The sequence below is a fragment of the Ischnura elegans genome, chromosome X, assembly GCF_921293095.1.
Source record: "Ischnura elegans chromosome X, ioIscEleg1.1, whole genome shotgun sequence".
NCBI classification, from domain to species: domain Eukaryota; kingdom Metazoa; phylum Arthropoda; class Insecta; order Odonata; family Coenagrionidae; genus Ischnura; species Ischnura elegans.
In genome coordinates this window covers 28,722,669-28,852,175 of record NC_060259.1, presented here as the reverse complement: position 1 = coordinate 28,852,175, position 129,507 = coordinate 28,722,669, and the positions used below count along the sequence as shown (strand labels likewise).

The following is a 129,507-nucleotide window of genomic DNA, read 5'->3' as shown; positions in this document are numbered from 1 at the left end:
ACGTCTGAATGAAATGGAAATAAAAGGATAAGAAGGTTAATTGGTACTAACGAGAAATCCATTCATGGAAACACGCAGCAATGACTGTATCACCAATGAACATGGGTTAAATGGATAAAGGTGAAGAGACTGCTGGCATGAGGCTAAACCTGTGAAGCTTTTTAAACACAAAATCAATTGATCGCAGGCCAAAACATCAGGAAAATCAGGATAATGCCATCCACGCATAAATAACTAAGAAGCTAAACGAAAAAAGTTGATTTCGACAAATAGCGGAAGCTGGCGGACACCGAAGCTAGCACTTTCAGCAAGACAAGCGCGGTCTTAAGAAGCCGATGATGCAGTTTCTATTTGCCGATGGTTTCAAAAAGCAATTGTCCACTGAATACGTCTTAGTCGTCGAGACCTTATTCCTCATGAAGAAAAAAAAAATTGGAACTGACGAGGAATTTTCGCTGCACTAACATCCTTTTTGCCTTTCATGAGTAAGCTCTCGAGTTTCCGCTGGCGCAGAGGTGTAACAAAGGAACTCAACAAGCGTGAGAAGAGGGGTTGTTAGGGGTGGCGGACGGTTAGGAAACTAGAGCGAAAATGCAGGGCGGAATTTCTGTTAAGAGATATTATCTTGATAAGCATAACATGGGTAACTTCCAACGACATTAAACATGTGTCGCTGATTTCTGGTCAATAAATCGCCTTAAAAGGGGGAGGGTGTGGCCGGGGACCCAATCACCCGAAATGAGAGCATTTTTAGCACTCAATCTGTACGCCGACTGCCGCTCAGAGCTATTGTACAGCTTCTAACCTATCTACTAGCAGGGCTGGGCAAAATGCAGGCCGAGAAGTATTTGAAATACAAAATACCGCTCCAAATTCATTTGAAATTCAAAATACAATATAGCTATGACTTGGGCATTTGAAAAAAGCTACAAATAGTATTTTAAATACCCTTTAAAATACAAAATACATTCGTACGGAAACTATGACATCTTTAAAAAATATAACCTGCATTGATACGTTATGCATAGTTGCAAACACGAAGAAAATGATTCTAACGAAAAATAAGTAATCTCTGAAGCATAATGTGACTGAAGTGTTATCAGAGCTACATCAAAAGTGTTTTGAAAATGTGCTTTTTGTTTTAGAATTAGAAAATTTAAATAATGTGTGTTTGGCGTAAAAAATACAAGATACGTTCAGGTCGTGTATTTGAAATACCAAATACAAATTACAAATGTATTTCAAATTCCTATTTTAAAATGTATGTCTTTGAAATACTGCCCAGCCCTGTCTACAAGTACTATCGGTCTACATTTTATTTAATTTCACATTTATTTTATTCATGAATTACTTTCGGATATCTTTATTTAAAATTACTTAACCCTACCTAGCCATTTCCATCGGAATTGCCAACCTAATTTCGGCCTACCATCTAAGACTCCCAAGTTTTAGCAATTTTTAAGACTTAGGGTATCGTTGGTCATCTAGATAGGGCACCTAGGCCATGAAAAATTCTGTTTTCTGCATTAATTTATATCCGCTGATTACAAAAAAGTCGTATTTTCAATTATTTAAGAATGTATTGGTTACTCTGACCTGAACAGCAATGTAATCAATAAATTCGGCAAATAAATGAGAAGATTCCAACTACAATCATGTCCTATACTCAGCCACTCACTCGCAAATTAAAAATAAGAAATTGAGCATTATTATTAATACCCATAATCAGAGCCGAACATTAACAATTTTAAGGTAATAAAAACTCATTTTTATGAAGAACATCTCAGCGGCAATATCCTGAAAATATTACCTCTAACGAGAAAGTTATGGTAGAAAAAAGAACCGATGAACAGATTTTTAATGAGTTGCAGAGTAAAAGGTAAACAAATTGCTATAACTCCATTAATTTTCCGTAAAAATTATGAAATTTTACAATAGTATGCGACATATCTTTCCAGTGAAAAAATATGTTAACCAAAATTTTAATGCTATCATAAAAAAGCTTTAAATTGTTATTTCATCAGACGTTTCAGAAAGTTCGTGCTCAGGGCGAAATTTTTGTTAGATAATTAGAAAATGGTTAGTTTCCAACGGCATTACATTCCTGCCGCTAAATCTGGTCAATCAATCGCCTTATAAGAGGGAAGGGAGGACAGGGGTCCCGGCCACCTGAAATGAGAATTTTTTTGCATTCAATATGCTCTTCAGAGCTATTGTAGAACTTTTTACTTACTTCATATCTTCCAGTGGTGCCATGAAAAGATTAGCAGTGTTGGAACGCACTTTTCTTAAATTTTTTACATGTGAAATATTATTCTGTGTTTTTTTATTACAAGTTACTTACGCTTGCGTATTTTTAAATGTGAATGCCTTTGTTTAATATCAATATTAAAAATATTTGTTTTGGTTAAGAATGCACATATGTAAATTTATCTTAACTTATCTTAATCAATGTCGGGACGGCGTGCCAGGGCGTTCCAGCACCATGACACCACTACTATCTTCCTACCAGAGTGCTTAGAAGTCACGACCTAATATGGGTATTAACGCACGCATTATTATACGCACAATGACTGAGAGAAATTCGTTGATAAATAATTGAAATGGCATTTATTTATGGAAAATGTAGTGAGCGTATGGCTAGTAGTCTCAGTGAGTATAACCTCAAAGGGTCTCCTTACTACTGCCCTCTCATCCGGCCGGTAGAGACCATTTGTATCTACGGAAAAACACGTATATTCACGCGTTTCCAAATGTTATTCAGTAATTATTATTATTAAAGTGTTCTACCGATTATGGTAGGTTTCCATGGACTACTTAAGAAGCATTCTGGGACAGTGGCGCAGCGAGGGGGGTTTTGGGGGATAAACCCCCCACAGAGCTCAGAGAAATTTTTATGTTTAATCCATTTCATTTAATGGATTAGTTTAACTTATAGAATAGTATTAGGATTAATTAAATGTCTCTAAAAAAACCGGTAAATCTAGTCATTTTGAACTATTAATCTTAAAATTTTCTGGAGGAAGGCCCCCGCAACTCCAACTTACCCTGGCGGGTATACAATTCCCCCCACCCCCAAAGTATTAGTTGCGCCTAAAACCCCCCTAGCCTTAATTCTTAGCTGCGACCCTGTTCTGGGAGCCTCCCCTTCCATCAAGCACGTCCCTCTTAAATTCACAATAAGGCCTACTCCCTTTGGTTCTATCTATAAACCCTACTCTTTTCCTTCCTCTCCCTCGTTTACCTAACATTCTACCCTTTGACACTATTTTCAATATCCCCTCCCCGCTAAGTACTCGCTCCATCCATACCTTCTGTCTCCTCCGTATCTCATCTAAAAGCTGCCTCTCCTCACCCACCATGTCCAGCACTTCGTCGCTCCTCTTCCTCTCCGTCCACTTCACCTTATCCATTCTTCGCTACACCCACATCTCGAATGCCTCCAGTCTCTTATCTTCCTCCTTCCCAAGTGTTCACGTTTCTGCACCGTAAAGCGCTACACTTCAGATCAGACTCTTCAATAACCTTTTCTTTAAATACTTACATGGTGAGCCTCTCAGAAGCTCCTTCCTGTCCATGATCGCCTCCTTTGCTAATGAAATTCTTTTCCTGATGTCCTTACTACTGTATCCGTTTTCCTCTAACGTACTGCCTAAATAGTTGAACTGCTCAACCTGCTCAAGCTTTTCACCACCTAACTTTATCTTAAGGCTCACATTCCTCGCTAGTGATGCTTTACAAAAGCGCAAAACCATGGTCTTCTGGTGATTAATCCGCATCCTATACTCCTCGCAACGCTCGTATAACGCATCCACTATAGGCTGTAGCCCCCTCGCTGACTGGCTAATCAACGCCTGATCATCCGCGAATCTCACTGATTTGAACATCATTATAACCACTTTTACTCCTGCTTCTAACTCATCCCACGCTTCCCTTACCATCTCCTCAGCGTACACGTTAAAGTGCAGCGGCGATAGAGGAGAGACTTGCCTCACACCTCGGCCAATGCTTGCCAAACCCAGATTCTCCGTTCGCTACCCTCACTTGCACACTTTGGGCCATATATAGATTACGAATCAGTCGTCTATCCCTCCAATCTTCACCTATTCTCTTGATGATATCAATTAACTTTTACCCAGTTCACTCGATCAAATGCTTTTTCAAAATCCACGAAGCAGGCATACACGTCCTGGTCGTATTCTAGGTTCTTCTCCACCAGGGACCTCATCATCGCTATTGTGTCACGAGTTGACTTCCCTTTTCTAAAACCAAACTGATCATCGCCCAAATACTCGTTTGCCCTCACCTCCATTCGTCTGTTCAATATCCTCAGTACCACTTTCGCCGCGTGCGATGTTAGGCTAATAGTCTTATAATCTCTACATTCAAGAGCTTTCTTCTTTTTCGGTAGCAATTACAACCGTCTTCACGAAATCCTGCGGACAACACCCCTCATAGATCCAGCGCACCAGCTCGAAAAACATTTTCTCACTAGCCCTACCTAGATTATTCAGGAGCTCACATGGGATATTGTCCACGCCCACTGCTTTCCTAGGCTTCATATCACGAAGGGATTTTTCAATTTCCGCAAGTAAGATCCCCGGCCCAAGATTATCCTCCTCCACTTCACTTTCCTCCTCTATATTCAATCTCTCTGGCCTGTTACTTCCGTCATTGCAAAAGTGTTTTTTACGTGACACCATTACGCGGACTACCTTTCGTCTGGCTCCTACCCTTCGACCCTATCTGGCATGGGTGCCCCTACCGGGAATAATTCCCGCAAGTGCAGTTGTAGGGGTCATAGGAACGCGAAAGCCTTTCACCGCGACAAAGCTGTAGCCCAAGGGAAAGGTATTAAGTAATGACCGAATAAAATAAATAAAAATAAGTAGCATCTATTATTCACTTCTTTTTATTTGAGCTTTGAGTAGCTAGTCGGCCCCCAAACTGATGTTTCATAGTTCATTCGGCCCTCGGATTGTAAGGTTTGGAGACCCTAGGTATAGCCGACCAGCCGGTGTAGAGTGGATATCTTTGAGAGTACTTAGAACTTTTGAAGACATATGTACTTAAATCCTCTTTGAATGAGTAAATTTGATGGAAATGAAAATGAAAAATATTAAATTACATGTTTCCTTTATATTACTAAAAAAAAAAACAAAAAATATTGGCAAGATACCATGATCAATGGTCACCTCACTTACTTAAGAAAGATTTCGAACTCCTCCCTCTTGAAACACTCTACTGATCTTAGAGAAATGATCTCATTGATAAATCTTTACGTTCGACAGGAATATCTGTTAGATATTTGAATAATTAATACAATAACGTTGTCGCCCCTGAGGTTCCCTCTGCAGGTCAATGAAATTTAAATGGTGTGAAATTTATTGCTGTAACGGTATGACGATTAACTGAAGGTATTATTCAACCCCTCAATAACGGTTATCTCACCAATGGTATCTAAATGGTCAATTGTTTGACCGACTACATGCATGGCGAATTTAAGGTCGCTGCCGTTGCGAATGCAAGCGCAGTAATAGCTCACATACGGGTTAGCTGTGAGGAGAGGAGTTGCTGAGACTCGGTGACATAGGCGGATTTAGGGAAGGGGGCACGTGCCCCCCCCCCCCTGACGTTAAAAAAATAGACAAAACTTTTCCCATGATCCCGTGTTCATTAAGTTCGTTTTGTTTTGTGTGATCATAAATAGAATTAAATACAGAGGGTACTAGAAAAGATTTTCTTTCGCACGTAAATTCAGGTATCAAAAATTATCCCCCATAAAATAAAAGAGAAGGTAGCGAACCGACATATTATGACGCGAAAGTCGGAAAATCATAAAGGCGACAGATAGCATGCCATGCAAAGATCAAAACAATCCACTCTGATTTATCCACTATTTATCGCGAGTTAATAATAAAATAATATCAGCTGTTCAAAGCAAACATAAAGGAAAATTTTCGTTATTATGTATTAAAATTATTAATATTTTCATATTATTAACTTTTATAATAAAATAAACAGTAGATATCGTACAGGACTTGTTGTGTGTTGTTTTTAATTCCAAATATGAGTAGATCATTTGCCTGTCAGGCCCTTGTGCCCCCTCAGAAAAAATCCTGGATTCACCCTTGTTCGGTGACCCGCTCAGCAATAGCACACGACGTTGTTGACTTATCTACAAAAGAGTGGTCAGGTCTTTCGAGCGATAGCTCCAGTGATCACTCCAATGATGGCTTCACGCGAACGTTTTCTTCGATGACTCCAGGTATGGAAATCCCAACTCTTTTCTCATCTCTCGGCGTGGCTCTTTTTCCTTCGCTGAAACCATCGCTAGCGCCGTCTTTCAGCCAACCAGAATGAACGGTCATTAACGGCGTCTGTGACGCCATGACTTTTAATGGAATTATCGTTGTAAATTCGGTATTATGCTGAAATCGAAAGAAGACTCGATGGAAATGGGATGGCGGAATGACCGTGTGATTCAGAATATGATAGGTTGAGCGATCACTATTTTGGTCCTTGATAAGCTATAGCTGGAGCTGTCACTCTGAGGGACGAAAAAAAATCGTGTGATTAAAGCTTTGAGGCCGTCGATATTTTGGTGCGGATAGATGGAGAAGTCTAAAAAATAGTCTCTATCTTTTTTCATTGATATCAAAAACGATAACAGAATAAAAATTATGGAAGACCTCATCACCGTTTGGACCTCTTCCTTGGTCATGGGTTCGTCGTTATAGACCAACTGCTGATACCCTTATGGTATCCGTCGGTCCATTAATTAACATTTATTGTGCAATAAGCACACTAAATTGAGGCATGTGAGAAAGAGAGGTGGAGAAGCGTGCGCTGTTGCCTATGTTCAATACAATGGTCTGCCCTCCACATAGCGCGGAAGGTATTGCGTGGGTCATTCTCCCGTAATCGTACAAAACTATGTCCATGGGCTGCCATAAAAAATAATATTAAAAGAAAACTAAACAGGCTTATTATTTTATGTTCCCTTTTATTACTTTTAGTGACAAATTAGTGAAGAAAAAAAATATTTCCCAAATTCAATGCTCACAGACTATGATTCGTCATGTCCGTGGACAGTGCCACATTGATTTCCAAAGGGGTGTTTATTGTATTAAAAACCTTTACTAAATAATTTGTTATAAATTCTATCATTAAACAAGAAACAACAATTTAAAAATCCAAATAGCATTTTTGGGTTGCTTTTATTTCATAATATTTTTTATAAAATAAAAAAAATAGATTTCTCCTACCCAAAAAAGCTATGTCCATGGAGACTCAGGAAAAAGGGAGAATTATTCATTGGAGATGGTGGCGGCCCTGAACAACCAGTGTGTAGAGAAGGAGATTGCTAGCTATATTGGGTTGCTTGAGTTTATACTTGGTTTAGTGAATACTATAATACTGGAAGGAAAAGTTTATTTCAGTTTGTCGAAAGAGACACTTCATCAATCATGTCCGTGGACAAGTGAAAAGTGGTAACTCTGCACCTTTTAATAATTACAATTGAGATGTCTTTCATGGCTATAAAATCCAAGTTCAATGTAGTGAGGACAGTGTCCTTACTACATTGAACCTATTGTCAGTCCGAACTACAACTTAATTTAGAGGAACTCTTCATGTCCGTGGACAACATGTCCGTGACCTCTGCAGTCCACGGACATGACAGATGGTATCGGAAATGATGATACACTATGACTAGTTACAGAATGTCAAATGGCAAATAAAATAAACTTTTTCTAGTGAGCAAGCACTTCCTCTTCTGCCAAAACCGTAAATATTACTAAAGATCTCTGCCACTTACGCCATTATCTTGTATGATTGATAAACTATAATTACACAGTTTTTGTTCTTATATGAACAAAATTTATTTTTTTATTTTTCCTGTAGAAAATGTACGTTTTTGGGAGAATGACCCGTGTGCTGGAAACAGTTCTCCACCAGCATAGGAAACCACTTCCTTTGTAGCAAAATTCTATTGTAAAATATAAATTAATAGCTCATGTATTAAAAAAAAGATTCATCAACCTCAATTTTTTGTGGTACCTAGCGAGAAACATTCGCCTCTTCAGTGTCGGTAGGCCTCATTTATTTATTATTAGTGATTCATTAACAGCAAAATTCTGTTGTAAAAGATATATAAATATCTGATGCAGTGGAAAACATTAATCAACCTCAATTTTTTCTGGTACCCAGAGAGAAATTTCCGCCTCTTCAGTGACGGTCGGCTTCATTTATTCATTCACTGATTCAACCCGGAGGTTGATATGGTTAGGCATGGTAGAGTTAAAACCCAGGCTAAACCACAAGTGAGCGAATATTACACATTCAGGGCAGAAGTGACAGTTCCATTCTCTGGGAAACTCGCACTTCGAAATTTTTTTCGGGATGACGGAGGGCTTCACACGGGATTTGATTACGATCAAGAGCCCAACACTATGCCTACTGGACTACCACGATCCCGGCGTTACGGTATTTATCTATCTATATCTATATTTTAAAAAGAGGATGTCTGTTTTTCTGTCCACTATGCATGTATACACGGCAGTATGGATTAAAACCTAAGGCGCTACCTAGGTAAGTTAATGTCTGTTAAGTGTCGTCATACAATTTCTGTGGTTGGACATCCTGCAGGGTAGGCACACCCCTTGACGAAATCAAATGGAAAACTTAGCTCAAAGGATTCTACACTTAACTTTTAATCCTCTTGGTGCAAATCCTTTGCTGGGGTATGCTTTCAGTCGACGTTCATGGACTACGCACGTACGGACATAAATAATGATCAATGTTGAGGAGCGTGGTATAAGCTGATCCCCAGCGCGGCATACGGGAATTGTATTTTCTATTGTTTGCTGATACATATGTATGCTATCATTATATCTGCTTTTATCCTTTACCTTAAAATCCTGCATTGTGACCATGCATTCCAAGTTTCCCTCTTCTCTGGGTACCTAGTATCCTTCCCGAGCAACACCGGGTGACTTGCGAGGAGGATGTCGGTTTGTCTGTCCGCTTTGCGTTTCCATATAGTTGCACGGATTGAGACCAAAGATTGTACATAGAAGCACCTCATACTCCCAAACCCTGTATTGTTACCTTACCTTGCATCCAACGCGTCTTTCGCGTCGTTATCTCATTACCGTTTGTTACGTCACGTCATACAGCTACAGCGATTTGGCATGTTTCAGGAAAGGCCAACATCTTTTCATGGTTAAAGAGTAAGCCTTTAGATTCTATACGATCATGAAATCCAAATTCCAATTTTCTCACTTCTCTAGGTAATATCCTTCCAAGCAACGCCGTGTGGCCTGCTTGTACCCGAATAAAATCTCTCGTGGAAATATAACTATATCCACGTAGTTCTTTATTTTACACGATTAAAAATTGGCAATAAAAAAGTGACATCAGATAGAAATGGCCTTGCTAATAGCCAAACAAAACCAGGCAATGGCAGCACCACTAATTCTTAATCATTGTTTTGATAAAAAAGATATTACCCAATATCACATTTATTATCTACACCAAATGCTAATTTGTTCAAACGAAGCTTTCTTTCCTTGAGACCTAAAATATACTACCGTTTGACAAAAAAATCAAAGAGAGCAACAACGTACATACTTTCCTGAGACATGTGAAAATCTGGCAAATTTGCTACAAAATATTACAGGGGATATTACATAAAAGTATTTTCAAGCTATATTAATTTTCTAATTTTGCTAATTTGTTTTCAACTCCATCGTTTTTCTGTTTATTGTATCAAAAGTTCATCCGGAAGACAGTTTTTGGTATGTAACAATATGCGCAGTATTACGACAGTATTTTTGAAGGTTTTAAGGCAATAGCATCTGGGGACACATAAAGCCCCAACATTGGTTTTTGTATAAAAAATAACAACCAAAGAGAGTAAAAACATTGACATCTTCCCGATGCATGTGAAAATCTGGCTTTTGGGCAGCAAAGTATTATAGGTGATATCTCATAGAATTATTTTCAAGCTATATTCATTTTTTAATTTTGTTGATTTGATTTCCATTCCATTGTTTTTTCTTAAGTGTGTATTTATTTCATCAAAATTTTATCCGGAAGACAGTTTTTGTGATGTAAAAATATGTGTAGTATTACCATTGTATTTATAAAGGTTATCCCTCTAACAGGCAGTAGCTTCTGGTCACCTTAAACTTAAAAATTGGATTTATATGTATGATATTTAAATACTTAAATTCTTTAGGGAGTATTGAATATATTATTCTATTTTGCAGTTATAAATACCCTCTTCATCATTTAATTCACAATTACCTATCATCAGTTGCGTGAGGTAAGTGAGAGTACTCGAGTATTGGGTCTCCCAATTTAAAGGACTAGAATTCCGTTTTCTCCGGAGTGATTTCGTCTTGAGCCTAAATGAAATGCAACTCGGTAAACTTAGTAATTCCATGTGGTATTTAGAAACAACACCTAGGTTTCTATGCTGTATGCCAACTTTATACCACAGCCATTTTCAAGGTACTACTAGGTTTCAGTTCATGTTATGCTGCATGAAAAAGTGATATATGATCTAAAACAGCATATGAGCAGTAAGTATTTCAATGGAAATTGAGTACAGAGTAAGCAAATGTTGATGTGAAAATTTCATTAGAATTTTTGAGCCCAAAAAAGCTTAGAGCAATATGGAATAAAAGGAGCAGAATAATAAAAAAAGTATTTATCCTCAGGAAAAGTGAGCGAGTGCAGTAAAAGTTGCAATCGCCATTTGAAAGCCAACAGCCATAAAAATAAGCAAAGCAGCAAATTTCATAGGAATCGGTCCAGCCGTTCCGGAGGAGTTTGGAAACAAAAAACTGTGGCACGAGAATTTTATACATTAGATTTATTTTATTTCTATGACCCCACCAAAATATGATTTTACAAATTTCCCACAAAATTACTACGAACGCCTAGCGCTACCAAAGAGCCCTTGCCTCGACCTTAAGCTCTCCTCTCCTCATTATCTCCATTTTGATAAAGAATTTGCATTCGTGGGTAGTACAAGAACCAATTGATTTCTCATACGTTCATTGATAGCGATTAATTTTCTTCACGAATCTTTACAAAGGAGCACGAGCTACTTTACCCAGTTTACTCTATCAAATTCTTTTTCAAAATCCACGAAGCAGGCAAGCAGGCAGAAACACATCGTGGTCATATTCCAGGTTCATCTGCACCAGGGACCTCATTATCGCTATTGCATCACAAGTTGACTTCCCTTTTCTGAAACCAAACTGATCTTCGCCCAAATACTCGCTTGATCTCGCATAAATTCGCCTGTTCAATATCCTCAGTTACACTTTCGCCGCGTGCAATATTAGGCTAATAGTCTCATAATCTCCTCAAAATTTCTTCTTTTCCGGTAGCGGTATTAGAATGTGTCTTCATAAAATCCTCCGGCCAACATTCCTCCTCATAGATCCTGTGTACTAGTTCGAGAAACTTTCTCTTACCATTCCTCCCTAGATTTTTTGGAAGCTCACGTGGGATATTACCCACGCCTACTGCTTTCCTATCCTTTATATTCCTGAGGGCTCTCTCAATTTCCGCGTCTATTTCTGTGTCCACGTTTTCCCACTTCTTCCTCTCTTCCATTTCTTTCATCATTTCCTCCGTTATCCACCGCTTCTTTATCTTTTCATTTTCAGCGTAGCCAATTGATTTCTCAGATTTAATATTATTCCACCCCTCCTCTACAGTCTGTGTATAGTCAATCTCCCGGATATTATTTTCCACCAGTTCCTGATATTCTATCCTAATTGTCCTTTTAGAGCTTCTACATTCCATTTATTCGCCTTTCTAACTTTCCTAAGTCTTTTGAACCTAACGTTGCATTTTATAAGTACTAGTTTTTGGTCTGAACTCGCATCCGCTGCAGGGAATCGGCGCGACTTATTTCTGTCTTACCATTATGTGGTCTATCTGATATCTCCCCTCTGAATCCCCTGGACTTTTCCATATGTACCTTCGCTATTTATGATGATTAAACCACGTGTTGTGATGAATAACTCTTTTCTCCTACAACATTCTGCCTCTTTCTCACCCCTTTTGTTCCGCATTCGTGATCCGAATTCATCTCTTTCGTTTCCATCCCTCCCTTCCCCGATTGAAGCGCTCCAGTCCCTCATCACTACTAGATTTTTCTTACCTGGGGTTTCTCTAATTATTTCCTGGAGCTGTTCATACACCTCATCTACTTCTTCTTCCCTATTATTACTGGTGGGCAGTGGCGGATCTAAGAGAGCCCCCCCCTTGGGTATCAAATTTACACTGGATAGAATCGTAATTTTTTCCGACCCCACAACTGCCGGAATTTTAATCCACTTAGCCCCCCCCTTGTGCCTATTCTGGATCCGCCACTGCTAGTGGGCATATAAACTTGCACCACCACAAAGTTGGTGGGTCGTGCCTCAATTTCTACCACCAGAATCCTATCGCTTACCTTGTCTACACCTACCACACACTTACCCAACTTCCTGTTTAATACTAAAGCAATTCCTCGCTGACTTTCCTCCCCACCACTATAAATGACCCTATAACCATCACTCCAGTAGTTCCCACCATACTTCCACTTCACTTCGCAAAATCCTAAGATATTAATAATTCCTTTCTTCATTTCCCTTTTGATATTTTCTAGTTTCCCCGCCCTCATCATTGTCCTCACATCGCTGCATTCTTCTTCACCATCGTCTTGGTCTTATTTTCTTTTTTTTATTGCTGCTGCTGGTGGTGATGATGATAAGAGTCTGCAAGGATTTCGCATGTTGACGACCCCGAGGACCTTGCTGACCTCGGTGCCGTGAACGACACCCGCCCTCTGCGGACAGGTCCCGTTCGATGAGTTTCCGAGGCTGATTTGGTTGTACTCCATGTTTTCAGGGAAGAGATAGTTGGTAGGGCTTGCCACTTCCATTCCAACAGTGTTTTTCACGTGACAACTTCACGTGGACTGCAAGTCGTCTGGCTCCTACCCTTTCACCTATCTGGCATGGGTGGATCCAACGCGAGGATTTTAGATGAAATCCCGCCAGTGCAGATCTAGCCTTTCCACGGCGAAAAAGTTGCAGCTCAAAGGGGAAGGCACAAACGAGTGAACATGAAAATTGTTCCTTCGATTTCTTACGAAAAACCAAAGCTCCTATTACACTTAGTAATTTTTATTAAGTGAAATATTGAACATAAATAGACTTTTTACAGAAATAAAGGGCAATTGAATTTAATAAAAATATTTTTTGCTACAGGAAAAGCCGTTTTGATAATATTTGCTTAAAATACCCATTTCAGAAGAACAGGATCTTAGGAAATAATTATCACATAGATCTCATTTTTCCCTCTAACTGTGGTGAATGTGATTATTTTTTATTATTGCTTTGGAAACAGATTCCATATAGCGGAAAGGTCATTGGCACAAAACCAAAGAAGGTGAAAAACTTTCCCAGTTTTTGGTTCTACTCGCAGGTTCGTAGGTTTTTTTAGAGCACATAACATGGATTTCTTCCCGGACTCATACATCCTAAAAACATATCAAAATCACAGCAAAAGGTATTAATGCATTACGTACCCACGTTCCATGTAAATGCGCTTCAACTGGCCTATACGAGCCTTAACAACAAAAAACCACTCGCACCTCTTATAAAAGGCCAAAGAGTAGTGAAGAAGCGGCTACCCGCTCGGTATGAGTTCGTGGCGTCATCAACTTATCTACGGAAGTATTATGGTCTTTGAATTTCTGTCGTGAGCAGCTCGATAAGTAGGCGTTAGACAGAAAAATGAAAAATACGGGTCTCTTTATTTAAAAACTCTATCGCAATGGATAATAGAATCAAATTGGCGAACTAGTATATTGTCAAAAAGCCCCCACTTATAGGTTTACTTTGTCCGGGAAGGCGATTCAAAGAATAAATAGTCTTATGATGACTTTAATTCGTTAAGGGAATGTATGATAATTATGATATATAAGGGGAATAATGATAAGTAAGGGAATATAGGCCTCGGAAGATTCCGAGAACACAACACCAAAAAAAGTTTCCAATAATGCCACAAAGAAAAATTATAAAGAAGATCACTTCTTACTTTAAATCCCATGCCCTACACAATTTCAATAGTTCAAAAAATAAAACTGGTTTGAATATCGTTTGAAGTAAGAAGTCTTCTTAAATTGGAGGAATCGAGGGAGTAGAATGATAATTACATTTAACTGATGAGAAATTATCCGATGATGGCACCTAGTGTATTTGATATTTAGCATACTTTCTTGATAATGACTGTTAAAGATACCATGATTAGTCAATTTATTGCTTTGATTGTTTAATTGCCCTTCTATATCATGTATATCATTATAATTTTCGCAACAAATAATGCGTTCGGAGATAATTTTATCATTGAAGAAGTTTAAAAGGCGAATAAAATTTACTTCGTACGTTTCATAGAGATTCCTCATCACTGCCAATGCCTTCGACACTTATTTTACTCTCTAGATGTCATGAAATACTCGTTGTAAACATGGTCGGTCATTAAGTATCAGATTGAAATTACTTATCATTCATCTATAAACAATTACTACATTGATGCAATATTAATTGTGGATATATGAAACTAACTTCTAAATTAGATTTAGGTATCACGTCTAATTAAAAATATGCGAAAGCAGAAAAATTTCCCTTTATTCATTAATCATTAAATTTTCAAAAATTGTTCAAAGTTAAATAAAAGTAATTATAAAAAAATGCTCTATAATTCAGATTTTTGATTCATATTACTCGTCTTATTCTTATTTTTATTTTAAATTAAAATTTGTATATGTTATTGTAGGCAGAAAACTTAAATTGCATTTGTAATGGGATTGTTTATTAAATACCGATATGAAAATAAAATTACTGTAAATCAATAAAAAGAACATTAAATGCCAAAGACGCGGACCAAAGACTTCAGCGATAAAAATGTATATCAAATATGAAATATGCATGCATTAATAACAGCAGTTTTAATTTTGGTCAAATTAATTCGATTTGGTACCACTACGCACCGTCTCTAGAAACAATTCCGCCGGTTAAGTAGTGTTTTAATCATTTTTGAACGAGTTTCTTCCACACATGTCTGACTATTGCCTTCTTAATATCTTCCATTTTACCAACCAGAATAAAAAAAAATAGTGGAAGAAATGTCACTTTGTACATTCCGCACTTTAGTAGCATTTTTAAACAAGACAGCCTATATAATTATCAAGGTTACTGCAGATATTTCAAACGAGGCAATATTCAGCCCACTCAACTTCTTACCGTGCGTTTCGAATCATGGAAGAACTCTCCCATCTACCAAGCAAGCCTGAATGTGCATATGCAGCATTGTCAAAGAAGGCTGGTATCAGATAAAACAGCGCATGTCTAGGTAACGGATATAGAAGAGTGCTGTGTTAGATAATAAGAACACAGAGGACTGTGCAGCCAACAGGAAGAGAGGATAGGGTTGCTCAAGGGTTGAGAAGAGGTGCAATTGTGCCAGGACAGCAAGTTAAGAAGGCAAGTGCGTTTCGGAAATTTCCAGCCGCTTCGAGTTTAGTTGCCGCCAGGACTTGGACGAACAAGGCTGCTTGCTGTCCCAGGTAGGTTTCATCACCTTCCTCTATATTCCCGTTTTTCACGCATTTAACCCATGACTACAAAGGCAGTAAAAATTCATTTCTCCGAAAAGCGTTTTAGATTTATAACAATCATGGATCATTTTTATTTTCTCTTTGACTTGAACAACGTAACCGATGCTCGACTTCCGAGAGGGCTCTTTGGATGAATAAATCAAAACTTTGGTTTCCCACAGCATTTTTATTCAAACACGACCACCATGGTTTCCACTGTTAACGTGGAATTAACTTCTGGTGGAATTAACCGTCAAAACCATGGTTGTGTTTTTATTAAAATTCTGTGGAAAAAATAAATTTTAAATTTGCTCGTTGCTAACGGCTTTCGGGAGCAGCTGCGTGTTGCGCTTTGTCATGCGAGCTTTCGCATCCATTACAAGGCGCATCATCAGGCCATTCAAATTTATTCATCCAAAATGTATCCTATCCTATCCATTCCATGATGTATCGCCGGGAACCACCAACTTCCTAGACTTCAACCAACTTTTCATTCTCATATTCATCTAATGGTTAAAGCTGTGGAGTTCAAATCTAGTATTAATGTAAAAATCATATCTCTCTTTTCTACTTTACCATGAGGAAGAAAGCATATGGAGAAAATAGTACGCTTAAAAAAACAACCGAACCACTTGCTGCCGAACGAACTGAACGTGTGCGGCCCGCAGGCAGCTGAAGTAAGGTAGGAGGCGGTGGCTTGCAGTGTGACTTGGTGCGGCCCGCCAGCGCTACTGAGGAAGGCGATCTGCTGCGGTGAGTTAGTCTTTTAAGTGTCATTTTTGAACCCGACTGGAGCGAAAGGTGTGAATTCCTGCATTCCATTGCGAAATATAGACTGAATATCTGTGAACGGGATAGCCTTTCTGGCATTGAAACCGGTTTGTGCGTAGAAAATTATTAATTATCGTTGATAATAACCGCTTATTGTCGTTGCTTCGAAGACAGTTCTAGCTTTTTCAAACTTCGTTCACGCGAAACAAAGGGGTCGACCTTTGCCCTCCTAACAATAGGCCAAAAACAACGAAAAAATAAATAAAGAATGTCTATATATACTTCATCGGAGATAATTGTGTGCCTAAACAATTTACAAAATATTCTATGTACCTAGAGAGATATTTAAAAGAACAAAAATTTAATAGTTATTAAGATGTGGAAGTGATATTAGTCAGGGCCCTTCAAGTTTTGAGTTCAAGCTCTTGGGAAGGGATTCAAGCGCTTAAAAATTGCCAGTTTACTTTTTATCGATATATTTTATTCCCAATATTGAAGGCGAAAATTTAATCCTAATATCATTTCTTTACTGAAATACGTGCCATCAGTGAGTACCATTTTCATTTAAATACCGCCCCTATGTGTCCAATATTTGTGATCGTCGCGCTTTCATTAGCAGATAAGCTTAGGAGCAAGTAGTATATAATAAATGTAGTATTTGTTCCCAGAAGTGTACCTTATGATCCCTAATAATTTAAATACGACAGCGTGAGTTTAAATCAATGAACAGTAAGTCAGGACGATCGATCGTAAGTGATCCATCCTATCAATTAAAATTTACTACAATTAACGCGGTAGGTACGATTTCTGTCCATGTATCAGTGAGCTGAAACTGTAGAAAGCGGGCCAAAACATCAATATTATATTTTGCGATTTTTTTATATTCTGAGAGTTAAAACGTGTTTACGCGAAAAAATGGCGGACCTTGCTTAGACCTCCCTCCGCATCCCAGCATTTCACAATTCAGGAGATCTAGCCTCATGACCGAAACCACTCGATAAACAATGTTTTTCCGCGTAATTCAAGTATTGCAGGGTCCATATAAACTTTTACCACAACCTTAAAGGAAATAACAAACAAAAAAGCGTCGAGTCCGCCATTTTGCTGCGAATCCACGAGAAATACAAATTATGATGTTGCCACAGAATTAGATAATATTCTTCCATACCAACAGCGGAGGTTAAACTAAACTTTAGTATTGGCGTTTTCCAACACACCCCTTGACGAAAAATCGATTTTAATATCGGCGTCGCACCAGAGTGCCTCAGAGCGTACCAGACGCTCTCGAGCATTGGTCCACTACAACGAGAGCTTCGCTTGCAGAGGGGGTTTGCAGCATTGCGGTTCGGTCACCCATTATAATTACTTCCAATTACCGAGGATAAGTTCCAAATTGCATCAAATCTGCAATTGCAAAATCGCAATATTTTCCGATCGTTATGACTATAACTTTAATGCGCCACTGCGGAAGTGTCATGGCGGTTTGTTTAAGGACGTGCATGCGGATAGTACATGACGCATACAAATATTAACCTTGGTAATGATTTAGCGTCAAGAATATAAGTTAAGATTAATAATCAATTAATTGATCGATTTTCATGGAAATTTATTTTTAATTAATTTGTTGTTAACGATTTTTGGCGACCCATAAAGCAATCATTAATTTATTATTTTTGCTCTCAACAGGACCGCAATTTTGCGGTCGTTGAAAAGTGTCAACTTGAAACAAACTTTTCCTAGATTATAAAAGTTTAGATTAATAGTAAAATAATTTATCGAGTATTATAAAATTATACGTCTTTTCTTACGCACGGCAATAAATCGATTATTTTTGTTTTTAACTGGACAGCAGTATTGCCGCGTACCGGCAGCGAAAGCGTATAGTATTGCATGCTTTCATGATAGGATGTGATATAAAACTATGACAATTGTAGTAAATGATGCGGAACTGCCACAGGTGAATTAATGATCAATGCATTTTTACTCCGCATTACAACCCTAGCATTTGCTTGAATTCGATTATTTTCGGAGAAATTTAATTTATAATGTTTCTTAAATTTGAGCCCTTCTAAACTCTCGTGAATTATGAAAAAACTTTCATTATTTCATGAATCCATTTATCGAAAACAATCGCAATATTTCTATATCTGTAATTAAACAACTACTTATTGGGTTTTGGTTAGCTTTGTCTCCATTTAAGTTCACAGTGCAACTCTGTATGTCTCCAATCTCGAATTTTCAAATATAATAATGCACCAGTAATTGATTCTCCGTCATCTATAGACACAAATAAAAACGGAATGAAAACATCAAGCCATATATAAGCAAATAATAATAGCAACAAAGCATGCAATTTTTTGTCGAGATGGTAAGGTAAAGAAAATGGCAAGACTATTGACGTGAATTTTATACGAATTTGTAGTCAATGCATCGTCATAGTATATTTGCTCCTCTTGAGCTCATGCACTTGTGTGATTGATAATTAAAGCGTTACCTAAGTTTTATTTATATGTGGGAATGATATGTTCAAATGATTGAGGAATTATCCAAAGTGTTTCATAAACGAGGGTATTGCAGAAGAAGTAAAAAATGTAGCAAAGGGAGTTGGAAGAGGAAGTTGAAGCACTGCATTGCAGCATCATCGGGGATTGCAAGGGGTACTTTTTTAATAACGGAATCAGTTGAATTTCACAAGTTAGGATTCAAGTCATAGCACACATACAGCGGCGTGAACAAAATCCCCAAAAAATGTTTTTCCCGAGGTACAGTTCGTCAAAATTGGAACTTCCGGCACCATTTTTCACGTGCTAATTTTGACAAATCATTGATTGATACGCAGTTCAACATTTTAAAAATATATTTGTCATTCGAGGATATTATGGGATTTTAAAAATATGCTCAATTTGAAAATTTACACCAAAGTATTTCCGCATCTGCCCCTTCAGATTTTCTTAGAAAAGTGAATCAAAACATACTTACCCAATGATGGGTTCCTCAGGATACTCGTACCACTTTTCCCACTTGTAAGTGGTGAGATGTAGTAAATATTTTAAAATTTTTGTGTTTTATGGCTGATTCCTGTAGTGCGATTTAATTAATCTCCCATTTATTATTTGGAAAATTCCCCATTCAAATAACTCGGAAAATTTTGCTGGAATTGAACTGACCAGAGTGCGTGGTAATAGGCTGGGATATCCCGGGAAAGATAATTTCCATTTCTAATATTAACACGTTTTATAACCAATGATAATGTTTCGGTTGCCACGGCTATTTATTTTTTCATTTTGTTTAATATATAAAAATGAAAATCACAAGTTTACGAAGAACCTACAGGATGCGCGTATTGCTTTATTGAATATAATTATTTTAATAATTTATTTTAAATTATTTCAATCAAAATAAATTTTTAAAGTAAAATAAATGGAGATATTCAATAGTTTTCATTATTTATGAAATAGCTACATGATAAAAATCTGATATACCAGTAAGATATGCAGCTATTTTTTATACCCATATTTATATCTAACTATGGATAGTACATATTTGTATTACCATTGATTTTCAGCTCGAATTGAAGGAGAGAAGTTTCTGTGCGTTAAGAGCATGAGCATAATTTATCACGTCTTAATAGTGTTCATCATGAGCGGACTCCTATAATTTGGCTGCTAACTGCCGGTTGGTCTCACGCAAGCTGATGAAACGTAAATAAATAAATATGTAGACTTCGGTAAGATTTCTGTGATGAGTTTGAGAGTAAAATTTTGCAATTTAACTCTTCTAGAGCAAATGTAATACTTCTCCTCGCCTTAATAGACGTCTCCAGAGAGACGTGATGGAAACGATTCCTCTTCTGGATGTTGTGATGTGCATGTGGGCTTTCTGTAATGTATGACTGGTGGCCCACACTCACATTACTAGCAGCCAGAGTATAAAAAATCATCAGAGATCTCTTCAAGAATGGACTCCGAGAAAACAAAAAACCTCAGCTGAGGAGTACTTTGATGGGCAGTTTCAACTACATTCTGATCATCCAGCTGGAGACGGAGGTACTCTCAAAATAACAGGTAATTTAAATCTTTATTAATGAGTCAACTCAAGGAGTCTTATGTAAGCACATATAGGTATTTCATAGTGATGAAAATATTTGTGACGGAATTCCCTTGTTAAAATTCACGGAAAAAGACGGAATTCCCTTGTGTAACAAGTTGGAAATAAGTGGGCTGCACTTCATATGATGTAAATACGTATGTATCGTAGTGCTACAATAAATGCTAGGAAGTAACAATTACATGCTATTCTTAAGCTTTTCGTAGCAGAAACATAATTATTTCCTGTCACGAGGCAAATTCATTCAGCTATTACTACATAAAATCAAATAATTAATCCTCAGTCAATTAATAACCACAGGCATTTTCAATCAAGGGATGACATAATTTTCCCGGTTAACTGACGATTTGAAAAAAAGTCGTTGTTGTAACTGAAGTTTCGCATACGAGCTGCTCCCATTCATGGTTTATTGAGGAAATGAATGAATGTGCGATGATGGACCATACTCCGAGCTGATTGTATAAATCTGTCTGCATCAGGTATTCTAAATAATAGATTTACCGCAAGTCAGCTAATATTCAGCAAGAGTTCAAAATCATGACAGTAACTTTTAATCTTACGGATGGCAGTAATAAATCAGAGCTTCTGCCATGAGGAAATTGTATGCATTGATTTTTTTCATAATATTTTCATCACATGAAGAAAAAAGGTCAATAATATAATGGACATAAATTGAAATCATTACCAAGTATGGGAGGTAATATTTTTAAATTTTCCATAATATTAACATGAACAAACCAGGGCGTTACTTAAGCTTATTCAGATTGAATGAAATATATGGAACGAGTGGTCTTATATTTTAAGAAATAAAATTATAATATGACTTTGAAACAGGTTTCTGAAGTGAGAAAGCGAATAAAATGAATATTAATTGGCTGAAGACTTGCATTTAAAATAGTTCCCGATTGCATCATGGGACTTAAAAATGACGCCAATTCAGAGTATTAAAACTTCCATGGGTGGTCATCATATGCAAAAGAGTTTCATATTTGGTTTCCTTGCGTCAGTTAAAATACTGGCAATTGTTTCTTATCCTTTATTGGATACCTCGGCAACACGAATAGTCTCGTCTATTTTTCACGTTAAAATACATCCGATTATGGTAAGGGGGACAGGAGTGGATTTGGAACAATGGCTCAGCCAGAGGGGTCCTGGGGGTCCGGACCTCCCCCGAAATATAAAAACAATTATTTTCATTCATAAAAGAACGAAAACTATTGAAAAATTATGAATTTACCAAATATTTATTCAATAAATGAAGCTTTTTCGATTATAAAAAGTGTTAAAATGAATTTTAAACCTTCTACTTAGTACATTAATGTTTTAAAAATTTCCCTCCTGATTTTGGACCCACAACGAACGAAATTCCTGGCTACGCCACTGATATGTAGCGTTACGAATAGTGGCATTTATAACAGTTTACAATCGTACCATAATAAAAATATAACGCTCATTCAGAGCATTAAAAATTTCGCTAGTGGTGTAAATAAGTATCTCTTTTTAATTTTAACTTTTAAATTAATTTTAATAAAAATATCGTGAGAATTTTTCATATATTAAATCGTACTGGCATAGTTAATATTCATTAGTAGTCAATAAAAATTGATACCCTCTGAAATATTTCATCACCAGTGGTCAACAATAATAGGATTGGTTTGACGCAGCTCTCCACTCAGTTCTCCTATCAGGTAATCTTTTCACATCTACGTATTTCTTCTCTTTCACATCCTTCTTCACTTGTTCCATGTATTTTGTTCGAGGTCTTCCTTTTCCATTCTTGCCTTCCACTTGTCCTTCGACGATTGTCTTCATCAGGCCATCATGTCTCAAGATGTGGCCTATAAGGTTGTTCCGTCTTCTTATTAAGGGTTTCATGAGGCTTCTCTTCTCTCCTACCCTTCTTAGGACTTCCTCGTTACTAACTCGGTCGATACATTTGATTTTCATCATTCTTCTGTAGCACCACATTTCAAAGGCCTCTCGTTTGACCGATGTACCCTCTCGAGTAGTCCCCGCCCGGAGATCCGAATGGGGGACTAGTTTACCTCCGGAATATTTTACCCGAGAGAATTCCATCATGTCATTATATAAATTGAGTGGAGTAGCTGTGACTCCTCGGGATGATAATGTGGTGGTTTCCCCTTGCCTTCCACATCGCAGTACTACAGCCGTTAAAGTAAATGTTATCACGCCCGTAGTGGAATGTGTGTCGCTGTACCGACCAGTATGGTCTCCACCTTCGCACATGTGAAGAAGAGCTGCTGCCCTCTCCCCCGGGTGATGAGAGGCATACTTGTTGGCGGCCCCCAGTCGCCAAGTCACGGTATCTTCACAGGTTTTGGTATCTTTTAAATGGTCTACCTTACCCAAGGGTAGCCCAATACCCCCTCAGAATACCGCCGCTTTTTGTCCACGACTGCTTATTCGACGAGAGAACTCGCTTATCTCGCAGCTAACCTCTATATCTAAAGGTCGACCCACCATCCGCAACCCGGTGGACGCACTCGGAGGATTTAAGCTCAGCCGCGAGCTGAAATATTTACTGATCATTCATTGTTTTGAACAACTCGAAAGCCACATCCTACGTAACATGAAAGAAAAATTATTAATTAAACTAGGTCTTCCAGAGGCTGCCTCTGAATGAAACGAGAAAGGTGACTAGCAGGCTTATTGCCTGCTTTGCAGGGAGACTCTCCTTACTTTGCTAATTGTGTGTCCCACTCTCATATCCTATATGGTTGCAATTTTTTCTTCATCATTTTTTCATTAATATGTTGCCTCTCCCGCCGTAAAAATCCACGTTGTTTGCCTTATTATCTGCCCCATCAATTGATATAATTACAAAAAAACGCCCATAACAAGTAGACGAAGAATCCATATTCTATCCACCATGCTTCACTTCACTCTTTACAGTTAACATTCTTAGTGTTTCTGCACCGAATCAACCATACTCATCATATATCCGAATTGTATCTTACAATTAGCGTGTGTTGACTACAATGTCCATCCTAACATGCAGGCTGTAAATATGCTGATAGGGTATAGGATCGGTATAAATTACAGGATAAACAACAAATGCTCTAATAAATAGCAATAAACCATACATTTTGCAACCTTTCCTGCTCCATCAACTACTAAACTTCCATACGTACGACGTAAATATGAAGGCAAAGCCTCCGGATCAAAGCTCATTTCTATGGCTCAAGACTTGAGAGAGGAAAGAATAAAATAAAAACAGAACGATTGGTTGACTGATAAAAATCGGCAACTCCATGATTGGGGAAACAAATTTTTACCAAATCCTGAAAATTGAGTGGCTGTGAGTAAAAAAATCTCATAAACTTTTTCTAATAAAAGCTACGTTCAATGATGAAGTGAAATCTGATAATATAATCATAATGTTGCGTTTGAATTTGACAGAATGATGCGAGAAATATATACGAGAGCTCAAGGTATGGTAATGGCTAATTTAAAACGGAAATAATTAAATGATGGCCTGTAATAGGAAATTGAAAGTTTAATGAATATCATAACTATTTAAATTTTAAATGGATTTTTTTGATAAAACAAGCCCAATCCAATTATCTTTATCTTTATATGCTGTAGATACAAAACTATGAGTTGAAACACATTCGTTGGCATGAATCCGCTGAAACCTTTCCTCGGCATTCAGCTGGTGCATCGCAATTCCAACTACAGTCATACAACTCCAGCACTTCCCTTGTGCTCTTCCATCCCCTTTATTCTAATGGTAGCCCTTTAATTTCCGTGGGAGACAGTTTAAGGTTAATACAATGATTAATTTCCATAGAATTTAATTATGGCAGAGAATAAGAGGTCCTGGGAACCTGGCCCCCAAAATGAGAATTTTTTTAGCGATTACAGATAACTAAGCTGTCGTCACACTTGATATTCTACTACTTCTGCTATCGTACTTACAGTGTTAGTTATGTTAGTTAATGTTTGCCAACTATACAGAATTTACAGTCGATTCTTCCAATATATATCCTATTTTTCCTGGTTCTTCATTTGGTAGACCTAAAAATATATAGCAATGTAGGTAATACTATGGTAATAAAATGCAAAATATTTTTTACATTGATTGTACAACACAATGTTTTTCGTATCTTCTTTGAAAGATTTTAACATCAGGGGTGTGGATTGGAGAGGGAGGGGAGGCTGTTGCCAAGCAGTTTACGCAAATATGCTCCCGCTGGGTTGTTGAGTGATGGGGAAGTATACTCACGTTTGTCAAATGCTTGATCATTTGCCAATTTTTTGCTAAAATAATCCAACTTCTTATATTCATCAATACAGGTGATCTACCGGTAAAGGCAGATGTGTATGAAAGACAACACACAATGTTTTACAGTAATCTAATTTTCCAAATTCATGGTGGCCGAACACAACTTCCTCTACAGATTCCTTTTGTACCTGCACATTTTATTCTGTTTGAACTAGTCGTAAATTTATCCATACTTATCGTCCATAAATTCTTCATCCTGCAGCAGTTATTGGGATCACAGATTTTTTCATTGGGATTTGGCTACTATCGTAGTGACGCTCAGCCGCCACGAGTCGGTAATCATCTTATTTTGTTTCTATCCTCACATCATATATTCAAAACACGGAGTTTCGTTGGGGGCGGGGGATAGGAAATGGGACCATTCCAGTCTCACCCACCCTTCGGAGAATCTGAGGAGTGCGCACACCTCAAGAGGAATGCCTCCCCCGGAATTAGATTCAAAATTTAAATCTCCCAGAACTTAGATCAAGTCTTATTTCCGAAAAAATGTTTGTATAATACTGAAATTTTTGATTTTTTGATTAGTCAGATTTATAGGGGGCCAGGAGCCTTTTGGGGAGGGAGTGCGACGACCGCCGTATCCAGTGGTGGCTCGTGACTCAAATGCTCGGGGGGGCACACTTCACCGGGGGGTAAAATGAAAAAAAATATTTTTTTTATTTTAGTGAGTTTTTAAGGCTATTTAACTATTAAATTTGTTTGATTTAAAGTAATATAATTTAAATATTTATAATAATAAAATTGAAACCAAAACAACTGCAACACTAAGTAGATGGTAACTGCAGCACCAAGTAGATGCCAGATTATCATGCCGCCAGCCGTAGCGGCGATGTCAACTCACTAGATACCTACGTCGCTCCTCGCATGCTCGGGCGGCGTCCCAAGACTTCCATAAGGCACAAGCTTAGACGCGTCATAGCACCAGCAGCCCCCACCACTACCACTCTTCATATAACTGCATGGTGATGGATTGGGACGTTCTAGCCCGTGCCCCGCGGCTACAAATGCGAACTTCTCGCGCTATCTTTGCGTGTTTTTCCTACATTATCGATGTATGCGATTGTGAAAACTCTTTCGCCAATTAGATGTATAATTATAATTGAATGGGTATTTAATTTTGTTTTTCCTTTTTCAAATCTTGGGAGGGGCGGCGTCCGCGAGTCCTTATGGGCAAGCCGCCTTTGCCCGTATCCCATGCCCCTTCCTTGCTAACCGAACATTCTTCATTGTTTTAATCCACTCCATCATTGTTTCCAACACCCCCTTCCTCCTTATGCACGCTCCATCCACACTCTTGCCTCTGTTCACGATCAATGACAGCGCCGAAGACGCGATTAAAATTACTGTACCGGTGCACAGTGGGCTGAAATCGAAAAAAAGCTGGCCAAAAATCGCTGTAGTCTTAAGTATTACTAAATTAATGAATACTTCTGTAAATTGTGTACTGCAAGTATGCAATGAAACTTATTTAGAATACTGTAGTCCAAAATATTGTTTATGAGGAAAAAAAAAAAGAAAATGGGAATACGTACTGCGGGAAGCATAGTTGCCAGGAGCATGTCGAACCTATGATACGGGAATATCAAGAGAAAGATAGAGTTCCTTATATTGTTAACGACGTTTGATATATCTAATAGCGTTCTCTAAGGTGCTAGTTGAAAATTACTAATGAGTCTATTAAACTTGAAATTATGGTCATTGAATAGTAATGATACACAATAACACCATTAACAATTATTTTTATTGCTAATAGCTCAAAAACAAAGGTGTGCCACTTTAAATCCTACTCTGAGTCAGAGAATAAAGACTTCTCATGTCTAAAATATTTCCGCTATTCACCAGAATTTTTTTTCACCTTATCTGGTAATTTTTTAACTTTACGGGGAACCCCCGCAGAACAAGAAATGAAGGATCTGATGTAAGTAGAAGCGTATAGGAAAGGTCATTCCTTGTGGCAATCCTAAAACAAATGTGGTATAATTTGCACGACATATTCTTATCAAATTTTGTTTGGCTTCCAACGCCTCTTTGGAAAACTTTCCAATAGGAAGAATAGCATGTTTCACATTTCCCGTTCCATGCCTTAAAAGTTTGTGAATAGTTGGTGGTATATAATACCATGGATGTAGTTTTACGTAAAGGTTAACTGTTTTTAGGCTGCACGCTGAGAAAACCGTATCATTTACTCGAATTCCAGTCGATACAGATCTCAAAATTACTGAGAAGCGAGTAATTAGGTCCTGGAAGAGGATTGCACATGGCGATCTGTTAGGATTGTCAATTACTAACAGTTTACCAACTCACGCATTAACATAACATCCAAACTGATGAATAAGAAAACCAAATCAGTTGACAAAGTTATTTCCCTGGAGTAAAAATACTATTAACTCTTTCTTTATATTTTGAGGACATTCACAATTAAAAACAACATTAGACCATTTTCAATTTCAACTTCCAATTGCCGACATTGGAATATTTTTGGGAATAAAATGCTTTATATATCTCTTATTATACTACTGAAGGAACTGTTAGATACCTGTAATTTCAGCTGATAGCAAGTCACTTCCGTTGTATCCATCAAGGGCGTACCCAGGATCACAACTAGGGGGTCAAGCCATGGTTGTTCAAGTTTAGGTTTTTTGCCTTCCACACGAAGACACTAGGGTAAACCCGTAAAAAGAGGGTAAATACCTACCATAAATGTGTCGCAAATAATAAGTAATTCAGTTCAATTCACTCGAGATTTAGGTAAAATCCAGTCTCTCAAACGGACTGCTACACATGTCACGCTAATTTCCCGAGTGCGGGTTACGGGGCGCGACAACCAACCGACATCATTTTGCTTGGCCACGAAAAAATCCGATGGTTGCAAGTTGGAGCCAGATTTTTCTTTTCTATCTAACAATAATGACTTCAGTCTAACTCCTAGTGAAAATATCTCAGGAGCGGCTAGCGGCGGTAACTACTTTCATCCTTATATTAAGTAAACAGTTAACGAAAAACGGTGATATTTTAAACAAATCATTAAGTTAGTTAAAAAAATTGACTATAACAATAGTTCGCTTTCAATTAATTAAAGGAGTAGTCCTTTCTATAAATATCCTTCAAAATTCCGAATTATTAATAGTACCTATTCCATCGCTTGGGGAACAACATTGAACATTTTCGTAAAAAAAGATCATCAACTGGCACCATCTACCCGGGATTAAAATTTCGTGACATAATTTATCTCTTCCTTGTCAAGATTTCATGGATTTTTACTGATTTTTGAGGAGCTATAAAACTGAATTTGATTGGCGCATTTGTTCGCCATTGAACGGAGTAAAGTTTTGTCGTTTGTGTGAAGAGGAAAGTCAGAACTAATTATTTAATATAATACAGGAAAATATCGAACGGAATATAAACATTGTAGTTTAATTCAATGATTTGATTTGATATATTTTTATAATACCAATCTGATATTTTCTTTTGATAATTTTCTCTCTTTTCCATTTTATTTTAAATATTTGCTGCGAATTTCATATATATATATATATATATACTATATATATATATATATTGATGTTTTGTTATTTTTTATATAATTTTGCTTCAATGTTTAAAAATTGAAAACAATAAAATTATTAATTGATAACCTATGATTGGAAGAAGGTATAGACATACGAAAGACTCTCAGAAGAGTAACTTTTGAGGTAGTGTACATGTTTTTGGGATACTTGGGTCGTAATCCCAAATGTCTGCAAGCAGTGCGTTGTTAGTGCCCTTCAGCCTGGACTTAAAATTATGAACCAGATGGGCATGGGCAGTTTGAGGTGATTGGGGGCCCTCGGCTGGGAATCATGATTCGGCCCTCCTTATTTTATAACAGCAAAATAATTAGGGTCAAGTAATCTTGAGTTTTTTATTACACCTTTCATGTACACTTCACCATAGACGTAAGCGTTCCACATTTTCACCCTGTACAGAACTTGCCTTTGTAACAGACAATGGCGTAGCGAGGGGAGGCGGTCCGGACCCTCCCACGTAATAAAAAACAATTACTTTGCTTCACCATAAAAGAAAATAAAATACTGAAAAATCATGATATTGACGAAATATTTTTTTGAGAAATGAGGTATTGTCGATTATGAAGAGTGTTAAAATTAGTTTAAAATCCTCTATTTTAGAACCCTGTTCCTAAAAAAAATTTCTCCGGACCTGCCTGAACGAAATTCCTGCCTACGCCACTGGTAATTTACTTTGAGAACCGTTTACTTACACTCCTTCACTCATTGCATCCTTTAAAATCATTGACATGAATGATGATTTATAATTACGACCATTTAAATTTCGCATCGAAAATACATTTTTCTTATATTCAATATGAAAATTATTATTTTTATTTTATTTGATTTTAGTTTTAAATAGGCCTCTTAAATTCGGTTTCAGAAGTATCATAAATTCAGATTTTTTGGGATTCGCTGCGTATATAGCTTTAAATGACGCGCGAGTGTTATTAACAAGTCGCAAAATTAATCCAATTGCACGGCAATGGACATCGCTCCCAGTAGAGCAACCATCACGGCAACTACACCGATGCTCGAAGCACGATTTTTCCTTAATATCAAGGGTACAAGCATCAAATCACGTATACAGGGTGGAGAAAAATTATCTCAAGAAATTTTAATCCTAGATAGATGATGACAGTAGGAACCAAAATTAGCAAAGATGTTTAGGTCGAAAACGCACCATTTCTAAAGTAAATTTTTTTAGCAAAGCGATTCTATTGGCCGCAAGTTTGACCTGTGGCTGGGTGCCCTGGACAAATGCAGGCAAAGCGTTCAAAGGTTCAAAGTAATGAGCTATCCAGAGTCTCCGGTAACAGGGAAAACTCGCGGCCGATCGGAGCGATTGGCTCAAAGTTTCTGTATTAAAATATGGTTAAAAATGTTTTCGATCTAAATATTTTTAGTAATTTTGGCTCCAACTGGCACCATCTACCCGGGATTAAAATTTCGTGACATAATTTATCTCTACCTTGTACATAGGGGGCTAATCCATTCCATCGGGATCCCCCTGCTGAGGCCCACACTGCAGTTCCAGCGTGGCCTTCCAAATCCTAAATGTGACCTTGCCTCACCATGGGTGACGGACACAAGAATTTTCTAATCCTCCAACAAGTTTTAATGTTTACGGGAAAGGGAGAGGGGGTCCGAAGGTTGGTCCTTGGTGCATCACGGCCTTTGGAGTGTTCACACCTCCCCATGTATCGTGTGGTAGTAGACGGTTGGATGACCACGTGGCACGGAGGGATAGGCTCTATCTGCTTAGGAAACCTACTAGGCGGAGAGAATGGCATTTGAATGCGTGCTCTGTGAAGAGAGAGAACGCATCATTCCGTATCGACGGGTGGTATTTTGTCATATTTTGCGGTCAATCACTCGTTTGAAACTCATGTTATCATCTTGAAATATTCAGAGTACATATCAGGCATAGAAAAGGTGTAGGTACGTTTCATTCGCCTATGCCTCAAATATGAAAATTGGAAATACGAGAAAACTGGAGCAAAAAAATTTTACATTCCTTTCCGGAAAATGTGAACAAGGGCCCTTTAGACCTAAATATTACGTCGGATGTGGCTATAAACTTACCGCATCACCGTACTTTCCGTCGCAAGCGGGCGGAGTAGAACTCGGCCGGACGGTCGAAAAATAGATAGGTATTCGGAGTCGCAAATACGCCCAAGATTTTCCTTCGAATTCAAAATCTATAAGCTTTATAGAGCGACGTGATATAAGCTCCGCACTGTAACCAGGCGGCACCAACTACTTATTTTCGACAAATATGTTGAGGCCTGTTTATACGGCACGTTAACCCGTACAAGTTAATCTCTAAACGTATACACGCGAGAATGAACGCAAAAATACACTGTGTAACCACCCAACTTGCGCGAATGCATGAGCATAAAATACAACCTGTTATAGTTCATGCATCCGTGCATGTTCCGTTCCGGCCTTCCAAAATCGTTCATGCAATTAGGCTGAAACTCGTATCTGTTGGTTGATGTACCGTGTAACCAGACCTTTAAAAGCTGACTAACTTCGCCTCACAGTTTTTAATGGTTAATAATGCATATAACTCTATGAAAAACCATCATTTTAAAGGGAAAGAACTATGAAATAAAATGGCATGTTATTGCTTCGATATAATTATTAATTTAAGTACAGCGAGAGCTTAATATTGCAATGTACTCAGAAACTCGAAAGTTAGCGTTTAAAGCGAAATTTATTCAAAGTTGACCCAAATGCATTGGTAATGTGTAAGCAAAGGAAAATAATTACACGGAATATCATGCAAAAATTACCTGGGAAATTTAGGCGATATTTCAACTTCTTAGCTCAAAATAATTATTTTGAGATTTTTTGCCAGCTATTTTCGATTTCAGTCCGCTACTTTCTGAATATCCCAGCCCTCTCGGTCAGCTGATAGACCTTGGGTGAGAGAAAATTAATGGAGCAAAAATCGGTTACGGTTGAAGCACTTCGGGAAAGAACTGGAGGGAAAGAAGTTATAAATGGATCCCGGGTATTACTCGATGATCTGTTCTCCAGTTAGAGCTCAAGGATTTTGTCATGAAACAATGCAAGAATTATCTCGCCATAACCGAAGTTTCAGCGAGGTTTACAGGCAGAGAGGCTCGAAGCTGTGACGGTTTGATAAGGATTTCCTAGAAGGACTTTGTGTTGTAAAACAGTTAAAAAGTGTTATTGAAACAGCAGCAATAGGTATATAATTTGAAAAAAATTCTCAAGGCCATTAATTTTGCCATAGTGATGAAGAGCAATGTCAACCGTCACAGGTTTAGATCTAGTCCTACGATACCCATATATAGGTTGATCAACTAATATCAAACTACACCAACTAGTATCTGGTGACTGTTCTATTCCTTATCGATCCTCGCATGAATAAAAAATATTAGCAAGAAGTTCTCAATAAATATTATTTCAATATCGCAAGGAACGGTCCACGATCACCACACATCTGGGTGGAAAATTTCAGTATGTAACATGCTAACCGTAGGCTATGTCATGCAGCATCGCGAAGATTGAGAGGGAATACATAGCGATGGGGAGGGATCGGCTTGGGTGTATTTAGCGTAACAGATGATGTGTATTTGGGCAAGCATTTCTCTGAATCAAGACAAATGCAAATTGGAGTCTGAGGTGAAAGTTATCGACTCACGCGATGACCCACTTATCTGTAGAGGAAAGGCCAGAAGAAATAAAGGGGGAACTTAAGAGAAGAACATTTCGGAGTAGGACTAGCTAATGCCGTGTAATTTAAATATATTGCATGGGCGTACCCAGCGGGGGGGGGGGGGGGGGGGGGGGGAGAAGGGGGCAGCTGCCCCCTCCTAGAAGTAAAATCGCAAAATTCTTGTGTTTTTCTTCTCTCTGTCTGTCTCTGTCTCTAGGCTAGGCTAAGGCTACTTTACTATAAGTTGGCTCATGCACCTGACCTGGACATCATATGCGTCCACATCATTAACCAAAGCGTCATGCAGTATATCGGGGCTTAATTTCAACAATCTCACTCTGTCAGAAGAACAACGCAAAATCAGGACCGGATTGAAACGAAAGTTTTGAATCAAATTTTTTAAACCATGAAAAATAATACTAGCATAAGACATGTAACTATAATATATTTTTAAAGCTAATAATTTTAAAAGCAGATAATAAAATGCTGTTAAAATTTTCGTAAAATCTTGGTTTCATTTACCCTTTCCTTGCTAAAATGTTACAACTTAAACGATCATGGCTTCCCCCCATTTTTGATCCTGGGTACACCCTTGATATATTATCCTAAGTTACTGAAGTTAAAAGTCCTGATTGGATTTGTTTCCCATAATCTTTAAGAGTGAGGCTACGTTACTATAAGTTGGCTCATGCACCTGACCTGGACATCATTTGCGTCCACATCATTAACCAAAGCGTCATGCAGTATATCGCGGCTTAATTTCAACAAATAAATTTGGAAAAAAGAAAATCAATGTCAAAAACTTGGAAACTTTTCTGTCTACTGGTATAAATGTGCTTCCCACTATTAGAAAAAATTGTTGGATTTAGATGTGCCATGGAAAATTATGACGATAAAGATAGGCCAAAAACTAAATTCAGAGTAATACAAGGTAATTTTCACTGCCGGACAAGTAATTACGTTTAAAACAATGGACAATGGAAAATTTCATTAGTTTCCAAAAGTGCATAAAGTTATTATATTGCGTATTGCATTATATTATATTATACTTTATTATGAACGTAAAATTACAAAACTTAGGCATAAGAGTCTTAATAAGAGCTGCGGTAATTTTTCGTGTACGAAAACTTGAATGCACAATTCTTTCGTAAACTAAAATATATTTCAGCTGAAAATCTGATATCCAAGTTTACACATGGGCCATTTCTCCGAGAATTTTCAGGATCAATATTTTGTATTGTACGTAAACTAATTTATAATTTGTTTTTAAATCGCAGATTTTGCACCAAACGTGTTAACTAAGTCGATATTCAGTGGAAACGGAAAACAATATTTTGCTTATAGTTTCTCACAATAGGCGCTTTGATTTTCTTGGAGCTTTCCGTAAGATCTAGGGAAAAATGAATGAGGATTTTAAACTGCTGGAAGACACAATTGTTGTAATTAGAATGGCGGAGGAGCTCCTGTGGGACGTAAAAAATACATGCGATATGTGAGTAAGATAAGATGAGCAAAGACTGTTGCTACGTTGGATAAAAAATGAGATGTGGCTTTCTTTTGTCATCTAAGGCCGGATGGACGCTGCAAGTTCGTTCTCTTCAGCGGAGGTCACTTCACCGAAAAACAAACGGCTGATGGTACGAGCTTCTATGACTTCAATAATTGGTGCAATCATTCGTGCAATCTGTGAGAAGATAAAATGGGACTGTCAATTTAAGATGTAGTGGTCCCTAGTACTACTCGGTCGGTGCGCGATGCATATGCCGCTGTGTTCGGGCATTGTCTCTCGCCGTCGCTGAAAATTTATTTTCTCATCAATTAAGGAAACATCGTCCATTAATTTTTTCAACATGTATACCATGTGAAAAATTATCAAAAATGAGCCCTTACCAACGATGTTCAAAAATCGTCGTCGTTAAAATCGTTTTGAATTGACCTTATTTCATTTAGCCACCATCTCCGTGAACTTCTTTAAATGTGACACCCACTTCCAAAACCTTTGTACTTGCACCCTTAAGTATGAAAAATGTAGTGTTGAAACCTATTTAGTTGAATAAGTGTTGTGTGGAAAATTACTTAGCTGTTATTATTTTTAATATCACGACAAAATTCCGCAAAGTTGAGCCAGCAATGTTGAATCATTATACGATCTTGAAAACTGTGGTTTATATCACAAACCAGCTTTTGAGTTTAAATTCTTCAATGAAGTAAAAGCGATTCGCTAAATTTGGTCAAAATCAGGTATCATAAGGGTCATTTTTGCCGATTTTCTTGACGAATTGGCGTGGATGACCCATTTGGATGAGATAATTCTGATGGAGAAATCGATGTTGTTCTTCTGACATAGTGAGTCACAGATGACACATAGTGAATCATGGCGATGAATCACAATATGCAAGTGCTACCTAAATTAAAGTGCAACCTCGACACTAGCTATAGAGGGGTAATGAGGCAGGCAGGACCTATCAGCTGACCGCGACTGCGACCCACAATCATCCAGCTCACAGAGGTCCAAGAGAACTGACAGGTAGACATGGAAACCGGTATAAACAACTTTATATTAAATTTATTTTTCCGAGGTTGCCGATTGCGAATTTGAAATCGAAACATTAAAAAAATGATATTAAAACTGAATGCCATATGGTCCGTAGGCTCAAATCCTCCGAAATGCTAGGAAGATACGGTCTTCAAATGAAACACCTACAACATTCCCCCAATTCAAAAGACCCCCTTTTGATGACGTCGTTTACACTGCAGACAGTTTACACTGACGACGTTTACACTGACTTTACGTTTATGGTGCATTAAGTACATTGGCACTCCCTCCGGATGCGCTTGGAATGTTCACTTAAATCATTAAGTGCATTTTGTGGGGGTTTAGCTAGCGCTCCAAGCCGGCCTACTCCGTCGTACGACGCCCAAAAGCATAAAATCTCGTTATTCTTAAAAAACTCTCATCCTTTTCCAATACACATTGTTCTGGTGGGATTTCAAAGCAGTGTACGTATTCGTGACTCGCCAATGTAGAAAAAGGTCTATATCGGAATCGCACATTATTATGTTAAAGATGCACTGCTCGACGATGAGGTGGTAATCTGAATGAGGATATGACAGCTGTATCCACAAAACCTAGATAATCTCAGTACGGCTTATGCCTGCACAATCAGCAGACACTTACGCTGTTAGCAATATTATTACAATATTGTAATTAAAATATTTTGACAATTTTTCATCGTAAGTTTGAGAAAAATAACTACAAAAAAATGTCCTTAAAGGAGGCCCTCAAACCTTGACCCTACTGCATGCACTACTTCTTATGATTTTGTACTAGTTTTAGCACGTAATTCATAAATTGTACTTCAGCGTCTTATATATACGCAAATATTATCGTAATATATGCATATTCAGTGACATTAAATATTTTAGTCGGAAACTAGCACTAAAAATTAAATTTGCATTTGAATATTCACTATGGAAGTTGCCAAGTTTGCAAGATTTGGCCAATGAATGTCTATTGTGCGGGCAAATTAAGCTTAATGAATGTCAAGCATCTTATCAATAATTTCATGAAATAGAAATATCAATCATGTAAGGTGATAGACTTTGCAGCAAATACTTGATGTAATTATGTGCATGGTTAAGGTCTAAGGTGTAGAGTCCGGCTGTATTTTTCTAGCATTACCTCCGCAATGGTAGACTTTGGCATGTAATGTCACATGCATTTTAAATTCTAAACCTTTGATAATATTCTTGATTAGTCATTTTTGTGAATCAAGATTCATTTAATACCGTACGGCACATTTTCCTGTTTTTTACACTTAAATTTCGTTCTTAAACGGTCTCAATTTATCATGAATAAGATATTAGCATGGGAAAAATACACGCTAACTAAAATAAAAATTTGAAAAAATGTTACTTCCTCCTGTTTCCAATTTACAAAAATAAAGTTGATAAATAGGACCGATTACGAACCTTTCTGGAGTGGAGGTTGTTATCGCTACACTATCACTGTGCACCTCATACCACGCTCTCAAACTGAACTAGTGTGGTCACTGATGTACTCACAGACACTTACTATCATCACTATCAGCCGCAGTATAGGTTTTTCTAACACCTCCTCCTTTAAACTGCTTGGAAAGGAAGATCAATTTAGGGCCTATGAATCATCCGGGGAGTGTGGTAGCCTATTTGGTCCATCCCGAAAAATTTTTCGAAGTGAGAGGTGGCCCAGGGAAAGGAACTGGCCCCCCTACCCTAACTGTGTGAAGTTCACACGCCTATGGTCTAGTCCAAGGTGAGCTCGACCCTCGCCTAACAAAACAAACCTTCGGGTTGAATCACTGAGTGAGTGAGTGAGCATCAGTATCGAAGCCCCTCGTCCACCGTGCAGCGCGGCTCACTGAGCGAAGTTCGCGGCTGCACTCTATTTATCCCCAAAAAATGGTTTTCTGACTGCAAACACCAAGGTGACTAGTGAAATATGATTTTATGCTTCCCCAGCGAATAATGTGGATAAACTTTTCTCGGGATTCCCACCGGGTAAATGTTTTTATAACGGCCAACGTTTTAAATAAATCAATATTCAGCCCTGATGATGAGTGCCGAGACGTTGGCCGTTATAAAAACATTAACCCGGTGGGAATCCCGAGAAAAGTTTACCCACCAAGTTGACTAAATAAACAGACCGTTCCGTTGAAGCTAGATTTTTATTGCCACTTTGGGTGCATTTTTATTGGTTAATCAAAAATGATAGCAACGCTACGCTAAGGGCTGGATGATCCAATAACACCATAATATTTATTTGGAGGAATAATATCGAAGCAGGAGCGCAGCTAGGAATTAAGGGTAGGAGGGGTTAAAGGCGCGCAACACTGGGGTGTCTGAGGGTGTGGAATACCCTCCAGGGTAAGCAGGAGGTGCGGGGGCCCTCCTCTCGAAAAATTTTCAGATAAATGGTTGAAAATGGTGAGTTTTACGGCCTTCTGAGGGATATTTTATTAATATTTACACTTTTATATAAGTAATATTAATCCAGTTAAATGAAATGAATTAAACATAAAAAATTTCTTAGTTCTGGGGATGGTTTTATCCCCCAAAACCCCCCCTCGCTCCGCCACTATATGGAAGAGTTTTGCATTTGATGGATCATATCATCGCGAACTTGACTTTCGGTTTAAAGTCACATTTAGAGCATATTTATCCGTGAAATTCGGATCGATATCCCCATCAACAACGAAAATGATAACTTCTGTACTCCCATTCAACTGCGCGGTGGGTGAAAACATCTATAGAGGCCGACTAGAAAATCCTGCATGGTAATATTTCTGCCAAAATCGAAGAAAAATTTCCCCCCGTGAATGTGAATGTATACGTAACGCCCCTGAAATAATATTTTTTTTATTAAGAAAATTTATTGTTATTGTACTTGGACCTATTCAGCGACCCCTAGACGTTGAATCGAAATGCTTTTTTCGGAAATCAATTCTTATCCTCAGAGAATATTATAAACTAATGAATGCGACAATCAGAGACAAAATATAAGAAATAAGCAAAACATAGGCCCACATGCAGAGTACATCCTCCTGCAATGACCCCCCTCCCCCGCAGATTGTTTTGCTAGCCTTGGTGTAGAGACGATTCGGAAGAGTGAAATGTTATGGACAAGCTTTAACAGATTATTCACTTCTTTAAAGTTTTATGAATACCTTCTTATTTCCAGCACGGAACGCTTCATCGGAGGCTGATTTGCGGTGGGGTGGGCATGGAAATCCGCTGTTCTGACCGTCCGGCTCACACCTCGTCCGTTTCCACGAAAAAGATAACATCCGCTCTGGAACATTCTCGCTCTACAGCCCTCCATGAATTCTACCGTAATTCTTTCGCACAGTGGGACATCACTAGTTACTTGAGCCCCGGCTCAATCGCTCACCCTATCAAGGGCGTATTATTGTCGTTTTTTGGGGGTACCTTCCTTCACTTACGGTAGAGCCTTGGTGGTGTGCAACAGTGGCGAAGCGAGGGGGGGGTTTTGGGGATAAAACCTCCCCAGAGCACAGAGAAATTTTAAAGTTAAATCTATTTTACTTAATTGGATTAATATTGCTTAAGGAATAGTGAGAGGATGAATAAAATATCCCTCAGAAGGCCGTAAAACTCACCATTTTGAACCATTCATCTGAAACTTTTTCTGGGGAGGGCCCCGCACCTCCCGCTTACCCTAGCGGGTATACCACACCCTCAGAGCCCCAAGTATTAGTTGTGCCTGAAACCCCCCTAGCCTTAATTCCTAGCTGCGCCCCTGGTGTGCAATATCTCTCACAATCAGCGATAGTAAATCTGAGCTTTCATTTGCATAAACGAGTGCTCTTAGATTTTCATCAACTATTTTTAAACATTGTTTGTTAAGTTGGCGAAACAAAAACTAAAATTGGAGAGCCACCTTAAAAATGACCATCATTTATTTTTTTCCATAAATAACGGAAGACTAACCACTCCATCCCTTAATTCGCCAGTGCACCCCACTAACCCGACGATTAATCCAACCCCAAAAACTAATGTCTCACCCTTCCCTTTCTAAATCCTGTCATAAAGTAATTCACAATCGATCGAAAATTATGTACAATGATGTTATTTTTGCAACTCCCAAAATATTGTTTCATTAGCGCACCCTTTTCTCCAAATTTCGATGACACGCAATTGGCGCCATTAACTATCCCGCCCAGGGCGCACCGATATTTTGAATTACAGCCATCTTCAACGAGAAATGTTTTAGCGATGAGAATTATAAGGAGAATGCGACGGAGATTGAACTTGGTGATCTAATTTACCGTCTTAAGAAAATTGCATTGAGTTCACAGAGGCAAAATATAATTCCAGTAAGAAAGAAAGAAAAGTTTCAGCATTGAGCGATTTGGAGCATACAGCGGCGATAGGGCTTGGTAATCCCATTTAGCTTCTTAATACAATTGTGTCGGATTTAAAGTGGCAACAAATCACTTCCAGTTATTCTGAGATAGTGCGCGTCAGTCAGACGCATTGGTGGAAGACGTCTTGGGCAAGACTTTCCTCTCTCTACTTGATTCTCTCCCGGAAATCCTTGGATGCTACAGAAGCCAATCACGGGAATTCCAGCTATCTGACGTCACACGATTCCATGAAGAGTTCAAACGGCCAAGCAACTTGCGTTCAAGGCCATCACAATCATGACAACGATGCTATTCAAGCTATAATCTGAGAGTGATAATTCTGAAAATACGTACTCCTTAGATGTTTGTTTTGGTCCAAGTATTTGTCATTTGTGGAACCATACTGACTTCAAAATTATTATTTGCAGAAGGACAACCAAACATTTACTTACTGACTTTAATTTGATCCAGAATTCATGAGGACCGACCTAATCACTCCTCTCGTAATTAACCATTAAATGGTCGTAAACGCATAAATCTATAACAATGACCTTCAGTGACCTACTCGGCTATTATCCAGTGAACAAGAACCACTACGGTCGCGGAGGAGGAGGTCGAGGAAATGAGTCATTTTCCGCTCAGCGCGGTAGACGGAGGCCGTGACGCAGCAAGCGGCTGTGGATTCGGTTGGTGAGTCGACCTGCCCACCCCAAGGATTTAGACCATTTAAACAGAGCCAGAGTCAAACTCTCAGGCAGTGGGACTGTGCGAGCTGACAGAGATTCACGAAGGCGTCAGAGCGTCTAATCAACGGTAAGTGTTCTTCCCGTTATGTTCGCCGGATCCTCTACTTGCTTCGAATTGTAACACGTCGACTAAAAGCTACAGAAATTAGCTTACATAATTGATCTTTTTGCCGTCTAAGATATTTTACATGTTTTGTAAGTAAAATAACAGCGAATAGTGTTTCGTGTTACATTCTTTTTAGCGGGTGTTTTGAATGTATGTTTAGGCTGATACGTGGTAAGAGTAATGAGTTAGCATTTAAAATGTTGGGTCCTAATATCATTTTCGACAGAATTTTCATTTAAAATTGTAGGCGAGAGACGCGAACCTTTTAATGATGTATCATTTTGCATCTACCGAATATCCATGATGATATACACGGGGTTATTTTACAGCTTTCTCAATCTTCGCAGATACGGTTATGGTTATGAAATGCCATTAGCGCGGAAGGATTCCACCCTAATTTACAAAAAAAAAATGTGAAAGTTAAGACTAATAACACAAAAATTAAATTTAATGGAAAAACACTTAATCTTGGCTTTAAAATCTAAATCTTTGAAATATGAATTTATTGCAGACCTCGTAGACCTGTGAATTGTGATCAGTAACAGTCCACTCAATAAATAAGGTCAATTTTTAAAAATTATTTATAAGAGAGGTTGGAAACACCACAGGCCTACCCCCTCATGTGGTTAAATGCTTTTGAGCAGCCCGCATATCTATTAGCAGTCTATTTTAATACTTCGGGAGGGAATGATTGTATAGATATTGAATCGCTTAAATTCACTTATTGTAATTTTGGTAAAAATTCCATCATATTTTCTTGTAAAAATTCAGTTATTAGTGTTTCACGTAGCCATACCATGACCAATTCCAATTCGAATGAAAGGGGTGATCTACCCTTGCTTTAGTCATTTTAATGACTCAGTATTTTTTAAGTTCAAAATTGAAATCATTTGATCTTTCATCATTTGATACATCTATGCCTCATCAGCTTTTAGTTTCATTTGCATAGAGTGGTTTAAAAACTATGGTAAATGTCTTATTTTACTTCTCACGATGTATATTAAATGATAAAGGCTCTTCTTGAAAAACAGTAATTTTGACTGTAAAGGTTCCTTCTCCAATAATTAAAATAAGTTGTTAATCACGTTTGATTTCAAATAAGTGGTAAGTAAGGTTGTTTTTATCTTCTGCAGATCGCAATGATAGTGAAGATGATTTCAGTCGTGGTACTGTTTGCTGTGCTCCACACAGCATGGAGCCATACGTATCACCTTGGATCATGTCCACAGATAGAGGCAATGCCAAACTTTCAAATGAACAAGGTAAATATTAGATTGTAGATAATTACTCAGAAATGTATTTATTTTAGGGCCAGATGTGTTTGTAAAAGTTGTGCAGCAACTATTATTAGGTTTACCAATGAAATCTGCTTTGCTTGGCTTGGTGAGATAAACACAACCAATATAAACTGTTTCACAGCACTGTTATGAAACAGTTAGGGCTTTAGTGCAGATCAAGCCTTTTTGCAATTGTTCACAGTTTTTAGTTAGTGTTCATTTTCTGCCATTTCACATAGCCATGTTTCAGTTCTGCTGGTGCCATGCTAAACTCGATGCAGCATGATGTGGTAATACATTAGAGCTGTCTCCATGGTCTTATACTGCTGCATCATAGTTTACTGAAGTAAATTCTTATGTGACAGTGCTTAATGCTCACTTTAATACACCTTTAGGGCATTTTAAGTCCCTCCATGGTACATATATTTTTCTCTGGGTTTGCATGCCAGCTGATTTTTTACTTTCTCAATGATTTTCTCTAATGATTGGAATGGTGGTAGAATTTTGTAAAATTCATCACAGTTTGATGCAATTTATTGTTTACAATATTTTTAAAACTTATTTCATTAATCATTGTGTTGTACATATTATTCCTGTAACCAACCAACCCTTAATTTAGTTTCTAGGCAAATGGTATGTAATCCAGAAGACATCAACAGCCAGTAAGTGTATATATTATAACTTCACCACTGGAGAAGAACCTGGAGAATATCGCGTAATTCAAGCAAGTGAACACTTTTTATTGGGATTGACTAATGTTGATCATGCATATGTTTATACTGGTGCACTTCGTATGAAGAATCATACCAATCCAGCTGATATGACCGTGAGGTTCCCCTTAAGTAAGTTTCTGATAACAGTACATGGTGTGATTTTTAATTTTTTTAGCTTATTAACGTCACATATATTAATAATGTTGTTGTTTGAAAACCAGGTGTTGCTGGATCTGCATCATATAAGATTATTGCAACAGATTATGACAATTTTGCAACAGTGTTTACTTGCCAGAGACTGGCTTTTGCTCATCGACAGTCTACATCTATTTTGTCACGAACTCCTGTGCTGGACAGAATGTATATTGACAAGGTGAGTTGAATGCAAATTTTAATTAGCTAATGACTCCTTGTGAAGAGAAATTTGAGCTAGTAGTAGCACCTCAACATTACTGATAGAGACAACCCTGTCCTTGATGGGCATTTAAAAGAGGGACCTTAGAGAAATTAAGGAAATTTTTTCATGGAAATTTCACAACATATATTGCAATATGGTAATCCTCTTTTTTGTCAACTGACAATGAAAGAAATTGGGCGTTAAATACTTAAACTTAAAAATCAGAAAATTTACAGAGACTCTAATGATGAAATGTATTGGCTTACTCATAGGAAAAATATTGATCACCTCTGCAAAATTAAACTACATACTTGTAATATTTGTAGACTAGTTTCTTCATCCACTGGGGAAAATATTGCCTTTTAGTGGATTCAACTCATGCTTGGCATTATAAAGGTGACTCATGAACTTAGCATTCAAGTAGTGTTACTTAGCCACCCTGTGGTGATTTTTAAGTTAGACTATGCGAACAATAGTGTACATGGGATAACTATTGATTTTTGCTCCTGATCTATAACCGTCTCCATACCCCATCCTTTCAAGATGCAGACTATACAAGGATTGCAAATAACAGAAATAGTCAAGCCCAGGATACCAGATCATTACATAGTTTAAGTGGTCATAATATTGTACATAAAGGTTATTTAGATGATGTTAAGGTACCGGCAGATGCTAAAGGTTCTAGCAAATAGTAACTACCAATTTTAAGATTTTTAGTGAGCGTTTACTGTAAAATGATGTAGTTTATATGAAACTTGAAATTACGAAAAGGCACAGTGAAGCAAGTTATTTCTGATTAATGGGTGTTTTAATTTTATACCTTCATTATATGTACTTCACACAATTTTTACTAGACCTAATAAAACTGGGCTGTGTTAGAGGATGTGTAGAAAACACTTAAGGTCATTAAAATTTATTACCTGATTCAGTATAAATAGCAAATGAAATTTTCTCTTTAGGCACGCACCCGCCTTAACACTCTGGGAATTGATCCTCATGATCTGAGTATCATTGAGCAGAGTAACTGCAGAGTCAATGCCTCAGGGGATGGAGTAAAAATCAATATAGATGAGGACACTTTAACACCAGGAAGTGTAGCAGGAGTTGTAAGAAGAGCTGGTGATGTACTTGGTGATGGAATTGAAGCCGCAGCAATGGGAGCAAAGAAGGTTTACCACACGCTCGCAAGTTCTACTGCTGAAAATGAACGAATATCTTCACCAGATTCAGATGCGGAATGGTTGCCATAAACTCCACATGGATAAAAATGTACTACTGTTACCTCTATTTTTTGCTGGGTAAACCAAAGGGATAGAAATAGGCACTTGATCTTTTGCTGTGCCTTCATGCATTATTAAATTATGTTGGAGTTGACAAGAGAGAATTGTGCTTTTATGCTCTCAAATGGAAAATTTAACAAGTGAAATTTTGCCACCATCGAAAAGCATTGAAGGGTACTTGAGCTTGTAATTTTTTGAGGGTAGTGAATTGCATATCAGTAATTTTTCAATTATCAACTATATTTTGTTCTTCCAGCTTGATTCACCAGAAATGTCATTACTAGTCATTAGTAACTAAGTATATGTTCACTCCTCATATCTCCGATACATGTCTACTTCAGTCTTCCAGATTTGTGGGAGGGATATAACTGCTGTTGATTTTATAACTACAATAAACCTATGTTTGTGACAATAATGTTAATATCATTATTTGACTTGATGTATACTTCTACCTGCATTCTTACAATTTTAGGAGACTAAACTTTTAGGTATAAACCAAAAACCATTGTATACGAAAGAATTTGCTGATGCATTTTAATCCATGCACTTATTTGCTTAACAGCAAAAAGAAAATGCTCCATAATGACGCAAGATGAAATGCAAATGAAAAATTATGATGCTTGCACAATAATTATAAAAATACAAACATTCATTTATTCGTAAGGAATATTTATCAACTATCTTCTTCTCATTAGTTATTCAACTGACAGAAAAGTATTGTATTGGATAAGAAGTCTGTCCATGGGCGTACCCAGCGAGGGACAGGAGGAGGAGGAGCGGTCTTTTAGATATTGGTCTTCTAATTTGGGTGACAGAATTTTATAGCATATAGTACTGTTAGAATCTGTGAAGTTCGTGGGATACCTAGCATTCAAACCGGTCGGTACCAAATAGGTATGCAGGTTTAAGTGTAAAGGCTGCATAAAATTTTCAAGACAAATGGCATAAAGATTTATCATAAAAAGATTAAAGATGGAAAATTTTTAAGTTGAAGGGGGAAATCCAGTACAAAAAGGGAAAAAGTTGTAAGATTCATTCCCTACAAACCTACCTTAACAGAAAGAATAGTTATAACAGTAATTAACAAATAAAAATTTCATTTGGGATTAAAAAAGTTACATCATCCTTATCTTTTTGAAGTCATATCAAAGCAATATCATGTCAGGTGACCTTCATTGAAATTAATTATATTTGTAATGAAATTGGTTTAAAATATGCAAGTTTTGACTACATGGTAGTCCAAAGGTTAAGAAAAGACTTAGCTGTTTTCTTAACCTTTGTGCATCATGAAGGAGTTTCACCATGTTACGCCAACCACCATCGCATTTACTTGGTAGTCATTTTCAATTCACCACATCTGCTGCATCATAAACCAAGAGGGTAGGGGGAGGGGATGTAGATGATGGCTATGTGGCAGAATAAAAAGCTGATCATTTGTGTACACAATAGTGGCTAGAATCAAAGAGAATAATAACATTGTAATGAGTTGATTACGTGCAAACAGAGAACAAATGAATTGAGAAGTGAAAGCTATCAAGGGGACCATGCCTAAATGTACCATCTAACACAGTCTGTATAGCAACTATAGCACTGACAACTCTGTTCCAATAAGCAATTAAATTTCAAACAAAATTTCAGCAATTACTAGGATATAAATTCAGATTCAGACGTGGTCTTATCTACAGAATTCCTTTCATCATGCTGGGTCTGAAAATTCTTCCATTTCATCATAATTTATGCCCAAAGGAATTAAAGGCTTTTGCAACACTTTCAAAATGAAGCTAGTACATTTTATGAGAACAGTGAGGAGATACTTTTCACAAATTTGTTATCTATTCCATCTTTCTACATCTTATGCTACCATTTACATATCATCCTGTCAGCTGGCTCTATGTAGGATTAGTTCTTCATCAGTTTAAAAGAACACATTTAGCTTTAAATCACAATGCCAGAAACTACTTTAAGAAAAACTATAAAGACTTGAAAACAATATCTTTATTCATTTGGCAATTCATGACACAAATGATAACTTCCATTCAATAAAACTCATTTTTTTACACCATAAAATTCATTGAATTAATAGTTTCCTAATTATAACTTTGCTTTGAAAATATAACATCGATTGCATGATAAACATCTTTGGCAATGAAATTTGGTTTAATTAACCCCTCATCAACGGGGAGAAAGTCCCTTGGTGAGTGGCTCATGAAGGAAGCTTGGTGATCTGGTGAAAACAATCCTGTCTGGGGAAGCCAAAAGATCACACATAAGGATACGGCATACAATTCTATACAATACAGTTGTATTTTATACCCCAAAAATATTGATTCTATACCCAGTATTAGTGGAACTACCATAGACATAGATAAAAAGTTTCATTTTTAATGAGATAGCATCCCTCACATGACAGGGATGCCCAGACGGCAGGCACATAGCCAGGTCTACAAGAACAGTCTATCTATGGCATCAAACTTGAGCTTAAATCCGCAGCCAAAATAATTACTTCCTTCCCACCCAGGCTCAAGGTTTCCAGACCAGTGAGAAAGATAAGCTCTTCCAGTTAGATGCAAAAGCTACTTAATAGCAGCACCAGTAGGAGCTGCATTTTTTTGTTGCCAGAACTGACCCTTTAAAAGTAGTTCCTCCGGCTAAAAAATGTATACTAATGCTAATATAAATCAACCTATGAAATACTAAATATAATAAAAGTATAATGCATGCACTGAACTTGTTAGTTAAAATAATTGCTCTCAAGGGAAAGGCCAAAGTAAAGGTCTAAAAGAAATGCTGAAAGAGTGCCAACTAGGACAATCTCTCAGCCTACTCACAAAGTATAAGAAGTATTTTTTTCTTCGTTAAACTTTCGCGGGTGCTCGTCATTATGATTAAAAACTTTTGGGCTATGTCGCCGCGTCAATTCTTGGGTGGCCCCAACGTTTCCCGACCGATGCTGGTCGCTTCTTCAAGGGATTGTGAAGAGATGGGAATTAATGATCTTTTATATAGGTATCTGCGTCAGGTGGTGGGGGGAGGGGAGCCGGAGGTTGGGGGAGTGGGTTGCTGCTTGTTTTTTCTTATTACCGGTGGAATCAGTGGAAATTATATTAATACCAATATGCTAATTCAAGCAGCTTCTTCCTCCCTTTATGGCTAAGAGACAAAGAAGGCTCGTGACCTGTCTCCTGCGAGGAAATGAAAATAGTAATGAACCTCATAGGACATCAAGACGGGCAAACAAGAATTATGTTGCAGTAGTGAAAACTTCTCATTGCTTTTTGGATGTCATCTAAGATAGGAACTCGTGATTTCTTGAAGAATTGATAAATAAAAGAAACTGAATTCTTTTTTACATTTGGTGTGCATTCCTAATCTTGAAATGATATGCAGGTAAAACACTAATTGCGGAAAGTTATTGGTTGTCACCGAAGAATACTGTATGTCACTCATGCTATCATGATCACTGCAGTGTGTTTAAAAAATTGGGGACCAGGAAGGCAGGTCGCCTTAAAGAGTGGAGCTGGCAAGAAGGAGAGGGGGGAGAGGCTCTTCGAAAGAAACCACTTCCTATTGTTCTCATGTAACTTGAATTTTTTACTCAATGCCAGTGAAATTTTCTCCTGCTATGCAACTCCTGGCTTTATCCATTCCTGCTCCCTGTTCCACTTCCGTTTTTTAATTTTTCATGGGGAAACTACTTCCTTGCTTAACATGCTAAAGAAATGTCAAAAATATAGTGTTTGGTGTAATTTTCTTTTGCATTTTGCGCATAATACGAATATTTGAATCCAATGAAGATACCTCCTCATTTGCTGAAAGTCATTGTTTGACACTTTTAGACCCAATAGTGACTCATGTTGCAGTTGGCCTCTAGAAGCTGGGAGCTTTAAAGAAGGTAGGCTGAAAAAGGTCAGTTGGCAAGAAAAGGAGAGGGGTGAAACACAGGAAATGTGGGACAAAGTTACTATTCCACAGTACTGAGCTTCTGCTGATGGTAGTTCCATCTCTTGGCAAATATTCACACTATGTGCCCATCGTGTTTAGCCTTAAACTCTGAGACCCTAAGTGACCAGTAACTCTTGAACTGAGGCAGAATGACTCATACATGTCTGCACTAATTTCCCTGAGTACCATGAACACCATTTTCCCTTATATCAGCATGAAAAAAATGTACGAGTTTAGGAATTACCCAGTGGCTGCAGGGTCAACACAAATATTTTTGTAAATTGTTCTCTAATGAGGAGCAAGATAAATTGTTTTCATTTCAAGGTACTGGTCACTTAGGGTCCTCACTCTTCCGCCCTGTTAAGTGCACATCTACCCCAGGAATTCATGGTACACAAAGAGTATATTTTTAGTTCTAAAATTTACATCATCAACTATACTGACCTCAACAAGGACACTCAAACAGGTATGTGATCCTAGCTCAGGATCTTTAATACGATCTCCTTGCATTGTTTCTATGGGACAGCTTACTCTTGGGAAGGATTTCGAACCATTTGATGGATTCTTTATTAAATACTGATTATATAAATTAGCACCATAGATGTCAGTATTAATATTATCCCTATAAAAAGATAAGGAATTTTTAGTCAGAAAAATACAAATAAGTATGAATTACATATTGCAAAATACTGGTTTGAGACTAAAAGGACAAAAAGATATTAATAGTATTAAGATTGTACTAACATTCTAAGATTCTTACATACATTTTTAAATGATTTATCATTATAGCAGATTTCCAAAAGTTGAAGTTTTCTAGAGAAAAAATTTAAAATTATGTTTGATAGTAGTAAAATATTTATCACATCTCCACATTTTGAATATTAGTGGGATATCAAGCTCAATAAAACTAACATATGTACTTAGAAAAAGGCATTGCCTTGAATAGCTAAAATAATTATGACAACACATTTACAGGTTAATAAATACGAGGGTTGTACCAAAAGTAAGGTTCCCAATTAGTTACAATGTAGAGGGAAGGTCCTAGGCTAAATCCAATTACAGTGCCATGTGCTGTGGTTCCCCTATTCTCAAGCCCGCCTGTCCATGATTCACTACTTCGCTTGGTGTTGGCTAAGCAACCATCAACAATGGAAGTGTTGATCCCCGTTCCCGCTAAATGTGAGGTTCAAGCAGTAATCAGATTTCTTCATGCAAGGAAGTTACCGCCCGTGGAGATTCATCAGCAACTGACTGAGGTTTATGGTGAAGAGTGCATGTCCGTTCAGCACGTCCGCAAATGGTGCAGAGCTTTTGCTGAGGGTCGCACTGAAGTTTGTGATGAAGAACGGAGTGGAAGACCGCCGGTTTCGGATGCGATTGTCCAGAAGATCAACAATGAGCTGCTCAAAGATCGGAGGGTCACTGTCCGTGAACTTGTTGAACGGATTCCTGAAGCTTCCCACGGCACAATTGAAAGAACTTTAACAGAAACGTTGGGTTATCGAAAGGTGTGTGCTCGCTGGGTCCCCCGGATACTGACTTACGGACACAAAGAGCAACGCCTTGACTGTGCTCGCAAATTTCTTCAGCAGTGTGAGGGGGGAGGCAACAAGGAGAAGTTGTTGGACTCGATCGTCACGGGAGATGAAACATGGGTGTTTCATTACACCCCTGAAACAAAACAGCAATCTCGTCAGTGTCATCACTCCGAAGAAATTCAAACAAACGTAGTCGGCAGGAAAGGTTAAGGTGACTGTGTTTTGGGATCGAAGGGGGTACTCCTCATTGATTTCATGCAACCAGGGACGACAATAAACTCCAAAAGATATTGTGAATCATTGACTAAACTATGGCGAGCTATCCAGCATCACCGAAGAGGACGATTGATAGAGGGAGTAGTGGTTCTTCATGACAACGCTCGACCACACGCCGCTCGTCAAACTCAGGAGCTTTTGGAGAAATTCGGGTGGACTGTTATGCCCCATCCCCCGTACAGCCCGGACTTAGCCCCTAGCAATTATCGCCTCTTTCCCAAGCTAAAGGAACACTTTGGCGGCAAACGCTTCAAGAGCGATGATGAAGTCCAGACAGAGGTCACACACTTCCTCAACGGGTTGGCGGGAGACTACTTTAACTTAGGGATACAAAAGCTGGAGCACTGTCTTCAAAAGTGTCTCGGAAAAAATGGAGACTACATTGAAAAATAGGCAAAAGTGTAAGCTTTTCAACGATATAAAAATTTATAACAATTAAAAAATTTTTCTATAAGTAAAAAAATATGGGAACCTTACTTTTGGTACAACCCTCGTTATAGTGCATTAAATTCCACATTCAATAATCATACACTCACACATACTTTATTCCTCATTCAGGCAAAAAAATGGACCTCAAGAGAAACTCACCCAATTGCATAAAGAGTTTTCACTTGATTAACAATACCAATCTCTTCAGCTTGTCTCATAATAAGCCTATGAGCATGATGATATGTGATTTCACTAGGTTTGCCAACAAGAGCGGTATAAATTAAATCTCTGTTTGTTATTTTTTTGTACAAATTTTCAAGGCATAAAAGGAATGCTCCATGTCCAAACCTGGAAAGATAGTTTATGCACATATATAATGCTATCATATCAGCATCATCATTACCCTCCATTAAAAATTATGTACAATACCATCTATTCAGGCTCTCTCCCAAACAAAAATGAATTTCGATTCAAAATTGAACACTAGCTCAGACAGCACAATCACTTGCATACAAATTGCAAATCTGTTGTGCAGTTACAAATTGCATTAATGTTAGTAATACCATTGTATTAATGCTGTATTCCAAAAACTCCAAAAAAATCAATTGTAATACATACAGAACAAAAATATGAGCTAAATAAAATAAAAAAAACCATTGTATTTCCTTTGCAAAACAAGAGAATACGATCGTACATATGTTTTTAACTAAGCACTGCACCACATTTGCCGTGAGTTAGACCAGCAAGTTCTTGTGCCTTCGCGTGTAAGCAGAAGTTAGAGCTTACTTCAGTTCATAGACTTTTAGTTCTTCTGAGATGACTCGAGACAAACAAGAAGTGCGATTGGCAGCTCTCCAGTCTCCCTATACCGAAAGGAAATCGAGAAGTAACCTCATGAAAGTTGAAATGATATCAATAAGTGCATTGTTTTATACCAGGTCAAGATATGAATCGAGAGGCAATTACCCTGTGATTTAATTCCCGGCACTGAATGGAAAAATTAATAGCTTAACGATATTAATTTCAGGTCCATAGTTGACAATTGCCCATTAATGCATTACTGTTAACTATGGCACTGGAGGTAACACCTGATGAGTCTTGTATTTGCAACTGTAATACAGTTATATAACAAAAGGAATAGAATTTGTAATATATTTGTATTTCAGCTCTGCATTGCAATTGTAATACAACTGTTTTTGAGGACAATCGACACTGTATTAAAATGTAATAAAATTGTAATGCAATATACTCCGTTTCGAAAAACTTTTGTAATACGATTGTATTACAAATGTATTGCCACAATTGTGCTGACTGAGAGGAAACTCATAAAAAAGATGAAGATGGCAGGGGACCAAGAGCTGGGATAAAAACAACAATGTTCAAAATTATTGTATAAGTAATTTTAAACTAATAAAAACAGAGAAAATAGTAACTATAGCCCATGGACACCAACATAGGCGGATCCAGGGGGGGGGGGGCACGGGGGCACGTGCCCCCCCCAGACCCTCAAAAATACGCAAGATTTTTAATACGGTACCATTATCATTGCGTTCGTTTTGTATTACGAGGTATCCTTGTGCCCCACCCAGAACAAAATCCTGGATACGGCCTTGCTTGTGCCCCTCCCAGAAAAAAATCCTGGATCCGCCCCTGGACACCAACAAAATTCATAGATGATAATTATTACTTCATCTACTGTGATTTCTTAGCCAGTCCAAAATTCTAGAGGGATTTCCTCTTGTATTGCAGCAAATGGGCAGCAATATCTGATGAATGTTGCAGTCACCATTGCTTCAGCACAGAAGTTTTTGGGTGCTGCTGATTCCATCATCATTCACCTCACCAATTCAGTCAAGGTTCAATTTCGCCTCCCAGTGACTCTGTTTCGTTGAGGGCACCCTGGAACAGTCTTCCAATGAAATATGTATGCCTTGTTGCTCCAAATAGTTCTCAAACTCTTTGCTGATGTGTTCCAAATTGTCAGATTGGAATTTGAGCATCTTCCTTCAATGCTGCTTTTCCACCAATGCTTGAAATGTAAGGAATTCCTCATATGCATCACTTTTATTTTTCAAACTCTTAATTGTCATATATCCTGAAAAATCATCAATAAACATCATCACATATTGAGACCCTCCAATAGAAACTGGTGTCAGTGTGGCCATTAAGTCACTGTGAATTAACTCTAGCACACACTCAGATTTCTCTGCACGGCTTCTGGGAAAACTGAATTTACATAACTTGCCTTTTCTACAAACTGAAGTCATCTAATTCCTTTATTCCCTTTAAGTCTTTCAAGAATGATACCTTCACCAAAGCTTCACGATGCAAATGTCCAAACCACCGCTGCCATATGTGTTGACATCACCAACCACTCTTCTTGCTACTCCTAACACCGCTTTATTCTCGCCAATCATTATCTTATCGGCATTGCTACAGTTCTCCCTTGATCGTTCACTCCCCAAAATGTTGACAACGAATACCCTCTCTCTTTTCCTGGAGTTAAAAATCAATTCACCATTGGAGGAAGAGTTCTCGGGTTTCCAGCTGGGTCCAAGGGTTTTTCTGCACCGACCTTTCGAAGGCTAAGTCTGCCATCGTCTTCAGGCTGAATGGATTAGCCACGATGTGTCTGTCTTATATACCCTCGCATTGGGTTCAGGTGGGCTCTGATTGGTCGACCGATCGGGCCAATGCATTTTCTCTCCCCCTTCAGTTTTTTCAGGGCTGGTACCTCAATAAGTCTGCGGTGGCCGAGCATAGTTTAGAAAATGGACACCAGATAAAATTTCAAGACACAGAAATAATATGCCATGCCAACAATTACTGGGACCGTGTCGTGAAGGAAGCATTGGAAATCAGACTTGAGAAAAGAAAAATGAACAGAGACGCTGGCTTCCATCTGAGCAATGCATGGAAACCACCAAACTTTCCACATGTATAACACTTTTAATTTCTTTGAATGTGACTGTTGAGTACCTTCCAGTGATGATCCTGGCTTCTTATGAAATACATCACTCTTGCTGTCATCTCTCCTTCCTTCTGTTTGCCCTTTCCTTTTAGCACCTCCTACATTCTGGTTTCTCATAACTGCCACTGACATCACTACATCATCTGCCAACGTCAATTCATTGTCCCTTCTGTCTTTTTTCCAATGAGAAAGAGCTTCTTCACTTGTCTAGTTGTTAGGTTTTGATTTTTCACCAACCTAACTAGCCCCTCATATCTGTTGAGAGGAAGTTCCGCCAAAATGAGTATTGTGCTGTCAATAACATCAAAATGTATTCTTCATTTAGGTAGTTCTCTGCTGGCACTCTGAACTTTGCAAAATATTGAGTTATCATCATGCCATCAATTTATATGACACTAACAATTTCTTTCAGAATGATGACACTGTGTAGTGTTGTAAATGAAGCATATATGTCTTCCAAAGATCCCATACCTCCTTTGGATTATCAATACTTCCTATATACTCCAAAATATCACCATTAACTACTCAAAATATGTGGGAACTAGTATTTTTACTGATTGGGTCATTCCAAGTCAAATCAATCAATCTCTGACTACCAATGACTCGGATTTTCATGAAACTTGCAATGGGCATTTATTTTGGCATTATGTGAAATTTTAGCATCCAAGTGTCAACAGGTTATAAAATATGGGCAATTGAAATTTCATAATGACCACTACCATACTACAACACACTAACCATAGTGATTTATATTTTCATCCATAACTCCATTCCTGCGATTACTTATTTTGGTAATGGTCTGAGCACCAGCCTCGAAAGCAGATGGTCTGCGGTTGGATTCCTGGTCAAGGTGAAATTTTTTCAATGCAATTTCAGCCATCATTTCATCTCCACCCCACCACCATGCCAAAGTCATAAGTTTGTGTTCCTATTTTTGTTTCACCTTCTATTTGTATTTATGAAAACTGGTGAACAAGCCCAATTAGGATAGTATGATAAAAAAATTCTTCAGAAAACTGAAATATAAAGGTGCTTCGAAATGATGACCACTAAAATACCTGGGCATGTTAGCTTCGGCCATCCACTGGAGATCCATGTTACAAGCAATGATGGGAATATGAGGATATATAAGCTCACTGGGGAGTCCCGTGGGCATACCATTGGTCAGCAGCAAATCGACAAGTAACTGGAGAGATGTTTCCCACCTAACTGGCTCCCCAAAAAGGATGATAACTTCAATGGGCTTGAAGTGATGCCTTGATTCAGAAAGCTGTTGACAAAAGAAATCCAATATCTTTACTTATTGCTTACACTACGCTTTTGAATAATAATCACCATTCTATATGCAAAACCTGACACTATTCATATTTATGAAACTGCCAAAATGTTAAAATTGATGAATTTTGGTATGCTTAAATGTATTGATATGCTTAAATATGATACAGTGGAGCCCCAATCTATCATTCCCACATCGATCGTTTTCCTGCATTCATCATTCGCCATTCCAGGTCTCAAATAAAGTTCCATACAGGCAATGCAATATTTTCCCGCATCTATCATTCCCCAAAGTATTGTTTTCCAGGATTGATCGTTTGAAGATCACGGTCCTGACGTATAATTTTCCTGCATTCATCGTTTGATGAAAATGAAACGAAATATATACAATGTGTCATTTATGGCTATAATGACGACAGATGGAACTACCATTGGGAGAAGCTCAGTGCCGTAGGATTGCAACACACAAATATTTGTGCCTCTTCCAAATTCCGCTATCCCCCTCCATTCAGCAATTGGCCCTGCTGACACTTTCCTTTTCTCTGAAATCAAACTAAAGGTCCCAGCTTGCACAGGGATCGTATTACAAATACCATAAATCATTAACTTCAAAAGAAAATATCAAGTTACACGAGAACAATGGAAACATACATACAATTGGTGTTATACTTTTATTAGATTAAAATATTAGTAACATGCACATAGTTAAAAAAAGAATGAGACCAAACGTGACACATATCTGACATCATTTAAGAATTTTAAGCTAAGGAAATGTTTGAAAAAGTATGATTTGACTTTCTGGCAGAACTTGATATCCTCGCAGCTGAGCTTCTTGGCAGTTGATGCTGCATATTTTCCGTAAACAGGATATTAGGTTACAATTTACGAGTTATACTATAAGTCTCACTTGAGAGATTTACTGATGAAGGCATATCTTATCAGGATACTTTGTTTTTCGCTACTAGCAATTCGAATTCATATGCTTATCTGGTGCTACACTCCTTAGAAATGAGTGGGTAAGTTGCCTTCTCTTTAAGACAACAAAATTCATGGCGGAGCCATATGGCCATGCCTCACCCTCTGCAGTTAGCTCTGGGTATCCCACATGCAATAGCATCAGTTCCGAACGTCACCTCGTACAAGTGGTTCCTTACTTTCCGGGGTGGGCTGACTTCAAACCAGCAAGTATTTCCCGTGATGGTTTAATAAAGTCAGGTTTCATTTTTACTCATCTTTGGATTATGGCCCTTCTGAAGAGATAAGTGAGAACTTTAAAAGACGGACTAGAAGTAACTGAAGAAGAAGAAAAGAATCCACTCTAAAAGCACATTAATATTGCAAAATGCCATCGGTTTGTCTGCGAGCACATGACATAAGGGGTGAGATTAGAGCGAGCTACCTGGTGAAAACAAGAAGAGGGATGAAGTCGAGGATCAGATGGGCGTGCCGCTGTCAATTAACACAATGTTGTTCACGCTTTGCATGATTGCCTCAATTATATTAAAAACATACTTATGTACTAGAAAGGAACATTTCACATAATAGACTATTTTTGGCCTTTGTGATCCATCTAGCAACCAATCACTGCACCGGCAAAAGCAGTTGTTTGAGGCATAACATGCACATTGCTCTCGTAAATACATGCACTTGAAATGGCATTTAATGGGCAAGAAGGTGTACATCAGACAGAGATCCATAATGGCAGTGCAAATGCCGAGACGGAGTGCAAACATTTGTTAGCGAGGTGGCATGTTTCTTTAGGATATTTAAAAGAGATATTAGTCGAATGAACAACATGTCCTAAGTGCTTCCATAAAGAACAAATATTCCTGTAAACAGCTAAAAATCATGCGTTTCCTGGGACACAGACAACCTGGTCAAACATTCCTGCATTCATGGTTTTCTTTGTCCACCCCTTTGAAAAATGATAGATCAAGGTTCCACTGTAGTTGATTTTAAGTGAAGCATCCATTCTCACCCAAAGACACATCTGAGATATATTCTTCACAACCAAAACTGTCAAAAAATATAGAGGTTTCAATGTTCACCAATTGAAGCATAAATCCACTAAATATTAGATGCCTAATAGCACACTCCATCATGTTGCTTGCTCATATACTATCCCTATAACTCTCCCCATGAAAGAATCCCCTTAATAGACTACAAGCAGTCTTAGGACCTGAAAATAACTTATCCGCATGGGCTCCAGTATCTACCGGAGTTCCTCAAGGATCTGTCCTGGGCCCTCTGCTATTTTCTATATTTGTCAATGACATTTCAATTGCGATTAAAAATTGTAAATATATGATATATGCAGATGACCTTCAAATATACATCCACACTTCTATTGAAAACATAGCTGATAGTATTAATCTAGTGAATCATGACGTGAGAGAAATCACAAAATGGGTGGGTAAAAACCACCTCATACTGAACTGTTTGAAGACGAAAGCAATAATCATTGGTAGCTCAAGGATCCTAAACAAAATAGATTATAATCACCTTCCTCCAGTTGTAGTTGGTGACCATCAAATACCGTTCAGCGACTCTGTTCGCACTCTTGGACTAACCCTCACAAAAAATTTGTCTTGGAACCAACATGTGAACGAAATCTGTAATAAAGTCAATATCACTCTGTATCAACTAAAACTGCACAAGCACTTACTTCCTATATCCACCCGAAAAATGTTAATTTCTACCCTGGTTTTCCCTTCCTTTGACTATTGTAGTCTTGTTTATAATGACATGCCTAAAGAGCTTGATAAAAAGTTACAAAGGCTACTTAATTCATGTGTAAGATATGTATTCAATTTAAGAAAGGATGTTCATGTATCACAGTACAGAATCAGCCTTGGTTGGCTAAATCTTTGTAATCGAAGGAAATATCTACTCGGTGCTCTTCTTTTTAAGATTTTCAGAGAGAGAATCCCCAATTATCTCCGGGAAATCTTTATGAACAGATCAGTTACCACCCATATGTCTTCCCGCAAAAAGGACTATTTATGTTATCCTACTCCACGTACTAATATCTACCAGAAATCATTTCTGATAACGGGATCAAAATTCTGGAATTCTCTCCCTGAGGATCTTAGACAGAGGGGCTCCATCCATGCTTTTAAAATTAAATTGTACATGGATTTACTCAGTGGAGAGCTAAAATAAACTCCCACGAAAATACAGCCTATTATGTATCATTATTATGTATTATGTACTATTGCCCAATATTCCGTCTGCCTATGATGTCAAATTTCAATCCTTGTTACGTGTTATTTCTTTTTTTTATAGATGCGTATCAAACAACTTTACTTGACATTTTTCATGAACTTTTGCTTTGATGAGCCATTTTTTGTAAATTGTGTTTTTTGCTCCAAGGGTTTTTTCCCAGAGCATAATAAATATCTATTCTATTCTATTCTACTACCAGTAGTCCTCAGTCCAAACTCCCTTCTTCATGTACAGAAGACATGTATGTACTACTTTCTAGAATGCCAATAGGCCACATTTTATACATTCATTACCCATTATTCATAGCCTTACATGGAAATCTGTTCTCCAAGAAAAAAAAAACTTTCCATCCCTCCATCACAACCCCTCACATTTATGGATGGCACTGACTTTCAACTAGAACAGTCACACATCATCATCATCCATAATGCATTCTCATTCAATGACCTCCTTCTTTCTACACATGTTGTGCTATGTGTACACAATAGGATTCATCTCTCTTGTGCTAATCTTATCTTGGTCTTCTTGAAGAAAAATTCCTCTCCAAATGCCCTTTAACACTAGAAGAATGGCAGTGGTCATTTGACCTATTTTGAAAATTCAAATTTATTTTTCTCATATTATTAATTTTTTTTTAATTTTGAAACTTTTCACTCTCTTCATTTTGGTCTAAATTTTGATTATGTAGCATAAATTTAACTACATTGCTTTGTTTTTAATTTTTATAACAAGATATACCTGGAAGGATGGCTGGGGGTTATTTGACCCACAACTTGTTTTAGTGCTAGTTTCAACTTTTTTCCTTGTCTGAGGGATCTTTTATGCAATGTATACCATATACTTAGCAAGAGGCTAGTGTAGTATATGATGTGCTTGATTTTGACCCACCAAGTATTGGGTTCAATGGCGGTTTCGTCCCATGAGTTCCCCCCTGTATTTCAAAACGTAGGCATACTGACTTTTTGTACTCTATTTTTGATATTTTACAGAAAGCAAATGGAAATAAAAAGGTCCCAACAGTGGCCTTGTGTGAAGTTCATGCAATTATAACATCTTTTTTTTTGTATTTTTCAATGATAGCTGTACTAACCATGCCGGAAAATCACACATATCCCATGAGTGTTGTCTATCAGCCACTATTCAAGCTCTTAGAGATATTATTTTTCATCTATGCCACATCCTCTTTTTCAAATAACTACCTATTTCATTTTTCTGGCTTGATGGCATTGTCACTTGGCCTTATGCCTCTGCCGGGTGTCCCCCCGTAGTGCTGCCTGACCACATTGTGTCGGGGTGTGGAGCAGGCGGACTGCATGCTGTGCCCCGGGGCAAAATCTTGTCTCCTTTTGAGAGAGTGGAGGAATGGGGTGGGTTGTAAAATTCTAATGTATATCCTATCCTTGGAATCTGCACCTAGGACGGAGAAGGAGCATTACTGCAAGTTCTTGGAAGATACGAATAAGCACCCAGTTGGCGGTTGACTCCCTGCCTTTCATGCATCAATTAGCCGCACTAATGAAATTTTCATCCTTTAGCACGCATTTGAAATGCTCTTTGGCTCTCTATCGCCCAAATGCAGCTGAAGAAGAGCTTATCATATTTTGCTTTCATTTGCAGATTTTTTTCTCATGCATGTCAGCAAATTGTGAAAGAAAGCGAAAAGTCAAGAAAGATATCAAGAGAAGACAGAGAAGCGACACCATTCAATTGGCTGCTATAGGGAATATCGTACACCAGTGTGTGTTCTTGCTTTTTTATGGGCTGTTCCTAATTGGAGTGTGTGAAGAGAAGAACTTCTAAAATTTATCGCACTGATACATGCAAGATTCATCTTGGGACAGAGGCATTTGTCAGTAAAAATCTGCTGGGACAAAATGTGGGGTTTAAAAATATTCTCTAGTGGAATGCCTAGGGATATATTTTTGAATATTATGTACCATTTACGGTTCAATTTGAAAGTGACTTGTAGTCAAGCACTGAGGATAAATTTTTATTTTTAAATTTTATTTTACTTTAAAAATTTAAAAAGATAAATTTTGTTTGGTTTCTGAAGACACCCATTCCGTCAATAATTCTTGAGCCTCAATCCAGGAGAAAGTGCAACAGCTGATGAACAGCTCAGTCCAATGAAATGCTGGTGCCAATTTATACAGTTTATGCCTTATAAACCGAACAAATTTGGAATCCAGTACTGGATTTTGACAAATGTGATATAAAAATACTGCCTAAATACATTTATATATTATGACAAAGATGAAGATAGGCCATCATATCAAGTGCTGGGGAATTAAATCTACTAGATTGACCAAAACATACAAAAATTCAGGAATAAATCTAACTAGTAACAATTATTTCCCATCGTTACTGATACCAGAAAATTTTGGACGATCAGAAAAAAACAGGTGTGACTTACATCCTACGGTCCAAACGAAAATTGTAATCCATTCCATGCAAGTGTTATAAGATACCTGAGGCCATATCTTTATGCAGAATTAGGTAAAAAAGAACAAGAATATACTTTTATTCAGCAACACTCACTCAGACATCACTATTTTTCAAACAAATAAAAGATAACCAGAGCCCATACTATTTCATCATAAAAACAAAGAAGAAGTAGACATAATGAATAGCACGTATCAATTTATTTGGCAAAAAAGAGCCAAATATCATTGAATTGCACCAATTAATTGTCCAATGTATGCCTTCAATGCAAAAAAATATTTTGTACAAAGTGTGCTGAAAAAATTACTGTCTGTCACAGCCATACAACAAAGTAATAATTTTTAAGAATGTTTATGAAAATTTTGTAAACCCACTGTGCCTATTGTTAAAATATTAAACACAACTTTTGTATTGAGTGCATGTATTGTCATGATTAAATCAGAAATTGACTGCTCAATATGGTTTCATGATTTAAAAAATATTGTTATTAATTTTTGACAACAGAAATAATATTGGATAATGTTAAAAGTGTTTTTAATGAACTGAGTTCACAATTCATACAAAAAACTGAAAATTGGATGAAAATGTGGCGTTTTATTCCAAAAACATTTAAGGGGTCAAATGACCTCTAGCTGTCCTAGGTAGTACGAAACTCCTGCTCTCCTATTGTTAAAGCCTCTTCCATGGTTAATCCTTTTATCTCCTCTTTGAATGAAACCTCTTTACCTCATCTGCCCCCTAGGGTATCAGGTAGATGTGGTGACTAGTGTGTTAGCTTTCCACCCAGAGGACTCAAGCTCAAATCTCTTTGTTTTTTGAGGATTTTCAGAGAATGCCTGATCTCAGTTTTAGTAATGAGCAAAGGGCATGATAACCACAAATCCCTTAGATGTGATGCTAAGCTGTAGTCCCATTGAAACCTTTTGTAAAAGGCAGGCAAATTCTGATACAGGGTTTAATCCCACCCATACTACCTCATGGCATAAATGACCTTAACTGTTGATCACATCCTCCAAATACCTCACCACCATACATCTCATCCTCCAGATACCTACCAACCACGGGTGAGGCCAGGAAATATGGCTGGGGGGCATGGGACTGGCTGCCCTGCAGGGATTAATCTCATTTGAATAGGGAATAGTTCCTCACCGGAAAATTTTGTAATCTAACCTCCTCAGATTTAATGTCCAATTTCTGAGGACTTTTTCGCTAGATGGTAAAAGGAGTTACCAGGACTATATGAAGACTGGCCACCACAATTTCAGCTTGTCAAATATTTCTGGGGGCCAAGACCATGGGCAGAGTTTTGGGGGGTCACGGGAAGCCTGGCCCCCAAATTTAAATGGCAATTTGTTTGAAAAAAGTATGAAACTTGTACATTCAAGTACAACAGAAACAAAAATATCATAAGTTTTTAAAAAAAGTTTAGCTTTACATAGTCATTAAAATGCTGTTTTCAGAGGCTAATCTAAACAAATATGTATTCCAGAGGAGGACCCCGCAGACCCCCGTTTCACCAAGAGTTTTCCATAATCCCTAAATCCCAGACAGGACTGCTGGTTCCCCCAGCATTCAAACCCCTCCCATGGCCTGGACCCCCTAATTACAACCAAGTTCAGTTTTCTATTTGATGTTGTTGTTCTTTACACCGATTGCTGCAAGCCACCTCCTGTTCTTCATTAACCTCTTCCCTACGCAGGGCGTGATTTCACAGCCTGAATTTTTGGATGCTAAAGAAGGAAGGCCGGCTTTTCACGGCTTGAATTTTTCGAAGCAAAAGGCCAAAGGCCGTGTTTTCACGGTTTTGTGGTCAAGCATGCCAAGTGGGTCCCAACCGCCATTAGGGTCCCTCGGCACGAGAGGTCCGACCCTTTCCTATTGTCCGTGTGGGGATTACCTCGGCCCATTCCGGCTCTCAGTGTCCCACTCAAGGAAGGTGCTCATGGTCACTTATTTATTTATAAGGTGGAATAACTAAAAACGTAAATGTTGCATTTTTTGAAAATCAATGCGAGTAATTACATTCTGTATGTTCTGCTGATTGGTTCCAAATTTTAAACGGAATTCTAGCGTTCATATTAACGGAGTTGATCATCACCTAGAACAATTTTTGGAGACGCTAAGGTTAGATGTTTAATTGTTATTTTTACAACTTACTAGCAAGTTTATAGGAGTGATATTGTAATGATTTACATCTAAAATATACGCTACTCTGTTAGCTACATTCTAAGTGTACATTTGCGGTGAAATTCGATAGAATATCCGATTTAACTTCTATGAAAAAAAGCCCTCGTAATGTACTTAATAAAATTTGATTCTCTCAGTTCTCTGTCGAGAGCCAAAATTACAGCGGCTATTTTTAATAACCTCTTACCAACCTTTGAATACAAAGGTATTATAAACGAATTTCGCTATAAATACTGATTAATGCATATCCTAAAAATTCATAAATTTAATGTACCAATAGGGAATGTTTTACGTAGACACATGTTGTGAGAAGCATTCCATACCATTGCAGGAATAAGAACTGCTCTACCCAGGTAATTACTCTCATATTGTAAGTACTCTCATTGGTGTAAGTATTCTCTTACTGAAATATGTACGTGGAAGATGATAACCTCACTCTTCTCGGAAAAGCTCATTTGGCTATGATATAGTGCCGTTTTGCTGAAAACCCTAAAAATAACCGTAGAACTTTGTTTAAAAGTTCTACAGGCATTGCAAAATGAAAGGAATACATTGATGAACTGACATTTAATGCAACAGTAACAATTTAAAAAATTAAAATTGCACTGGCAGCAATAAACTGACCGCAAAAGTACGCCGGGATGGGCTGCCTTCGGGGAAAAGGGTCGAGGATTATATTTGCTGAGTTGTCGAGGAAAGGGTCCGGGACCCCACTAGGAAAGGAAATTAAGGGGAGGAAGCGACTACCTGGTCAGTCCCAAGCCGAAAAAAAACTCCGTACGGGGCGAAAAAGAAAATCTCAAACCCTTCGTAGAGCCAAAAGCAACTTCCCACGAAGGAGCTCGGCGCGAAAAGGTTAAATTGAAGATAGGCCTCCAGGTAGCACTCAAGGCAAAATGATGTTGCGGTTGACATTGCTGCTCTCCAATATAATCTCCATGGCCTCTTTGGAGAGCTCATCTTAGTATCTCGATGTCTTGTGAAGCAATTGGGTCTATTCAAAGTGGGAAAGATAGCCTTACATCAGGTAATATTCCACCACCTCAAATATTTCTGGACAGAAAAGCCTTGTGCTGCTTCAATGTTCTTTCCCTCTTCTGTACAGTATCAATATTTTCCCCAAATATACTTTACCAAACTCCCACATACGGTAAACTCGTGACATTTTTAATCCAAGAAGAACTTTAACCCTAACAAGCTGGCTTACAGTCCGGCTGGCGAGTTGTCTGATGACAATGCAAAAGGAAGGGAGGAGAACCCAACACCACCATGGTTTGCAGTCAATCGCTGTCCTGAAAATGCACCTCACACCCTCGCCTAGTCATACGACATTGTCACATGCATATGAAGCACTAAAACAAGCCTGAACCACCAAAACAAGTCCTTTCTTTGAATCACCAAAACAAGGATTGTCCTTCACGCTCGTCGTCCCTTCCAGCTCCTTTCTTCACTGAAGCCTTGTGTTTACAGGTGATGTGGGTGCTTCCCTTTCTTACCTGACAACCTTGCTCCCTACCCCGAACCAAACTATTCTGCCTGTCATCAGACAAATCTCGGCAGTCGGACTGTAGTATTTTCTTATGTGGTACATAGATCATGCAAATGCTGTACCTATTTAGTATGTACCCGAGATATTTTACCCAACACAGAGGATTCACACACTAGAAAAATGCATTTTTTTACAATCACCACCAGCCTTTTCAGGATTCAGAAAAAATATTCGAGCAAGTCTTAATGTAAACACCCCTTGGTCAGCAACAGTGGCGCAGCAAGTGGGGTTTTGGGGGATGAAACACCCCCCAGATATATGTATATGATAATGCTCTCTATTCAAACAGTTTTCTAGGGTAAAATAAGCTATTGAACGTGAGGGCAGGGATTTCCATTCCATCTCCATCAGCTTGTTCATAAATTTACCATTGTATTACAATACATAGCAGTGAATGTGTGCTTAAACAGACTGTCTGCCTGCCGAAAATATCTGCTACTAGCTCTATTATTTCCTTCAGCAGAACATGGGCAAATATTGAGATGACATCAAGGCTTATCATATTGTCTCCTGGGCTAACATAGATGTTTTTCAGGATTTTGATAAATTCTTACCTGTTCTTTAGGGTAAGAGGACACTGTTGAGGTATTTAGATAGCCCGTAAATAGGAAAATCATCAAACAACAGGCTGTAGTGGTACTGCACCCTCATGGATTTTCAGAAATCAATATTGTCTAGGAGTCACTGTCACCTGTGGCATTTGGCCTCATCCAACACACAGACGGGAAAGACAGCTGCTTTAATAAAATAACCAGGTAATCCTACTGTCTGTGGAATCTCAAGGAAGCGTAAAGTTGGCTATGTCATGCAGAATGTCTCTAACAAGCACCAAGAAATTACCTTCCCAGCAGATGTTGGACATTGGTAAAGAAGCTTTTTTATGAGTCATTGCATCTTCATTCCTGATCTCTTCTGCTGCATCCCTAGTGAGCTTTTGAATGTTACGCTCAATTCCTCCAATGTAGTCAGAAATGGTATTATCCGTGGGGTAAAGAGAAAAATTATGGCCTTCCAATAGGACAAAAGTTGACAGTCAGCAGAAACAGAATCAGAGGGGCTGACTGTATAGTTACAAGATGAGCGATTCCCATTCATCAAACCTGAACATCATTGGCAGAGGAGAACTTAATCGGTATTTTGAGCTGTGAAGGAGAAACATGCCATAAATAAGAGAGAAGAGAGGAGTTTGTTGGATAGAGAATAAGTCATTAATATTGGACATGTTCTACATTTTGCCGTCTAGCAGACTGCAACTTGTGGCACTTTTGTCTTGGGTATTTGTACAGAGGGTTTGTAGTTTTGAGGGCTATGAACTAGCTTAGTAGAATTTATAACACAAGCGAGAGATATTACAGTAAGATTTAATGGTTCAACTCATATTTTCACCACTCCGTTTTGACACAATAAGCCAGCCAATCATATTTACTGAGATGACTTTAATGTTCAGTATTGAAGTGACTAAGGCCGCTTTCAGGTGATACCACTTTTCGCCGGTCGCCATTTCAGGCACAGCGCCGTGAAATGCAGAGTCGTCTCGTCTGAAAGTGGTCTCAATTTCAAGGCTCTTGCTGTGAACGGCGGCCGGTGAAAAGTCATATTGCCTGAAAGCAGTGGCGGCGCGTGCGTATACGCATGTTAGCAAGTGCACACCCAAAGATGAATGAATTATAAAAGAAAACTATTCCTTTGCAACGAGAAGGATAAAAATCCTGTCTGCATATGCTAGAAACATGAACGCTACATCTATCTCCTTTTCGAATTCACCGCTCTACAAGTGTACGATCCAGTGGCATCGCGCCGGGCTGAAGGCATTGGCCGGGCGCATTTTCGGCCTATGCGATCGCTTGAGGGTGCTCTGGCGGGACGAAGTATGCGGGGGGGTGTATACAGTTCAAATGGGTAATGGGAGCAGACTCAAAACGATGCGAGTGCGCATGTGCATATTTTTGGTGAGTGACTCGCAGGTAGTGTAGTGGTGTAGCCGCCACGTACACTACCTGCGCCCAGGATCCTAGTCCGTCTATAGAGTCATCTGTATGGCTGTTTTCTACACTACTTCCTCATAGGGTGTAAGGAAAGGAGAATGAATTTCGCCTACCGTCATTTGTATAGGCGTGTTTAGAATAATTATCTTCATGCATGCTAATATTATTTCTGTTCATGCAATTTTAAGGGTAGAATATGCCAGTGATATGTTTTGCTTGCTATGTATTCTATTACGATGAAATATGATGCTCATGGATTAGTATAAACATAATATAATTAAATCATCCTATATCTGCTCTAATGCACACCCTAGATAAATAACCACCAGCCGCCACTGCCTGAAAGTGGTCTCAAGGTATCATTGAGTGTATTCCACGCCGTAGACGGCGCAGCGCTATGCTGGATTGATATGGGTGCCATGGAAACATCATATTAGTTAATTTAAGTTACAAGAAGAAAGCAAAGAATTAGGAAGATATGTAGTACTGTTGCCAGGGATTATCTGAATTCCTGTGAGGTGAGGACGACTCCTCATTCAAAGCCACTCGATATGACCTAGAGCATTTTCCAAGGTGATGAGTATATTTTGTATAAGGTATGTAAAAGGAAATTTACTTCAAAGAGAGTCCAGTGCAAGTTGATAAAAATAGCTTCCCCATACAGGAAAAAGATACCTAGAAAAACTACAGGCAGATAGGCCATTCAACCATTGGAATTTTCATAATGTAACCATGTAACTTACTTCTCTTAAAAATTCATTTGAGTGAAAAACTATGTACAAAGGCATTAAGTTTAGCCAGGCTTGGTTAACACAGGCATGTTGGAAAAATTGAAGAGACTTCCAGGGGAACTTGAAGCCATACTGGGTTACCTGCCCTATATGGTCTCTAAATGTACTAGAAATTTCATTGTTAATAGGGTGGTTTCCTATTATTTTTTATTGCCTAAATCGCAAGATTATTACCCCTGGAGTACGTATTTCAAGCTTTTAGATTTTTAAATGACGATATCTATTTTTCGCAATTAAATGAAAAGGGAAAATTTTCAAGCGCGCGAAAACGCGACGCGTAAGTATGAATGCCGGGAAACCTTTCCGTGCAGCGTATTTCTGGTTCCCGCTGCCGCCCTGTAAGGTGACCTTGAGGCGAGTTGAGCGCTGATACGACGCAGGCTACTAGCGGGTAGCTGAGTACCCTGCTGGCTGGTAGCGCTTGGCTTAAATAAGGATTATTAATACCTTATCAAATGAAGAAAACTTTCCGACCTTAGCCAGTTTTAATAAGTGATTATTAAGACATGTTTCCCTGAGCTCTGCGCCTCATGCATGCATTGGTAACCTCAGACGATGTATAACTCCTATCCTCTCGTATAGAAACTAGGTGCCTGTGACATCACGTGGAGTGGCATCGCATGGGTGCCAATCTGGCCCTTTTCAAATGAGGATAAAAATGGACCATAACCATTCGTCTAAACCGGTATTTCTAAAACGAAATAATTTGTATATGATGAATACAGTAATGGTGGGTAACGAATCGCAATCCATGCCTTTCGTTTTCTTTGATGAAGGAAACTACCCTATTAAAAAAAGCAACAATTCATTTTCAACAAAAAAGAGAATAAGCAGTTCAAACGAAAAAAAGATTTAATACTTTCCTGGTGAATAATGTGGGTAAACTTCTCCAAGGATTCCAATGTTACCCATTGGGAATCCTGAGAAGTTGACCCAAAGGGTTCAAATATTAAAAAGATAATTAGTTCATTTCAGGTTATTTAAAGGCCATTTCTGTTTCTATATATTTCTTTCTATTTGAGCAAACAACTGCTGAAAAGTGGTGCTGGAAAGAGTAAAAGGTTTAATTTCTAATTACGTGCCAGAAATTGCACAATCACTCTTTTAATATGACATGCTGATTGGGGTATTCTAATGCAAGATGAGTCTGTGGGTACATTCAGACATAATAGGCGATCACCTATGCTTCCTGAGCAAAGAAGTGGTGTGACATCATGGAACTGAGAGACATGATGTCATGGTACTGATTTCTGACTCATTTAGTGACCAGGGAACTCTGCACTCACTTCTTTCCACAATGGAGCAGAAGGGAGGATAACAAGTAAAAGCTTCTATGCATAGAATTGGATTTGGTGTGGTCCCACCAAGTTATTTTGACGTCAAGATTGAATAATCACTCAGCAGTGTGGCTCTCAGTAAATGAGTAGAGGTCCATCAGAGAGCAAGTAACTAAGAGTAAGAATGACCTTATTTTGATGTATAGATTCATAAAATTCGGGAGAACCATGAAATAGGAAGCTACAGAACAGCATGAACAACAACCCATATCACTTCCTATGACTAACATGAAATATATATCCTTAGGGCAGACTGGAAAATACATTCTAAAGACTTAGGCATCATGTAGAATGAATTAATTTCAACCCATGGCAATTGATATACTGGTTTTGAAATCATACATTTTCTTTACTTATGACAGTTTAAAAAATTGTTAAATACAACTAAGGGAAAAATGTCCCCATTTTCATATTTTTCTGCTAACTGATCTGATTTTGAAGACATTTTACCTACCACATGAGTGACGGCATAGCTATAAATTCACAATCAACATAAATGAAAGGTTTCACTCCAATGATCTTCAATTACAGCCCATTGCTCATGACTAGGGCAGGTGGTTCAAGGGATGTCACTCAGGTGACAGAAATTTGGTTGATTAGCTCTTCATGAAATAACTACATTAATAAATAGAATAGAATGTATTCCTTCGCATTTAAATTTAAGGAAAAAATTCTCTCTAATTCAAGGTATTGTCCCAGGAAAATGTGTTTGCTATTGGCACCCCAATGAAAACTTTCTAATATGCTTAAAATTGAATACTGCCAGACATAGACACCCGAACAATGACATTTCAATGGATTTCTTTATGCTTGACGCTCGAATTAAAACTTCAGGTGATCGATTATGACTGAAATAACATTATCAAACAGGGCAAGCTTAAAGGGGAGGCTCTTTGAAGGAAATAATACCTCTTAACCTGAAATCCTGATCTCTTTTAATAAAAATAAAATTCAGACTTACTACTGGCCTGTAATGCTCATGATCAACGGCATCCAATGACGGGAAAGTATCTCGCACCTGTTCCATTGTGATCACGCTCGAGAATCCCAAACTCTTTGCGATATCCTCTACGGGCCCCTGACCTGATATAAGCGCATGCTTCTGATGATAGGTAGTTAACATTGACAAAGGCGAATGAGCCATCACAACTTGATCCTCATTTACCTGAAAAACGAAAGTCCAACTGGAAAACTTTGCAAAATAAAACCGATTCATCCACTATTTAGTAAACAATTCTCATAATAGCAACGATTGGTTTTTTTATCTACCTCAACATCTAACCAATTAGTCAGCTGAGCGGCCTTCTGATGACGAAGTTTATTTCCAGCATTAGTAACAAACAAAGTGGGGACACGAAATTTGCCCTTAGAATCCACTAGTCTGGAAAATGTTTCTTTGACGGATGGCAAAACCCTGTTGGACCTCACAAGCACACCGTCAATGTCGAACAACAATCCGAAAGTGGCCCCTTTCTTCTGAAATAACATTTAAAAGAATACTTCCATAATGACGTAATCGTATAAAAAACCACAGTTAACAATCCATTGCAGGTAGGTTAATACATTGACTTGAATCATGCATCACATACAACGGTAGATATATATCTAAATAGCTTCGGGGGGCCGACTCTCTTCAAAAGAAACGCGCGCATACTGATTAATATCATTACTATCACAGACAAAAATGGTATTACACTAAAATAATAATACTATATAAACCCCATAAATTGCTAGCATTTAAAAACTCAACATTGCCCCAAATAAGTTCATTAACAGCGCAACGCGCTGCTACTTTCACTTGAAGCGCTTGCGACGTAATTTTTTCATACACAAGGTAAATTTATATGAATTTTTTATTTGTTTATATCAATGATCATGTAATATCACCAATCAGGAAAATACTTAAAATTATTTCGAAGTTAACAGCCAAAACTTTAAGATCTCTGAGTTTTGTAGATAGCAATAGAATTACGCTTGAAAGAACGCAGATTGAAGACAAAAGGCGGCAAGAGGCGCTGCTATCACCATGCCCTCGAAATTTAAAATTGCCTAATTTCGTGTAACTATTTACTCATTAATACACGGCAAAATTACATGGCACAAGAGTTTTCGTCGGCCGAAGATATTACCTTCTCCAAATATTAATATTTTCAGTCATTAATAATTACTTAAGCTGCATGAATTATAGCAAATGAAACGTTAAAAGGAACAGGTCATCTTTTAATATACGTCAAGATAAAAATTGAAAATGGCGAAGGTCGACTCAACAAAAGATGAATATTTCCGTTTTGTCTTTTGATAAACAGGCCAACAAGTCTTGCATTTTATATTTTGATTCTTAAAAATTTTAATCTGCACTAAACGGTCTAACCACTCGCTTATCGCACTGTTAATTGAGAGATAATACTTTTTTCCAGGATTGCGAGGTAATTTCTATCAATTTTGTAACGCCAATGGGATATCTCGTTGTTTAATGAATACTCATTTTCGAGGGAAATTAAAGACACTAACAAATAAATGAAGGGTTAAATCATTTACTGATCCAAGAATATACTAAAATTACAATGGTGCAAAATTATTAATTATAAACCATCACATCCACACTAAGTTGAGAATGCCATACGAAGAAATGAACATGATATCTATAGCAACAACAGAGAACAAATTATCATCCATCAATAAATTCCTTGATACCACAGGAATTCCTTAAATCAAAATATCCCCAAACACACAACCCCCGATTCCATGATATGCAGCATTATTTAGCAAAGGCAGCTTAAGGAGGTAGTTTACACTCAGTAACTATCGAGTATCAATGGTACATTTTATTTTCAGTGCAACCATATATGCTAATGGGAAAATTTGGCTTCAAAACAGTAATGACGTTTTCATGGAAGGAGGAGGAAGATGCTTTACAGGGGGAATTTATTTTTGCTACATAAACAAAAAATGACACAATTTCATCGAAAGATTTCATTGCATTTAGCATTTCAATGCAAACTGGATACATGGAAGGAGGTGGAGAAAGTGATAACATCCTCGCAAACTACAGTGCTGCCATATTTATGCTATGGGATAGCTTCCTCACACAGCAAAATCCTAAGTAGTTCAGTGAATGTTGGTTTGGTTAGTGAGAGAGTTTCATCCTCTTTTAAATCCTTAATATGAAACATGTTTACAAAATCAGTGCGCAGAAAAGAAATGAGCAGATGAAAAAAACTCTTTTATGTTAATATCATCTCATAAAACTTGAGTGCCTGACTAAAAAAAGAATGGTGGCTCCTGTACCGATTCGCTACACACTGAGAGTTTAGATACAGATTCAGAAAGGTTGAAATATTCTTATTTTCATTTAAATAGTTAAAAAAAATACCGCACTGTGATGTGCTCTTAGCCAACTTGCTGTGTGGTTCTTTCTTCTTTCTACAATAATGTTTTTTTCTGTTTATATATATTTTGATTGAGTTTCTATTTTCAATATATTGTGCAAAATGCAAACACAGATAAGAAATGATCTACTATTGCAAAACCGGGAGTGTTACGCCTGATACCAGAGGCAGATCTAGGTATAGACCAAAGGGGGGGCAAGCCAAATTCCCCCTGCCGAAGGGGGGGGATGGGATATTGGAAATTTGGGATTTTCAAGACTCAAAAAGTGGTTTTTGGCAAATTATTTGATTAAGAAAGACTCTGCTGTGCACATATAGTAGGTCATTTTGTAAGTAAAATGTTTATGGTGGTCATCTACTTCAACATATTATCCTACCCCCTGTGGTACAAGCCTAGATCCAACTCTGGGATCAGGGGTACAAACGAATTCAGTAAATAGATAATATAACCATGACACATAATTAAATATTATGTATAAGCTTTGAAGTTCTCAGTTTTCACAGTACTTATTCTTATGAAATTTTATTTTAAAAATTTTATCCAGTTTATAATAGCCAGATTAGCGTCAAAATTCATTTCTGGGCTTACAATTTCCTAAAATTTTCTGAGGGGATGGGAAACCAAATCCTCCAGTGAGGGGGGGCCTCCATCACGAGTCCCCATTGACCCCAGACTGCAACCGGAATATACTGGAAAATCCGATTTATAGGTTATTAATACATCCTTAACTTCACTACAAGCATACAATCAATCATATCTGATGTCAAAAGTATTTGAGGATCTCTACCCTTAAATGCATCAAACACAAAGTGGAAAGTGTTGTTTAACCTCAGCAGAACAGGTCCATACCTAGGCAGTGTGACAGATGGCAAGTTATCCACCAGATTGGTGACATTGTGTCAAATTTGCAGCTTCTCTACCTTCCAAATTTATTTCTCCCTATGGGGTGGCGTTGACCCAGTCCGTTTCCACTATTCATTATTGACTTGCACGAATCTCTTTCAGATGATTACCTTTTGTATGCTAATGATGTTAAGTTGTTTATAAATATCTCATATGAGGAGGACTGTTTAGGGCTTTGATAAGTCTGGATATGTTGGACCACTACTGCTAAGCTAATGGGATGAAACTGAACACTAAATAGTGCCAAGTCACAATTTTCATCAATGTCTCTCTACCATGATCTATAATTATAAATTTGGAGATGGTAATCTATAGTGTGTTCAGATCATAAGGGTTCTGGTAATTAGCTTCACCCCCACACTGAATCCTGTCACTCATATGATTGCCATATGCAGAAAGGTAAATAAATTCTAGGTTTCATTTTCCGTTTCTCGAGGTAACTCAGTAATATGGAAGCATTGAAGACCTTATATTGTACATTGATGGAGTAGGTGGTAGAATATTCTTCTATTAACTTTGTGGAGTTGCATCAGAAGTTCCTTTTTGATGACCTACAGACCCGGCCGGTGAGAGTTGTCCCACGACAGCGCAAAAGGAGGGGCAGAGAACCCTGCACCAGCATCGTTCAATTGCTGGTCTATGCCGGTTATTGTTAAAAAATAATATAGGTCTGGACTATATGTTTCTCATTATCAGTCTATATGGTTCTATATTCTTTCAGTGACGTTGTTCTGTACATTGACAACCAGGTGGTGCTTCACGCCGTCTGGAAAGGTTCTGGCTTGCTCTTTGAAAATGACTTGTACTGTAAGCGCCCAGTCTCTCGCGCTCGTTCCTCTCGAAACCATCTGCAAGTCTCGACTGTCAGTAACAGTTATCCCCAGCCTTATACCCAAGTAACATTTTTGGTTGGCCCTCTGTTGGCAGATGGTGGGACACAGCGGTTGGCCCATGGTATGATTTGGCCACCTCGCCAACCGTATCCCAACCAACGATGGGCCAACAGAGCATTACAGTCGGGCCTTCGTATTCCCAACCAGAGGCCAACCCCTCTCCAACGATACACCGTTGGCCCTTTTAAATTCTGCCATCCGTTTCCCAACAAAAGCTATATTTTACTGGCATTTCTCATTTTTATAGAATGAAAGTTAAATTAATTTACCTTCTCACTTGATATGATACCGGTAGATAGAATCTTTACCTTTAACTCCCTATAAATCAAAATGAAATTAAATACATTAACAATCAATGCTATAGGACAAAGTAAGGTTACAGTGGTTATAAGTGGAAAACAAAAAATCAATATCAGTTCAGAAGGTCCCCAACTTTTATTTTCACAAATTAGGACAATTTTTATTGGGACAAAATTAGGAAAATTTCAACAGCACCTTTCCATATTACAATATGGCACGCACAAAAACTGTCCATCTTCTTTGTAGGGCAACAAAACACACTTAGATAAAATCTGGGTGGACTGCAATTTGCATCCAGGTACTAATTTTTTACTACAAATATACCAATGGTACCACTTCTAAGAGGCGATTCAAAGAAATCCTCCTTAATTTCAAACATGTCACACTGCAAGATGTACACCCCTGAGTTATTTGATTCAATTGCCTTCACAATTCCTATTCTCTGGTCTTCGGTAACGAAATTGTTAAGTTTAGTCCATTTTACTTAATTGGATTAATAAGTGCAAGATTTAGGGATATTAATAGGAATCACAGAAACACTGATTGAGTATAATAGTTGATGTATTTTCCATAAAATAATAATTGTGCAGTTGTTATTTAGGTTTACTCATACAAATTCAATCTCATTCTCTTCAGAGAGGACTAAATCACTCACTTTGTCCATTGAAACACTGTTTTCATTAAAAATTCCACTTATACTAGATATGCCACAATCTGAAAAAAATATACATATCAATCTATCTAAATTAATGATGAAAAGTTTAAAATTCCACGAAACTATCTGTTTAAGGTAACATGATTTTAGGAATGCCAGTTTTGTAAGACTTACCAAATGAGGTCAATGCCTTATTTTTGTTAGAAGCACTCGACTTGTTTTATTAAACTGCTATCACAAAGACAAAGCCCTTACAACCAAACAAGTCTTGGTTGTTAGGTTGCTAGGGAAACATGTGAACCGTATCCTGCAACGTATGCAATCGAGGTATACATCGTGCTTATTCACGGCCCATATCGAACTTCCATCGGTTAAGTTAGACTCGAAACAGACAGATCTTATAAGTCTACAATTTTTCATGTGCCCTCCGGGACATATATACTAACAAGTCGCATTAAAGAAGCCTCCGCTTCTTGGAACCATTTATGTCAAATACCATGCTGAAAACACCAGAAAATTAGCAGAACATTACCTACTTAAAAAAGAGTTATACATAATTTCCAAAAATTAACTTATAATATATTCTTAAAAAATTAACTTAAAATAATTCTTCTGCCTGCACATAGTCGGTAGCACTGACTGTCAAAGCAAGCGATTATGCCATCCCTATTTTTTAATGAATAGATGCTACCGATCCGATAACCATTTGATACGATGAATCGATTACAATGGAATTTTGCCCATCTCTACGTTGAAGATCTTGTCGGAATTTTGTTTGCAGCTCTCATGGCGGAAATTGAGAAAATGGTATGACGTCCCAACGGTGGCCCAATGATAATCTATTTCGTAGGGCCATCGTTGGGGATTTCCGTTGGGCCAACAGCATAAACCGTTTCGTTGGCCCAACGAACAATATCTGCGTTGGGCCAACAGCGGAATTTGGTAGGCATATCCACCCACAATGAGCCAACCGTAACTACGGTTCCCCAACCGAGGCCCAACGGTCAATGTTACTTGGGTATAGTCCAGACCGACCAAAATGGCCGGCCTAGGCTAGATTGTCAGCAGGGAGAACTGTCCGTTAAGGACGGTCGGCCATATTGGCTTCAGTAGGAACGAACCTCCAGGATGCATTCAGTGTTGCATTCTATATTATTTCCAATAGATATGTACAGTACAAGTCATTTTCAAAGTGCAAGCCGGAACCTTTCCCGACGGACCTAGGCCTAGGTTATCAGCCAATCAGTGTCCCCCACACGCAGTTCATATCATTGCCTAGTCGTACAACGCTATCACATGCATATAAAGCACCAAAACAAGCCCTTTCTTTACATCAACAAAACAACGGGTTCTTCTGTTGGCCCTTCACAGTCATTGTCTCTTTAGGCTCCTTTCTTTACGGAAGCCTTTTGTTTACAAGTGATGTGGGTGTTTCTCTTTCTGACCTGGCAATCTCACCTCCTACCCCTAGCTAGATCCTTCTGCCTGCCATCAGACTACTTTTAGTTGCCGGACTGCAGAGAGGATTCAACGAAGGTTCAATAGAATGGTTGGAGTAAAAATAAAAATTGTTCGAGTAAAAACAAAAATGGTTGGAGTTAGATTCTGGTATCTCCTGGTGCCAGTCGATTACTTATACCTTGAACTTGGTTGACAGACTCTGTAAGACAGCAGAAACATCGCTCATCTTGTTGTGCTTCATAAGCTGCTAAATGGACTGTCCAGATATACTTCATCAGATTCAGTTCCAGGCCCCTTCATGCATTCGATCAAAAGATCTCGTTGAGAAACAACATCATGGAACCAACTAAAAAGCAAACAACACTCTGGTCTGAATGCAAAGAGAGTGCAACAATGTACCCGGAACAGTGAATTTCTTTTTAGACAGAGTGGCCTCCCTTTAGGATAAACTTAGAAGAAAAGTTGTTCAGCTTCAGTTAATAGCCCCAAATTTGTGTTGTTCAGTAATGTATGGTTTAGTTTACAACTTATTAATCGTATTATCGTTGTAACTTGCTTATTTATTCATTGTTATTATTTATTAACTGAGGATAGGTTTGACTATTGTAACCATTATTTATGTAATATTCTGCATACTGTCACTACATTATTTCATTGAATTTTTGCATTGATCTCACAATTTTAGTTAATATTTCAGTTTATTTTATTTCATGTTACCTTGTTATTGCACAATCATCATTGTTATCTAATTAAATATTTTTTATTATGTCTATTTATACATTATTTGCTGTAAGTAGGGATTTACATTGACTGTTTGACTTAAGTTTCGGTTGTCAACAGTAACAGCCCGGAATATATTTTTGTACCTAAAAAAATAACAGAGTTTACCGTTGGAATGCAAGATAAAAATAATACCCAAAACAAAATTCACCACAATATTCATGTAAAAATTCATAATATCAACCTTTACAGGAAAGATCTGACGACATAAATTGGTTTTCGTGAAAAACTTGCCGCGTGCATGATCATTTTTCCCAAAAACCCTATCCAATAAATAACATTTAAAGGGATTTAATGAAATGAAATTGCCCTCTTGAAGCAAGCAAGCAATTGAACAGCTGAGAAATGATTTATCTAAGTTTTCAAAAAACATTCTTCCATATGCTCCAAGGATATCCTCCAAGTACATACGAGAAATCTACAAACAAATGGAGCTTTAACATGGGAAACATGTATTCAATGACCCTGAATACAGCTTTATCGGTAGTCATATCGAATACAGAAGTAAGGAGCATCTCAAATGGTAAGACACAGGGCTAATTTCGCCAATTCCGCGCGAGAAAAAACGCATGCGCCTTAAACTTGATTATCTAGCTTAATCTTGACCTTGATGGAAGCTATTTATAGCAAACTGAAAGGGGTGCATCAAAGCACTAGTTCACTCGGATAAGATCTTTACAAGTAGACTCATCAAACTGATAGGATGGTAAAATCTTGGGTAACAACATGATACGAGAAGTAGAGTAAATCCGACACTAAATTCTAGTACTTTATACGTTCAAGGTATTCCATTCATGTTTTAACATCGAATCAATTTTTACTCTAAAATAGAACATGTCACTTCACAATCACCAACAATAATTAATTCATCCACAACGCTAACAATCAATTACATTCTAATAGTAGATTTTCAACTAATTTATTATCACAAAAGTAGGTCACTTCATTGGTACGATACACTGCAGGAAAAATTTTTCGATAAGGGTTTCGCGAGCATCGTTGCGGGGGAGACGGATAAAACGCACACTGGAAAAAAATGCCATTCCAAACAAAAGCTTGAAGTCCTGCATCTAAATAATAATATTTGCCACACAAAAACCTTGTCAGGTACTCCTTTCTCAGCGTAGTCCAGCACCAACGAATCCATTATTTAGATGATTTAGTCATAACGAAGAGATTTGGCGTGGGAGTATCATTACTGTCTCCCTAACCAGACCAGCCCAAACCGTAAGAACCCCTACTCCCCTATCTTTCCATTATCGGGAAACGCGATTCAGTTGTTCCGGCCGTTGTTTAAATATTAAAAATAAAATTTCCTTATTATCATGTCGAATAAGAGTAAACAAAATCATAGAGTTAAAGGCGGAATGCAAATAAAAGCCGTATCAATGAGAAAACTATTAAATTTTGTATGAATCTTGCTAATACATTTTTGAACGTTTGGTAACAATGAGCCGGTGCCATTTCCGCAGAGAACGTTCTGTGAGCGTAATCTTTGCTCACTTAGGGAGGTACGACTCTCAGTTTTCGTAAAAAATGAGGCTAAAATTTGGGTGTAAAGTTTGATAATGGACTTAGGTATGACCAGTGAAATGATGATGTGGCGGGACTGCGGATTATGCCCTGATAATGATGATGTGAGACTGCTCCACGAGTGAAGAGGGAAAGAGCGGTATTATTCCAACATGGCTTCTTCGAACAGGGGAATACAGATGGGGTCTGCATGGTTTCAGCGGAAAATGAACTTAAGGCCACAGCATAGAGGAGTTCATCTAGTAACTGAGGAAATTCTTAAACAAATGCCTGAAATCTGCCAGTTCTCAGTCGGTTTTTTTCACGTACAAAGTAAGTCGAATAGACCTGCACCTAGCATTACTTATGGTTTTCTTCTGTATTTCTTGTAATGTAAGAGTTATTATAAGTGCTTTCGACTTAAGGCTGTCATTTTTTATTTGAATAGATCATTTAATAGTGGGTAGAACGTATTTTCACGATTTACAATAATGATTAACCTATGTTGGCATAACATAACCGATATTTATTGTTACATCACATTCGCAAATGTTAATGCTTTGGTGGAAATCATAATACTAATTGGTTCTTTTGGTAGCTTTAGGTATGTGTCAATATTTGTATTCTAAAATATTAATACTATCTGTCTGTGTAATATCTACAATTGACAGCTAAGTTGGAAGAGCATTCAAGCATTCTAAGGGTATGTGATGGCATCATCTTTATATTGCTGTGTAGTTACCCTTCAAGTTTATTTGATTGTAAATAGAAATAGTGCTTACTGTGAACATGTGGTCAGTTCGACGTACCCTCATCACGTATTAGAGCCCACCTTACCCAGAGCTTGGACTTATTGTATTTAGTATGTATGTCACATAGGACTAAGAATAGTTTATTCGTGACTTGCATAACTGACTCACAAACGCTCGAACACTATTAATGTTGTTCTGCATTAATACTGATGCACTCTTGCCGTTATCATGAAGGCATATCGTTAGTCAATATCATTACTAGCTTGATTAAACTTCCTATAATGACTGAGGAAAGGGTTATTGTATTTGTATGCAATTAGTGTGGTAAGGGTAAGTAAGCATGTTGAAATGAGGGTACACCTATTTTTCATAAGCTCATTGTGGGTAGACCTTATTTCTCCCGAAGCATCAGATTTTCATACAGCATTAATGTGTGCTGTGTTAAACCAATTCATGTCTCTTTTGGAACCTTACATTAGGTTGGTCAAGTAAATGTCAATGTAAACTAGTGCTATGCGACATACCAACATATCCTGGAGAGGCTTTCTGTTTGTGATGCATCAAAATAGTTTTTCTCTCTCAGGTTTATGACGATGCATGTTTTGATTTTCTTACCAAGAATGGGAGGTTGGAATTCAAGGGTTCTCCCAATGTTTATTTAGCTCTTGTGGGTGGTTGACGCTCATAGCGATACAATTTAGCGTTTTGATGTCTTTGTTATGAATTCTATTTACATTCATGTCATCGTTAGCATATTGGTTACAAGATATAGGACCGTATGTTCTTTTTTTAGGTAGTTTTAGGAATTATGAGGTAATAAGTTGCTGTGACAGTGTTTTATGTGATTGGTTTGCGTTGCCTTAGTCGGCGCTGACATTCTTTGTGTTGTTATGTTAAGAAAAGCGTGAATCATAGCATGACCAAGTCATTTAATCATCAATCCGTCCTCTAGAGCCAATTTCCTTTCCTACGACATGCGGGTAGAGGGCTACTGCTAGGCAATCGAGAAGTGTAGATTTAAATGTTATGATATACACGATACTGCCGCATTCAGTGTACAATATTGCAATGGAGCGCATATTAAACTAATTATCCATTTTTTGGGTTTTATAATCACAAAAGTGACAGTGGACGTTTTGATTATACTTTCCCATGTCGTTTCCTGTTCATGAAAACATTAAAGGCCTTGCCAATTGGAGTCCGTGGACTTTTAAACGTGAATCATTCTATTGATGTGGAATTACTTGAGTAAAAATGTTTCTAAATAATCTACCCTTCCTCTGAGTGACTTTCCATAGTTTGATTTTTCGCCTCTTATTTGCTTTTTAAGAACAGGAATAATTCACACTGACTTTTATGCATAATAAATTGACATGAGTATGATAATATTTTGTACTTGAAACGATTTGCTTAGAAAATCATCCGAATTGATACATTTTGTTCATGGTATTCAAAGTAAAATTGGGGCTTAACAAGAGAGATGCTGGACAAATGATTTCAGTACTTGTGTAGCTTTCCATTAAAATAATGTTTAATTTTATTAGTTTTGAGAATGATGCAAAATTTATATTTTTGTGTTGTCTTGATACTGAGGCAATGCAAAACTAAGGACAAGAACTGGTTGAGTCAAAAGTATACTTGGTCTAAGATGATGAAAATTACTGAAGATTCTCCTTGAGGGTAAATTAATCTGGAACTCAACATTCTTTGTGTGTTCAATTCTTGCATAAGCTTTGACTAGAATTTTTTCTACTTTTTTGAGCCTATTTTACTGAGTGTACTGCAATCATTCTTGAGCCTTGATTAAACTACTATAGTTCAATTTGTAGTGTAAGTAAAATTTTATGACTTTAATTTCGTATTTTCTGGGGAAAAGCTGAGTATGTGTATGCATATCATTTGTTGAGTGATGTGCTAAAATAGTCTTTATTGAATTCGAGCAGGTTGGAATGTATGCAATCTTTTCTAATATAAGTAGCTCTTTTAGTTCCATGCTATTAAGCTTTTTTATCAGAAGGGTTTGTGCATCTGTACTTAAGATGGAGTTTTTATCCTTGAGGTAATCCAGTCATTAATAATTTTAGTAAATTTAATTTAATTCATTGTGCCAGTGCATGTGCATATGAAGTGGCAATCATTTGTTTATTTTCCACTCCCTTTCCTTACCCTAATATGTATTCCTTAATTATGCAGGGGGCATACTTAGTGGAGGTAGAAAAATGTGATAGTATCTTCTAATTGAATGTCAAGCTAGTATTGAATACATATGCTTCAATAATTTGGGAGTGTCCTCATATTAGATGGATTGATGCAGCTTTGTTAATAACAAGTAATCTTCAATAAGAAAAGCTGCAATGATCATATTGTTGATAGTAGTATACCATAGTGGAATGCATAATGTAATAGTGTATGTAATGGTCCTTTTTGACATGGTTTGTGGAAGTTGCTGTAGGTAATAGTACACCATAAATGCAAAGGCACTGTTAGGGGTTTAATATAACAGTTTTCCCTGTAATTTGATTGTTAATTTGGTGAGTGTAGAAGATGGAGTAATGTGTACCATGCTTAATATTTAATTATTAGGAATATTGTTGCCCTCACTGATTATTATGTCATTCATATTAAGTGGCATATGTTCTTCATAGAATATCTGTTTAGCTACTCACCACTCCAAATTATTTCTTGAACTTTTCTGGAGATAAGTCACTTTTTATACATTAACTAGTTATCATCGGCCTACATTTTGCCTTGGTTTAATTGAAATTGGGGCTAACAATGTTTAAGGAGCCGCGGTATACTAATGAATTCATTACAATTGGTAATGGCAGCAAAACAACAATGGTAGATGGAAAACACAGGGAAAAATTCCTTTGCCTATTAAATGGGTGATATTACAATGATAGTAACAAAAATGCACAAAACATGTCTTTCATGCCTTCACCCCTTTTAATGTTGAGTAAAATTTGCTAATTTCATTTGTGCCAAGTAACCTATCTTCAGACAAGTCCAACTAGTACTATTTTTGTCAGGTTGTGATTCTTAAATTCAATTACCTAGATTTTCAAGTTAATATGTTTTAAGAATTCATACCTTCTAAACAAAAATGGAAGTAGTAAATTGTCTTTAATCCCATTAATAGGTATGAATGTATACACTCGGTATTTTGATCAAGTTGAGTTACAGATGGGCTCTTACGTTGTTGCATAAAGCTTTCAGGTGTCACTGAAGATTAAACAGATTATTTTGATGTAGGTATCCGTAAGAATGAACATGAGAGACACTGATTTCCATGAGCAACCAAATTTTTGGGGTTGTGAGTTTTGCGTGTTGGTATTTGCAGAATATAGATTATCACTTTGTGGCCATGAGATATTAAATTGAAGAAAATTTTACGTAAGTAGTTGCTCTAGCTTTTGAATTGTGAAATTATGCTGCTATGGGCTTACCACTTTCAGTATAGGTTGTGAGAAGTGTTTTCCCTTATAACCCCCTTTTATTTCATACCATGCCTTTATTATGTCACTTTGCTAATCATTTTATTTTGTGTTGCATTTTTTTGGCTGAATTTGAATGAATTGTTAATTGTCACTGAACATTTTTTACAGCCTTTGCAATAAGTACTATTGATCAATACTAACATTTAGGTATTATCATACCAGTACTTTAGGTTTTTAGGTAGATACTCTTGTCTTTTGTACTTATGATATTGATGGCACATTTGAAGTTCTCATGGTTTGTGGACTGCTCTTATGTTAGTAGTTGGAATAGAACAAGGTTGATATCATTCATTTGACATTCATATTTATGACTTAATATGTATTTTTCCATGGCAGCATACCATGCCTGAAAATGTGCAGAAGTTTTAATAATAGTAATGAATTTGTGTGTTAGCCTGAGTTCCAATAATTAAGTATTTATAATAATGGCAGTCTTTCACAATGTAATAGTCATTTTAAACTGAAAAAATCTTGGTATTAATTTCATAAATTATTAATTTCTTTGTAATTCCCCGCTGTCTCTCCTATAGATTGCCCTCACAATCCTTGGGAATTCGATATTATTGGGAGAAAAGTGATATGTAATTGAGCTTAGAATTGCAGCTATGATAATTTAATGAGAGGCATGGACTTTCAGTTATAGTCTTTGTCTCAATGAAATTATTTAAAGGTGTATGATCTCAATTTTGTGAAGTATTGTTAAACTAGTCACTTAGTAACTTAAAAAAAATTTCTACCACACAGATGTGATGTATATTGGGTGTCCAGTTTTTATTCTATGCATGCTACCTGTTGGACTTTTGAATTGTTAGATTTTGATTTAATTAGAATTTTCTAAATTGTTGATGTTTTAGATAAATTTGGCAAAACTATATTCTCTAACTCGCCAAAACAAAATTATGCCTTCGATACCTATGTGTTTAACTGATGAATGTTTATTTTTTTATAGTTCTTCACACCTCGGCAAGCTTAGCCCTGAATGAATGTTGGGATCCTGATGTGAGGTAGGCTTACAGTTAATATATATTGCATGCATTTCTGAGTGTTAGACTCTTAAGCCATTTGGTATTATGTTATAATTGTCGGCCATTTAGTTAATTAAGTGGAAAGACTTAAACACTATGTGATTGGTGAGTATGGTTTCATCCTATATGTTTGTTATATATGGGAAATTAGTGATAATGATCACTAAGTACCTTGTTTTTAAGAAATGGAAGTTATATTGAAACTGGAGGAAGTAAGTGATGTGCGAAGCACATCCTGTGGATGGTTATGGAGTGTTTTCTAACTGTGATTTAATATTAACCTATCATAGAAATGGTGGTATTTCAAGATCTATAGTTTTATTGGTCTTACCAAGCAAGCAAGATAGGTTTAAATTTTTAGAAATCTTTTCTTGTTCGTTTTTGGAGTGACTTTCATATTGCTCAAATATGACCTTTTGCTGGACTTCTGCTCTACTGCCTTCTTTAGGAAGGTGCAATTTTTGTCATCGCTTATGTATCCTTCCTTTGATCCACCCCAGGTGGAGCATCAAGCAGGGAGATTATATTCTGTCATGGCTCCTTATTTTCTCAGGTTTTTAACTAACCTCTGGGATCAATGGAGGGTGCAGTAAGTGTGTCAATGTTTGGTAGGATTGGGGTGGATTTTTGGGTGGTGGGTTGGTTTATTTTGGAATGGGTTGGATAATGTTGCCATGCTCTGGTTTCTGACACAGTTTGTTGATAATTTTGTTGTGAGCTGGTTAAGGTTGGAGTGCATTGGTTAATGTTGCAGGGGGTTTAATAATGTCAGTGTGTTCTGGGTAATGTAGGAGTGGACTTGATAAAAGTGGTTTGGCAATTTTTATTGTGGAATGGGTTATGTTTAAAGGGGCTATATAATAATGGAGTGGGCAGGATAATTTTGAAATGGGTTTGTTAATGTTGGAATGGTGTATGGGTTAAGTTGGTTGGGGTTATTTCTACCATCTTGCTCAACACCTCAATGCAAAATAATGCATATTAAAGATGCCACTAACTTAGTTAATATCCAGTGTTATGGACAACTCCAAAACAATGTGTCAGCTCATAAATATTCCCTGTAATTTGTAAATACAATGAACTAGTGGCTCCTTCACATATTTTTGCCTCCAGCCGCCTTCACCATGGAGAAAAGTTCCAGTGGCCACTCTGGTTTCAGACAAGGGAAGGCATTTGATAGACTTAAAATCTGTCAAAATCCCTCTACCATAATTTTGGAAATGTAACAAAAGACAGTTTTGAATTTTCTTTATTTTTAATTGCTTATTTCTCCATATTTCCTGTTCCCTCTTCCTGTTTCTCGTAGTTATAACAAATTTGCCAGAATACACTATTTTTAGAGCATAACATTAACCCGTGGTACATATCTCTACAAAATTACCTTTTTTTATTGGAATAATTGGTATGGTTTGAAGCATGCTGAGCTTAGCTTTAGATCTGTTAGTTGGTTAAAGAAATTCTCATGTTAAGAACTCGGCTATTGTTGTGATTAATTTTTCAGAAAACTTAATAAACTTTTAATCTCAAAGTGAAGGGTTTTTGCAGGAGATGATTGAAAATGTGATTTACCAGTAGTTATGGCTTCAAACCTCATTGTTTGTCCTAATAATGAGTTTATTTTAAAATTGTTGTGCAACTGACTTCAGTCCCACTTCAAGAAACAAGGCTGAAGAATTTATGATGGAAATTTTATCGCAATCCGTGGGCATGTGCCCAAGGCCCTGGCTATGGCTAGACAGCTAATGCGTCGTATCAATATTTTCATATTTGCATGATTAGTAGATCTTGGTATCTTGTTTCTAGGAAGTGTAATATTTGATTTTTTTGAATTTGAATATTTTTGAATTTAATTGAGTTAGAATATTGTGTTTGCCGAATAGTAGAGAAATCTGCAGTATTTTTGTCTTATCACAATGCCAACAAATTGCTGTGGCTCTAAGTCACATGGTGGCCACAGTACAGATTTAAGCTCTACATATTGGATTAGGGATGGTTACATGCTTAATGTATTTTGTTTTCAGATAACATTGTTTGCTCATTTTGAAAAAATATATTCTCTGAGTTATGTTGTTTGCTTAAATATTTTCGGCTTAGGTAGGGCTTGGTAGATGACAGAAAATTCCAATTCCTTCACAAAAGGTTATAAATTAATACATAAAAATTACAATGCGATGTGTGAAGTGCGATGCGACTTTTTATTCTAATTCATCTCCTTGTAAGGTTCTGTTCAGACTTCATTTTGAATATTTCATTGGAAAATTGAAGTTGAATAATTTGTTTTTGTTAAGTCATGTAACTTTTTTTTACAGAACTGGTGTTTTGTACAGAAATCGTTGATTTACTGAAAACTTTTGTTAGCTTTTTTTTGATAGTTTTTTTCTTTCAGAACCTCGGTCATAGCTCTTGACTAGTATTTAATCAATTTGCTTGAAGTTTTTTTCCTCGATGAAGTTTTTTCTTAGTAAAATGAGTATGCGTAAGAAACTGAACATCATATTTGCAGGAGTAAAAGTTTTAATATGAGGACTGATCAGTAGATAAGTTATGATGAATTAATAATCTTGCCTATTCAGTCATTGTCTCGTAAGTTTATAAATAAGAAGACACAAAATTTGCCACCTAGTATCAGTAGTTAGAGTCTTTATAGAGTTTTGCTTCATCAACTTGTTCAGAGGGAACCTTTCATTGAGAAGGAATTGTTAACAAGAATGTAAACGACTACAAATCACATGAGGCCCATATAAAAGGCCAAGGAGGAGTATCATAGCATAGCTGAGGTTATGTTATGAAATGAGACATTGTGGGGAGGGGTGTTGGTAATTTGCAGACAAAACAGTCAGAAAATCAAAAGTAGACTATTAAAATGCATAAAAAACAAACATTTTGAAGAAAAAACATCTATTCAAGCATTGTTTCAATTGTCCTTACTGTCTGTAAAAAAAGCAAGACACTTTAGTTTGAGGAGCTCTATCGTCTAAATGAAGCAATTAATTTCAATGCAACAAAATACAATCAGTAGAGAATTTATTTCTACCTTGGATCATTTACTTAAAAAAAATTTCTGCCTCAAAGTATTTCCTGTACTTAATTTTTTCTAAGGAAAGTACCCATTTTTTGCATGTAAAATCAAGTTGTCCAACTTTGAGCACTTGGTATTCCCATAGTTTTAGTTTTAATAACTTGGAATTTTGATGTAAGAAAGTCAGATCTAATTATAATAGTTTGTAGAAAACAAATTGTTTATACTACTGAAATTGATGGATTTGTTGTAGTGGTAATTGATACGGCAGTAGTATTTTTCCACACTTTTTTTTTCTTCCTCGACTGGTTTCAATGCTTACGCATCATTATCAAGAGCTATCTAACCCAAGGAGCAGCAAGCCTGGTATTTAGGTATATTGAGGGTATGTGTAGGTGTGGTAAAATATAGAAGCAGGAATGGGGGAGGGGTTGAGGTCAGGTACTCATTTGCAGGATGTCTATTCAGGGTCATCGGAAAAGGTTATAAAGGGAGGAGGAAGGACTCACATTAACACGTTGCGTACGGATGGTGAGAATTCTCGTCATTTTTTCCCGAACGTTCCGGACGGATGACGAAGATTCTCGTCATTTACGCGCGTCTACCTAAACAATTTTAAAGCGTATAATATGTATTCATTAGTACGTTTTCAGTTGTTGCTCGTTATTCATAATGAATTGATGCATCATAACATTTGATTGGGTAAAGTTATATTCTAAACATTAGCTTACCCCAGTACGCAATGTGTTAAGGAAAGGTGAGGTCATTGTTGGTACCACCTCATTGACAAGACATTCACCAAACAACTTCGAATATACACCTATTTCGAAATTTTCCACAAAATCCAGTTTTTTACCTTTGTCAAATACATGTAAAAATTGTAAGTTAAAATCGGATGAATGGTCACAGGCATACAAATGTTTTGCAAACATAGATTTGTCATCACAATTTAAAAAAGACTATTTATGTTCATCAATTCTTATGTAAAATTTTTTTTCCCAGTCTGGCCAACATAACAACAATTACAATCATATGTTTTACATTTCAGAAAGTACACACCACTCTTTTCTTTATCATTAATAGGGTCTTTCGAATTAAAAAACAGTTTACTGGAGGTGATAGGGTTAAAAAAACATAGCTTAAAATTATCCTTAGGAAACAATGTTACAATTTTATGTGAAAGATGACCTAAAAATGGTAATTTTGTCCATTGTTCCTTTGACTGCAGTATAGGGGAGAGGTTTGTCAGTGACAACAGCGTCCTCTTCTTTCGTTTACGCTCCTACAGTGAGTCTACCATACTTCCGTCATAACCATTCCAGGACGCTATGAGTTTAATTGTGTTCATCTCCATTTTGAAATCTATTTAATAAACTAAAATAGTGTGGAAAAAGACTACTGCTGTTTCAATTATCACTATCCATGAACTTCCACAAAGTCAACTCATCAGCAATCAGTTTGATTTGTTGTAAACAATGCAAATCTTTGCCAACTTCGAAACTAATGGGTCAGTTGAAAATTGATTGGTACAGTTGTGTGCCATAGAATGTAAGCAATGCAAGTACGTAGATCATGTACATTAAATGTTAGTAGTAAATTCAATATCCTTTGGTGCTTATTCATGTTTTGAGCTCTGGTTGTTGCTTATGCTCCGCAGGCAGGCCAAAACAAAGCAACAGAAAAGAGAAAGTCTCTCAAAGCCGTGCACAGTTGCCATGCTGTGCATTGTGACGCACAGTATGCTGGCAGTTTATGAATGTACTAAAGGTTGTTTCTGCTGAGTTGGGAAACCACATGCCCCTTTTTCTCCTTCCTCTCCCACGACTGAGCTGCTGGTACACTTTTGGAAACATCTCCATAAATATTAAGCGATATTGACATTATTAGCAATATTTAATGTAAATGTTATTAGTACCAGTCTTTAATTCATCGTACAGCATACACCAGTACCATTTAATTTTCAGTTGATATACTGGTTTTGAAGTTGGCAGAGATTTGTGTTGTTTACAACAAATCCATCAATTTTAGTGGTATAAACTATTTGTTTTCTGCAAACTTTTAATAATCGCTCTGTCTTTCTTACATCAAAATTCCATGTTATTGAAACAAAAACTACGGGAATACCGAGCGCCCAAAGTTGGGCAACTTGATTTTACATGCATAAAACAGGTACTTTCCTAAAAAATTTAATTACAGGAAATACTAAGGGGTGGGAAATTTTTAAAAGTAATCCAACTTAGAAATTAATACCCTATGGTTTACTTTTTGTTGCATTAAAATTGATGTCTTTAGACAGTAGAGCTCTCAAACTCAGGCGTCTTGATTTTTTTTACAGACAATAGGTGAGGGACCATCTGTAACTACCTTTCTTAACTAATTAGCAATAGATTCAATGAATTTGTAAAGTCTTCTCAGCTCTCCCCTGTTCTTAGGCATGAGGGGTACCTAAGGGGTACATACAACAAAAGTCATTTTAATGAAAATACCGGATAAACTCATCCTTGGTGAGCTAATTTTTAAGTGACTACTGCAAGTAGCTATGTTTCTAGTTTGGACGGATACCCTAAATGGTTGTAATATCTTCAAATATTCCTATGTATAAATTTTATGAGAGATTGAATGGAAACAATTTTATGACGATAGTTTTTTCAACACTGTGTGGAACCATTCAGTGATTATTTGGGATTCTTCTGTAAAATACGCAATTGTTCATTTCATTGAACCTTTTATTTCAGAACTCGCTCATTCCCAAAATTAATAATAGCAATAAGGTAATAGTGGAACACCTTAAAATCAAACACTGTGGTTTTAAACAAGTTTTACTAACTGTTAGAGGTTTATGTATTGGTGCCAGATTTTCTTATCATGATTATCCCTTCATATTCAGTTGTTATAACAATATGGATTATGTGAATAGTCCACTGTGTGTGCTGTGATACCATCTCTGTTAATTTGATTTAATTCAATGATTAACAAAATTTTTTGTAAAGGCAGTGTTTGAACATGCTAGATCTATGTTTTGGACCTCATTTTTTGTAAAATACTCTCTCTTCCATTACTTCCATTGATGTTGAAGGTATTCGACTCCTTATAATTACCATTGTAAAGGTTTTAGTAAAAAATGATTTTTATGATAAATTAATTTTTCTTAGCTATAAAATTCTTTGCATTTTTTATGGGACAGCTATTTGATTGAGCATGTGTATTAGCCCAATTTACTTTCTGTATATGAAACAGATTACAGGCATCGTGACTCTTTTTGCTTAAAAATGCATTAGCAGGAAGAAGACCATTGCATGGAAACTTAATTACTCTTTTTTTGCTGAGGTCTCCCAAAACATTAACATATAAAATGTAACCAATAAAGTATCAGAAATGTAACCAATAACATTTGTTTTTTATGTAATGGATGAATGTGGCCAATACCCTTTGGAACTCCATTTTGTAGGGTAATGACTGAAAAATCTGCATTCCACTTTGGTTATATGAACTTGATAATTGAGGCATTGACTACAGTGGAATGCTAAGTTTTTAATCATGACCCTATGGCATTTATTTTGTTAATCAAAGGCAATTATTCTTGGACATTTAACAACAGTGCATCGTTAAATTTCGATTCTCACTTGAGGAAAGGAAAGGCTATGTTTTATGTTTTGGAGTACAGTATCTGGTTTTACTTTAATGATAACTGTTAACATAACACTCTTTGGTCATCTCAATATGTCTTTAATGAAATTGAGACCACTACTTGTTAGAAAATGTAGTCATTCATGTCATTTAATTCACCATATATTTACATGATGTTTTTTCCATTTGCAGGGATGACATGGAGATGATGTTGAACAAAATAGTACCTGAGGTGAGCAATTTGTCTCAATGTTACATTTTATTGTTGTCTTTGTGGAGTTAATTAGGTGATGACAGTGGTGCATGTAAATTTGATCATTCTGAAATGTGTTTACTTATTCAGGTTCTGGTTGTATTAAGTTTTTCTCTTATAAAAAAATTAATTTTAGCAAATTCAAGATCATGCCAATCACAAATGAATCCCATATTGTGCTATGGTAAAATTATTCAATCAATGCCATAATTTCTTGAAGAAGTTTCAGAATCTGTGGTATATTTCAAGCCTGAAATGAACAGCAGTGAAACACGGACTTTTGGCTTTCCGGGCACTGCACAAACCAATATGCTATCAAGGTTCTTTATTTACCATGTCAATTGTAGTGAGGTTTGTGGTGCTATATGCTAGGCCCTAGTGGTCCATTGAGGGTGGCATTGTGAGGGAATATGGGCTTTAGTTAAGGGGAATCCCATTCCAGTGCTTCTTGGAAGCCCAAAATCCTTCTTTTTACCATCCTTAATGAACCGCAAGAGCCTAACATCTAGCAATCTAGCACCATGAGCCTTGGTAAAATTGGCATGGTAAACAAGGAACCTGGATAACATAGTTGTCTGGGCAGTGGCCCAGAAAGCCAAAAGCCCGTGGTTCGATTCCAAGTCCAGGGGAATATTTTCCATTGGCAATTATTTTCAATACAGAAGCAGTTTTAGACTTTTTTATGTTAATCTGAGATAATGGTTTCCATAAAACTCAATCATTAGTTCAATTATCATTCAATCAATCATCAATCATTGAAACATGCCGAGTAATGAAGAAATTATTTCAATGGAACTAGAAATATCTACTACATTTATGATGGATTGGTTCCACCATATATCACATGAAATAACCAGTTTCATTCATGAGAGCATACTTTAAAATATGGTAATTTAGATTGGCTTGAAGCCTCTAAAATATTTGTAAATATGTTGGTAACAGACTTGATCATGCATAAAATAGTGCAGTTGCTCTTAATAATATAGTACTTTCTTGTAAGAGTATTTAATGTGGATGGAATCAATAAGCTTCTAAATCCTGGTTTTGTATGCTAGCTAATTCATGTACCAAAAAGTTTTTGGAAATGCCTTTTTGACGAAAAATTGCCTTGCTTCCAATCATGTTGAGTGAGATTGTATTCAATGATTGTGCATATTGTAGCTGACAAAATTATCTTATGGTTGGCCTGGGCTAATTGTTTCACCCTATTTGGAAGTTTATCTTCGTACGTGGGTGGGAATGTGCCACAATTTCTTCAGGCTTCTTCACTGCCAATGGTCAACAGTGAAAGTTCCAAAGTTGCAAGGTGGAAGTTTGGGATGTAAGAAAATTAGTATGGTGGAGGATAAGTATAAGAGGAGCAGATAAAATATTTAAAATATTAGAAATGTCCCCATGCCCTGCCGGAATCCAGCCAAAGCTGTTTAACGAGTGCTCGTAATCCTCAGAAAATTGCTCACTACATCAAGTGCTTGTAATATCCAAAGTTGAAGATGGAGCCCCTTGATTCACGTATTAGCCTTGACACAAAGCTTTTCTTTGGTATCGGTGCTATTTCACAGAGGAATGAAATTTGCAAAACAGTAATTGGCGATTGTTTCCAAAAACCACCAGTGCATGGCTGCATGTTGCTTTATCTGGAGAGATGTGATCACAAATCATCTTGAATTGTTAGTTTGTGTCAAATTGCTGTGCCATCACTGAAAATATATTCCAGACACTGCCTCAAACAGTCACACCACACAAAGTTGCATGAGAGGCAGTTGTAGTGGCATGCAGTTCCGTGAGCAGGCACTATCCGCAAAATTTGGAAACACGTAGCATAGAGCTCTGGTGTACAACCTCGTGACACTGTCCCCGAATGACCTAAGGGACTGTAACCTGGAGGGAAGACTGAATTTTCTCCTTGCATGAAGCTTCGTCTTCCTCAATGTTGTGGGTCTTTCATAGACTCTTGCGTGCAACCTCAGGACACTGCCCCTGAATGACGACAGGTAACCTGGAGGGAAGACTGGAGACAAGCCATATAGTCATTCAGGTGAGTTGTGTCTTGTGGTTTAATCGGTGTGGTTACGTGCATGGCATTTGTGATTCTTAGACATTTATTGTCTACCAACATAATCATCATATCTCACTTTTACATACCTCACGTCACTCACATTCACACTCAAAAACAAATGTTTGAAGTGGAGGAATGAAGGGAGGAAGTAAGGAAGAGGGGAAAGATGGAGGGAGGAAAAAAGGTTGATGTTGATTGGTGGTCCTGGTGCGACTAAGTTGCTCACCAGAGCTCTATGATAAGTGTTTACGAATTTTGCGGATAATGCTTGCGCAGAGAACCACATGTACCTCTGACTGCCTCTTGTGCAACTTAATGCAGTTTGACTGTTTTAGGCAGTGTCTTGATGTTGGTTTTGACGATGACACAGAGATTTGATGCATATTAACAATCCCAGATGATCTGTGATCACTTTAGATCGAACATCATATAGCCACACTTGGGTGGTCATCGCCAATAATTTTTTGTGCCAATCTCATTCTTTTGTGAAATAGCACTGATATAAAAGAAAAGCTGTATGCCAAGGCGAGTATGGAAATTGAGGGGCTCCATCGTAGAGACGTTACCTTAGAGAGGCACCTTTGAATATAACAAGCGCCTGATATGGTGAGCAATTTTCTGAGGATTTCAAGCACTGGTTAAATGGAGCTTTTACTGTAAACCAGCAGAGCAATAGAACATGACTAATATTATAAATCTACAACTGCACTATCCAAGTTCCTTGATTCATGGTCATAGGAAGTTATGGTCAAAATTTCAACGGGAAGCATGGCATATTCATTTTCTCTCCCAAAAATGGCAGTGGAGGGTGTTTGCCTGCAATGATGGCCTCCTCACCAGAATTTTTGATTGTTTCCGCACCTGTCTAAACCACATGATCCCTGCAAATCCCTCAAATTCTTTACTTATTTTGGAAATTGTAGGCGGGGTTATTAGGATATTTTGTGTTAAAAAATGCTAGGGTGTCATAGTAGGTCCAAGAAAGTTGTTTCTCAGGCCAATGATGTGAAATTGGCAGTCACTGAAATCAAACTTAGCATTTGGTTTGTCAAGTTTGTTTTCAGAGAGCTATAAAAATAACGTAATGTGCTGTTTAGGCTAAGTTTAAGAAATAGCAATAGTAGCAAAGCGTTTAAATTAATTACATTTTATCATATTGTGTTGTTTGATGCTTAGATTTATTTGAACTGTTAAATAATCAATCTATCTCTTTAATAATTTCAGGGTTTGCCTTATAGACACTCGTGTGAGGGGCCTGATGACATGGTGAGTTTATCAATGTTTTGCTATAATTGTTAAATAGTGGTACTTTTTCTCATTGTGTCCTGCCATCATATGAATCAACTCATTTATCCTGACAATTTTGATGAAGGAAATGATAAACTCTCCTCCAAGATTTGATTTTTATTAAGTGCTTGCTTTTGTGGAACATTTTTGGTAAAAAATGTGGCATTACACGTTATCTTAAGGGTTTGATTGATTAGTTTTTGATTGATACAAAGTAGTTCTACAAAATTTCATTTATGGGTTGGAGTCCTGCTCCCAATCTAATCCTGTGATGAAGTATATTTTATTCTCCCTTGTTGCCTACTAAATTCCCTTATGATTCAAGTAGCTGAAAGAAGCAATAAACTCAAGGGCACAAATATGTGAACGTTTTCGTTGCTTATATTAAGATTGCTTAAAAGTATATTGGCATGGTATTTTAATGTTCCCCTATATCCATATATCATTATTGGTGTTCAAATAGGAGTTGATTACAGTTAATAAAGCAATTGAAACAGTGGCGTGACCAGGAATATGATTTGGGGGGGATGGGATGTCCTTAGGTGGCGCCCCCCCCCCTCCCGTCCCTCCCAGGCAACGGGGAACATTTTTTGAAAAATGACATGCCCGAAATACATTTTATATCATTTTGTCGCTTAAAATTTAACTTAAAGCAGATGCAATTATTTCAAGTCAAAACTAGACAATATCTTTAGATTTTTTTTTGTTTCTCTGTGGCTTTGGGGGGGATCTATCCCCCTCACCCCCCCCCCCCCCCCCCCCCCATAGTTACGCCACTGAATTGAAATGCTTTAAGTACTTGATTTTACTTGCTTTATCAGAAAGTAGTGAGGATAAACTGCCTATGTCACCAGTAGTTTCTATTTGTAATATTCCAAAATACTATTTTTTAAATTTATGTTAGTGCTAAATGAATCAAATATTTGGGCTGAAAATTTACTGGGGTGGTGTGATTCTAAAGTAAACTTTTAAGAAATTGGATGAATAAGGTATTTATTATTGTCATTCAGTGATGAAAAGTCCTTTAAAACTGGCAGATTTCCTGGTAATTAATTGTATGAGAGATCTTAGAACTAGAAGTATTTGCTTTATCTCTAATTGTTATCCACTCTGTCATGCTGTGAAGTTTACCCTTGGGAAATCTTTAGGAATTCCAGGGAAACCGGGCCTTCATTAAGAGAGAGATTGTGATTTTTTGGCTATTTGAAAATGCAAAACCTTTCACTAAGGTCAAATGATGTTCTTGAAGTATGGTTGGAAGTTCTAATTGAGTAAAAGTGGTAGATAGATGTTGATTCAAATGTTCTAAACTATTATAATCAGTTGTCCAATCAAATGCCCAAATAGATATTACGTATAATTTTGATGATCTGTAACATTGGCTTTAAATGAAGTTGGATATGGTTATACCCAGGTGAGGTATAACAAGACCTATTCTATTCTTTTCCCCACTCCTGTCCCAAAACCAACTCAAGCACTAACGAAGGGATATGTTCTCTTGAGCCCCTTCAAAAAGTGTTTCCTGTCAAGTCCATGGAATTGCTAATGTATTTTTGTATCCAATTTTTAAATGAGTAGTGCTGCTTGAACCGTAAGGTAGGAAAGAGTGGCATTTCCATTCTTGAAATAAGGATTTGATGTATACATTAAAAAAAAATAGGAAATAAAATTCTAAAGCGAAGAATTATTACTATGATAGCCTTCGCATCTTTTTTCAAATACTTACGTGGCAGGCGACAACGATCTCTTATGACACTGGAGCTAGGACAATAACTTGGTATCAAATTCATTCCCAGTATGGCATTGTAACGAATATGCCATTAAATATTCTGGAATTGAGAAAAACACTAATCACCAATTCATTTTGGAATTCTCTTCGCAATACTGGTGCTGCTTAAGGTACTCTTAACCTTGGTGTGTTGGTATGACAGAGTAGGCGTTTTGGTTTTACTAAAACCCCTAAAATTACATTATAAAATCTAGGAGAAATTGCAGAAGAAAAATTCTTCTCCTATAACAGGACCTAAACATGGGTCCCTTGATTCTGTGGTAAGTAAGTGCCAGAATATTTTGTAAATACTTCATACAAACCTACCTTAATCAGTAAAATACTTGTGGAGGACATGAAAGCCAACTACCAGTAGTGACCTGGCATTGGGAAGCAGGGAATAGGGAAGGCTTTCAGTGAGTGAAAAGGGACATAAAGAATTGATATTTTTGGATAGCAGAATCAGGCTTTGAGGGCATAGCTCCTACTACTGCTGCAAAGAAGCCCTTTGGCTATGTACAGTGCTTCTCAATGTAGACTTGTAACTCAAAAGTTTCATAACCAGTTTTCCAATATCCCTTGCCGAATGCTTGATTAGTTGCACCATTTTTATCGGTGACTACTCCCTGGAGGAAATTCTTCTGAACTTAAATATCTGTGAACTTATTCGGGGTGGATGTATAGTTTTGCCATAAAAATGAAATTTCTTACTTAATTAGAAGGTATGTTTTGTATCTGATTCCAATACATACTTTAATTTTGGCATATCTTTTTTTATATCTTAACCATTGTATTATGCTATAAATTGAGGGGGTGTTCAGATTCTCCAATGACGCCAGCTGAGATTTATCATAACAGTTAAATTAAACTGTCCTCTGTTATGAATATAATTTCCTCTATTAGTTTCTTTTCACATCATGCAAGTTGCAATATCAGATATGGGTGGTAAGGAAAATGTCTTTTGTAACCTGCTAGGTCTACCTTCACTGATGGTTTCTAATATCAAACAAAATGAATGGGAGAATCATAAATTTGAAATGCTGAAATTGTCACTGTAAAATATTTTCTGACAATAGAATGGGAATGCAGGTAATAAGTCAATGACAATGAGACTGCTAAGTATACTTTTGAACAAAACATACCGTATATCTCCGAATATAGTCCCCCCCCCCCAATTTTGAGACCTCAGTTTTGGGAAAAATTTTAAAATGTAAAGGAAGGCAATTTTTCTGTGGTTAGCAAGTTAAGATTCTAGATTCGATAAAAACTATTATTTTCTGTGAAGATTAAGAACAAATCTGTTCACATATTTTCCATCACAACAAAATAACTATACCTAAAACATGTTGTGATCCATTGCATGTATCAGTAATTTATAGTTCCTTAACCAGATGTAATGAAGGAATGAGAAATTTTTTTAAGTATCCAAGGCTATTGTATTTTTTAAACCTTCACAAATTATTAATATTTTTGATTTCCAAATGACTACAGACAATGTCAATATATAAGCTTTAACTTAAAGCCCATAAACAGTATTGCATTTGGCCCTGAAACTTCCTTAGATCCAGTGTAACACACCCATCAAGTCATCACAAATCCAAGTGACCTGAAGAATTTAGGAAATCTAAATAAAATTGTGTTAAATAAATTATAAATATTATAAAAATATTGCTATCAAATGCCTGCTAAGCAAAACAATTAAATTACAGGACTTAAAAATATCAAAGTAATAAAATTAAGAAATAAACTTTTTCCAACAAACATTAAAACTGAAAAAAAATTATATCAATTTTCAATGCCTCGTCGCGAATCATTGCATAAGTTACACAAAGAGCTTCTGCTCTGCATTTGCACACAAATTCGACGATATTTTCCTCTAATTCTTTGAATCTGCCGCATCGAGACCCCCGAAATGACTTCCGCGATGTATTAGCGCTTTGCTAGCGCTGTAAATACTATGATTTACGGCGTATTCTGCAACGGCTATTTTTAAATTGGCATCGAAACTCCGTCTTTGAAGGCCTCTAATCTGCGGCAGGATTGATCCTCATCTTTCTACTTGATCCATCACCTCACTGTTGAACGTAAAATTATTTTTAATAAAGAAAATATCGCGGAAATAATTGCGAAACCTTATGCGACGTAATTTATCGATCCTATTTACCCTGACGAATTGAAGATATTCCTCAATAAATTGATTACACTTTCGATGCTGAGTCGCTGTATTTCGATCAAATGCAGTAATGCCGGCGCTTCTGGTTTAAAGTCGTCGATTATTGCGCCTTTTCAGAAACAAATGCATCACCTATTGCGCATTCTTGTTCTGTGAAGGCGGTAAAGGCAGTGGTTGTAAACACGAACCGCACGGACGTATAGTAGCTACGGACGCAATGAAATGCAAAATCGTCACGAAAGGTTCACTTTATCTGTTTATTTTTCGCAATTATTTAAATCGTGTAGTTATTAAATGAGCGACGGGTACATATACTATTGATTCAATTCTAGTGTTCGATTAATGTAATGATAGTGTGTGTTTAGTTTTCATTTTAATTATTTACTGTTTTGCGTCATTAAGTGATCAGTGTCGATTGAATTATTCTAACAATACTTTTCCATGAAAAATTAGCGGCTACCCGATGGATTCCGTGAAAACGCATATTCGATATGCTATTTGAATCGGAATAATCGTATCTTTACAACATTTGTGGTAAAAATTGTCTTAATTTCCGGTAAAACGTGGCAGTATTTACTAATATCTCCGATTATAATCCTCATAAATATACTCAAATAGAAAGACTACGAGAACATTAGCCATTATGCCGTTATTTATTACTTTATGGTCACCTTTAGTATGCTAAATTGGATTACACTCGATTATAGTCCCCCCCCCTTACTTTTCCGCGGCCATTTTTGGAAAAAAAGGGGGGACTATATTCGGAGATATACGGTATCTAAAACCAAAGATATAGAATATAACTGAATATAAAATGCTTTGATGAAATTTAAATGTACAAAATATGTATTCAGTATTTGCAAGTCCATGGATAGTTTAAAAAGAGTATATACATATTTCACTATACCCTTTTTGCGAACTGATGGCGGCTGACCTTGAGCATGATCGAAACCCACCCACTCTTCTAGCTAATCTAAGAAGAGTGACAGGAGAAAGTGTGTAGGAGCCCACAGTCTCTCTCCGAACTCTGTGCAGTGCAGATCGCTCTCCAGCTAGCAGTGTTGCCATACCGAATCTGTGAATATAGCACAGCGTTTGTCCAAGAATCTTTTGCCACCCCTGAAAGTACCCTTATTCCCAAGGCTGGTAATGCTCTTCAGCCGGATGGAGGGTAGCAGAGGAGAAAAGGGAAGGGGATGGAGGGGAACGGAGAGGTGGAAGGGGCAGCGCTTCTGATTGGCTACTTGCTATTTTCCACCCAGCCGCCGTCAGTTTGGAAAAAGGGTATAGTGAATAGTCTTGCCAAGGGATTTAATGAAAGCAATCAGTGGTAATGTTTGTTTTGAGATATTATGCTAGTTAATGTGAATGGTGCACATCTTTTGGAATAAGTTCATGAGGTGGAGGTGGATTCAGTCTGAGTCGATTGGGAACCTATCATAAGCTTGTCTTCGGTGCGTTTCACACGTACTATTGGAAAGCGTTCCGCTTTTGGTATGATATCAATAGTCATCCCTAATGGGAAACGATAAGGTGTCACAATTTTCAAGGGACAAGTGAGCTGCGAAAACAACCTCCCACCAGGTTTGACACTTCACAAAGGAGGCGAAAGGTATATACAGGTATGCATAGGTGCTTATTGATACATTGTCTCATCATTGACGTTATTGCCAGGTAAAATTATCGTAGAATTGTCCATTTGTAGTTTTTTTAATGCAATCTCCTCTATTTTTGTGCAAATTACGGGAATGAAGGTTAATTTGGAATGACTTTGTTCGTTCATTCTGGTGAGAGCACTATTGATTGTTAAGGTCATGTTTCATAAGAATTAAAGCACAGTTAGTCGTGAAACCCATCCTTTCTTGCAACAACAGATACTCAGCATTATTTACTCAATGGTTTATCTAAACAGTCTTATTTTCATTGCTTACCTCATTTCAATGTGAATAATGGCTTTCTTCAAGGACGTTAGGGCCTTCATGATAAGCCATAAACATGTTACAAATTTTCAGTGAAGGTGGAAGTATGCGGGAAAGAAATACAGTAATTAAAGTAGGTTGAATGGTGTCGATTATTATCAATGGCTCCACCTATGTAGGTTAAAATAACAAAAAATAATGTGGGTAGATTATTATCTGTTTTGCATGTACTCAGTTATTTTTATAACACCATTTTACTAGGTACTAAAATGACACACAATGACTATTGTTGCGCCTTTTAATATATCCTCTAATATTTCATTGTGCGAAAATTTCACAGGGAAAAAATATATGCCTTGAGCAGGATTTGAACCCGAAACTTTCAATATTTGGTCAAGTGCTTTAGCCATTTGAGGTGCCACCCGCAGATGCATCTTATCATTTTGATGAAAAATTATGACTATACCTAACAAGATGGTGTAATGGTGACTCCATATAGTTATCACCGTGGCTATGCCCAGTTTGTTTAGACTAGTATTTAATATTAAAACAAATATTTATGATATACACTATGAAATCAACCAAATTAACTGTATAATCACGTCAAATTTAGGTGTAACTAGGATGTCAATTCACGCACACAATCATGTCAAACTAGAAAAATTGTTATGTGTACTTCCAAATCGAAAGACCTGTTTCCAATACATAATGCTACCTAGATATTTTGTTTGCCATTACACCATGCATTCCAACTTGTTTCACCTTCTTTTTGCCAAATTACTCGTCCAAATAACATGTAAACAAACTTGCACCAACAGTGATACAGTCTGCACATATATTGTGTAATTTACGTGATAATTAAATTCACTTACACCTATATTTAGGGACATGCAAAATTCGCAAATGCGGTAACGCGAATTCCGGCGTTTTCCCGCAAATACGCGAATTTCATGTTAATTGCAATTTTCTCCAATTCATGGGCGATTTTCACTAACTCAGACGCGATTTTCACCATTTTTTCTTCTGCTCATGCTTCTCCCACGAAATTGTTTTTCGAGGCGTATATTTAAGCCGTAATTTTTTCACTGCTTTGGCCGCTTTCCGATACGACGAATTTCCATGGGCCGACGTTCACGGCAGAGCGCCGTGAAATGTCTCGTTTGAAAGTGGCCTGAATTTCACGGCACCGTGCCGTGAATGGCGGCCGGCGAAAAGTCGTCGCGTCTGAAAGTAGCCTCAAGGTAGTACGGTGTGTATTTCACGCCATAAACGGCGCACCGCCGGGCCGGATTGAACCTTGCATTGCTGACGGTCGACAACGCCGTGCTGTCAACTGCACGATTCAACTTGTTTGAAGACATGCACTGAGACCAATGGTTACTTGAAAGCACGGTGCCGTGCCGTTGACGGCAGCCGGAGCAAAGTCTGAAAGCGGCAAAAAGCGGCGGTGCGCCGGTGATTCCGTGAAATACACACGGAGCTACATTGAGGCAGCTTTCAGCCGAAACGACTTATCACCGGCAGCCGTTCCCGGCACAGCACCGTAAAATTCAGGCCACTTTCCTACAAGACGACTCTCAGGATTTCACGGCTCTATGCCATGAACAGTGGCCCGCGGAAATTCGTCGCGTCGGTGAGCGGCCAATGCAGTGAAAAAATTACGGCTTAAATATACGCCTCGAAAAACAATTTCGTGGGAGAAGCATGAGCAGAAAAATGATGAAAATCGCGTATGAGTTGGTGAAAATCGCCCATGAATTGGAGAAAATTCATGATTTCCACATCAAAACACATTCGAGGAAATAAGGCGACTTGTTTGTCGGGAGGATGTCTAAACCGCGTTCACACGATGTCCACAAAGTAGCCAAAATGCCATGAGAATCTGATGGTTGACTTAATAAAATTACTGGAGGGTTCAAACTATCCAAACGCTCACATTCTATAAAGAGTTAACCCTTTTGCTACTAAGGACGAAAATATGGGGCAGGACATTTCTTGACCCGGGAGATGAAAGGCAAAATTTTTTGTCTGAGATTTTCCTATGCAGGCGAAGGAATGCCGAAAATACACGTTTCCTTGCTCTCCTCCTTTTATGACACTAGTGGGTTCGCTAAGTCTTAGTTTCGGGACCCAACACAGGCTATAACTGCTGAAATCCGGGAGCATGAACCTAGACCCCTTGTGTTATGTTACCCCTCTTTGTGGCAAGGGGCCACAGTCATACAATTGTTCATTCAGTTAGTTTGCGAAATAAATATGTACATTTATGCTTCTTTAAAAAAAATATATAAACTAAGAATTGAATTTTGTCTTTTGAGCAGCGCACACAATTTTAAATAAAATTCTACCATAGATATTAACTTGTATCTCGATTTCAGTATAAAATAAACATGGAAATTGTTAATGCATTAAATTCATTAATGCTGACGTTAGAGCTTCATTGAAAATTTTAAAATTCTCGGAATAAAACAAGGAATTCAATTGGAAGTCTGCAATTTACTTGCAAGCAACAATCATCCATATAGCTAATTCATATAAACAAAGCATGAGTTGACAGCGAACCAATGCCACTGGTAGGGTTGTATACCGCAAAAGGAGGGAGACCAACTACCCTCGGAGCCCAAGATAATGCGAAATCCCCACTAGGAAGGATCAAAAAAGGTTGGTGTTTAGAGTGTGTGATTATCCGCAAGATCCTTCTTAACAAATGTCCAACATAAATGCTCCATACAGAGAAGACCGAAGAGTCTCTTGGGGCGCAGTCCTGCATTCATGCTAAGGAGAGAACTCCACAGTTTTGAAAGGGTTAAGGAAGTTAAAAATGAGCCTCGAAAATATTCATAAGAGTACTTTTTTGATAAAACACTTATTACATCTGCAAAACATGACAACCTCTAAAGCAGCTGCTGTAAAGTTAATACCTATGCAGATGGCTGAAAAGGCATCAACCAAACTTAGTTCTCTTATGGTAGAAGACCTAAGCAGAAGAATAGGTTTTTGAAAAGATCTCAGTTTTTGATCCCTAAGAAGTTCCGACTACAGACATGAACCCTGACTTAAAGACAAAAAATTCATGGCCTGGAATCAATGGAGACAGAGAAGTTGGGGTTGGGAGAATTACAGAAATTACTACAAAAACAAAAATTACCAGGGTTAAGTGGATATATAATTAAAGCAATCCAGGAGCTCAAATGTCTGAGACATCGTTTGCATCTAAGCGCCTTTAAGCAATTTGGATCCCCTCTGTAAACGTGGACTGGGAAAGATTTCTTTCCTGCTATAGCACTGTTTTAACAGATAAGAGAACAAAACAAAGAGAGTAAAAGATGACAACTTGATCACAATAGCAATATTTCATTTGAAATTACAGGCATTTAAAAGTAATTTCTCTCTATGTAAGCTAGATATATGGATACGCGAAGGATAAAATGTGTGACATGGGTGAATTCAGTCAATACTCCATATATGTTATTGCTTAAATTATTCCCTGTCAATAATATCCTAAATTTAGGGCAATGGGTGAGCCACTGGAAGGATGGCTCTCAATCGACATCAATTATTTTGCCCGATTTCAGGGAAAAAAAACATCGCTTTTAGAAAAAAATAACACCACTTTTGGCTATAAAATAACCCCACCTTTTGCATGTCCCTACGGCTATATTACTCTTGCAGAACATCCACGTATAACAGCACTCATGAAATATAACGGTATTATTTTATTAGAGTCAAATAATTAATTAAAACAACATCATAATATAACACCCTATGGAACCGGAATGACTTTCCAACATCTCTACCCCGATCTACTTCTATCCTATCGGAAAGCCTTCCTTGAGTAGATAGGAAGCAGTCTGAAGTGCATGGATTTTCTTGCTGATAGTGAGCAATGTGGAATCGAAGTCAAGTCTCCCGATCCGCTTGGAATGGGAGACTCTGAAACACCCTCCAGAATATACATTTGGAGTACGTTTTCTATGGAAGTGTGGTATGGGCAATGACAATGTTGTAGAAATCAAGGTTGGAGGAATAGAAAATGTGGTGCTGTAGAAGAATGATGAGGATGGAATGGATCAACCAAGTAAGTTGTAAGAGGAGAAGGACAGAAGCGTAGCGAAAGCCTTGATAAGATGACGAAACAAAATAATCAGCCATACCTTGAGACATGTTGGCCTAATGAAGACAATTATTGAGGGACATGGAATTAAATGTACGGAACAGGTGAAGAAGGATGTGAAAAAGAAGAAATAAGTTGGTGTGAAAAGATTAGCTAATAGGAGAATTGAGTGGAGAGCTGTCTCAAACCAATCTGTATGATGGGTTTGACAAGGATTATTCACTAGTGATGGTGATTACATATTCTAAAAATTCAAGATGATTCTCAGTATATGGTCCCAATGAAATATGACCAATGGAAAAAATTGAAAGGATGGTAAGAAAAGCCACAAGGTGTGTACAAGGTCGACACGAGAAAATCTACAGGCTGACAGATATGATTAAAGTTCTAGGATGGGTAACTATTGAAACAAGAAATAGAGTTAATAGGATCAGCGCAACCCTCAAGATTGTCACTGGGGACTGGGGCTGGGGTGAATTGAAATGTGCCATTGAGAGGTCTAATTACCTATGTGAATGAAATGATCCCCCTTTATCCAATAAAAGTAATTAGTCAAAAGACAAACTGCCAAGTACTTTTTTTTTTCAACTGGGGTATTAGTGATTGAAATCGGCTTCCTGTTGAAATTTAAGGCCCTTACTTAACCCTCTTAGTGCCACCAAAGTTTGGTGGCACTAGCGAAAAGTGCTAACCTAAATTTAAGAGTTTTTTAGCACTTCATGAAATAGTACAATATGAAGTTACTATTTTAGATATCAATGTAATGTTTTTTTATTTTACTAAAAAGGAATTATTTGTTGATTATAATTTCTATTAGATAGAATAAAGGATAAATTTAATTATTAAAACAATATTAGTTTGAAAATCTGGTCTACGCTCGAGCCTATATATCAGCTGGTGGCACTTTTCGCCCGTGGAGCAAAAGCCAATATATTGGCCTGTGTATTAGGTTATTTAGATGCAAATGCTTCTTACTCTTAAGACATTAATTTCATCCATCTTTATGGTGTTTTGTATGGCTTTCAAGATATTATCAGGGTTCATACCAGTCGGGGATGTAAGGGAAATGTCAGGGAAATAAAATTTTGGAGGGAAAGTAATGGAAATGTAAGGGAAATTTGGCAATTGTCAGTGAAAATCTCCAGTGTCACAGCCAAAAGATGAACATTATGGTTGAAGAAGTGGAGCGTTGCTGCATCCAAGTGTCGAGGTGGGCACTATTTTTTCATCTTTGCTGGATGGTATGGAGTTAACGCCACTTGGTATTACATACTTGGCTTTATTTCTATGCCTGATGTTGAATTAATTTCACAGTATGACTTGCTGCATTTTTCGATAAAATCCATGCGTACATCTTCTCTGCCATTAATATATAGTTAGGGGAAAAAATTTGGACTGGAAATCAGGGAAATTTGAAAATAGAAAGTTGGTATGAACCCTTAATCTGGGTTTCCCAGATTTCAATGTAACTTTCCATCCAAGTCCTGTATTTATGAAATTAAATCAATAATGGGTATGATTCAATAAAGTCTGAGACATTTTCATTTGAAAATATATTCAAGTCATATGGGGCGTAAATTTCATTAAAACACATTTAAACTAAAAGCTTCACTTATGAAGTGAAAGCAGGAACCCTGCAAGAAACTTTAGATATTTCTTCAAAATATTTCTACAGAATTATTTTCAAAGTTCTTACAATTCCATACAATAATGAAATGTATTTAAGGAATTTCTACAGAAATCTTTTAGGATTTTTGTTGAAACACTACAGAATTTTCTTGCACTTTCAGTGGAGTAATGTGGAATTCCCTTGAACAATTCTGGCTGTATACAAATGGTTTTCTTAAGGCCGTTTTACACAGTACACGGAATTGTGCAATCTGACGTACGTGCGAAGGGGCAATCAAAATTGTGTCATGTAAAGCGGTGAATTGCTAGAACACATGTGAGAATGAGTGGATGCGAGACGGCAAAATAGCCCCTGTTCTAATTTCGTTCATGCATTCGCACAATTCCATGCCATTTTAGAAATAAATGCAGCTCTAACCTGCGCAATTTCGTGCCCCATGTAAAATGGCCTTCATGAAATCCTCTTTATGTTCTTTAGTTTGGCACCTAATCTTGAGGATTGGCAAGGGTTGAGAAAATGTTGGGGGCTTGTTATTATCAGAAGCAGCCAAGTGCTTCTCTTAATGCTAGAAAGGAATTTACTCTCTTCGAGACTTGGTATTGTTTTCATTTGGGGAACCTGCCTACTGTTTTGTCTAACCTGTTGTATTCTGTCACCACTCTACCGCATTTCCAATTTTCTAACTTCTAAAATTTTCCTTTGACTCTCTTCTGTCATCTAATTCATCCTGTAATTAAAGTTACTTTAAGAAATCTTGAACAATCTTCCTCTGTGTACCTGGGACCATACATTAAAAAAGGTGTGTGTAATGGGGAATAAAAAATATAGACATTTTAATTTTTTATGGCCACACATGCTTTCTTTGTTATTGTTGGTATTAGTTGAGGCCTATCAAGGTAATTATTTCATTTTAATATGCGTACTTAAAGCAGTAGTTATGAAGCTAATAATGTGCGTTTATAGGTGCCTACAGAGTTCTCTAAAAGGACATTCTCTTATGACTGCCTTTCTTTCCAGCCCGCTCACGTGAAGGCCTGTTTCCTGGGTTCTTCCCTCACGATCCCCATCTCGGAGGGGAAGCTGAATTTAGGCACATGGCAGGGTATCTGGTTGTGTGAGCACCGGGACCGTGCAGGGTCGAGGAAGGTGGTGGTCACCATCAACGGGTGCTTGGGCTCGCAGCCGGGCTCTAGGTCAAGGTCTCCAATGTCGCCAGTGTCTCCTCTCGCGTCCACTAGCAGTTAAAAAGAATGGGATGGGAGGGAGAGCGGTGTCTTGGAGGGGTACCTCTTGTTGGACTCGAGAAGCCGAAGACTTGTACGAAAGCTCCTCTCAAGACTAATACTTGTTTCTTGTTCACACAGTATGCAGATGAAAAAATAAACCCTCTGGAATCTGTGGAAATAAGGTTGGGGATCATAGATAGACAAATTGAAGATGAAATGTCATGTGTTGCTAAAGGCATTGGTGATGGCAAAGTTTGATGATGTGCCAAGTAATGAGAGAGTGATTAAGAATGGTATATCGATGGTATCAAGCATTGTCTGAGAATGTTTGACTGGTAAGGCTGTTATCCTAGAAGAATTTAGTCATTAGGGCTGGAGGTGTTGAGGTTTTTATGAAATAGGTAAATGATGAGGAGTATTAAAATGTCTCAAATGATGCTGTTAAATAAGGTAATATGGTCCACAAATCGCATTGGGCCTATGATGGTGTCATGGAGATAATTCTATTGCAAATTGGTTCATTAACACAATGGGATGAAATATCTCTCTGGTATGATGAATTCATGTAATTCTAGTGAAAATATCCACTTCTGACCATGCTGTTGTATATAATTGCTACTTTTGTTTGCAGTTTTCAAATGAAATAAAGTATTTCATAAGTATACAAAGAGATAAATAAGGTCATTGGCTTGGGATACTCTTATATCATTGAGCAATTAATTCCTAATTTAAGGTAGCCAAATTTCCCTCTTTCGTGTCTCAAACAAGGGTGAGTAACACTGCCAAAACATTCACTATTACTTAGGCGCATGCACCTAAAATGTCCACCTGAAGCTGTTAAACACTAAGATGATGGGGCAAGTAAAATATTGTGAGCTATTAATCTTGTTAAATTATTTGAATTTCTACCTTACATTCCTATCACAGTTATTAGGTTTTACATTTATGATGAACACTGTTACTAAAATTATTGCTTATGTTAATTGCCTTTTAAATAATAGTTTCCCTTCCAATTTTTTTAAAAATTCATCATGCCATTTGGTGTGCTTTACTATGCGACTTGTTAACATTCCGTGTATCAATGGTACATTCTGTTACATGTCATACTTTTGACTGTTGTTTGCAATGATATTGGAACTTTACAAAGCCTTGGGCACCCTTTTGTATTGTATTGGTATTCAGGTCTTCCACATTTTGAGCTAACATTGCAGATAAAGGAAATGACTGATAATTAATCAAGGTTCACATGAAAGTTGCAGTGGCAGCAAGTGAAAATTGTAATTAAAATCTGATGACATAGTTGTTCTTTGCGAATCGGGCAATTAATAGAAAACTTCTTTCTTTTGATGGAGAAAGAGGTAGCTAATTTATCAAAAAAGTGGAACACAAGTACAAATTATGACCACCCCTGTTTATTTACTGCTGGTTGAAAACCTATTGAAAAGGAATTAATTTGCACGGAAGCTGATATTATTTTTATTATTCTTTAGTTAAGAGGTGTTTTTGGTGAACTATGTATTTTACTGTATTTTCTGGTGTCTACTTAAGAATTTTGTTTAGAAAATATCTTGGTTTGTGATAGGTTGGAGCTAAACACAAACAGTGTATCAATGTGGAGTTCAGCAAGGCGTACAGAAAATGGTAATTGGTTGGAATATAAATCAATCATGTACATTGACAAAATAAATGCTATTTTTTAAAAATGGTTTTGTGTGTACCTTAAGTATGACTTTCTATATGGTGCTGACAACTGTCCAACTATATTGAAATAGAAATCCTTCTAATAAGCACGAGGGAGTAAATTGCTTAAGAAGAATGCCTCCTGCGAGGCTTGAAGGATGTATTTGTCGTCTTGTTGAGTAATTCCTTGATATAGAAATATTTAACGGTGCATGCATAATTTTTCTTGTCTTTTTGATGAGTAATCCTTTCCTCTTTGTTATTTCTCATAACGTATTTTAATCTTCACTAGTGCTTTTGTGGATTTGGCTAGCATAACTTTTCACCTCTTCAGAGTTATTGTTTCATCGCCAATGCTCTTGTTATATTTGATCTTTACAATGTTTTCAATTCAGTACAATTGTATCTGGGTTATCCATATGACATGGATTTGAAGCTGGACCATTTATTTATAATGTATAATCTATTTATTGGAGTTAAAAGGTTATCTGTTTCATTTTTTCTCTTACAAGTTCGTGAATGCTAAAATTCACACATTGTGAATAGTATGAAGGTTTTCATTTTGCGCACAATCAGGTATGATGCACCTTCATCAATTTACAGGCTTAAATATGTTTGTATTATGTATATTGTTTCTTTATGTTTTGTAAAGGTAATAATTGTAAACATTTCTTAAGAACTTGGGAAATGATTCTTTCATTTCTTGTAGTGAAATATCCACGTTTTAGTTGGAAATATTTTGCGATGCAAATGGGAATCATGATTCACAGCATTTATTAGGTGCTGGTTAAATTTGTTAAATCACTGAATTAAATCAAAGCTTTCTTTTTTCGGTTCTTTAAAATACAATATTTGTAATTGCTATTTTTATATTTTAATTAATGTGTGTCTTTCATGAAGCCTACTTTGGTCCAGCATTTTCTCTACCTTAAAAGTGTCTTTGTTAATTAAATAAAAGTCGTGTTATTCAATTAAGTCTTACAGTATATTAAAATGATGAGACAATATTAAAAATGACAGCAGTTCATAGAGTAATTATATTTTGTCACACCTTAAGCATGTTTATTAGTCTGTGGTAGCTTTGTATGAAATATTTCTGTTGTAATTTTTACTGCAAATTTCATTTGGAAAATGAAGAGCTGATAAATTTGTGTGTTTTTATGCCTTTGAATAGCACGCTATTAAAGACTGAGTTAATAAGATAAAATGTATGAACTTGAATAAGGGAATATGAGTGAATTGGAAAAAAGTTGTCACCTAAACAGAGCTTATATCATTGAGTCATAAAGCTTTATTCCTATTGACATTCACAAATGGTTTTACCTTATTTCAATGTTCCTTGATCTCATCCTTGCTGCATTATGGGAGCAATGTAATGATTGTGATAAAGTGGACAAGACCTTTTACTGGAATTATTATTCTATCCATTAAGGTTGCTTCAAGATTCAAATCACATTAAGTCATCCTTGCTCATGTTCTTGTAGTCAACTGTTATATGATCTATCGAAATTAAAAACTCAAGAAGTCAGTTGCTCCTGCTTTTAATGAACAGGGTACTGATAGGAAGCAGGATGAACTGCTATGCCATTGGCATGTTTTCTGCATTAATTGGTCCCCTGAAAATAGGTGCGTTGTGAATTGGCCAAGTGTCAGCTGTGAATTTATGTAGAAGAAATGATAATAGAAGCTAAACTTAAATTTTTGGAATGCTAAAACCCTTAAAATCTCCACCTTGTACATGAGGTTTCACTAAATTTACTTCATTTCTCTTGCTGACGTACATTAGAAGTGTACAACGAAGAGGTTTTTCTAATTGCACAGAGTTTTTGTCCCAAGTACTTAATACTTAATGGTTGGTTCTGAACATGAACGTAACTATTCAGCCATCTTGCTTTTATTGAGAAGTTAGTAAGCTGGGCTTACTTTAACACCCTATTGATCTACTAATGAAAGTGACTTGTTAAAGGTAAATGTTAAGGGGCCAGAGAATGGAATCTGTGCTAACTAGAGTTGTCATTAAAATAATGAATTTTGATCTTGTAATGGTTGTCATTGGATATTGATTACCAGCTTTTGATCATCTTTGTGAATTATGTACTCATCATTGCAATCTATTACTGGGTAGCTGTGTCTACTTGATGACTCATTGGGTAGTGGAATGGGTGCTTCCAAATCTGTTATTAAGCAGGGTCTCTTGCAATCTCATGCAATCGTCATTTTTCTGGTTGCCACATAAAAGCATAGTTTTGATTTGGTAAAGGTTATTTACAGATAAAACCGATGAGAGTGAATTTTAATCATTTTAGGGGCATTCGATGTGAGTGGCTGACGCGTGGCAACAAGGTTTCTGTACTCTTTCTAAGGATTATTGGAAGAATTTTCAAAATTGGCTGTAGTGCATTGGTGGAGAAATATGTTGATTTTTAATAATAATTGATACTTAAGAGTGTTTCTCTTGTGCCACAAGGATAATCATGGGTGGTGATATGGACCAAATAAGAATGGAATTAAGAGTTGAGACTTAAAATTATTGTGCCATTTTTTCACTCCTAATTTGCAAGGCTTAGGTTCTTGTATCATGCGTGTCTAGTGACATCTTGTTTATTATATAATGAATTGCTTTTAAAAGAGTTGATTAGTCCATGTGGAAGCCATGTTTTCTCAAATAATTTATGATGAAGGATTTTGGAAGCAGGCATGATAACATCTTAGTGTAAACTCGTTGATGAATGGGTATTGTTAGCAAGATGTTAAGAGCAAGAAGCAAAATGGGGAAAAAGGCATGAGAGTGGTGAGGTGTAGTCAGTGGCTTGGTAATACCAAAGTTACTTAAAAAATATTGCTAATAATGCCTTCACTTAAATTTCATATTTTTCCACATGTTTTAAAGTATGTTATCATATCCAACTTATCTTTCCCTTTAAAAATTTTCCTGTGATTTCACTCTTATCTTATAAATTCGATAAATTTTATCATTCTTGGGACAAATGAGGTTTTAGTAGGATAACTTTCTTAGTTTTGATTTTTTCATGTAGTCTGTCTTTTTTGAAAAAAACAATCTACCCTTATTAAGAACGCTGATTTTCCATGCACTGATTAGTGTAGCAGTCATTTGTGAAGGGAAATGTGGTTTGGAATAAAAAAGCATTTCTTAAATTTACGATGTTAATCTGAAGCTATGGTAATTTTCATTTTAACAGTGATTGCATTGCATAAAATAATAGATGTTTTTGTAGAGGGCAGAATTAAATAACCTAAATATCCTGAGCAGCCATTCCTCAAATGCTAGTATTCCTCCTTTAAGGCCGATATAGTTCATGGACCTTGATCCTCATCCGCAGAGTGATTTCTGGGGGAATATATATACTTTTATGTCCCTTCCCTCATTGTGTTGGCTCTCTAAATCAATTAAGCATAAATGGGACCACAATATGGTATGTAGCTAGTAAATTATGTTATTTCTTCCCATGGTTAGCAGAAAGTTGTTTTTCAGAGTGAATGTGGGCATTTTTCATATGGTGTTTTGGAAATGTTATATTTGTTAAAGCATATTGACGATTCCATTCATGATGCATACCTTGTGTTTTTGAGCAGTCTGATCTCTGAGTATTTGTATGTGGTGTTTTTCTGTGTAGGTAGTTCCTCATTTCGTGATTCTCTGTTTGCCAATTTTTGAAGTGCATGCAAAATGTGAGCATAATTTTGAATATATTTCTTATCTCTGAAGTTGTTCAAATTGCAGGGTATAGCTACCAATAACCCATAAGCATATTTGTTTAGTGTATTTTAAGTGAACTGTTGATGAATGGAAGCAATTGGACTGTTCCTATTATGGATAATATTTGCGGTTGATTATTACGAGCCTGTGTGTTGCTCCTTGTATTAGATTGGGTTGTCATTTGCATGTGTTTAAAGGTTCTAATAATTTGAAATTGTGAGCATGGGAAACACATTTGATCTTCACCGGGGAATGAATTGCATATTGCGTCATTCTTATCAATATATGTGCTGTTTCATTTTGCCAGTTCTGTTGATCAGTGGCGCAGCGAGGGGGGTGGGTTTGGGGGATGAAACTCCCCCGAGAGCTCAGAGAAACTTTTAAGTTTAATCCATTTTACTTAATTGGATTGACATTATTCATAGAATAGTGTAAGGTTTAATAAATTATCCTTCAGAAAGCCGTAAAACTCACCATTTTGAACCATTTATCTTAAAACTGCAATTTATTAATCTCGCACCTACCGCTTATCCTGGTGGGTATTCCATACCCCCACACACCCTGGTATTAGTTGCACCTAAACCCCCCCAGCCTTAATTCATAACTGCCCCCCTGCTACTGATACTAGTGGGTTGTCTGGAAACAATTTCTTTCCTCCGAGTTATGTTGTCTCATAAGATGCATATGGCAGGGTACCCTCTCATAGAGCCAGCAATTTGCTTTGGGGAGCTTTCGTGGCATGCGGGCTGCCTATTTTTATGTTATTGTGTTAATTCATCCAATACAGAATACCAAACATTTAATTAATCCGCTATATATTTCGTTTGCTCGGTGCTGAAAGTTAATCGTTGATTATTGGCAGAAATTATTAAATGTATGCATAGGTATATTGAAAAAAGGGAATATCAGAGAATAGGTATGGACAGGTTAGAGCCATAAGAAACTAATGTGCCATAAAAAACACGCCCCTTTAATTTGTGAACGGAAAGCACTACGTACTCCTCAAGGCACTCGCCAAATCTGAAACGAAAGAAAAAGTATCCGGCCAATAGGACCTTAAGTTTCAAGCTATTCAATAGTAATGTATTGGGAGGGTGCAATGCACTCTAAAGGCCTGGTTACCCGGTACAATAACACGTACAAGTTGATGTACGTTTGCGTGAACGATTTTGGTGAACCGGAACGGAACATGTACGAATGCATGAACCAAATTAGAACAGGTTCTATTTTCTGTGCATGCATTCGCACAAGTTGAGTGGTTGCACGGTGCATTTTTGGCGTTCATTCTCGCGTTCATACATTTAGATATTAACCCGTGCGTGTTAATGTATCGTGTAACCAGGCCTTTAAAGTAGTGTTTTATCTTTTTTCCTGGCATATTAGTTAGTAAAACTGATGCCATGATCTTGAAATTTTCATGGGATATAAAGTGGACCCTTATTAATATTTGCGATTGTCTTAAATGTAAATGTTCCACCTATGATAAAAATCTGGGGTAAAAAATTTCCTATACGGACTCCGCCAGAAAATTTTAAGATAATAGCGTAAGTTTTTGGCAATTAGACAGGTCATCTACATACTACCCCGTAAGCATCCTCAATAGGTGTAAGGCGGGGGTTGTTATAACACCAGCCGCTTACGTGTAAAAAGGAATGTTTCAGGGGAAAAACGAATTCCCATACCTATCCGTTCGGCAAAATATCTCTCTTCATTTTTCGTTTCTGTCGGACCTGGAAACGTTGTGGGTTTTTAATATGATGTTCTCCGTATCGCTCTTAAAGATATCCATTCTCAATTGCTGAAGCAATCTAAGCCTAGCGTAGTCTCCGAGTCTCTAGCGGCTAAAAGGTCGAACGGAAGTGACGCGTCCTATTAAGCCTATTGAATAGAGGGAAATAAAATGACCTATACTGACTATTGGCTCCGATCATGGTTCGGTAATTGTATCATCATCAAGATAAAATAAATCATCATCATTCATCAACAACCCTAAGATTGGTTTGACGCAGCTCTCCATTCCTCTCTCCTCTCCGCTAGCCGTTTTTCATAGCGAGGTATTTCTTTTCTTTTACATTCTTTATAACCTGTCCTATGTAACTAATTCGGGGCCGTCCCTTGCCATTCTTCCCTTCCACCTGTCCTATGATTGTCTTCATCAGGTCATCATGCCTCACAGTGTGGCCAACCAAGTTGTCCCGTCTTCTGATTAAGGTTTTTAGGAGACATCTCTTTTCTCCCACTCTTCTTAGCACTTCCTCGTTACTTACACAGTCGATCTATTTTATCTCCACCATTCTTCGGTAGCACCACATTTCGAATGCTTCCACTCTTGACTTCTCTGCTGCTGTCAACATCCAAGCCTCGCTTCCATAGAGAAACATGATCCATTTCGATACCTCCACTGCATAAACGCTCAACAATCGCCCACCAAATAGAATCCGCTCATCTAGATAGCCCTGATAGTACTAGATGAGCGGATTTGATTCGGTGGGCGATTGTTGAGCGTTTATGCAGTGGAGGTATCGATTTGTCAGTGGCGCAGCGAGGGGGGGGGGTTTGGGGGATAAAACCCCCCCCCCCCCCCAGAGCTCACAGAAATTTTTAAGTTAAATCCATTTAACTTAATTGGATTAATATTGCGTATAGAATAGTGTGAGGATTAATAAAATATCCCTCAGAAGGCCGTAAAAATCACCATTTTGATCCATTTATCTTAATTTTTTTCAGGCGGAAGGCCTCCGCACCTTCCGCTTACGCTGGAGGGTATGCAATACTCCCAAGCCCCTCAGTATTAGTTGCGCCTGAAACCCCCCCTAGCCTTCATTCCTGGCTGCGCCCCTGCCGTTTGTAGCATCTGGTGAATTGTTTCCTAACTTCTGTGCATGTATTCTCAGCTGTAAGAATACTCTTCTCTTTGTACAAGGCCCTCTTCGCCTGAGCTATTCTACTATTCCTTTCTTGCTTCTTCCTTCATTGGTAATTCATCTTCCTAGGTAAGAAAACTCTTTCACTTCATCAAGCTTATGTTTTCCTGGGTTAATGGCTAATGTTTATCCTAGCTTCCTTTGTTTTGCTGCGTACTTATACCTTAGTCTTCTTTTTTTTCAGCTGATATCTGGCCATTGTCCTTTCCATATTTGTCAAAGTCTTATTCAAATCCTTCTCTGTATCGGCTATGACTGCTATGTCGGCAGCAAATCGAAGCATACTAATTTTTCTCTTATATAATATCGAAACCCAAAGTCTTCTCCTTGATTTCGATCTCCTTGAACGACGGCTTTCTTGAGGTAAATATTAAAAATTATATTGAAGTAAATAATAAATTTAATACCCAAGGTACCGTGATAATGATGTAAGTATCTAAACCATGGTCGGTGTCAACAAGTATATAGTGTGGAAAGGAGTACAAAGTGAATTTTATTTCTCTGCATTTTAGTTGCACAAAGTGAAACCGGGAATCTTACACACTGATGCATAGAGCCTATACTGACCGCCCTGCGCCTACCTTTGGCCCTTTTGAAGTATACTTCGCCACCAATTCCGGATCACTGTCTTATTACTTAGACCTGCAATAAACGGAGAGGAGCTGTTACAATCACCCTACCATCTTCTCTCCGACACCTAGTGAATATGAAGGGGCCATGGGCGCAGCTAGGAATTAAGCTTGGGGGGGGGGGGTGGTTTAGGTTCAACTAATAGCGGGGTGTGTGGAGGTAATGAATACCCACCAGGATAAGCGGTGGGTGCGAAATTAATACCTTGCGGAATTTTAAGATAAATGGTTAAAAATGGTGAGATTTACGGCTTTCTGAGGGATATTTTATTAATCCTTACACTATTCTATTAATAATATCAATCAAATTAAGTAAAATGGGTTAAACTTAAAATTTCCCTGAGCTCTGGGGGGTGTTTTATCCCCCAAAACCCCCCTCGCTGCGCCACTGAAGGGGACTACCAAAGAAAAATAACATATAATGAATTAAAGAATATAGCTGACGAGCGACCTAGACGAATATAGTTTTTTTGTTGAACATGCAAATGGCTGATAAATCATTCGAATAAATAAGGATGCAGTTTGACTCATCAGTGCTTATTTCTATCGATCGATTTTAGGAGTCCAAGTGACTACGGTAGGTAGCCCATTCAAGGAAGGAAAATAGGGGGAAAAGACCCTGACCCCAGGGGGTATAGCGGAATCCAGGAGCCCCCTAGGGGTCACATTGCTGAGTTTTCGCGGATTAACTCGAAAACCGTGACATTGAGCAAAAGGATACAAGATTAAATATTTAAACTAGATATCATTCTACAAAATAATTCCCATTACGCAATATCCCAAAACGCAAGAGAAATATTGGAAATGTGGAATTGTGTGCCATCTTTCGGCACATACTTCCGGCAGTGAATGCGTGTAAAGTTACCATAAAATAATCTGCCATAAATCCAAGGGGCAGAAGATGCTTTCGAAGCCATAATTAATTGGACTTCGATGCAAGTTCGATTTATCCTAGTTAGAATACAGGTCAAGGTGAACAGTATGGGCTGAGTATAAATTTGGCATTCAATGCGTATTTGTGATTGACTCCATACAGATTTACCACTCGCAAGTCCTTGGTTATTCTGTAAAATTTGGGAAATCGAAAAAGGTAGTAAGTGTAGATCTACAAAACGAAGTATTATACCACGTTTTCTCGTGATTTCTATTTACCATAAACCCTAAGTTTTACGCGCACTTACGCATAACGTGCAGGTCAAATTTATTGGCTATTATCATAAATTTGGAGTATAACACACACTCACATGCTACGCGTGAGACGCCCGCAGAAACTTGACTATTGAAATACATATTCTTGAAACAATTGATAATCACAAGAAGGATTATCATCTGACTGGTTTAATATTTAAATACTTTTTTAAGTACCCAACAAGTAATTCTTGTGCATAACGCCATTCAATAACTTAGGAATTTATACAAAAAGTATTTGAACTCTAGTATTATTCTTGAAAATTTAGGGTAATTAGGTACCAAGCACCCAGGGAATCCATTAATATTTATCCGCTTTAATCGAAACTGCTTTAGCGGTTGCAAATGATCCTTCAAATTTGCTCATTGAAATATTAGATTGAAAAAATAGTCTGAATTTGTGAAAATATCAATTTATGGAAGAAAATCCGCCTTCAGTTCATATCTGATGCATGATATGTCAATTACCTGGAGCATCACGAACTGCTCATAGCATTCTTTAAGAAAATAATCTCATTCATACGAATGCATGGAAATGAATGACGTACATAAACTTGGTATTTTGCACACTTAATCCTTTGTTAGACGTCAGCCTACTAGTAGTGAGGTGGGACAGACACTCACGGCCCGGACTCTTGAAAATGGCGCTTCATACCTTAACACGTTCCCTGCCACGCGCCGCCATAGGGCGTCTCACATAACTTCAAATCCGAGTTAGTGAGCCGCCATATGGCGTCTCGCATTGCTGCTGGACGCAACTAGTGAGACGCCAATGGGCGTCAAAGTAGCATTTTCGTTGAATCATCAGGCGATGTATAGAACTTGAAATTTAAGCTGCATTTCCTTATGCACTGATGAGACAATGTTATCCTCTGTGAAAGGAGGGTATTGGTAACACATTTCAGCTCCAATTTCATTATTTTTTCGCCTTCGGTTTCTTGTGTTTTTTTCGGGAGTAGTATATTTCAATGGCTATATCAATCTATGTTTCAAGTGGAAGCTTGAGGTATTATATCTCAACACAATGTTTCAAATTACATTTGAAGAGCTTTCTTTCGTTTCTTTCCTTCCCTCAGTTGTCGCTCATGCCTAACCGAGTGAGGAGCGCATCAGTATACCAAATTTATTCTCTGTGTCTGTGCCTTCGATACGGAAGTGATAACCAGTTAAGTGAATACGTATATCATGTGTACGCCGTCACGCATTATTGGGGGAAAGAAACGTTTTAACGAAGAAGAAATCGGGCATATGTTTTATTCTGACAATTCGGCTTCCACCAACGACCTTGAAGGATTTTCTGAAGAAGACACCGCTAATTCACGGTGTCTGAGGAGTCGTATGAATCCTCAGATTCAGGTAATCTTTCTTCTTCTAATGCAAGTATGATTCCTTATTCCATTTTTTTATTCACATTCTAATAACTCCTTCTCAGTGGCACCGATTCCACTGGGCCTGAGGGGGCCCGAGCCCCCCAAAAATTCATTACAGATGTGAGGAAAAAATGTGTCATTTTCCCCGGAGTGTCCAGATATCTAGATTCCAGTGATCAGGGTTCTAACGTCGATCATATGACTCTTCTGAAATGCTTAAAAAACTTAAAATTCGCTACTTATAAAATTTACAGAGACAAGGTCCCCCATTTGGCCCCCCCAATATTTTTTGTAAGTTGGCACCCCTGCTCCACCTGTAATGTTTAGATACTTCTAGTGAGGTGATTCATCCCACGCTTATGGAAAGAAATCTTGGGAGATAAGTCTCATTTTGTGGGAACCATTAGGAAAAATAGGGAAGGGCTGTTAAGAGAAATAACGATTGCTAAATTAAAGAAAGGCATTTCAGTGCTATGAAAAACTTGTGGAGCAACAGTAAAGAAATGGAAAGATCAGCGCGACGTATTCATGATCTCCACCACCATCAGATAGGAGATAATCCCCACGGGGAAAGAAATCGAAGAGGGGAAGTGGTTACTAAGCCAAAGATGGTGATTGAGTACAATAAAATAAAGGGAGGAATTGACATTGCCGACACCCTTACGTTCGCACCCATCGAAAAACAGTAAGGTGGTACCACAAGGTGGCCGATGATGCTCTTTTTGGGACTTGCATTGTTAATGCTTTTATGCTGTGGAATGAAACACGGAATCCAGGTGCCCACATGATCTCTCTCCTGCAGTTAAGACGATAAATTATAGAAGAATGGATGCATATTATATGGGATTCCGTTGATAGGGTCTAAAAAAATCGACGCACTACCTGGTAAATATAAATAAGACTGAAGGAAGTCTTCGAAGTCTGGTAATTTAGAGGATAAAATTATCATTACATAAAATCGAGAATCAGTATTTTTCGCACTAATTTTAGCACTGTTTCTTCATTTTAGAAAAGCCCGTGTTGGCTGTCGCGGATGTTAAAAAGAATTCTTGCTGACGATGAGCCGCAAAGTTGCCCTCAGTAAAGCCAAAGTTGCCCTCAGTTTCTACAAAACTTATGATCTATCCGGATCAGCCGTACCTACGTCTCCCAAATTTAAATCATTGCACTAATCATCTCCGGATACGGTAGCAAATATTATTAAAAGCATAATCAACAATTAAAATTTGTTTTAACATTATTTTCAATCATAGCTTTTCAGTGAGAACTAAAAAGTTGGAACGCACATCCAATTGCCTGAGCCGCCAAATGGCGTCTCATCAAATTTTAGACATTGTCAAAAGTGGGGAGACGCCCTATGGCGTCGCACGTGATTAAAGGTACAAGCGATAGCGCATCACGTAATGAGTGTAAATATACCGAGAAATATAAGTAAAACCCGAAGATAGGCTCAATATCATTATTGCCGTTTGGTAATAGGTTCGAAAATATTTGCCTGGCACACGCGGAATGACAGTAGAATTCGGGCCCGGCAGGGAACGTTGAGTTATAGTTAATATAATTAAATGAAAAATACAAATTTGGTGTATTATTAATTCCTACAATGTTAAATTGCCAACTATTGTAATAATGCATGGATGGACCTAAAAGTTATTCCTGCTCGTATTGTTAGTTTGTCCGAATAACTCAAATTTTTTGAGTGTTACCCGAAGGAAATGACTCCCTCAATGTTTAATTACTTCTGAATTTTAACTTGGGAAGGGGCAACTCGGATCAGCTGGCCGCGAATGCGGCTTGGGGCGCGCGGCTGCAGTCCACGCTAACATATTTGAGTCATGGTAAATGGCCGTCCGGACGTAAAAATGGAAGAAAAGGTAGGTCCTGGATTGAATGACGCTACTTTGCGGTCATCATCATCATCACTGGTCAACAACCCTAAGATTGGTTTGACGCAGCTCTCAATTCCATTCTCCTGTCAGCTATTCTTTTCACACCTACGTATTTCATCTCTTTCACATCCGTCTTTACTTGTTCCATATATTTTGTTCGAGGCCTTCCTTTTCTGTTCTTGCTATCTACTTGTCCCTCGACTTTTTATTCATCAGACCATCATATCTCAAGGTATGGCCTATTAGGTTGGTCTGTATTATTAAAGTTTTCAAGAGCTTTCTCCTCTCTCTTACTCTTCTTAGTTCCTCGTTACTAATTCGGTAGATCCATTTGATCCTCATCATTCTTCTGTAGCACCACATTTCGAAGCCCTCTATCCTTGATTCCCCCGTAGCTTCCATTATCCATGCCTCATTTTCGTAGAGAAGCACACTCCAAATGTAAGTTCGTCGCTGTAAGTAACTTTGCTGTCAATCCTTCATAATGATACTATATCTATTTTTGAGAAAATTAATTGTTATTGGCCAGTAAATGTCAGAAAATCGACTTTTTATGACATTCATTCTCCTCCCCATAGCACATTTTAAGATGCTGGCTGACATGGGAAAGCTCATGAAAAATAAAGAAAGAACGCCGCCCTAGTTAACATGGCTCCAAGGTCACGTTAAGCGTAATGGCTTAAGCCTTGAGTATCCGCCCGCGATTTCTGTAAGACATTTTTAAGGGATGAGCTTCCACTTGGACGACTTACAGATGGGCACAAGACTGGTTCTTTCCTCGGGAATTCCGGTAACAGGAATACCTTGGGCTCCTGAAACACAGGGATGGTTGAGCTCAGACCTCTTTTAATTATTTCTGAACAAAATAATACAATTATATCCACAGTGTCGTTTCTTTCCTTCTCATGTGAAAATACTTGTACTTCGGCTTGCAAGACAACTTATACTCTCACCTTATTATTTGATTTCCACTTATCTTATGAATGCCACGAAATAAAATTTTTCTTGGGGGTGTGAAATCTTTCAAAATTGGACAAAACAGGAAAAAAACAGAATCAGAAGACGAAATAGGGAAATGGCGATGTGATTAAGAAAAATCTGTTTCTTGCTGATTTCACTCGGGGGAAGTAATTAAAGTCATGTATTAAAAAACGGCACAAGATAGAAGTTTGGAATGAATAGTTTGACATACATTTCTTCTATTCTGGCTACTAGAGCTATCGGTTTCAGTTTTCTATGGATGAATATCAAACATGATCGTGTATTTAACCACGGAGAAAAGTCTAATCGAGGGTTTTAGTGGCTTTGAAGATTCACAGATTACGTGGTTTCTATCAAAACTTTCCTTTATGCACTTTGCTGTTTCGGAATTTACGTCTTCAAGTCTAGTTTGATTTTCCTGAGAAACACGAATCTCACATTTTAAACTCAATGCGGTCCTACAGACGCAGTTCCAAGTGCAAAATGTCATTATTTTCATCCAGAAACGCTTAATTTGGGTAAATGTCGTTAGTGAGTCGTGTATATTTCAATGTCGAGCGGCGACCTTCTGCAAAGAGAGCAGTTTAGCTTCGACAAAGAGGAGAGCAAGTTCGAGTAATTTATGTTCGAGTAAAGTAATTTATGGGAAATGAAGGTAGGTCATGTCGTATAAAACATCTAGTTACGCATTACACACTATTACTGGATAAAAACAGAAAGAGAAATAGGAGAAAATTCAATGACTTGTTCCTCAATGTTCGACCTCTTATCCATGAAAAAAATATTTGGGAATATACAATTGGATTCATTGACATTGCAATTGCCAATGACTTTTATAATATTGACCCAATAACATACTAAATAAAAGTAGTATTGTGTAAAAATTATTATTGGAGAAGTACGGCAAAATACATTGGAAATTATAGTGCCAACGATTCTTATTGTTATTTACCAAAACCTTTTTTAAATATTGTATGGAGATAAGAAGACAAAGGAAGACCTTTGCTGTAAGATACTACGTGGCTCCATCGCCCACATGTATGTCGCATTCTCGAATACTAATGGATCGGATATTTCAACTGTACCTTCCTCAGAAAGTTTTACTCTTCTCCTCAGCTATTTACTTTAGCACTATCCATGCTTTCCAATCGTATTCAAGTAGTGTAGGCTGCGTTGCATTTACCTTGGGGTCAAAAAATATTGAACGATTGCTTGCGAGGTCATTTGGGTACTATTTGGAAATGACTCGGTTGCTTTCAAGATGACAGGAATGGCTATCAATAAAATTACCAGCAACAGATAAAATCAAGATAAAATACATACAAATCCGCATTTAATTGGGTACACAAGGATTAGTGTGAGAATATGGATTTTGTAAGCCTATTTTTATTTGGAATATATAGTAGGAATCCCGCGAGTTTCACTCGTATTCGTTTTGACATCGATAGTAATTAATTTAACATACTCATTCTTACTCCTGCTTAAATAAAGAGAAAATGAACCAGCATTATATAAAGTATACAAAGTTCCAAAATTTGTTATTGAGGTCACTCTATTTGGAAGATAAAGATGGAATCTCGCGAGTTTCACTTGGTCTTATGTTATTATGTTAACATTTATTACGCGCGGTTATGACAGCATTACGAGGCGTCGCACTCCGAGCAAACGCACGTAACTTTCCGCGTGGCCCGCTGGGGGCGCGGCCCACCGCACGCGCCACAGGTGGGTCCAGCCGGGTCGTGAAGCGGGGACCCCCGTCCTCGGTGCCCCTCCGCGCCCGCCCCGGCCCTTATTTGGCGGGGCGGCGCGCCCCCACGCTCGCTCCCCCCGCCCCCGGGTCACGTGATCGCGTAGCGGGGGCGGCCGCCTCTATTTTGGGGCGTCGGAAAATAGCAGCCCGCGCTCCAAATGCAGCCACTGCAACCCATCGAGGCGATCCTGGAAAAGGAAGATTACACCGCGATCCACATCAAAACTACCGAGGCCAATAAGCGCTCATAAATGTATTTAACGCTATAAAAGTTGATGATAAAGTTCTCACCCCATCATGCATGTTAAAAATTAATCAGTTACTGAAATTGCACGGTTCTGTCACGATATGGCCGCGATTAAAAAGAAGAGGAACTGGAAATGAAATAGTTGAATAAATGATCGGTAAATGAACCATATAACACCACTATGCCCATCAAAAATAGGGCGATCAAAGAGCGCTCATTTTTGCATTTCATGATGTAAAAGTTGATGGTAAACTTCTCACCCCTACTAGCATATTACTAAATAAATCTGTCAAGAGCATATTTTCGCGGTTAGGTCATGACTACGAGAGCAATTAAAGGGAGAGGAACTGACGATAAGCTAGAGGAGAAAGTGATCCAATTTTATTGAATTTACTATCCCATCAGTCTCCATGATGTTGCTAGTGTTAATTCATTGAGATTTAAAATGATTTACTAATTTTATAATACCGATATAATTTTTAAATCGGTTTCATTTATATGTATCGCTCCATCCCCTCTACATTAAGTTAGGTACTATATCATGGATTACGATGCAAAGTTGAATAAAAAATGAAAAATGTGATGAACTAGAAAAGGCTTTCCTTATTTTAGTTTTAACGAATATTATTTCATATATGTAAGTTTTCTTTTGAGACGTAAACTTTTTTCCGCGATTTTAATCTCTGTCTTACCCCATTATCACTCTTCCCAAGAGTCATCTGAAGTTTACTTGAATAGATTCGTATTAACTTAAGAATTTAGTTAAGCTAAGCACCAAATTAAATGACTTTCAATACATTAAAATTTTCATTACAGAATTTTGAATATACTAAATATCTCTGAGGCAACTTATTAAACTCTAGGTGTTTAAAATGTGAACTGGTCAGCGTATTTAAAAAAAACTTTGTGCGTTATCCGAAAAGGGTTGAGCTATTGAAATGGTTTTTTCCTGTAGACGAGGAAATTTTTAAGAAGCATTGAGATAATCTTAGAGACTAGAATAACATAATTGATAAGAGGAAAACATTCATTTTGGATGCAAATTTAAAGCTCCAATCTATGCTTCCAAGAAAGGAGTTGAAAACGGCGTTGGACCTAAATATCCCACGAGCGCGTTTCACTGAAGCGTTCAAAGGTTTGCGGGACTGCCTGTCGTTTAAGACTCCTAAAGTGGCGGGATGGCGCATACTCAAACCTCCAGCAGCCGCCCGCAAACACTCTAGCACTTACAACCGACTCAATGTGATTCTTGAGCGCCGAGTGACTAGTCCTCTGAACGCTTCCGAGTCTCGGCGAATGACCCAGAGAGGAAGACGGGGAAATAAATAGAGCCTGAATCAAGACTTGTGGAAATGTATCGCTGATATTGAAGTGACTGTTGAGTGAGAATATAATTATCGTACCCTCATCATAATAAATAAACAGCTACGAATCAAGTATGTGTTTTATAAATTTAACTATCTTCGCCAATGGTTTAAGATATTGAATAGGCGTTGAAGTGATATTTAAGAGACTATTGAGGGAGAATATAATTATCATACCCTTATTATATTAAGTGACTCCACATCAAGTATCTTTATTAAGTTACTTAGCTTTAGCATCTTTAGCTTCGCTACTAGTTCAAGCTATTTAATAGGCATTAAATGTGATGTTAGTCACAGATTTAGGCCAAGTAGTTAAAAAGGTATATATGCGAGCCAAATTTACCATAATAATGCTGATATTTGACGGAAGAGCTAGGCGAGCTAGTGAAATCCTGCCGAAGAAATGGAAAGGATTGTGCATGGATGGTGTCTTCTGTTGGGCTGATCACGCACTAGTTTTAATGGGACCCAGTAGAGTAAAGGAAGCAATGACTCTAATTTGAATCCAGTCAGAATATTTTTAACGAAACTCCACTAAACATGGTACTACGAAGTGCTTTTCATGTTAGGTTTTCATGTTAAGCTACGAAGAAGATTTTCATGTTAAGTCATGTGGACGCTTTACAACTTTTCCCTTTCCTCGTGCAAGAATACTTGCGATTGTGTACTCAAAATCTTAATTACTAATCTTAAGAAAGTTATGATATATTATGAAGCAATAGTTGATTAACTTTACTAGATCGTCTCCAAACATTGTCTTTTGTGACCAATGTGAAGGATTATGAAATTATAGCTGAGAATACAATACTCAAATAACGGTACATGGATCTTTCTACTCTCATATCCGCCAATATTCAACGATTCGTAAGGGTGTGTGCTCACCAACTGATGAACTTAAGGGTCTCGGAATAAGGACAGTGGAGAAAATCAACCCTGTTTTCAATTTCCCTATAATTAGTCCAACGATGACTTTCATTTGAAAATCTTTTCCTCTCTGTTGTTTTTCAATTATTGGTTCCACCGAACTTGACATTATTTTCGACACTTTTTGGCACGAATCGAAAAGTGTCACTCAAAATTCTTTGCTTCTTTAAGTTTTTTCACGCTCATGAAAACGTGTAAATTAAACTGTACTAGTTTTTATTGAGGGGTGGAATTGCTGTTGACGAATGGAGTAATATAATTACCGAGATAATTGAAATAAATCTCTCATTTAAGTTACGTGATTATATTCCGCTAACCCGTAGGAAGTGAGGAAACGTACTTTGAATGAAAGAATTGAAATGGAATACATTTTTTCTAAAAATTAGAAAAAATTAATATTGTGCCACATCCGAGTTTTTCAGATATGATAGAAATGAAAAAAAATGGAATTAGTTTATTGGTGACAGTGTTGACTGACACCGCTTTAAATACGAATAAAATTTCTCCAGAGCAATGTAAAAAATGCACAGAAAAGCTTAAACCAAAATTTAAATAATTTTTATACTTGATAAAGCAGAACTTAGATTCTCATGAGGAAAGTTAGTTTAGACGCTCTTTCTGCTCGAAGTAATGTTTCACTCACTCAGTAGCTCAAATCGATGGCTAGTACGGCCATTTGGATAAGTGATGGATAGCCATAGGCGGATCTAGGGGGGGGGGGGGCACGGGAGCACGTGTCCCCCCAGACCCTTAAAAAATGTGCAAGATTTTTAATACGGTCTCATTATCATTGCGTTCGTTTTGTATTACGAGGTATCCTTGTGCCCCCCCAGAATAAAATCCTGGATACAGCCTTGCTTGTGCCCCCCCCAGAAAGAAATCCTGGATCCGCCCCTGTGGACAGCCACAGGTGAATGAATATTACATACTCAGTGTACCTCATCGACCAAGCCAGGCAAGAAAAACATGGAGCCTAAAGTCAATAGAAAAGGAGAAAAGCAGAATAACTTCCAATGTAATTGAAGATATAGGGAAAATAGCATATATTGCTGGCCAAGTGGAACAGAAAGGTGGAATAGTTCCAAGAAGACTACCACAGAAATAGAAGAGAAATTAGATAAGATTAGGTGAGAAAGCTGGTCGAAATGAAGAAGCTATGGTAATGAAGCAACTTATATTATATCCCTCATAGAAATAAAAAGCTTCATTATCTCGCCAGAGGATGAATGACTGAAGGACAATTGAGTATACAGGCAGGACGCGAGGAATTGTATAGGTAATATTTATTCCATATTCACACTATAGAAATGATACCCCTTCTTTTTTCAATCACCAATTCCTATTACCAAGTCGTACCTCAAGTCAAAGTACCTCTTACTCTGAGGATTTTGTTTTGGGGGTGTCCGGAGGATTCTTCCGGGGTATTTCATCAGCAGCCAAGTGATCCACACACAAGGCTACCAAATTTTAAAAAGTAAATGGAAACTCACGAAAGATTAACTGGATTTAATATTAATGCTAGGAGTTTTTCATTCATACATTCATTTCATCCTCAAAATCCTATATCATACCATTTTTCATCCTTCATAACCCAAGTTCATTTAATGTATTTTACATTTTTGTGATTTAAGATAAGCCAGATAGAAATGAAAATTGGAAAATCATTTTATAAATACAAACATTTATTCCAAATAAATTTCGCTTTTTGCGGCAGCGGAAAATTCCAAAGTTTGTGTCAAGTGTAACTTTTATCCAACTACTATTTTTAAGGCCGCGAAAAGTCGTAACGGCGTAAAAAATATAGAGGGAGAAATTTTGTCAGAACCTTTGGGACAATGTTCATGAAGCCTTGGAAATTCGTTTTATTATTTAATAGAATAATATCATCCGTTAAAAAAGTCTGGACCCTGAATTTGTACTCTAGAAACTTAAAGGTAGTACTTGTATGGGAAATCATATTCTACTATTCTCTATTCTGTTATTGTGTTCTACCCTGCTGCATACTAATGAAATAGATTTCATACTATTTATTTTCAGGTGATGCCTCACTGTTGTTGTGTCCATGCCTGTAGATAATCTTTAATTCATACTATTGTTCTTTTTTCCCAGGAACAGTAACTTACAATTCCGCTGGAGGTCTCTCAATGACGGCGCAATATTCTCCATCCTCGAACCTTCTAATCCCATTATAACCCGGGGGGATTTACATTAAATTCAGAACTCCATTCCTAAATTCCACCCGAATTTCAAACCCATTCAGAAGTGTCGGGTGAATAAGTCCGAAGACTTGCATACTTGGCTTCTGTAGCGTAACCTTGCGATATCGAAAGACTTCCGCTGTAGTTTCCATATTTGTAAGAACATTCTTCAAATCTACCTATGTCTTGACTAAGTCTGCGTGCTGATTTCTTCCCGGTGAACACCTGAAGATTTCTATGAGATTTGCTGGATGGCTCTCGCGATGTAAATATAAAAAATTAAGAGGGTAGTGCGCAACCTTGTCTTACTCCTTTCATTATTCTCGCTTACTCCCGTGTTTGCCCAGATTTGATCACTGACAATTATTTTATAACACAACATATTTACTCAGATATTGAAATAAAAAAAATAGCGTTTCTCACTCTGAAACAAACTTCCGTGACTTTCTAATCCTTCGTTCAGTCTATGAGGTCATTAAATCACTATGTGCTCAATTATCTCGATGGAAAGTGAGGGAAGGGGAATGACTATGGAGTACGTTGCTTTCAATGGCCCACGAATTTAAGGGTTTAAAAACCTCGGTATTTTATAACGCTGTTATGTTCTCGGACGATGCTTCCTAAAGCTGTCCACGCAGGCAAACTCTTCGCTATTGCAACTGCGCTGGAATTATCCTACGTGTTATGCCACCTGCATACTACTGTGTCCATGTGGGTTGCATGCTCACAGGAAAAAGATGTGGGGTGCTACGCTGTAAGATGATTATGATGTGCCAACTCACTCAGGATCAGTGCTGGTGCCCTATTTGCCCAAAGTAAATTTTTAGTTATAATCCATTTGTTACCGGATTCAATTTTCAAGCATGTAATGTGCAGGCTATTGTATCCATTTAAAGAGTTTATTTAGTTATACAAACACTCTCCGTGACCGGTAATAATATCGCTATTAATTAATTTTACGAACAAATGGTGATAATAAATTTAGAAGACGTATGCTTTGACTCCCAGTATAATTAGCCACTTCATTGTGAAAAAAGTAATTCCTTTCCATTACAAAATGCTTTCTTGAGATAAATGTTTACAGCGAATCAAACCACTCAGTTTATGATGAGTAATGGCGCTGGGAATTTCACTTTCCGAATCTTCTGTTCGTTCATTCTGCCCCACGAAATACTACCATAGATAGTGTCTCTAATGGGCTTAATATGGTGGGATGGCTAACGATGGGTGGATTATAAATATCCTGGTCTAAAGCATGGATAACTCGAATTGCGATGATGTTGCAGATACTATAAGACAGCAGAAGTAAACAACCTTGTTCCGGAACAGTATCCAAAAAAGTTTTATGTGAGGACTATTATGAAGTCTTTTCCTGAGTTCGCAAACAGGATTTGTGGCTTTTTAGAGAATTTATCATGAAATTGGACGTGATTTTTGGAATTAAAATCTTGGCCAATATAAGAAATCGATTTATTAGCATTTTTGAAGTAATTTAAGAAATTTTGATCTTTTCGCTTTTGATTTTCATGGATGAGCTTTGAGTGAGTCATATTAAAATCTAAATAATTTGCAAATAAATTATTATACTTGGTTTGCTCGTAAAATTGCATTGAAAACGTGATTCTGATTATTCCGACGTCGTTGAACCTTCAACGAGATAGTTTGTTTAATAAACGATGAAATTTTAGTGAGCTTTTCAATTAGCCCTGCGCACCTATTTTGTCGTTGAATTGGTCGAAGTTACTGGAGCTGTCGCAATGAATTGTCGCTCTTACCTCGCTACAGATGGGTTTGCACGTCCAAGTTAACTGTATGAGAGCAGTTAAGAAAGCAATATACCGCTGCAACTATCATGTCCAATGAATACCGAAGGAGTCCAATGAATACCGAAGGAGTCCAATGAATACCGAAACGCATAATTCATCTCCTTTGATTTAAAATAAAATCTTCTCAAAATGGCGATAAAAAGGGAAATATCACAAATGAAATATAAATGTGATTTACTTCCATAGATACATTTTGTTTTGATGACCGGTGTGACGTTTCGACACATTGGTGCCATCCAAAGGTACCTAAGATAGCTGACGATAATTCTGATGAGTCGAAATATATCGTATCAGAAAAGTAAAATCTATGGATTAAAAGCAAGTAACGGTTTCATTTTTGAAATTCAACTCCCTTAAAATTGAGCCTAATATTGCTGAAAGACAATTATTTTATTATCCTTTAGCTCGCGAGAAAATAGAATAAAATTTTGCCCTCCAATGGCTCCCCAATGAGTAATAAATTTAATATAACTAGCGGTAGCCATTCCATTCTTAGGTAGTTTAATAAAAACTGCTGCTTGCGATGCATCCATAATCGTAGGATTCTTCTGCGTTAATACCGCTTCAATTTCGCTTAAGGCGTGGCTAGACGATGAATTAACCCGTACGAGTTAATGCCTCAATGTATGAACGCGTGAATGAACATTAAAATGCACTGTGTAACCACCCAACTTGTGCAAATGCATGAACAGAAAATAGAACCTGTTCTAATTTAGTTCATGCATTCGTACATGTTCCGTTCCGGTCCACAAAAATCGTTCACGCAAACAGACATTAACTCGTACGGGCTAATGTACCGTGTAACCTGGTCTTAATACACAAAACCGAGATCTATCACGTCCTCAATCGTTTTGTACTGTCTTCACAGTGCTTTGCAGTCACTGTCTCTGCGTAAGCATTGAGCCTAAAGTTGTTAATGGTCGACTTCAGTAGATACGAATATTGCAATAGAGGATTCTCCAGTCGGCCACTAAATGGGTTGTCACCCACTTCAAATTAAAATGGGTTTTAAAGAATACGCCATTCGCGTCGCTGACGAAAATTCATGGAAAAATAAGCTATAGTTAACCGAAATTTATATTCGTAACGACTTGCTCTACCAAATGTGTTACTTT

General features: G+C 37.4%; 3 protein-coding genes and 1 long non-coding RNA gene across 7 annotated transcripts; 2 read left to right on the top strand and 2 right to left on the bottom strand.

Moving 5' to 3' along the window:
* The first annotated feature begins 39,617 nt into the window (after positions 1 to 39,617).
* Positions 39,618 to 43,929, top strand: LOC124170691 (apolipoprotein D-like). Its single transcript, XM_046549596.1, has 5 exons — positions 39,618 to 39,808; positions 40,981 to 41,109; positions 41,744 to 41,966; positions 42,059 to 42,210; positions 43,194 to 43,929. The coding sequence occupies exons 2-5, from the start codon at positions 40,987 to 40,989 to the stop codon at positions 43,482 to 43,484; spliced, it is 789 nt and encodes a 262-aa protein (XP_046405552.1). The 5' UTR covers positions 39,618 to 39,808; positions 40,981 to 40,986; the 3' UTR covers positions 43,485 to 43,929.
* Positions 43,537 to 69,262, bottom strand: LOC124170690 (haloacid dehalogenase-like hydrolase domain-containing 5). 4 transcript variants are annotated; one of them, XM_046549593.1, is made up of 7 exons: positions 69,051 to 69,262; positions 68,731 to 68,934; positions 68,423 to 68,626; positions 53,729 to 53,940; positions 49,859 to 50,047; positions 47,901 to 48,078; positions 43,537 to 45,757 (listed from the first exon to the last, which is right to left on the bottom strand). In XM_046549593.1, the coding sequence occupies exons 1-7, from the start codon at positions 69,126 to 69,128 to the stop codon at positions 45,602 to 45,604; spliced, it is 1,221 nt and encodes a 406-aa protein (XP_046405549.1). In that variant the 5' UTR covers positions 69,129 to 69,262; the 3' UTR covers positions 43,537 to 45,601. The 4 variants fall into 4 exon arrangements, with proteins under 4 accessions (XP_046405549.1, XP_046405550.1, XP_046405548.1 ...); XM_046549594.1 differs by having other exon boundaries at positions 68,731 to 68,937; positions 69,025 to 69,261; XM_046549592.1 differs by having other exon boundaries at positions 68,731 to 68,937; positions 69,051 to 69,260.
* A 6,234-nt stretch (positions 69,263 to 75,496) lies between these two features.
* On the bottom strand, positions 75,497 to 77,023 carry LOC124170694. Its single transcript, XR_006867535.1, has 2 exons — positions 76,943 to 77,023; positions 75,497 to 75,929 (listed from the first exon to the last, which is right to left on the bottom strand). It is a non-coding gene; the product is annotated as an uncharacterized LOC124170694 (long non-coding RNA).
* A 288-nt stretch (positions 77,024 to 77,311) lies between these two features.
* LOC124170693 (UPF0047 protein YjbQ) lies at positions 77,312 to 108,788 on the top strand. Its single transcript, XM_046549597.1, has 5 exons — positions 77,312 to 77,688; positions 82,554 to 82,608; positions 89,468 to 89,507; positions 92,812 to 92,853; positions 105,496 to 108,788. Exons 1-5 carry the CDS (start codon positions 77,529 to 77,531, stop codon positions 105,721 to 105,723), a joined length of 525 nt encoding a protein of 174 aa, XP_046405553.1. The 5' UTR covers positions 77,312 to 77,528; the 3' UTR covers positions 105,724 to 108,788.
* The last annotated feature ends 20,719 nt before the right edge of the window (positions 108,789 to 129,507 follow it).

Excerpts from the sequence above, each read along its gene's own strand:
- LOC124170691 (XM_046549596.1), top strand. The coding sequence starts at position 40,987 with ATGATAGTGAAGATGATTTCAGTCGTGGTACTGTTTGCTGTGCTCCAC. Across the intron at positions 41,110-41,743 it reads CAAACTTTCAAATGAACAAG|TTTCTAGGCAAATGGTATGT; the intron begins GTAAATATTAGA and ends CCCTTAATTTAG. Across the intron at positions 42,211-43,193 it reads ACAGAATGTATATTGACAAG|GCACGCACCCGCCTTAACAC; the intron begins GTGAGTTGAATG and ends TTTTCTCTTTAG.
- LOC124170690 (XM_046549592.1), bottom strand. The coding sequence starts at position 69,128 with ATGATATTAATCAGTATGCGCGCGTTTCTTTTGAAGAGAGTCGGCCCC. Across the intron at positions 68,938-69,050 it reads TTAGATATATATCTACCGTT|AAGAAAGGGGCCACTTTCGG; the intron begins GTATGTGATGCA and ends ATGTTATTTCAG. Across the intron at positions 45,758-47,900 it reads GTTTGAGTGTCCTTGTTGAG|ACAGGATTGTTTTCACCAGA; the intron begins GTCAGTATAGTT and ends TGGCTTCCCCAG.
- LOC124170693 (XM_046549597.1), top strand. The coding sequence starts at position 77,529 with ATGGCTTCTTCGAACAGGGGAATACAGATGGGGTCTGCATGGTTTCAG. Across the intron at positions 82,609-89,467 it reads TGTTGGGATCCTGATGTGAG|GGATGACATGGAGATGATGT; the intron begins GTAGGCTTACAG and ends TTCCATTTGCAG. Across the intron at positions 89,508-92,811 it reads TGAACAAAATAGTACCTGAG|GGTTTGCCTTATAGACACTC; the intron begins GTGAGCAATTTG and ends TAATAATTTCAG.